Below are 144,179 nucleotides of genomic sequence, written 5' to 3' on the forward strand. Positions count from 1 at the left end.
TTTACAAATGACTGGACGGGGAAAACCAAACCGACATTTGGTGTAAAATTTTCCTTTAGACTTGTATTTTCTTCTGCAGTACTTTCCACAACGGTGACTTTGGAAACGTAAAACTTGCTGTCTCAAGCTTCTATCTCCTCGTTCTCATGGAATCTCACATGTCACATACTGTTCGATGAAAGACAATACTGTTTCATCAGACTCAGTTCCAAATTTAGGTGCATCCTTGACCCATAGAGGCATATGTATATGAGGTGCACCTCTTGCTTGGTACTCCTTTCTCCAACAAAAATCTGCAACTTCTCCAAGAGGTGGATTCTTTTTATTACAGATAAAAGACATCATACCTTGAAACTTATGATTAAAATATCTGCACACATTTACAGGATCCAATGAACACAGTTCACCAGGAGTATTTATTTCAACATTTTTTATATTTGAATTTGCTTCTCTTAAAAACTAAAGCAAATCTTCCCATGCATACTCTGCACAGCTAAGTGTGACAAACCATGTTGGTGCACCTAAGTTCCGTAACATACACTTGAGTTCTCCATGACGACGATACCAATACTCATTTGTTCCACGTTGACATGCCATCAAATTGATTAACTGTGCTTCTAAATTTTCATCTGTTTCTTGAACTTTCTCCACAAATTCTTTCGCAGAAAGAAGTGATTCATGAACTCCAGTTTTACGTATACGATTCACTGCATACAAGAGAGAAGACAGATCACTTTCAAACAAAAGGTGAAATATGTATGGAATGCACTGTCAAAATCTAGGATCTCCAGAATATAATCTTGTTGACTGATATTCTGAAGCTGGAATCCGTACAAATCGGTCATCATATCGTCCACCTTCTCCAGTAGGAAACAACTGTGGAAAACAACGAGCCTCCAAGCTTTTCTCCCATACACTCATTGGAGTTCCCTGTGCTTTTTTCATTTGAAATAACTCAATGCTACTTCCTATCACTTCTTTTGATTGCAAAGGACATATTGCATAATGTTCATAAATCTCATCAGTCCTTGACTTGTCCACTTTCTCTATTTGACCACTTGAAATTTCAAAATCATTTTCTAAACGTATTACCTGTTCATCCACATTTACATTTTTGTAATAAATATTGTTCTCTATAAGATATAAGGTAGCCTTTTCAACTTTATTAACATCCACAAATTCTTGCCATATTTTCCGACTCTTTGTGGGTACACCATTTACTAAAATAACTACTGCCTCATCTTCCTCTTTCTCTCCAGCAATAGTTTCAATGTTTTTCTTAAAATCCAAAGGTAAGTACACCACTCTTCCTTTCAGCCCTCTTTGCAAGTCTGTTGGTGGCAGTTTACCTGTTTTAGGCTCCATCCGAATTATAGTTTGAAAAGGATGAACAGATTGAATTAGAACCGACTCATATGTATTCAGTTTGGCCAGCTCCTGCGGAATAGCTACTAACTCCAACTTATTATGCACTGCTCTAGCAGGCATTTTGTTCTCTTCTAATTTGTTGCAACAATATTTACATATACGTTGATCACTACCTAACTCAAATTGACCTTCAACAAACAAGTAAGTTGCGAATTCTTTTCACTTACCATTGTTCTCCTTTTCACTTTTCAAATACAAATCAACATTCCTACTTTGACTTTTATAATAAGTACATCGACAACAAACACAAACATAGTTTGGTATTTCAGAGCACACTGCATTAAACTTTCCAATTTCTTCTTCAAACTGATCAGTGCTAATCACTTTCTCATCTCCTCCAACATCTGTAATTGTCAAACTTTCACTTTCTATGAACTGCTCTTCTGAACCAAAATATCGGATTTCAATATCATCACACTTTTTTTGAACATCTGATAAAGAACCATATAAAAGACTTCCATTCAGGGGGGGGCGTGGCTTGGCGCGCGACTAAGATGGTCGCAGCCCTGTAGAGCTCCGTCGTGTTGGTGCCCTTATCCTGGGGATTCTCCTGCAGGGGGACCCCTCTTGGGTGCTGTGGGCTGCGGCGGGGGCGGCTCGTTCACCCCCCAACGCATTGGCGTGACAGTCGGCACGCGTGGGCATTGTGCGGACAGCGGGGGACGCCTGCAAGCTACGGCCGGCAGTCCCAGAGTGAGGCTGGAGCTCGGCGCCCGGCAGCGAGCTCGACTGGACACCGCGGCTTGGCGAAGGCCCTCTGGGCCGCGACAGTTACGGCGCCGGAGATCGGGATCCGGAGGTAGCACAGAGGATCCGTAGGGGTGCCAGTGCGGTGCACTTGCTGCGATGAGCCGGCATTGAGGAACCACGCAGAGGAGCAGGTGTCCGGCGCTGACGGTGTGCACGGCGGGAAGCCCTGGACGGCGGACGACCTGGCCGGCTGCGGCGAGAGCGGGGTAGGCTTGACGCCCCAGCGGAAGCCATCCTGCGGCCCGGAGCCCACCGAGGTGCGATTGCATTGCTGTGAAGGGGGAGGTGCTCCCCGCTGCGACACCCGGCTGCCCGTGGAGAACTATGGCGAAGGTAACGGGAAGGCCGGGGAGTGAGACGCCGCCCGGGGCCCGCAGATAGCGGGTCTTCCACTGCTGCCCTCGCTGTGTGTCCTGGGAGTGCGACGCCTCGCCTTGAGGAACCACGCGGAGGAACAGGTGTCCAGCGCCGACGGTGTGGACGGCGGGCAGCTCTGGGCGGCGGACGATCTGGCCGGCTGCGGAGAGAGCGGAGTAGGCCTGACACCCCAGCGGGAGCCACCCTGCGGTCCGGAGCCCACCGAGGCGTGATCACATTGCTGTGGAGGGGGAGGTGGCCCCCGTTGCGACACCCGGCTGCCTGAGGAGGACTATTGTGAAGGTAACAGGAGGGCCGGGGAGTGAGACGCCGCCCGGGGCCCGCAGATAGCGGTTCTTCCACTGCTGCCCACGCTGCGTGTTCAGGGAGTACGACGCCTCACGCAGGGTCATTGCTGGGGGCTGACTGGCGGTACCCAGGTGCTCGACTACCGACGTGGAGGCCCACACGTGAGAGTCTGCGTGGGAGTGCAGCGAGTGGATTCACGGTGCTGCGGAGGGAAGGCCGGCTTGGGCTGGACAGGACTTGGTCGCTGGTCGCGTGGACTGCGGGCGGATGCCCACTGCGCAGCAATTGGTCATGGGTCGGCTGCGCAATGCCCAGAGGGATGGCCAGCCACCGGCGGCCGGCCCGGGCCGGGTTGCGGCGCCTGGGGACTCTGGCCCGGCTCCACAAACTGAGCTACTGGCGGCTAAGCTGGACTCTGTGCTGGCCGCGGTGGAGCGGATAGGATCCTCGCTTGAGCAAACGAGATCTTCCTTGGAGGCCCGCATTGACAAAGTCACCGTTGACTTCACGTTGCTCCACGCGGATCATCGCAAACTGGCGGACAAGGTGACGCTGCAGGGGCAGACTCTGCAAGACGTGCGGCCACTCACACGGCCACCCTCCAGGACCTAATTGACCGCGTCCATGCCCTGGAGGATCGAGTGGACGATGCCGAAGGATGTTCACGGCGCAGCAATGTGCGCGTGGTGGGCCTGCCGGAGGGGGAGGAGGGGCGGCAGCCGGAGCACTACGTGGAGGAATGGCTGCGCGGCCTGATCGGCCCCGAGAAGCTTTCGCCGCACTTTGTAGTGGAGCGGGCCCACAGGGTACCAGCGCAGAGGCCCGGCCCCGGGTCTCGACCTCGGCCCTTCCTGTTTAAGCTCCTTAACCACCGGGACAGGGATGTGGTGCTCCGGGAGACCCGGCGGATTGGTAACGTCGCCGTTGGCAATGGACAGGTACAATTCTTCCCGGACTATACTGCCCTGGTGCAGAAGCGCCGCAGCAACTATCTGGCGGTCAAGCGTCGCCTGCGTGAGTTGGAGATATCATACGCCCTTTTGTTTCCTTCCTGTCTGCGGGTGGTCACCGCCGACGGCACTCGCTTCTTCAATACACCATCTGAGGTCTGGGACTGGTTGGAGGACACTGGGCGCAGCGATGGCCGGCGGCCGCCGGATGTGGAAGCGGCTCCGCGGTGTCGCAGGAGGTCTCGGCAACGCAGGGGGGGAGGACGCCGGCGAGAGGAGGGACGTACCCTGGGAGTGGCCCCCAGCCCGGGGAGGAGCAGAATGGAACGGCAAGAGGCGCTGGAAGCGGTGGCCACTCTTGGGTCCCCGGACAGCAGGAGTGGGGAAGCTACCCGGGAGCAGGGTGGACTGGTGGCCAGCGGCTCCTCTTCCACGTCCACTGTAATATCGGATGACCAGCTGCTGCCGCTGGTCACCCCACAGACATCGGACCATGTCATGTAGGGCATGCACACGCCGGCGCGCAGGTACTCGGTCTATGCATACATGCAGCGACACGCAGTGGCCATAGCTCTCCTGCAGGAAACACACATGACACCAAGGGAACTGGACAGACTACGCATGCGCTGGAGGGGACAGGTGTATGGCACCACATGCTCGGCGCACGCTAGAGGCACGCTGATATGGGTGAGGGCGGGTACCCCATTTGTTTGTTTGGAGGTGCTGGTGGACCCGGAGGGGAGGTATACCCTAGTACACGGGAAGATTGATGGGCAACAGGTACTGCTGGGGTCCCTTTATGCGCCAAATGTAGAACAGCCCTCTTATCTGGCCGGGCTGTCGACGGCGCTGGCGCCGTACGCTGGCCTTCCCTGGCTCTTGGGAGGAGATTTTAATTCCGTCCTAGATGTGCACTTAGACCGGTCCTTCCCACCCCTGCGGAGCACACAGGTGGGGTCGAACGCTAGGGCCCTGGCCGCCTGGCTATCGCAGTGGACCCTGATTGACCTGTGGCGGAGCATGCACCCCGGCGACCGCGTCTACTCCTTCTGTTCAGCGGTTCACGGCCTCCATGGGACAGGGTGGTGGGTACCCAATCGGTGCTTCCATGGGTGGTTCGGGCGGAGTATATGGGCAGGACGCACTCGGACCATAACCCCCTCATCCTGGGACTTCGGTGGCGACCGGATAGACCTCCGGTTCCGACCTGGTGCCTTCAGACGGTGGCTTTGGAGGACTCGGAGTTTCGTGCCTCCCTGGGTCCGGCGATCGAACAATACTTTGACCTAAATGAGGGCACTACGGATAGTGAGTTGTTGGAATGGGACGCCCATAAGGTGTATATTAGGGGGCACTGCTTGGGTGCGACGTGGAATATTCGTAGGCAGTTGGCGCGAACTCTCGCCGACCTGGAATCCCGCCTCCTCGCGTGTGAATTACCCGGGGAGGGTGGCGGTGCAGGCTCAAGTGGCCTATTGGAGCTCAGGGCACGCCATGCCGAACTTCTAGACCGGTTGCGCTGCCTTAATTATGCGGCTCACTCGGCTAGGGTGCACGCTACGTCGGATAGGGCCGGGCGGCTCCTGGCCTGGCTGATTCGGCAGGAGACCACGCGAGCCCCTATAGGCGCCATTGCCGGCCCTGATGGTACGCTTGTCCAATGCGAAATTCACCAAGCATTCACGGCGTACTATACCTCTCTGTACCGGTCAACTGGAAGGAGAAGAGAGTGTGACTTGGATGAATTTTTGGGCAGTGTAGTACTGCCCGTGGTGCCGGAGGAGCACCATGACCTTCTGGAGGGCCCCCCCACAGTGGAAGAGATAGGAGATGCTGTCTCCTCGCTGGCGACGGGTAAGGCGCCGGGGCCGGATGGGCTCCCGGCGGAATACTATAAGGCCTACCGGGAGTCCCTGATACCAAAGCTCCACAGCCTCTACTTAACAGCTCTGAAGAACGGCACGTTACCGGAGTCGATGAAGGAGGCCTATCTGGTTTCCCTACTTAAGCCGGGCCGCGATGCCACCCAGCTGGGGTCTTACTGCCCGCTCGCCCTGCTCAATACAGACTATAAAATCCTGGCGAAGATACTGGCGGAGAGGCTGGCGCCGGTGGTGCCTGCGCTGGTACACGGTGACCAAAACGGCTTCGTGCCTAAGCGCAGCACCTCTCTCAATTTGAGGCGGTTCTTTCGAGTCATGGCGGAGAGCACCCGCCTCTGGCCCCGGGCAGGATGTCTGATTTTAGACCTGGAGAAGGCCTTTGATAGCCTGGAATGGGGGTACCTGGTGACTACACTGTCGCGATTCGGGATGGGGCTCGGCTTTCTCCAGCTGGCGGCTCTCCTGTGTAAGGGCCCGACGGTGAGAGTGCGTACTGGCCCGTATGTTTCGGAACCCATTAAGGTCGGACGCGGCACCAGGCAGGGCTGCCCGTTGTCGCCCCTCCTGTTTGCGCTCGCAATGGAGCCGTTGGCGGCGACGCTTCATAGAGACCTGGCAGACGGCATTCCGCTGGGAGATGCGGTGCACCAGGTATCCCTTTATGCGGATGACCTCCTAGTTTTTGTTAGAGACGTGTCTTCTATCCCTGTGGACTTGGAACGTGTCTTGTCCACTTTTGAACAGCTCTCGGGACTCCGGGTGAATGCGGCCAAATCCTGCCTCTATGCATTTCGAGACGACACTCAGGATCCCGCTTACCAGCTTGGTGGGGTACGAGTGCAGTGGCAACCGGACACCTTTCGTTACCTGGGAGTCCAGATCTATCGCCGGCCAGAGGACCTGGTGGAGGGCAACCTGGGACGAACCGTGACGGCGCTTCGGGCTCAGATGGCGTTCTGGAGTACGCTAGCCCTGTCTGTCACTGGCCGAATAGCGCTGGTCAAGATGGTAGTGCTGCCTCGGTTGTTGTACTACTTTGCCAATCTGCCGCTGTACTTACCGGCGTCTTTCTTCGCAGGCCTCATGCGCTCCCTCCGGGATTTTGTCTGGGGAGCGGCACGCCACAGGGTTGCGTTGCCCAAGCTATGCCTTCCCGTTGGCCAGGGCGGGCTCGCAATGCCCTGTCTTGAACACTACTATTTGGCGGCGCAGTTGCAATGGGTGGCCCGGTGGCTGGCGGACAGATGTCGGGAGGATATTGCAACAGCGGAGAGTCCTCCGATGGCAGTGGCGGAGCTTCTGCGGATCTTTCACCCGACGACGGGTGCTTCACGGCCAGCACCAGTGCTGTTAGCGGTGGCGTGCAAATGCTACCGCAGAAGCCTCCGGCTCACCAGTGCCAGGATCCCTTATGCCCCAGCTATGCCCCTGGAGGGTTCCCCTTGTGGCCGGGACACACTTGGGGCCGCGGAACTGAGGGACTGGCATGCGGTGGATATCCACACGTTAGAAGATCTCTACCGTGAGGGAGAATTGTTGTCGTTCGCGACCCTTGCGGAGGAGACGGGGCTGGCGCAGGGCCAGTTCCTCCGCCATCGGGCCCTGGTGGAGACGCTCACAGGGCACTGGGGAGACCTACGGGAGGAGCCGGAACAACACTTGGTGATGCAATATCTCCATGTCTTGGGCCGAGGGGGGCACCTGATCAAGTGGTTTGCCGTGGCATTACGCACACATGCTGTGCCAAGTCTGGGTGCATTACGCGAGAAATGGGAGGGAGACCTCGCCCGCCCCATGGCGGACAAAGAATGGGACAGGGTGTTACAAGGGCCGAGGAGGGTACCTAGAAATATGAGATTCCGCCAAATACAGTTCTTCGTCTTGCATAGGGCCTACCTAACGCCTGCCGCCATTAATAGGTATTTCCACCGTGTGGATGCCAGCTGCCCCCGTTGTGCGGAAGTTGATGCTGACCTGCTTCACATGCTGTGGGGCTGCCCGGAACTGAGTACATACTGGCAGGCGATACACGGGATGCTCCGTCGGTGTACGGGACGGGAGATCCCCCCTGAGTGGCCTACTTACCTGTTGCACCTCTTTCATAGGTCGCCCCCGGTCAAGGTAGCATCTCGTTTTATAGATCTGGGGATCATAGTGGCAAAGCGACTCATCACTAAACGCTGGAAAGCAGACGCTGCGCCACACGTGCGGGCGTGGCGCGGCTCTTTTCTAGTCTGGGCCAAGGCGGAGGAGGTGGCACTTCGGAGGGAGGAAACACTGGGCCTCCGGATGACACCGATCGCATCCCAATGGGGAGAGATGCTGCAGGTCCTGCTACAATCTGATGGGGTGACTCTGGCTGGGGTCGAGGGTGAGCTGCAGGAACTGCGTTAGCTGCAGGGAGGTGGTCCGATCTGACGGGGTGCCGCAGCGCTGGGGCTGATTTGCTTGGATTCTGGCGTCCCTGCGTGTCGCAGCCCGGATGTTAATACACATGACATTCCTGGGGTGGGGGCTGGAGGAGGGACTCGACGGGAGGGGGGTTTGAGGGAGAAGGGCGCCTAGAATTAAGACAGGAGAGCTGCTGTTAGATGTTGTTTTCGTTGTTCTGTGGCAAGAAGGACAGTTCCCCAGTTGCAGTGCGGGTGCACAAAGCTGTTTGATTATTGATCAGGGGGTACACTGGGCAGCATACGTCTTTGGTGAATAAGACGGTGACTTGCTACTCTCAGCTAACACAGTGACTGCAACATCACGCGTGATGGTAGTTGTCATTACAGACTCACGGGTTACAACTTTAGTCCACACTGAATGCCCCTCAATTGGTGTAAAGTGTTATGCTTATATGTGATATGCTCTGAGTCCTTACTGTGCATTAGTTGTAATTATGCTCTTTGCCATTCTGAACTACATTGTATGATTTTTTGCTGCAAAAATTTAAAACTCAATAAACAGATTTCTAAATAAATAAAAGACTTCCATTCAGTTCACTTAAACTTAATGCAGGACTTTTTACATAGTAAAGTTTCTTTACAAAGTTCTGGATTTCTGAATGGTGTACTGCTAACATCCTCAAATGATGAAAAACACTTTAAAAAACTTTTCTTGAAAGACAAGCCAGAGAATGCCCACACTTCTCAGTATATATTCTTACATTACATGGATCTAGTCCTTGTAACAACTTAATCTTCTGTTTTATAGTTTTCTGAGTATATTCTCTTAGCACATTTCTCATTATATCAATGGATTCCTGTTGAATACTACAAATGGTACTACAACTCCACTTATACACAGGAGCTCGTGGACCTGTTCCTTGCACTTCTTCAGCTATTAACTCTTCTGCACTTTTACCAACCATTTCCTCCTTTGGAAGAGGAACACCATCCTGCACTTCGTAACAACGAACTCCAGTATCAACTGCAAATGATAAACTATTTTCTTGAAAGTAACTTTCCTCATTAAAAAAAGGCTCAGTACTAGAAGTATGTCTCCAATGTCCACTAAAGATTTTACAAAAGTTGGTTCTGTTCACAAGTCTTTTTTTTCTACTTTTGTCTTTCAATACTTTCACTATTTTATCCAATACTTTCAATCTCTTTAAAATCAAAATGATCAACTTCTGTTTCAAATTGAAAGCAGTATCCACTATACTTTCAATACGCTGCTTCTCTTTGAATTGGAACATTCTTCTTTTATATTTGCAGCATGTTTTCAATAAATTCTGAATCACTCTAGATCGAAAAAGTCTCTGACGAATTTCTTGAAATTGTTTTTGTCTCCGAGTACCAGATACTATTTCTTTATCATCTTTCCTTTTCCTCGTATTTGAAATTGAACTCTGCTTCACCTTACTTGAAAAATTCTTCTTTTTGCTTTGTGTGATGTTTTTCTCATTAAATGTTCGTAATATTTTTCTCAAAAATTGTCTTTTGCTTTTACTCAAACAAACAGTTTATCTACTAATCGCATTTTTTTCTACTTCAAGATCTTTCCTTATCGTCATATATATATATTTCTTCTCTTTTCTTTTTTTTCACTTCTTCTAGGCATTTCCAAATTTCAATCCAAACGAAATAATTTTCTGAAAAACAAAAAATAGATTCAATTATTTTTCACATTTCTTCACTATGTTAAAATAATGACATACAATTGCTAAACTTCCACTAACAACTTCCAGACCCAGTGCTACAGCGTGATGGAGCATGACAGATGAGCACTAGGATGACAAGTAGTGCCATAGAACATACAGCAAGTATTTATTTAATTATTTACATGCTCCTTTACAATTTATATATAACTGCACTACCTCATAATTTTCACCTCTCTGCCACACTCCACCACTCCACACCACTTTCTCTGCAACCCACCGCATACAACTTTATAAATAGTATTTTTTAAAATTGTAATCTATGTACTTAAGATGATATTATCAACCAAACAGCACACATAAAAATTTCCATTATTACCTAACACATTTATCAACAACTTCGCAAACATAACACTGCACCCACGGCTTTAACTGGAGGGGGTGTCTGTGGGGATGTGACCACCAGCATTTTATTTTTGGAAGCCTCGAAATGGGTCTTTATAGGGCTCTATTTTCCGACCTCACAAACGTAATCCGTTTTTTTTTCTTTATTGCACTGCAGAGAAACTGTGAGAGCATGCACATTGCTCACTACTTAGAAGTGCAGACATCATGCCAAGTGACTCGCATTGTAGGAGAAGGGAAATCCTTTAAAGAGAGACATTTTCTCTCAGTATTTCCCTGCTCTTTTTGCAACGCACCAGCAACATCATCGTGGGGTGATTAGCAGACAGACCACCAGGCGCACAACGCCCTTTGCCCCGGACTCTCTGACACAGCTTCCTGGGCACACACACAGAGCCGCACCCGAGTTGTTCACCGGTCTTCAACACATCATTTTTTTGTAAAGAAGACTCTGTTCTTTTTCACCCCTTTTTACAACCCCTATATGCCCACTCTGCCTATTGCTGAAAGAATTAGGCTCCCCCGAAATTTCCCTCTGGTTGCGCCTCTGCAAACGACCACAACAAGGCAACACCAGCACGAACCTGCTCTCACCTTCCACACGGTCTTGTTTAGTGCTACGAAAACACACACTTTGCCTGCCTCACTAAGTTCTCACACCCCCTCTTTAATATGAACATACAAGTTTGCCAATTACTTTTATATTCCTATACTGTACTTCACATGGAAATATAGAACTCAAGGTTCTCTCAACCCCAACTTAGCTCTCCGGTATGCTTTCTCAAATATAAGAAGTACAGGTATTCAATATCTGTCAGTCCGGGCCACTTTAAAACAGTGTACATATAAACAACTCGACAAAACGTTATGTTTCTAAATTAACGTATTACACTTAAAAGCTCCTTTACATTTCTTTCGCTAGATATACCTTTGTTTAAAACACCACCAGAGAAGGGTGTTGAAGTATGTTCCACAAGGAGTAACTCAAAGCTTTGTTATTCTTTATTAAAAAATCTGCCTGTCAATGCTTTTCACAAGCCTTTTCAACGCCTTAAGAGGGTAGCTGGATGAGTATAATACGTCGTATTTAAGATCGGGAGTGGACGATGCACGGAAATAAGAACGTATAGTTGAATAAAGGGTGAGTGGATGCATGGCCAGATGCATCAATGGATAGATACATAGATCAATGTATCAATGTATGGATGGATGGAAGGATGAATGAATGCAAAGACCAGTACTTACGATAGACGGGTGGGCTGATAAATGCTTAGGTTTGATTCTGGGACAGATATATCTATGCATATATAGGCGTATCGCTGCATGAATGTCACAGTGCTTACTATAGGCGAGTGCGCTCATAGATGCTTAAGATAAGCGGACAAACAGATTTATGTATATATATAAGTAGGAATATATCCATCAATTAAAAGATGGTTGAATTGCGCAGTGCTTAAGATGCATGGATACTGCGCTTTAATTGGGCCAAGTCTGGGGACCGGCACTTATTTTCGGGCAGCCTCCAAATGACTCTCTACCAGGCTCCATTTTCAGCCCTCTCAAAGATAGTCATTTTTTTATTTTTTTTATTACACTGCAGTGACAGCATGCACATCGATGTACGCATGCTTATTTTGATCACTACTGAGAACTGGAGACATAACGCTAGATTACCCACGTTGTAGAAGAAAGGGAAATCCTTTAAACAATGTTTTTTTCCGAACCTACGATAATTGGAGTGGATTTTCTAAAGCGCACAATGATACTTATCTTGATTTAGACCACGCCCCAACTTGCATTGCCCACACCCCTTTAAGAGCTTTGCCCCCCCTTTTAGAGCACCCCCACTTTTTTTTCTCCCACTTAGAACCCTAACTACACCATAGTAACAAACAAACAGTGTAACCTTCCATTAAAATCTACCATGGCACCAAGTTTCATAATTTTCCATCAACGCTATCAGCCTTCTGCCACAGTACAAGAGTGTCTATCAGCACGAAGATGTCTTATCCACAGAAATGTTGTGTCATTTCTGTACCTGTCTGCTGGAACACTCATCACCAAAATGTATTAAAACATGGGAATTTGCCAGAAAAACATATACCATACCATAAAGCGATTCATAAATGGGCACACTGCCACTGCACCAGCCTCTTCCCCATCGTTCCTTAACTTCACAAAATTAAAGAAAGAGCCACACCAAACCTAGTAAACACACTATACCAATACAAGAACTTAATTTCAACAACCGTCTACGGGAACGCTCATGAGCAAAGCGTATTAAAACATACAAATTTGCGGGTAAAACATATACCATGCCATAGAGTGCTTTATAAGTGCTCCCAGTGGTACTACATCATCTTTAGTAGCACCACATCTCCACGTTACTATATTCTGTGTTTCAATCAGCAACATAACCACCTCCCCCACACCCACCCCTGCCCTTGCTTAACCGTACGAAATCAAACAGAAACCCCCACCATTCCCAGTAGCGCCACTATACCCATATACAGCGTTAATTTTAACAGGTGTCTGCCGGAACACACGCATACAATTCTCTCTTTCTCACACAGTACATGTAAAGCTCCAACTTCATCAAGAATGAAACCAAGAATGGCACAATTTCTCTGTCGCTCCACACATAAATACATGTAAAGAACAAATCAGAATACTTCATTCCTTCAACGACATTCCAAAACTTACCTCCATTGGTTAATTTTGAATTTTCCTTCCGAAAAGCTACTTATTATTCCGCGCCACATACAGGTCACAAGTTCAACCTATTTTATCACCACACTTTCTGGAACCTTCTACGACACCTGCAGGTTAAAAGTTCATCATTTTTTTTTAACCTAACAATATACTTTTGCAACATTTTATCGAACATTCAACAGCACGAGCACGTTAAAAGTTCACAATAGGGGTCAGTAGTTCATCAGCTTTACTCCCAACTCAAGCAGCACCTCACCTTACGCCCCCAGCGCCATCAGACCCATTGGAGTCAGTGCTTTCCACTTTCCAAATACCAAATTCAGTTCATACACACAAATTTACCTTCGCACTCCCTATATAACACCCCCTAAGCACCATACACAAGTTACAATGTTCGAAACAAAAGTTCCTCCAAGTAGCTATAACTACATGCTGTCACTACTTGCACAGATGTGGCACTGCGGCCAGAGCACATGACTTCAAAGCATATGACACACAGTTTGTGCTCACGCTTTCATCCCCGAGTCCGGCAGCAGCTCAGCTTAGCAGCATGAGACTCTACATACTACTTCACATATTTTCCGTTCCCCAGAACTTTCAGGTCAGTAATTCGTCCTAGTAGTTATAAACACATGCTGTCACTACTTCCACAGCTGTACTGCAGCGGCCACGGCACATGACTTCACAGCATAAGACACACAATTTAGACTCACGCTCTAATCCCCGAGTCCCGTACCACCTCACCTTAGCAGCATCACACTCTAGGCAATACCTCACTTAATTTTCATAGCCTAGCACTTTCACACCGGTAGGTATGATTAGTTCACTTCGCACACCCTCAATGGCACACCCTAAACACCCCACAGAGGTTACAGTGCTCCTACCCTCCTCTTTCCCACTTTGTTCGCCCTTTTTTGCCCTTACTCGCTTCAACGGAATAACAAAATGGCGGCCAACACTTCCTCCTTCCATGAGACTCTAGACAATACCTCACATATTTTCCGTACGCAGGACTTTCACACCACTACGGGTCAGTAGTTCATCCTAGTAGGTATAAACACATGCTGACACTACTTCCACAACTGTACTGCAGCGGCCAGGGCACATGACTTCACAGCATAAGACACACAGTGTGGGCTCACGCTTTAATCCTCGAGTCTCACACAAGCTCACCTTAGAAACATCACACACTAGCCAATACCTCACCTAATTTTCATAGCCTAGAACTTTCACACCGGTAGGTATGATTAGTTCACTTCGCACCCCCTCTATAGCACACCCTAAACACCCCACAAAGGTTACAGTGCTCCTACCCTCCTCTTTCCCACATTTTTCACCCTTTTGCCCCCTTACTCGCTTCAACGGAATCACAAAATGGCGGCCAACACTTCTAGTTTATAAAATAATAAAATAATGGTTATTTAATAATTACTTATTTAACGTGCCACCTTATACCCCTACAAACCTAGCAAACCACACCTAAAATATAACTAAAATAGATAAGTATAACACAATTTACACAACTTAAAACCAATTACATAACTAATTGACAATTCATAATTGTTAATTAACTATTGCATAATTAACTTCCCACCCTACAACCCTACAAATCCAGCAGCACACACCTAAAATATAACTAAAATATATATGTATTATGCAATTGACATAATTATTAATCAAGTAAATATTCAATTATACATTAATAACTATTATTTTTAATTATTACATAATTAACTTCCCATTTTATACATCTACAAAGCAAGCAGTCTGGCACCTAAAATGTAACCAAAGTATATGATTGTTACACAATTTCCATAATTAACAATAAATTAAATAATTAATAATAAATAACAAATGAATTGATAATTAATTGTTACCTAATTAACTTCACATCCTATACCCCTACAAACATAGCAACCTGAACCTAGAAATAAAAGTAAATTAAATCTGTATTTCACAATATACATCATTTAAAGAAAATTATTGCTAATTAAGTTCCCACCCTATCTCTCTACAAACCCAACAACCCACTACAACACTATAAATTACTTTTATCAATTAAATAAAAGATTCTAAATCACTTAAAAATACTTACAAACTATATTTAAAATATTTAATAACTAAGCAAGCAATAGCAACACAAATTAATATATGAACCTAAATTTGATATTTTGTTCAAATACCCAGCTGAACAGACCAACAGATGGAGAGGGCTGACACAATGCGCCATTGCTTGCATATGTATATGATTTCATTGTGATTTAAAAAAATAAAATATGTGATTTAAAAAAAAACATAAGGCCGGCAAGACAGCAAAAATCAGCAAATTTCTAAAGATAGTGAAGAAAAAATTTATTTTGTACAATTAGAAAAAAGAATGGGCAAAAATGTCCCTGCTTGGCTTCTGTAAGAAATTGGGTCACTCATTGAGGGTGGTGGAAGCCCCAGTCAGGCATCAACTACAGTCCTTGTCAGAGCGAGCCACACAAGTCACTATATTAACCTGTGTGTAACCCTGTGGTAGCTTGGTACAAAGGTATAACGAAACAAGAATGCACTACCTATCAGTTTTCAAAAGAACGCGATTAAGTCGTCAGTTTTCAAAAGAACGCAACTAAGTCGTCAGATATAACGCTCCCGCTATAACATGTGCTCAAACCGAGAGAAAAAAGGATCATTGTTTAATCAAAACATTTTATTTTAGTTTTACTATTGTCATCATAAAATATGTACAATAAAGTTGCATTGACTCTTTAAAATGAAAATGGAAATTCCCATGGACTACCTTACATACCATTCATTCATACATACTAACCCTTACATAACCCATTCTCACTTTGAAAGTACATTTAACATTAATCAAACGTAATGTCCAAACTTGATATCAATTCCCTATACAGAGATAACATAGCAAAAACATTAAGGTATATCTAAATATATGCTTTCGTCAATCAATTAGATTTCAAGTTCAGGATCCATCATTGGTGTATGCTGACATCAGATGTGACAAAAAAGCTTGGAATCGATTGGTAAAAGAAAAAGTGATCAAATTAATATGGATATATAATACTTGATTAAATCGATGCAATGCATAGGGAACAAAGGCTTATTATTTCCCAGAGACATGCCTTGGTACAAAAGCAGTCATGCATAACTTAGAGGCAACATGTAAAGAGTCCATGCAGTACACGAACAGTAATAAAATGAAAACACAACATAAAAAAAAATCCCAAAGCAATTTAGAACTATAGAGTCAATTTTAAAAAATAACATTAAACCAGAATTACAAAAATCAGTAGAACGAGGACCTAGGAACTCACACCAGCAGCAGGGCTCCGGCAGGTCCAATTGCAGGTCCAGTTGCAGCAGGTCATGTGGCAGTTGCAGGGAAGCCTGTGGAGCCTCTTATTTTCCTGTAGCTCAAAAAGGAGGTCATCCAATTGACCCTTGAAGTCACTCAGCTTAGCCTTGAATGAAGGTAAGCAGGTCCCGTCTTCTTTCTCCAACAGCAGGGCAGTCGTCAAGCCACAGGGCACTCCTTCTATAAAGTCCACAGGTCCAGGAGTGTTCTGAAGAGTTGTTCTGTGGGTACAATATTTATACCAGGTGCCAGCCTCTGTGTATTGGGGGATACCCTGCCCTACCCTCACATCTAGTTCTGGAAAGCACTTCTCTGTCAAGGCTCCAAGAAGACTGAGGTGACAAAAGACTGGTGCCAGGATTCTTTGTGTGTGCTGGAGGCAAGCCCCTTGAAGAGCAAGTGCGACAGGTCACAACTATGCCCCCAGCCAATCTCTCCACATTTGGTCCCATTTGTGTCCCTGTCTGGGAGAAAATACACAAACCCAAACAGCAGAGCCATTCATAGTCATGTGACCATGGACACTGGCCGAAGGCACACATGGTTGGGACAAGAAAATGCCAACTTCCTAAAAGCGGCATTTTCAGAATTGTGACTTAAAATCTGACTTTACCATTAAAGAGGATTTTAAATTACAATTTATTTGAGTCTAAAAAATAAATCTCTATTTACTCCTAATCCAAAGATAGCACTTAGTAAATGTAATAAGGTTAGCCAATAGGAAAGAAGGGCCCTACAGCAGTGAAAAATGACTTAAATAGTTTTCTCAGTACTAGCACAGGCAAAACTTATGTACAATGTCTTACTTTTCAAATACCATGCACCCTACCCCATGGGCTTTTAGGGCCTACCTTAGGGGTGATGCATAAGTATTAAAAAGGAAGATTTAGACCTGGCAAAAGATTTATATTGCGAAAGGTCAAAATGGTAGTTTAGAGCTACCCTGCAGGCTACAATGGCAGGCCTTAGACATGTTTTAAAGTGCTGCTTGAGTAGGTGGCACAATGAGTTTTAATTTACAGGCCCTATAAGTTCCTGTAGTACCATACGCTAGGGACTTACAAGTAAATCAGGTAGATGTCAATTGTATCATGTTTTAGGGAGAGCTCAAGCACTGTTAGGACTGGTTTTCAGTGGTAAAGAGCGCAGAGTCCTTGAACCAACATAAACTAATCCAGCAAAACAGGAGGGGTGAAGGCAAAAAGTTTGAGGGAATACCACACCAGCGTTGGGAAATGCCTCCTGCTTTGAGAAGCCCAATGTAGCAAGCTATAGTGAAAGGAGCTCAGAGAGCCACTGCCCAGTCACAAACATTATAAATGTAGCAGTTATTTATTGTTTTTTCTAATTAAATCACAGAAAATCTTATTTTAAGCAACTAAAGCCCAACTGGGTTAAACACAAGTTGATATGGAGTCGATAAGAGGCAGCGATTTGCATATTTATAATCACAGAAAAATCTTGAAAAATACAAATAGCATTTTAGCAAAAATCAAAAGGGCTTGGCTGATACCAAACCTAAAAATACTAAGAGCCAAAAGAAAAAAAAGTCTTTCCCACGCTCTTTAATGTGTATTCACAGGTACAGCTCTGCTTCTATAGGCGCCAAGTTCTTTCACAGTTAGTAACCAAATCATTCCTGTTTTCCAGTGAAGTTTAAGAAATTGTTAATTTTAATTAATGCAATATTATTTGCTCCACAATGCCAGGAAAGTCAGTGGGGCAGATGTGCTCGTGAACATGTTCGTCTGCCGTCTAAAGCTAATCAGCAAATGGGTTATTCCAGTTCTGTCCTCTGTATGACTTTATGTTAAAATCACTGACTCGAAGGATTTTTTTTTTGCCACAACACATTATTAACATGGTTGTGGTAAGGAAACTACATGGGCTGCGAAAAACAATCACTTAAAAAGAAGGAAGGGCTCATCCTCAGCTTTATAATTTGCTTCAAGGGGCAGGTGCGGTATTTAACAGAGCAATGAGAGTTACAGAAAATCTGATCTATACCAGTATAAAACTTGGGGCCATATTATCAAGAACGGGCGATAACATTATCGCCGCTTTAGCGACAGGAAACTGCCGCTAAAGCGGCGATAACGGGCTTGATAATATGCCCTATAGAATTCCAATAGAAGCCCAGGTTTGATGTCCTTCACACCAGAAACTGGGCTTCTATTGGAATTCACAAGGGCATATTATCAAGCCCCTTATCGCCGCTTTAGCGGCAGTTTCCTGCCGCTAAAGCGGCGATAATGTTATTGCCCATTCTTGATAATATGGCCCTCAGGGTTTAGAAGGCACTCATTGGAAACTTTTGATTGTTATTGAAATTCCTTATTAAGTTTCCTTGAGCCATTTAGCAGGTGGCTTAGTCAACCAGCCACATTTGCTGAGCCTTTTAGATTATTTAGAAATATTAACCACTGCAATTGCTGACTTATCCACACAGTGCCTTTTAGGAGATTAGAATATGGGCATGCCAATCTTGCATACAGCCAGGGTTATGAGTACTCAAATAAACGTTCTCACCATAGCTTTCAGTATTTTCTCTCAAACATGAAAATAGAAATACCGTTCTGACAAGAAAATGTAACAAGTGAAGAAATGTGCTTGACAGAATGATATTTAATTGTATTCCTGATCTTGTCATATGTGGAACACCATGGCCAGCGCAACTTTGAACTCACATCTAGTTTTGAGTTCCAAAGTGGTGCCAGCCATCATTTAAAGGTGCCCTGCAAAACGATGGCCTGCTTATATGTATTTGAAAAAAAGGTAATACTGCAGTCTGTGGTTTTTTTAAAATATCACTTTCTGTATATCAGAAATTGATATTTAAAAAATAATGTAATTCATGTTTCTCTTGACTACACAGAGGCCACTTTTTAGAGATCACAATTGAAATGCATTGCATTCGAAAGCTGCACCGGCCTTCTTGTGTGTTGAAATAAAAGTGCTGTGCAGATCAGGAAAGGTCATCATGTAATTAAAAGATGTAGTTGTAACAGAGCGTGTTACCACTGCAGGAGCGAGGATTCTTGTATCTCAAACATTGGGTATAATCTCTGCCATTTGTTGTATGGGCGTTTGTTAGTTGACAAGGAGAAAAGATAAGGAGGTATCACTTTAATTAGTTTTCATAACAGTGAATACCAACTGGGACAAAGAAATAGAATGAGTTTAAAAGGGATTGATGGGCATTCTATATACCCTTGTGGGACTTGGCACCATGCTAAAACTCTATTATGAAATTTAAAGGAGAACAAAATTGGCTATCCTCGTGCAATGGGATGGAGAAGAAGGACTGACAAAGATCCACTACTGTGAACCATTCAGTATTTTAGGGGATCTGAAACAATGTTGTAGGTGGATTCAGTACCATGTGACAACATGAAATGAATATACTATTATTTGTTAGTCCTGCACAATTTTGTATTTGATGTTTAGCTTTTGAAAGCCCATGATCAGTGATTTGCAGGGACTTCCGACTATTTTTCTAAAACTTCCTTGTCGTAGCATTGATTTAATCACTGGAGAGATTCAAGCCATTGTCTTGCTGTGAGAGTGTATGGTGGTGTTCTTGGAAATTCTGAATTTGGTTTTGTTGTTATCTGGTGAGGCTTTACACCTTTAATAAGTTCCTTGATAAATCACATACTTAGGGTTTCACAGTATCATAAATCTGCAGGTAAGTCTTCAACAATTCTTATAGGAGACAGTCCAACAGTTGCCCAACAGTTGGCTCTTGTTTCACAATTTTAAATACAATATCTTCATCATACGTTTGAAACTCAACACCATCCAGTGTACAGTAAATCGTGCTATTTAATTTGCACAAAAGATCTCTTCCTAACAGATTTATGGGACTTGATTCACACATGACAAAGTGATGATCCTCTTCAAATGACTCTATTTTCATCCTTTCAATACCTTGGAGTCCCTCGCCCCCATTTCCACAGACCAATTACAAATACTCTGTAGGAAAATTAAATCTGGCTCTCCGGCTGATCCCCATAAACCGGAACAATTCAGAAGAGTGTTGCCTGCGATCCTGCCCTCTTTGAAACAGGTAATCAACATGTCACTCTCTACTGCGATTGTGCCCAAAGCATGGAAGCATGCCAATGTGCTACCTCTACTAAAAAAAACCTTGCTCGATCCGGCTAAGCCTGAGAATTATCGCCCCATCTCACTACTCCCGTGGATTGCTAAGATTATAGAGGCATATGTTAACTCACTCCTCTCAGACTTTTTGACCGAGAACGACGTACTGGACCCCTCCCAGAATGGCTTTCGACCTGGTCACAGCACAGAGTCTGCTCTCTTGGCTGTGACAGAGCATCTTTGGTCTGTGCTAGACGCTGGCCAGACGTCGGCGCTGATCCTATTGGACCTTAGCGCCGCGTTTGACACGGTGTCTCATTCTATCTTGTTACAACGTTTAGAGGAGGCAGGGATTGTCGGCTCGGCCCTGAAGTGGTTCTCTTCGTTTCTTAGTGAGAGGTCTTTTAGGGTCGCTGTCCCCCCTTTCTCCTCAGGCATCCACTCCATCAAACAAGGTGTCCCACAGGGTTCCTCCCTCAGTCCCCTGTAATTCAATCTCTATGTCCAACCGCTGGCCGAGGTGGCGAGAAACAGAGGACTGACCATGGTCTCCTACGCTGATGACACTCAGCTGGTGGTAGCTCTTTCTAGCGACACCAAAAGGGATGCCCTGAAATTTCGAGGCAACCTGGCGGTGGTCACTGAATGGATGACAACCAACTGCCTCCAGCTTAACGCCAGTAAATCTGAGGTGTTGTTGGTGGGAAAGGACCATGGACTTTGGAGTGAGCTTTTTTGGCCAGCAAATTTGGGGTGTGCTCCCCCCCCCCTAAACAAGCTGTCAAAAATCTAGGGGTCTGGTTAGATTCTTCGCTCAGCTATCAAGTTCAAACGAAAAAGGTAGCAGGAACGTGCTTCGGTCTCTTGCGGGGGCTTAGACCCCTATTGGGGTTCTTTGACCCTCCAACGCGCCAAGTTATTATCCAGGCTGCCATAATGTCCAGACTGGATTATGCTTGCTCCCTGTATTTGGGGGCAAATAAGACCGAGATTGCGCGGCTACAACGGGTCCAGAACGCAGCGGCCAAAGTGCTGATTGGCTTGCGCAGGTCCTGTTCAGTGGCATCTACAATTCGTCGGCTTCATTGGTTGCCGGTGGCCAGGAGGATAGAATTTAAGGCCCTTTGTATTACCTTTAAAGCCCTGAAGCTCAACACTCCGGGTATTCTGGCTAACCTGGTCACCTCCTATGTTCCCACACGACAGCTTCGGTCACTTGGACAGCACTTGGTGAGGATCCCCAGGTTCCAGAGAGTGCGGGCAGGAGGCCGTTCCTTTCATAGTAGGGCAGCCTCCCTTTGGAACTCATTGCCCACTCACATTCGAAAATATACTAATTTTTTGATGTTTAAGAAGGCCTTAAAAACACACCTCTTTCCCAGCATGTAGTTTCTGTTTTCCTTTTTTTATGCGTTAGTTGCTTTGCTGACAGCGCCGGGTCACCCCTTTGCTGGGGCAGCTGTTGCGCTATATAAATGGCAGTAACATAACATAACATAACATAACATAACATAACATAACATAGGGACCTTTTTTGAAACAGAATTAGTTATTGCTTATTTGTAACACCTACGACTTCAATATTCTCTACTGAGAGGGATAGGCCAGGGAATTCCTCTGTTGCAGGTAGCAGCGGTGTCGATCAAAAATTGCACTTGTGCCCATTCACCTCACAAATGGATCACTCTGGTCTACCTCTAAGTGCGCCAAGTACACAGTCATACTCTCCCTTATCATTGTGAATTTTCTGAGTCAAAGCTCTAGTTGAATGGTTTCTGATTTTGGAAAGGATTTGAGATTGCTATTAGTACTTGATTCACATTAAAGCTAGAGTTACCCACATTCTGTGGAGACATCTGAACTTGCGGGAATGCAGCATTGGGGCTCTTGACTGATTTGGAGTTCGCACTTGCGGAACTGAGGCATTCTGCTTTTGGATCAAATTAAACATTTTGCCTTTGTCCATCACCAATTACCCTATTAGGATCTCCTCAACATCGGGATATTTGCACACTGTGAGCGTTGTGGGAGTACGGGCCAGATAAACAGATGCAGAGGCTGTATGTAGTGAGCAATTATAAGTGATTTATTGTGAACAACAGGGTGTCTAGGCTCGTGGGACGGGATTGATTCTTTTTTCTCCTTTGGTTCTTCTTCTTTTCCAGCGGTCTCGGTCTCTTTTGTAGTCTGGTCTCTTCCCGCTTCCGAATCCAGTGAGCGTCCCCGGAGGCTCATAAAGAGGGGAGAAACAAAAAGGAGCCGTCAGTCGCTGCTTTGACCGTATGGTCGGAGTATTAGGCTACCCTTCACCACACCCAATCGGTGCTTTGGAACAAAAGACGTTGATGGCGGGACAGGTAAAGGAAACATGAAGGACGAAAAGGGGTATAGGGTAAAGTAAGTTACGGCAGAGGAGATACGGTGCTTATTGACGTGAGGGATGAGGTACTTCAGGGTTGTGTGTACGACGTGCTTTACACCCACACCCTCCCCTATCCCACCCACGGTATTGTCTCACCTCCCGCCTCCCCTGACTCTGCTGTCTCTCTCTCTCTCACGGTGACTCACCGGCTCCGCCGCAACTCTCCTGAGTTGCGGCTGCTCTCCAGCCTCCTCCCGTGGGCACCACCACTCCTCGCTCCACTGCTCTTCACCGCCTCTTCCGTCTGTCTCGTCTCCTTGTCTCGCTACGTCCTCCTTCTCCTCCACGCTCTCTTTCACCTCCTCTTCGCCTCCTGCAAATGCGCCGCCTTCCTCTTCTCTTCGGGCTGTTTTTACGGTCCCAGGTTACTGCTTCCGGGGTCAGTTCCTCCCCCTTCCGCTGACTCCTGCTGCGTAGTTGGTTCCTGTGGGGATACACGACAGGGGGGCGGGGTTATCCTTTCTGACAGCGTTCTAGGGGAATTGTACTCCCCTGGGTTTCGCGTGCATTGAGGACAGTTTTGGACATGGCACTCCGAATTAGCAGGTACAATACGGGTCCCCTTTGGCACCGTCTCACATCCCCTTTCCCTAGCTGTCCTTCTTGTAGGGGTTATGTCCAGAGGGTAGCGTGACAGAAAGTCCACATTCATCTGTTCTACACCCTTCCGATGTTTGGTAAGAAATCTATAGGGTTGTAAGGACAAGACCCATCGTAACATCCTTTCGTTGTGGCCTTTGTTACGGGCTAGCCATTCTAATGGGGCATGATCTGTATAGAGGGTGAACTCCCATCCCTCCAGATAATATCGTAAGGTGTCAACAGCCCACTTTATAGCGAGGGTCTCTTTTTCAATGACCGCATAATTCTTTTCCCTAGGATACAGCTTTCTACTGATATACAGTATAGGCTTTTCTTCTCTCCGGGAGTTGCGTTGTGACAGTACTGCCCCTAATCCTTGGTCTGACGCGTCTGTCTGCAATATGAAGGGTAGTGTATAATCAGGGCTGGTTAACACTGTGTCTGTCGTGAGTGAGGCTTTCAGGGACTCAAAGGCCTGGGACAATTCGGGGTGGGTTGTTTTAATTTGGCTTCGGTTTTCATATTATTCTGTAACAGGTCCGTAAGAGGGGAAGTGTTTAGGAAAAGTTTGGTATAAATCTCCTGTAATAACCGAGTAAGCCTAAAGAGGCTCGGAGATCTCGTTTCGACTGGGAAAATGGTATTTGGGGCCGAATGCTCTCACACCCAACAGGAATCCTAAGTATTTGACCGTCTGAGCGGCTAAGTGGCTTTTGGCTGGATTAATTGTGAGATTATAGTATCCCAAGGCATGAACCACCCTATACAGATGCACCAGATGTTGTTCCCAGGTCTCACTATAAATAATAATGTCGTATTGATAAGCCCCGGCGTATTGCTCATGTGGTTGTAACACCAGATTCATGGCTCGCTGAAAAGTAGCCGGGGCCCCATGTAGCACAAAGGGCAACACTGTGAATTGGTATAACCCGTCAGGGGTAGAGAGAGCTGTTTTCTCCCTGTCTTGTTCTCGTAGAGGGATTTGCCAGTACCCTTTGCACAGAACAAGGGTACTGATATATTTGGCCTTGCCTATTCGCGCAATCATTTCGTCTACCCTCGGAAGAGGGTAGGAGTCAAAGTCAGAGATTTTATTTACTTCGCGAAAGTCTATGCAAAAACGGACTGAACCATCCGGTTTCGGCACCAAAACTATGGGGGAGTTCGACTCGCTTGTGGACAGCTCGATTATCCCCATTTGCAACATTTGTATTATTTCTTCTCTAATCGTAGCTCTATGGGCCTCAGGTATTCTGTATTGTCGGAGCCGTACCTTCTTTCCTGGTTGGGTTTTGATAGAATGTTCTATCACCGCTGTTTTCCCTGGGGTCAGCGAGAAGATCCCCTGTAGGGGATGGAGAGTATCTATGAGGGTCTCTTTTAAGTCAGGAGGTAGATCACGATCGATGCATTGGTCCACCAAAGGGTTCTTATCTACTCCCACACCCACCAAGACGGGGAGGCGTCCTTCCCACTTCTTTAACAAATTAATGTGATATATTTGTGAGGTGCCTCTGTTCTGGTCTAGTTCTATTCTGTAGGTCACCGGAGTAACCTTGTCAAGTATGACAAAGGGGCCCTGCCACTGTCCCAACATTTTATGGTCTGAGGAGGGCATCATACGTAGTACCGGATCTCCCACAGAAAATGTTCCCGCTTTTGTTCTTTTGTCATACTGCGTTTTTTGGGCTGCCTGAGCTTCCTCCATATTTTGTCGGACTATAGTGCGGATCTGCCCCAAGTGAGTTTTAAGATTGTCTACGTATTCAACTAGGGGTTTGGTTTGGTTCGGTTCAGCCTTCCATGTTTCTTTGGCCATATCTAAAAAAAAAAAAATCGGGGTTGGTGTCCATACAAGAAATGGAGAGTACATGGAGAGTAAACGGTGCTCCTCTGGACTTTACACCGGATAGCAAACAGAGCCAGGGGTAACATGTCTTCCCACCTTCTGGTTTCCAAGGTCAGGAGTTTTTTTAGAGTCGCCTTTAGGGTGGCGTTGTAGCGCTCCACCAAACCATCGGTTTGGGGATGGTACGCGCCGTTCGTATTTGTTTAATACCCAACTGGGTACACTCCTGTTTCATTAATTTTGAAAAGAAATGGGTTGCCCTGAATCCGTTAGGATCTCTTTTGGAAACCCTACTCGGGAAAACACTGTTATCATGGCTTTGGCTATGTTAGAGGTATCGGGATGGCGTAAGGGTATTGCCTCAGGGAAACGGGTGGCGTAGTCCACTAGGAAGAGCACGTAACGACACCTGCTTCTGGATGGCAATAATGGCCCTATGATATCCATCCCAATCCTGTAGAAGGGCTCGTCAATAATGGGAAGGGGTTGAAGGGGTGCTCGGGACGGTCTATGTCTACTATTTTTCTGGCATATAGGGCATTCACGACAATATGCTCGGACCTGTTGATAGATTCCTGGCCAACAGAACTTTTCCAGGATTGCTTGTTCGGTTTTCTCATCACTGAAATGACCCCCCAAGAGATGACTGTGAGCTAGGTAAAGCCCTTTTTCATGAAATGGGCCGGGAATCAGTAGTTGTGAGGCCTGGGAAGGACTACCCTTTCTATATAACAATCAGTTTTTTTTACAGAAGTAGGGATCTACTTGAAGAGGGTCTTCGTTTTCAAGGGCTTTATCCCAGGCGTCTTGGAGGACCAGGTCTTCTCTTTGTGCTGCATGAAAATCCCTATCAGTCTCCCAGGGATGTTCCTCTACACGGACAGGGTAGACAGCATGGGTTTTCCCTTTCTCATTTCTTCTTTGGTTGCGGCTCTTCCTCACCTTGGACGGGGGCCATTCACGATGTTCGTCTTGGGAGAAGGGCGCTTCCGTTCACCAGTCCTTCCCTTCTGATGCAGATCCCGTGAGCAGGTTGGACAGTTGTGGATAGTCGTTCCCAAGGATAACCTGGTCTGGCAGCCGGGGAATGAGACCTACTTTCATAGTAGAACCAGGGTGGGTTGGATGCTGTATGCGAACCCGTGTCGTAGGGTATTGTTTGGTATCCCCATGAACACACTTTATGGCCACTGTACCCTCAATCGTTCTGATACCTTGTTTGAGGTCTTGGGGTCGTAAAACACTTTGGAGGCACCCCGTATCTGCCAAGGCTGTCACGGGTTGTCCATTCACTGTTACTTTACACCGATAAGGAGGTGGGGTCCTCTTGTGTGGGGAACAATAATAGTTGCGAGCCATTCCCACCTCCATTGACTCGTCCTTTTGAGGACAGACTCGGGCTATATGACCCATTCCTCTACAATTGTAACATTGAGGACCGGGAACAGGGGCTCTAAACAGGGTTGGTCCAGGTACTATGGTAAGATGTTCTGCTTTTTGGGTTATGGGGGCCCGGGGTGGACAGTGTATTCCAGTGTTCCCAGTTCTCCAGGGGGTCTCATCCTGTCCCTTCTGGATCTCTTGTGCCCTGCTAAAGGCACTAGTCATCTCCACCGTGGTTTCAAGGGTAAGGTGGGCATGTTGTCGAACCCATTTCTGAATAGGAGGATGCAACGAGTATAAATATTGTTCTCAGTACACCTTGGACATGATCTCCTCTTTTGACGAAGCGGAGGGTTTTAACCAGCGGTCGGCCAGGTCTTTCACACGAAAATATAGCGTTCTTGGTGTTTCCTGGGGTGTCTCTTTTAGTTGTCAAAATCGTATTCAGTACATTTCATCATCCACATCCAGCCTTTTGAGGATACATTGTTTTATATCTGCATAGGGAGTAATGCCTTGTATGTTAGTGGCTTGGTAAGCAGCTTGTAGTTCACCTCAAAGTAAGGGTACTATATACTGCCCCCACTTATCCGCTGGCCAGGCGGCTGCCATGGCCATCCTCTCGAAGTTATTGAAAAAATAATCAGGGTCCTCTCCACTCACATATTTTTGTAGCACCAGCGACGGAAGAGTGGTAGGCCCCCTTTGTTGTCCAATAGCCTTGGTAAGTTTCACCAGTGCCGTTTCATGGGTTTGGCTTTGTCCAGTGAGTGCTTGTTGTAGTTTTCCTAGGTCTTCTTCAATGACCGTGAGGAACCTCTCCATTGCCTTCCCAAGGCTCTCCTGGCTTTCAGTCATCTTGGTGATTGCAGCCTCCATATCTCCGGTGAATCCCACTTCTGACACCACTTGTGAGCATTGTGGGATTGCCGACCGGATAAACAGACATGGAGGCTGTATGTAGTGAGCAATTTTCAGTGGTTTATTGTGAACAGCAGGCTATCTGGGCTTGCGGGACGGGAATGATTCTTCTTTTTCCTTTGGTTCTTCTTCTTCTCCAGCGGCCTCGGTCTCTTTTGTAGTCTGGTCTCTTCCCGCTTCAGAATCCAGTGAGCATCCCCGGAGGCTCATAAAGAGGGGAGAAACAAAAGGGAGCCATCAGTCGCTGCTTTGACCATATGGTCGGCGTATTAGGCTACCCTTCACCACACCCAATCGGTGCTTTGGAACAAAAGACGTTGAGGGTGGGACAGGTAAAGGAAACGTGAAGGACGAAAAGGGGTATAGGGTAAAGTAAGTTACGGCAGAGGAGATACGGTGCTTATTGATGGGACGTGAGGGATGAGGTACTTCAGGGTTGTGTGTATGACGTGCTTTACACCCACACCCTCTCCTATCCCACCCCCGGTATTCTCTCAGCTCCCGCCTCCCCTGACCCAGCTGTCTCTCTCTCTCTTTCTCTCACGGTGACTCACCGGCTCCGCCGCAACTCTCCTGAGTTGCGGCCGCTCTCCAGCCTCCTCCGGTGGGCACCACCACTCCTCGCTCCACTGCTCTTCACCGTCTCTTACGTATGTCTTGTCCTCTTGCCTCACGTCATCCTCCTTCTCCTCCACGCTCTGGCTCTCTTGCACCTCCTCTTCGCCTCCTGCAAATGCGCCGCCTTCCTCTTCTCTTCGGGCTGTTTTCATGGCCCCAGGATTACTGCTTCCGGGGTCAGTCCCTCCCCCTTCCGCTTACTCCTGTCACGTAGTTGGTTCCTGTCGGGATACACCACAGGGGGGGGGGGTACTTTCCGACGGCGTTCTAGGGGCATTGTACTCCCCTGGGTTTCGCGTGGATTGAGGTCAGTTTTGGACATGGCACTCTGAATTAGCAGGTACCATACCGGTCCCCATTGGCACCGTCTCACACACCCAAATTCAGATCAACCAAAATACCTCTACCTTGTGGAATGCCAACTCCGCCTAGCATCATTTGACCTCCACTCTTGTAACCAACACTTTGAAATTACACCAACATACAGCTGATTTTGAAACCCTTTCTGTGCCAACTTCATTTGGACAATCATGAACTTCTCCTTAAGACTTTACTGCTTCATCTCCTGTTCATCACTGCAGTACTTAGGATACCTCAGGATTTCATATAGCAGCTCAGTCTGCCAGCAAATCTTATCTACTGTATGTGCATACTGATTTCTGGGTGCAACAGTGACACAAACCTTTTCATATCTCCCCTTTCAGAATTTTCCTGACTCCTGTGCTGCTAAAACACTTGCAACAATTGTTCATAATAAGCATGCACTGATTCTTTAGCTTCCTGAGTCGTCCTATTGATCTTCAACCAATCAATATCTCTAGCCTGAACCTTTCCTTTCAGGAAGGTAATCACCTCATGATACTTTGTTATCACCGTAGAACCAATGGGGGTTCTGTAGATGGCCACTTTATGGATATCTTACACTCTGTCCATAAATCACTAACTACCACAATGTTGAAAAACATATTCAAATCTGCCCACAAAACCTTTGAAATGTTTACAAACCTGTCAACCTGAGTATATCATTGAGCAGGATTCTCTCTCAGTTTAGGGAAGTTATTTGTGAATGTCGCAAGATCATCTCGACTCCAAGGCACTTGTACATGCCATCCACCTGGTATCTTCCTCAGAGGGAATATCAAGGCCTCACCTTCACCTGGGGGTGATGAAGGCAGGATGACATTTACCTCTACACTGTCTGCTTGTTTCTTTTTCTTTCCCAGCTTCTTCGCCCATTTGCTCACTCTAGATCACACGTTGACTATCTCTTCATCATCCAGTTGTTCCCTGAAAATTTTCTAAAAAAGACTATTTTTAGAAAGATCTACATTATATTTTCCTACCAATTCTGTTAATTTCTCATGTATGGTAGCTGAACGCTATGTATTCTCAGATAAATCGGCTCACGTTCTTGGTATTGATTCAGATGTGAGATGTCTATATAATGTATATATAATGATTTCCTCCAATTCCAACTTTAACTTTGGTACGTCTAAGGGTTTAATTCTTCCTTGACTCGTGGAAGGGGACTCAGTCTCTCCTGCCTTTCTACTCTGAATCTACTGAAACCATGGGGGTAAAATTGAATGGTCCTATTCCACCTTGAGCAACTGGAGTCGTAAAAACAAGTTTTTTCCTTTCTCCTAAAGACAGGACATTTTGTAATGGGATCCAGGCAACAATCTGAATTCTCTGACACTGGGAGAAACCCTGCCGCAGCTACTCCACCTACAGCTCCCAGAACAGCAGGATTTGGGGCAATTGTTACTGGTGTTGATACAAAAGGAATTGATAAAGTCTGAGCTGATATAACTTGTGACACTGGCACAGGAACAGTCACAATAGAAACTGGAACAACTATAGCAATTACAGTAGTAGTTGTCTAAGTAGGTGAAGCATTTCTGCGGTACAAAACACTCTTTTGTTTGATTTAATACACTACATTTTTGCTCCATGTATAATAAGAATCTAGTTGCATACATAGGCTACACGTGACTCTTGACTTGCTTTCTAGTTGATTAATAGCATTGTCATCAGGGCAGGCGCAGGAATGTTTCTCAGTTTATGTTTCACAGCTCAATTTTAATAAATATATTACTGAAGCATGGTGTGGTAGCATACTGTAATTTACAGAGAGCTCATTTTCCATTGAAATGGCCAAAATTGGCCCCACTAACATGCAACTATTAAACTATATAGCGTGTAAACAATATTGTGTGGAAATTGAGTTTGAGCAAAAATATTTATCATTTACACATTACTAAGCAAAATGTTCTGATTTGTTTTCATTGTATTAAATTCTTTAGTTTCCATCACACAGAATAACAGAAAATTTGCTTTCCAAATTATTGAAATGCATTTTTAAATATTTGTACAGTTCATTTATAAGCTATTTACCCGTTGTTTGTTATTAAAAAAAAAACCAAAAGCCTTTAATTTCACACTTGGTGCACAATACGATTGCCAGACAATTCACTTTACAAAATCCTCTAATTTTGCAGTCAGGGAAAGAAAAGTAAACACAAAGCTAACATTTGACCTCTGTGTTTGAACACAGTCAAATGTGACAAGATGAAAACAAGATTAAAAGGCCTCTTTATTGATCATTCAACTCAGTAAACAGGACACCTGTTGTTTGTCAGCTTGCAAGACTGTGCAAGTAGGGTCGCAAATTAGCTCATCCTGATCAAATTTGACTCAGCAGACAGTGGGTCAGTAGATTTCTCGAGGGCTGCACTAGATGTTTTACCACTAGCTGAGTCTGTTCAAAGTGGCAGACGTGAGGACAACAGAGCATCTAAGATATCATCACCTGAATCACTAGCAGTAGCAGATTTTTCTGGAGTATTGGAATCTTCGTTATCCTGTTTCCAATCCTTTTTAGACTTCTCTGTGGTCAATGCAGGATACATTCTAGCTCCCTCAACTGCACATTCCCACCTTTCTGTCCTTCGTCCTACTTAGCACATGCTCTCTTTGCTCCAGTTTGATATTTTTCTTCCTCTTTGCATTTTTGTTGCTTCTTACTGTGCACGTCAAGTAGGTGGTTTCATGTTATATAATATTCCCCTCAAATTCTCAATACCCTTTAGATCAAATGTGCCATATTGTGGAAATCTTAATGCACCCTCATTTTCGCTGATCTTGTGCCATTGACAAAGCCACAAAACGTATAAAGGTCTATGCTTGTTGCCATGTTATGCTGGTGTACTTTCTGGTGGAGCTTTCTTGCCCTCACAGACAGGAACTCGCACATCACCCCTTATTAAATCTCTAAAGGCTCTGAAACATTTTATGACTACAACAAGCCAACCAGGAAAAATGAACAAATTTCAATTAAAATATTCAAAGTTTTGTTCAGCTCACAATTCAGTACAGATCGATTTTTGGACCCAGGCACAGCACAATCATTTCCTTCAATACCCTATCACAACTCAACACATGATGGCTCACCAACCAATCCCAACACGACACTTCGCACCCGTTGACCTATCCCAGCGTGGTAATCTCTGTTGCAACTCTCACTCCTTGCAGCAGTTCAGCCTCCTTTACAATTTTTTTCCAATCTAAAATTCCACAAGTTTTAAGCAATCACAATAAACAAATAACCTTTGTCTGCTCCACTAAGGAATTCAAAGTAAACACTCACAAAAGAACCCTTTCCACTCTCCACACACGCACAGATGAAATCTCAACCGGTGGAAATCACCCTTACTCATGCAGCTTCCCCTTTGAGCGATAGGATCCACTAGCACCAATCACTACTGGTACAATCACAACAATCTGCTTCAGTCCCTATCTCAATTGTGCAGTCGATGATACCTCACGAACCAACACCACAAAACTTTAGCAGACAATATCTCTTATCTATCCCAGGATCTTGGACAGGAATGAGTCTAATAACAACTCCAACTGCTCAGCATCAAACACGTATACACATTTACACAAATAAACCATATGCATTACAAGAACGCAAAACTTGCAACTTAGCACAGCACCTCAATCTCAACCTAGACAATTATGACATACAACCCCTTTAATATTCACACCTCCACCACTGCAAACACCTTTTGAACCACCAAACTCCAATTTTAAACTGGGGTGAGTTTAATCAATTCAAGATTTTCAACGATTTTACCTCCTTTTCTCCTCTGGCATTAACTGTCACTCTGCTACCATTTGCCAGAGCGGAGATTCTTGTATCTCAAACTTTGGGTATAATCGTCAAATAACCCCAACATTGGTCGTATGGACATGTGTTAGTCAACAAGGAGAATAGATAAGGAGCTATCTTTGACAATAGTTACAATAACAGAGAAGACTAATTGGGACTTCACAAGCAATGACAAAGAGAAACGGAATGAGTTTAAAAGGGATTTATTAACAAATGAATTCAAATCAATCATTAGTTTGGTAAGTATTTACATTTTTGTAATCATTATTACAGATCCAAATGATCTAAAATGTTATATTTAAAAATAGCACATGGGTAAAAATTGCAAATAGAATGCAGAATATGCAGCAAGTGTGTGCGATAAAGGAATAGCCCTAAGCTAAATTAAAGAAGGTTGGGTGAGAATGGCGTTTTATTTTAAGCAAAGTAAAGTAAGGTATGGTCATTAGGAAGCCAAATGAAGGTTTATGATGAGAGAATAGGAGTGCAGAGGCATGAAGCCTTAGCACTCAGCCAGTGGAGATTAGCAGAAGCTGGGGTCTTCTCAGCTTGAAATCAGCAAGCATCTCTAAGATCTGCACCACGCTAGTCTAGGTGCACACGCTATTATAAATCAACAAATCTCTACTAGCAAAATAGCATCTCGTCTCTACTTTCAGGAACCAATCATTCTCCTCCAAAAGCTGGCAGCAGGTAGACTCCCTAGTTTCCAACATCTTTACAGTTGTTCATACACAACAATGTCCTTGATTCGAAACGTTGAACAGAAACTTGTGGTTCAGACTGCTTTTCCCATGAGTCATGCTTCTTCGCATCTTCCTTTCTACCTGGTGAGAACCTTTCTATCAGTTAACTAATACATAACAAATGCCTATTCACTAGCTAACGGAAAGCTTCTGGGAAATTGCAGCATCTGCAGAGGAAAAAAAGAAAAAAATATCTTGTGCAAAACAACTGCATGAATGCATGCACTGGCCTATTACCCCTAATTTTTATATTCGACATTCAAAATGGCACAGTAGATACACTAACTTAATTCACTACAACGTGTTAATTCAAGTGTTTGTTTATAATGGATAATTGTGTTTGCCTACAATAAATGTTGCGTTAAGTGTGTATGTTATTTTGATGCTATAAATTGCACTTTAATACATGCGTGTATTTAGTAAAATGAGGAACTTTGCTCTATCACTGCCTTTTTCTAAATATTGGAATGCTGCTGCAGGTGTACTTTTGTTAGCAGGTAGGGCTGCAAGCAAATCGCGCATACAACCCATGTGCTGATTGCCCTTAGAGCATCTCAGGCGCCTCTCTGCTGTCCATGTTTTCGTCCTGCCATAGTTGATGGAAGTACACTGATGTCTCTTACCACCTGGTGCCTCCCAGTAAGACACAGTGTTTCAACAGGAAGGGACTGAAATCAACTACTTTCACACTTTGCACACAAGCAAAATGCAGTCACTCACAATGAGGGTAGCGAATAGCTGAAGTGGGCTGACCAGCTCTCCCATGGTGTATGCAGTGGTGTATGGAAGCTAAATGTAAATGACAATGAAATAGATCAATAGTTGATGTGGGACTGCTTGAAAGCCCATATGTGTATACGTATTATTTATTTTTAATTGAAGATGTTTTAAAAAAGCAAAATGGCTTGGATAACACCAGACTGAAAACATACAAATATTCACACTCAACATTTACATATTAAAAAAAACAGATAAAACAGGGAATCAATTGATACTGCTGTCACATCATATCTTATTGATGCAGGTGTACCGCTAACTCTTTATCTCTAGTTTTCTCAGTGTCACTTCCTTGTTATCTCCCCTGGCATTAACAATTTGGTCAATCCCAAAGAATTTCAATTTGTTAGAATCTCAGTACATTTAAAGTTACCCTTCATTTCATTAGAGTTCAGATTAATATTGAAGGTTCTGCCTCACTATTGATCTGTTAGTTACCAATGCTTTAATACAAAGTGTTTTTCATTGAACAGTGTAAAAATGTTGTATAATCACTTATACCATACCACTTACAATTGTCACTTAGCAGTTGCACTTGGTATTCAGTTTATTGACTTCAGAAGGATGAAAGACTCAGTTGACAATGTATGCATTTGAAGCTGCAACTTGCGGTTCAGGCACAGATCTCAAAAGTGAACGCTAAGCTCATACGGCAGTCTTACTGAGCTGTAACGTCTCATGTTCTAATATGTTTTGGATAGGGGGACATTCCATGCCGCAGTAGTAACAAGATTTAGCCTCAAATTGTTATAAAATCAAGACTGTATTAACCAGTTAAAAGGGTCTGCAGTATATGCCAGTTAACAGCCTTGCTTGCAGTCGCAAAATGTATTGAAGAAAAGCCACTGGCTTCAGCGATTTCAGATTGTTTGATAGACATAGGTGTTGAGGTTCATAAGTCTTTGGGATGGCGAGCTAACAGGAAGGACTTTGAGCTTAATCCCACAATTCCACAGTATCAACAGAGGGTGCAAAATTGAGTAGACTACAGCATGTCAAGGGGGCTGTCCTTAAGCCAACACTACTATATCAACACATCTTTATGCTAATTTGATGAGGCACAACAAGAGCAGCAGACAGTTAAGCAACATCTTAAACCTTATCAGAGGTCATTATGTATTACCATAGCATACCAAAATCTGAGTCTCTGAAACTGATCTCACATCTGAGCAGCAATACCATATTATTCTCTCCGGTTCTCATTTCAGCCCTTTTTTCAAAGGACTGTCTCTACCCCGTTCCTGCCTGTGATCTCCCCTTGATGTTGTAGTTTGTGCTCCTTGAAATCGTCTTGAATATCCTCTGGAAGGTCATCTCGAGGGAGCCTTTTCCACCTTCTCGCCGTCCCACAAACCAATAGACAAAAGGATTGGCACTGCTGTTAATCGAGCAAAGCAGCATGCAGGTATCAATAAGTTTAATTGGCAGCGGTTTGTTGTACTTAAACCCCACTTGAATTAGCACCCTTATCGGCATGGCGCATATAAGGAACACAATGACAGTGACCACAATGATCATATAGAGTTTTGACTGCTGTTGTTTCCACAAACCTTTCTTGACTATAATAAGCAAAGTCACACTGGAGAGGATCATGAGTGGGGTGAAGACCAAGAAGCTCAGAATATTAATAGTGATAAAGACAATTTCACAGTGTCTGCTATTTTTGCTTCTGACTGCTTGTTCCTCTGAAGTATACTTTTCTTTGTCACAGATAACACAGTCTCTGCAGCAGTCATCAGACAGGAAAGCATCCAGACCAGACCACAAACCACAGCGGACTGGTGCTTCGGGCGGCGACAGTGGGACTAGTTTGGGAAAAGAGCTGAGAGGCACCTCTCTACACTAATAGCTGTCAAGAGGTATAGGCTAGTGTTGTACCCGAAGAGACATACCATCACAACAGAAGCTGCAATTTTCATAACATGGTCTATGTCTGGGTGCTGATGTAAGGTTTCTGGATGCAAATCAAAAACAAAGATAATAGCCAAAAGAGCTGAAATGCACATTAGGAACACAAAGTCTGCCAAAGCCAGGTTTAGAACAAAGACTGTGAACTTTTTTCTCTTAATCCGAAAGCCAAAGAAAAATATGATAGTCCCATTCTCAACCAGTCCACAGATGCAGACCAAGAGGCACATGGAATTCAAAACCACTCTGGTATTAGGGCTTTCCAGGTGTATGTAGTTGCTCCCAACATGCACGGTGTCCTGAGTTACAGCATGCGGTGACATGGACATTACGATACACCTCACAGTCAAATCATGAAGTTGTTGCAAAACTTGATGCAGCCGTCTGGAAGAGCCTTAGTTGAACTTTAACACCTAGAAGCTGGAAGTGTTCCGTAGAGCTGAGAAGGTTAACTGATATCACACTGCCTGCACGCTGTAAGTTCCACCTATAGTTAAGCTATGCAGTAATTGGATATACAGCACCTATAAAGCATAGGTCTTTGTTGAAATTAGACACATGGTAAAACTTTTGTTAAAGAAGATTGGGATTGTAGTGGGATTACCCTCTCAACTTCTGTTACAAAGAGTTCAAGACCACAGGCACATCTCCTGCCGTTTGGAGGTAAAAATGTTGTATTCATCAGAGGTACATCTACTGGCAGCTGGAGGTCAGACTTGGAGCTGAAAAGACTACTACTGTTCAGAGTTGTTGCGAGGCAGAACTACACATTATATATTTCTTGTTATTATGCAGGCAGTCTTGAAGCTCCAATACCAAAGATGAAACAGATATCATGTAGAATCGTTGATAGATATGAAGGACCTCTTTTTTTCATCAAACCAGGCCTGCTGGAACAAGAAAGTATAGGTTGTTTGCACAATGCATTGCTTGCTTTATCACAACTGCAAGGAGTATGCATAAAACAGAATATATTAGAATATGGCTGTATAATCAAACAGTGCCTTATACTTCATTTCAGTATTTTGAAAAACGCAACATAATCTGCATAATTCAATGACAATACAGAATTACTCAAGTGGCACAGTCAATAGACAGATCTTAACTAGTTTTTTTGGATCAAATTGTTGCTCTGTGTGGTTGTTAAGTGCTATAGCAAAAAATCCAGTTGACTTCAGATCCCTCTGCAAACAGGTTCCTATTGCCAACTGATTTCAAATAGCATATCAGTATTTAATAATTGAGTTTACTTTTCACTGGATGTACTTGTTTCAGCTCGTATAGATTTATGTAATAATTGAGTTTTTACTATTCATTGGATGTATGTGCTCCCATGTCTGCAATAAGATCCAACAAAAACCCTATAAAAGTGGCCTATTGAAAATTCTTCCCATTCATATTATTTAAATTTGTGGCATGGTACTCATCTTTAAAAGAATTATGGTTAGTTTCCCCGAGTGTCAAAATTAAATGATAGAATGCACACCATCTTTCTTTGCAATGTTCATGATTGCTCCAGGCATATCAAATAATTTCCTGCGTGCTGACTGGGGTCGTGCTCCGCCCCACTGGCACGTACGTTTAAATCCAAGCAAAATAAAGAGCAATTACGCCCCATTCCCAAACGCACAGCAGCATACTTCGATACTCAATTGACTCCATTTTGAATTTCATCATCCATTTAATTACATTTTTCTTCATATTTCCACCAAATGTTTATTCATAACTTTCTCCATCCACATGCCAGGCTTCATGTTTTCCCATAACTTCAAATGCTCAAGATATGCCTGTCCAGGCTTTTTTCTCAAGCATGTGGGCAGTACATCGTTCATCCTGAATAGTCATCTTCGCATAAACCCAATGCATTTCAGGCTCAAAGGTCCTTCGACAGGGGTAACTACAAAATTAAAACCACCATTTATTTTGCTCCATTCCAGCCAATGTATCGAAAATACAATATATGGTTAAACCATTTTGTACATATGCACGATCATAAAATGATCCGCAAGTTCATAAAACAAAGAACATTCACTATGGAGCAAACTTGAGGAGTTCGCAGGTACACATTGAGGTTTTTGTTTATGTTAGGTGTAGGTTAATGGGGGGTATATTTTGTAGAATGTGGACACACTGGGTGATGTGATGTATAGTTTATGGGACTGAAAGATTTGGGGTAATTTCAGTGTTTGTGTGAAAAGTATGATGAACATGGGAAAAGTAAGAGTTTGATTTTAAAATGCGTTAAGTGAATGTCTTGGATTAAGGGATGAGATATATTGTGTTTTCGGTTCATTTGTTGAAATGGAGCAAACTAACCACTACTGTTTAATACAAGGCAGTTGTTAAGCTGCTGACAGCAGAGAAGATGCACCTTGCTAGGAAAGTACAGGTTCTCAGTTATTCTTCCCTTTGCAGAGAGCATCAGGACTTTTCATGTAAGACTGTAACCATGTCTTAGAAGATTTTCAAATTGAGTACATTTCCACATTTTACACGACAAGCCCTCACTAGCTCATAATTCTTTATAGACATGTAGCAGACCCCATCAGGAATCAATAGTGGTGCAGTATACTAGAGACTAATCCTACAGGCAATACTGGAGTTTACATGAGGAAATCTTTGCAAAAGTATTCCCATTTAAGTAGGGATCTATAGGCATTCAACTTGTGATCCCTGGTATTATTGGGACAACGGATCACCAGTACCCCTCTACTATGGGGTATTTTATAGGTCTACTGGTAATGAGGGACTAATAATCATTTATCACTCAATATTATACTTAAAACTGCAGGAGGTGGCTATACTGACTAATTACAGTTACACATGACAAAAGATTTCAGTATGCATTACCTTTAAAAAGACCACCAGACATCTACTTGCAGGCGGGTGCAGCCACCCACTACACCCATCGACAAGGGGATCTCTCTCCCTCTTACAAGTGCAGGCAAGTTGCCGCCTGCACAGTAACACAAGGAGTGGCTGCTTCAAAGCCGCTCTGTATTTCACTTGAATGCGCTGCCCCCAGGGCGGCACGAATTTGCGGCTGCCCCAAGTGCAGCTCATTTATTCATTCAACATAATACTGTGCAATTTACCTGTTTGAGCAAGTTGCACCTGTTTGAACGTGTGCTGTGGTGCAAACAGGAAAAATGCGCCCTGTGTGGAATAGAGCACCAGATGTCCACATGACTGTAGGAACTGCTATATCACTTACACTACCATCTTCCTTAGTGGCTCGAATCATATTACTTTGGTGATGAGATGGTCCTTGATATGCCTCACACAGCAGCCATTTGGCTGAAGGATGCATAGCACAACTATTCTGGTTGGTGTGTAAGATTTTAAATACACTGTGGGGAGTACCTCACCATTCTGCCTTTTTCATCTCGAAACAAGTGCCTACAGTGTTGATTACTTTGGGAACCATTAGCTGAAAAAAGTGTTGCTTGTGCACATAGATGTAACTTATGTTGTTAGGTGTTCTGTACATATGTACTGCATTTTGATGGTTTGTGTATAGCTATCTTAATGGTGGAACTTTTCAGAGCAAGAGGGTTTGGGCATTGTCAGAGAGACTTAGGGGCAGATCTACGAGGAAGTGCCGCAGCGTGGCACCGCAAGCCCTTTGGCTGCGACACGCTGCGGCACTTCCAAAGCACAGGGATGCAACATATTTACAAGAATATGTTGCATCTCTGTGCTTCCCCCTGCACTGGCACACAAACTGCAGCCATGCGCTGGCGCAGGCACCCTTGAACCATGGTGCAAAGTTGCCTGTGTCGTGGGGAGATTGGTTTTGTGCAGGAAGAGGCACCTTCCTGCACAAAAACAATCACTACAGGCATTCTCCTCTTCCAGTGCGTGCTGTAGAATGCAGCACGTATTAAAAGAGGAAAAAACGAGGAGAAATGAATACATTTCTCCTCGTTGGGCCTCGCTACGCCACCTCCAGGATGGCGTAGCATTCACAGGCATCTCCAGATTTACGATTTCTCGTAAATCTGGAGATGTGTCTTGTTCCGTGGGTGTTGCGTGGGAACACCCACAGCAACACCCATGGAACGCCCCTTCAATGCAAAATGCTGCATGTGAAGGGGCCGTATTTACAAGGAGAGGAAAAGTCACGCAGGGTGGCTTTTCCTCTCCTTGTATATATGGAGGAGCCCCCTGCACCACAAGTACGTCACGAAAAGTGATGCACTGGTGGTGCAGGGGGCTTGTAAATCTGCCCCTATGTGCACACTGTGGTGAGCTATCCACTCTGGGATTCTGAGGCAGACATGGTAAGACATTGTCACTGAGGGGCAGAGTGTGATTTCTCTGCACTAGTGATCTCCTCAGATACTGATAGGGGTGAAGATGAAGCTGTGTTAAACAGGAGCCATGAAATGTGGTTGGTCTTGCTATGAATGTGTGGACTAGGAAATTAGAGATTGGGAGCTATGGAATTATTGGTCTTCTGATTGTCTCCACTGAACTAATATGAGGTGTCCTTCTTGGTGCATCATTTACTGGTTGAGTAGCTGTTTGGATGTTCAAAGAGGACACTGGGTTTTCAACCCTTCAATGGTGTAATCTTATCAAACTGCCAATTCAAAGGATGAAAACTACAAAACTGATTATTCAACACTATTTTAAGTATAGTTTTATTAATTTATTATTGTGCCAACATGCCTCATAATAGAGCCATATTATGCAACTGATGTTCTTGTTGCAGCTACAAAGTAAAACCTATTTACTCTGTGCAGGAAGCAGTGATAAAGTCAGTCAACTAACAGCAATTCAACTGTGATCCAGAGAGATATAGAGAGGACGATGAGAGAAGACAAAGAAAGGAACACTGTGACAAAGGAAGAAAGCAGGGATAAACATACCTGCAAAGGAGAGATAGGCAGTTGGCATAGGGTGGTGGAAACAGGCATGTTGTGGAATAAAGACTACAACGCTTTGGCATTCAGCAACTCTGACAGAGTGGGGTGAGCAGAGCACTCCTAATAAAAACCTTGTGCCCCTGCACTTATGTTGTTTTTTTATTAACACTGGTTGGCTGTTCTCCCAATGTTGATGGCCCTACAAAGCATTCCCTCTTTCCCTGCTAGACAAGGCACAAGCACTCAGTTATATTAGTGGTGTTGCTCTGGTTAGTTAGATGGAAGTGGATCTGAGAGACATTTGACAAAAGAGTGACGTGGGTTGCGGGTGTTGAAGAAGATTCGGCTGACACAAAAGGATGGAAAGGGCAAGTTTATGCAGGAGTCCAATGAATAACAAGGCATAAGGGGTGCATCCAAAGAAATATTTGTGTCTTCCAGTTTCCAGGACCATAGGTCAACGAATAGTCTTGTTTTGTGGGCATGGCAGAGTTCTTTGTCAAATCTATATGAAGCTTTTGCTGATAGCAGTGTAGACATGGGTTTGCAAGATTGGAGAAAGTTCTTTGTTGTTTGAAGGAGGTAGACACCAGTTTATTTCTATAAGGAAGTATTAACTTGAGGTAGTTAAGATGGTATCAAAACTCTACTATTAAGTATTTTCATTTGAGCCTAGCAGCTCTAATTGTAGCAAGACTTCGATCATGTGTAATATTAGTCTCTGTGCCTTACTTTGAAATGTAGATTTCCTGCGGTGTGAAGGGAGGAAATTGTGATTTCATTAAAGACACGGAGACTGCTTCTGTTATTTTCTTAGGAAGTTTAGATGATGGATTGTCATATCATAATATGAAAGGGAAATTAGTGGATTTATTAATAACTAGTGTCATACAGCTCATTAACACAAAATATACAATTCTGAGAATATATTGGTGTCTATTCACAAGATAAACTTACATGTGAGTTCACTTTTTAGTACATTTTCAACTTTTGGCTAATTGCCATCTACAAGTGTAAAGTTACTCAAACGAGTAGATGTACATGTCTCCACCCCCTGAAACAAGGGAGTGGAGCCAAATTTGCAATTTAAAAACAGCCAAAAAGGAGCCAAATATAATTTTCAATGTTGTTGTTGTTGTTTGGGGATGGGTGGGAGGTCAAGAAAAAAAAAAAAAATAAATAATAATAATTTCAATGGGGTTGGTTACCTCCAATATTTATTCTCTATGGAAGGATTTTGCATACCAATGGTTGGCCATGTGTGGTGCAGGACTTAGTCTAGTTCTGAGCTCGAACACATGTGCAACTGTTTTGGGTCTTCTTTTGGCTGTAGTAACTTTAGAAGTGCAGTTTTTGTATAGGAATTGGCTTCTTCTTTTGTGGATGTGTGTTCATCCCTCCCTAAACCCCTCCTTGATCCTCCCTTAATCTCTCCCATTTTGTAGTAAGTATTTCACATTTTCCAGACACTCCCCTCTGTCACTCCCACATTTACTACTATGTGGTGGAGATTTCAACACAGAAAAAGACAGGCGAGGAGGGGAGGGGGCGGAAACTCCACAGGTAAGTTTGTCAATAGCATTGTGTAGTACATTAGTAGTACTAATATAGAGCTACTAATAGTACGATAAAATGTCGTTTGTGAATAGTCCAATTTTAAGCTAATGATTTGTTACTATTCATTTGGTGAACCTTATATTGTTATAATGTAATTACATTGTTTACATATATAATCATAAGATGTATTTTAACATCTATTTTTTTTTATCGTTCCTCTCTATTTCTTTTGTATCTCTCTCTTCTCTTTACCATTTTTCTACCATTCATTTCTTTCTCCTATCATCTTCTGTATCTCTCTTCATTAAAATCTTCAAAGATAAAAATAGGCTTCATATTATCAATTACTTACATAGCTTAATATAGTGGTGCATGGTACACTTTTTCAACTTTGGTCAATAACCCAAATTATATATGCCTTTGCAACATCGTTATTTGATCAATTAATAGAAAGGAATTGTCGTAAATAATTCCCACCTTTTAATTTGGTTAGTTTATCTTAAAACACTGAGACATGGAGACTGACATTATTCGATTCCGGAGAAGCCCCCCATTTTATGTGAATTCTTTCCTACCCTGTCCTAGAATAAGTGGCAACTATTCCTTGAGGATATTCCAAGACTATATAGGAGAATTTGACCAACATTTACTCCAGTGGTCCATGGCTTGTGTGGGTCTAAAAAGCATTGAAAACATTGTCTTCCATTGTGCCACACTGGAAAGACAAAAAAACGTTGATCACCCAAGAAATAAAACCTTAGAGACTGTAGCAACAGTCTAAACAGAACATTAACTGCCTACTCCAGTATTATTAGTCTGAGGCAAAGGCCAACTAGGAGGGAGTGGGGTTTTAATAGCTGGTATAGCCCACCATAGTGGAATATAAAGAGTGGGTGACCTGAATGACCAAATTAAGGCAATTCTCTTTTGGAGGGGACAGGGGATAATAATAAAACACTTCAGTTGTTCCCAGATCTTCGTTTTGCAGCTCTCACAGACTGACATTACATACATGAAGAGCCGAGAAATACAGACAAACAAAGCCTCCACAGCCCTCCTTACCCTCAGCTGTGCTACATTGCTTTTCCCATGTTGTTTGACTGCCAGTTGAAAAGCAAAGAGCTATTAAACGCCCCCTCACCTTTCCTCTTGTGGCTTGGGCTGCACTGTAAAACAGTGAGGGTGGGAGCTGTGGGAAGAAGGTGAAGACTCTTTTCGCTTCCCTCGTCCACTGCCTTTGCAGATCATTCTCCCCTTCTCTTATACAAGTCTTTCTCAACGATATACATTTATCCATATCTTTTTCCAATCCTTCCAAGGAGGGTATCTCTCTTACCCCCAGCTTCTGGGCAATACTTTGCTCAGTGAGAATTATTCCCATGGTAACCCAAGATTGTTCTGCGGAGGTCAGGTCATTAGCTTCCCATATGTTGAGAAGACATAGTTTGGGCATTGGGTGGATCTTTTTTTTACAATTTGCTTCTGGGAAGTGATAGCCTCCCAGAATGGTTTGATAACTAGACATTCCCAGTGGGAGTGATAAAATGTGCTTTCCCGTGTACAGAGCCATAGACACCCAGAGTCCTCTCTCCTCCCCATTTTAGTCAGTGTACCACTTGAGAGATAGGTTCTGTGCAGGATTTTAAGCTGAATCAGTCTGAATTTCAGTGGAATGGCTACCTCCCGTGGGGATGTCAGTGCTTCCTGCCAGTCTTCATCGTCTATATCGCCAATATATCTTTGCCAGTGTTCTCTGAGGTGCAAGAGTGGGTCCGGTAGGTTCTTACTGAGTCTTTGATAGGTCATTCAGATTGCCTTTAGATTCATAGATTCTGAAAGGAGTCTATCTTCCGGTGGAGATGCTTCTGGCAAGACCACACCCCGTGGAATGGCGGTCGTCAAGTCATGGGATATTTGTAGGTATCTGAATACTTCCTGGTTTACCATTTTGTACTCTGTCTGTAGCTCTGAGAATGGGATGACCACTCCTCTTTTCCAGAGATCTCCTACCACTGAGATGCCTATGTCGTCCCATCTATCAAACCCTAATCTTTAAGCATTGCTTGCGACACTTCCTTGTGCCAGCCTAGTTTTGGAGTTGTGTTATGCCATATTGGAATTGTTTGGGCCATTAGGCTTGTTAGTTTTTGTGTTTGGAGTTCGTGTAAAGGGCTTTTTTGTGGCCTCTGAGGCTCAATCTGGTATGCTGGCTCATCGTGAGGATGGTAAACCCAGTAATTGACAACCACAAGTTCAGTTGCCCAATAGTGTAATCTGATGTTGGGTAGTGCAATCCCACCATTGTACCAACTTTTCGTTAGTTTGTGTGTAGATATACAGGGGTTTTCCATCCCATAGCAAAGTTCTCACTTCACTCTCAATTTTGGTGAAATATGTTTTGGGACTTTAAATGGAGTATTTTGCAATACATATAAGAAGAGTAGCAATGCCAGCATTTTAAACAGTGCTGCGCGACCCAGTAGTGGCAGTGTCCTCCAGTGTTGCACATCCTTTTGTAAGCGGGTCAGCTGACCCTGGAGGTTGTTCGTATAGAAGAGGATTGGGTCTGGTGTAATAAAGATCCCCAATTAGTGAAAGCCTTCTTTCACTATTGCTGCTTCGCAGTCAGATTTTAACATTGATGGTGGGCCATACTGAGTACATATTGTGGATTTGGACCAGTTTATGGTAAAAACCAGAATATTTGCAGAAATTGCCAAATATCTGGAGGATTTTGTTGATAGAAGAAGGCAGTGATGCTACATATAATAGTATATCATCAGCGTACAGATATATCCTGTCGACGTAGTCTTCTGCCCATCTTAACCCTCTGATCAGGAGATAACCTCTCACCTAAGTGGCTAAGGGCTCTAGCATCAAGGCAAAAGTTGACAGAGGGCAGCCCTGTTGTGTCCCCCTCCACAGACGGAATGTGCGCGAGGTATGGCAATTCACTATTACTTGTGCCATTGTTTCAGCGTATAACAGTTTGACCAACTTCAAGAATTGTGGGCCAAATCCAATTAGTTCCAGGACAGCAAAGAGGTATGGCCATTCTATGGTGTTGAATGCCATTCGCGCATCAAGGGACAGTATTACTGCGTTTTCTCTGATTGTTCCCATTCTACCCAGCACACCATGAAGGCGATGTCGGTTTAGGGGCATACTTCGTCCAGGCATAAAGCCTGATTGGTCTAGTTGAATGCGATTTTAATCCTTGCACACTTGATTAGCATTTAAATTCATATCAAACCACTTCTGTTTAGAGCACTGTCTATGTCCTGCTTGAACTCCTGTATGGGTGTTGCTGACAGCGCTCCTTCAAATCTTCCCTGAAGATCCTCAAAAGAATCATCTCGAAAGATTCCTTTCCACTCATCTGTCTCCCGATAAGCCAATAGATGAAGGGGTTAATGCTGCTGTTGCTGGAGCAGAGAAGGGGGCAGAAATCACTCACCCATAGGGGCAGGCCAGGTTGATATTTGTACTGTACGTGGAGCACCAACCTAATCGGCATACCAAATATAAGCAACAAGACAACAGTGACTACAATAACTATGTAGAGTTTTGATGACTGCTGTTTCCAAGAATCTTTCTTGATTTTAATCAGCAGAATTGCACTGGAGAGGACCATGAACGGGGTTAAGATCAAGAAGCTCAAAATATCAATAATCACATACACAACTTTGCATGATTGAGTATACTTGGTTATGAACCTTTGATGCTCTGATCCATACTGTGATTGTTCACAAATGAAAAATTCTGCTGAGGTCACCAAACAGGAAATTACCCAAAGAATGAAGCATACCACAATGGATTGTTTTTTTGGGTGGTGGCGCTGGAGCGGGTAGTACAAAATTTTGTATACCCCCATTTTGCATGTTTATATTAATCCGAATAATCAATTAATTGTAATATTATTAATCTGTTTGAAGTGATTAACTCACCAACTATATTAACAAGAGAAATATATGTGGGGATTGCACTTTGCATGGCTATATTAATTGTGAATTAACTTGTGTACGCATATTAATAGTAGAAAATTAGAATATTATATGTTATATGTTGCTTTAAGTGATGTATTTGTGATTTGTGCTTTATTCAGTGAGTATAAACCGCTCTGAGTGTTGCTTCTGCTAGATAAATACACACACATATGGGTATTAGTAAGGGGATAACATTTTATTAGTCATTTCCATCTTTTAATTACGTTTTTGTGTTTCTTTTGCTTAAGTTAACCATTTCGGCCTATACAAGATGGCTGAACCGGACGGTAAACGTGACTGTCTTGACAACACGAGGTTCTGGGTGAAGTGCGCATGCGTCACCGCCAGCAACAGTGGCCTGGACCTGACCCCGGGTGAACATGTACCCTCCAAGGTCATTCCGGGAACTCATCCAAGACTAGGAGACAATGCCCAATTTAAAAGCCGGAACAAGCAAGTTCGATGACTTCAGCTACGACACCCTGAGAACCGCTATCGCCAGTCGAAATTGACCAATCAGAACTCTCTAAATCCAATCTTGATACATATTTGTTAGTATTTTCATTATAAAAGTAGGTAGGGAATTAGGGTAGGATCTCATCGCTACACTACGACCGGCTCGCTCTTCTTTGACGAACTCGATTTCCTGACGTTATGCTGACGGAGAGGACGGTGACACTGCTGGACAGCTGTTATCCTGAATCTATGAGAGACTGAATTGCGGCCTAAACTTTGAATAAATTCTTCTTTGACTGATTGACTTAGAGGACGACTTTAGCAAGAATAGGTAAATATAATGCTCTGAAATGCTGAGGATGATGATTACTAAATTTTCCTTGCAAAATAATTTAGATAAAGAGTATTTGATTAATTGACAAATGTGTTGTGTCAGTTATTTGAATAAAAGAAATGTGGTAAGGAAGTAATGTATAGCTAGACGAGCATTATTCATTAAAACCAAGTAAAACAACTAAATGATTCATCCCCTTATGGGAGGGATATCTTGGGTTTAATGTCAGTGTATTTAGGGTAGGGCAAAGGTATTCCTCTCATGTCAGCGTTGTGAAACGTATTTTCCCTCAGAAAACAGGTCAACCGAGAGTAAGTATATTGGTGTTATGGGCCCCACCAATGAATGTATGTGAGTGAATTGGATGCCGAGGTAGTTGGTCTGTGCCGAAGGAGGAATTTGACGTTCTGCACTGCATCAGTTTTCTGGTAGCAGAGGATGGTTTTATTGTCTTGGTTTGGTGATGATTGCTTGTAAATAGCTTATTGATTATTGGTAATTGATACTGGTTATGTACTAACACTCTATGTTGAGTTGCGTCGAGTTTTATGTTGTTAGCACGACTTCTGGGATGTAGGAAGTCGGAAGTTTGTAACGGTTCCGTAGTAGAGCAGAGGTAAGCGCTGTTCTCGGGAAAGACGGAATTGTTGCTATCCTGTAGGTACACAGGAGAAAACGTGTGACGATTGAAGTTGCACGACGCATTGTCTGGGTTCGATTCGGTGACATCGCCGTGTGTTGCCATTAGAGACATTTTCTGTGTGAGAGAAGTGTGTATGATAGCGAAGGTTATCTGTGAAATTCTGGTCTTAGGTACCAGGGATCCAACTGGCATTCCGATAACGCTCATCACTGGAAAGGTAATAGGTACTTTCTGAGCTTGTTAGAAGGACAAAGGAGAGGTAAGCGCTGCTTTGTTAACGTATGTCATAATTCTGTAGTAGGACAGACTGTTCGCTGTTCCCAGGAAAGACAGGATTCTATGTGAATGTACTACTTTTTCATGTGTGAAAGTGCGTGAATGTAAAGGCATTCGGGTTAATTAAGAAACTCTAGTTTTATTTCTCAGGAGCATTGGGTCTCCAACTATGTGTCTTAAATACTAGAGAAACAGTTAGCTAATGCTTGTTAGAAGGGTGAAGTAGAGGGATGTGCTACTTTATCAACGGAAATAACGATTCCGTAGTAGGGCAGAGGTAAGCGCTGCTCTCGGGAAAGACGGAATTCTCGTGGGAAAGGTCTATTTCTATTCTTTGGTTAGCGAAGCGGACAATGGAGACGTTTTCATGTTGTTACTAACTGAATTGTAAAAATTGAATCAAAAACTTACTGAGCAGATTTGTAAAGGAGGGGTAGACAGGAGCAGGAGCTGCCGCAGCGGCTGCTGACTTCAGAACGACCGCGCTGGGATTGGACAGTCGGTCAGAACTGCAAAACGCTCCGGATTGGTGCGTTAGTGTGCGCCGCGCTAGGAGTGGAGAAATACAGGGTGACATAGATGCTCCGGATTGGTGCGTTAGTGTGAGTCGCGCTGGGATTTGAGGATTGTGACAGTGACATAGACGTTCCGGAATGGTGCGTTAGTTTGAGCCGCGCTGTGATTGGATAGAATAGCGGTACAGTTGCAAGGAGAAACTAGTGAGATACGAAAAGAAGGGAAAATGTATTACGATCCACCGGAAAAAGAGAAAAAGTCATGGTTCAGGAAAATTAAGAAGTGGTTTAAGAAAGACAAACAGGTCAAAACTAGGGAAGGACAGTTACTTCCTCCGCCGAAAACCCCTGCAACTTTAATGATTGCGAAATATGGATATCACACCTGTATTTGGTTAGACAACTGGGTCAAGTATACAAAAGAGGATGGAGTGTTAGCTTTTCCAGAACATGGTTCATTTAATTTGGCCGTTTTGAGAAATTTGAGAGAGAAAATGATGAATTTAGAACCGAGACCTAGACCGACTCAATTTGAAGCTTTGACGGAATGCGAAAACGAAATGCATGACCGAGAAAGACAGAGAAACGGTAGAGGATATAGGTATTTGTTTGGCAGATCGTATGGACATGAGACACATGAGGATCGAATGAGAAGGTGGCGGAATGCAAGTATGACTGAGGGTTTGTTTCCCCTAAGAACTGCAGGAGAGCATGAAGGACGAAAGTGTGTAGAAAAGAGGCATAATTTGGAATCGAGAGGGTATGGAGTGAATTAATCTGAGGATGATGTTCTTGATGATATGTTCTATAAGAATCCACCACCATACCGACCAGAACCAGAAATATTAACTCCAAGTGTGTGAACATAGTGATCATAACCCACTCTTACTTTACTTAACCAGTCCCTGGGTAACGAAACTAGGATCAAACCCCAAACGGGGGATTCTCAGCATGGCTGATGGGAAGCGAAGACTAAGATGGTCTCAAGTAATCCCGGAACTGTTCTACAATGATATAAAATCTGTATGTGCAGAAGAAATGGGTATATTAAAAAAAACATTTCTTGCCCAGGAGATAGGAGCAGGTCTTGAATGTTATATAACGAAGGAGGAATGGGAGGCCCATTTTGAGCAGATGTATGCCTGCCCCTATGAAGAGGATGATAGATTTGTATTTGGTTTTAACATTAAGAAGCTCATGTTTGGGAGGGGTGAAATAATGGAAGGTATTGTAGGCTTAACAGCCAGTAGGGCTCCTGGTCCCGATGGGATCCCTCCCGATCTATTCAAGACTGACCCCTCTTTCTGGGCACCAATTTTGGAATCGGTTTTTAACGCCGCAGTTCAACTAGGTTGCCCTCAGTCTTGGGGGACTTCAACTATAATACCTGTCTTTAAAAAAGGGGACAAAAGCAGTCCACACTGCTACAGACATATTTCACTCCTAGACTCCATGGTGAAAGTAATGGGTAGGGTCCTCCTGCAAAGGCTCACCTCTTGGGTAGAGGAAAATAATATCATGTCCGACTCCCAGTATGGGTTTTGTAGAGGCCGATCCACGACCACTCAATGTCTGAACTTATACTTGAAGTAAATATACAGTGGTATATAAGGGGACTGTCTACCTAGCCTTCACGGACTTGTCCTCAGCTTTTGACTGTGTGAACAGGAAGAAGCTCTGGCAGTCCATGAGGGCAAAGGGGTTTGATGGAGGCATTGTGGATTTTTTAGAAGATCTACATAGATCCACCAGAGCAAATGTTAGATTTTCTCAGGATCTGAGCGTGACGAAGGACTTTAAAATCAAAAGGGGAGTCCGAAAAGGTTGTATACTGGCCCCCTTTTTGTTTAATTTTTATATTAATGACTTAGATAGTTTTTTGCAGGAAGTAGGGGCCGATTGTCCCAGAGTGGGGCGCCGGGGTATCCCGGTCCTACTATATGCGGACGATGCGGTCCTTATATCTAGTACTGAAAGAGGTCTCCAAGCACTCTTAACTGCTTTTAAATCTTTTATAAAAACCAAAGGAAATGATGGACGGAGTGTTGAACATTGCAAGCACTCACCCCCTTGCCAACTGATCTGGGTTTAATCCATCACCGTTCTTTAGCCCACTCTGCCACCCCAGTTCAGACATGGCCATATGCAAATCAGTCTGACCCTGTGCCTCATGGGAACAGTCCAGCCCGAACTGCCAAGCCATGTCTTCCCTGGACCGGAAACAAGCTTCCTAGGACCGGTTTCTGGCATTTTAGCCGTCTTCAGCCAGGCTTGCTTGAATCCAGTGGCAAAGTGAGCAAGGGACTCACGTCTGAGCATACCCTGCCAACTTATGGCGAACAAAGCAAAAACCAAAGGAAATGATGGACGGAGTGTTGAACATTGCAAGCACTCACCCCCAGTCAACTGATCTGGGTTTAATCCATCACCGTTCTTTAGCCCACTCTGCCACCCCAGTTCAGACATGGCCATATGCAAATCAGTCTGACCCTGTGCCTCATGGGAACAGTCCAGGCCGAACTGCCAAGCCATGTCTTCCCTGGACAGGAAACAAGCTTCCTAGGACCGGTTTCTGGCATTTTAGCCGTATTCAGCCAGGCTTGCTTGAATCCAGTGGCAAAGTGAGCAAGGGACTCACGTCTGAGCATACCCTGCCAACTTATGGCGAACAAAGCAAAAACCAAAGGAAATGATGGACGGAGTGTTGAACATTGCAAGCACTCACCCCAAGTCAACTGATCTGGGTTTAATCCATCACCGTTCTTTAGCCCACTCTGCCACCCCAGTTCAGACATGGCCATATGCAAATCAGTCTGACCCTGTGCCTCATGGGAACAGTCGAGCCCAAACTGCCAAGCCATGTCTTCCCTGGACCGGAAACAAGCTTCCTAGGACCGGTTTCTGGCATTTCAGCCGTCTTCAGCCAGGCTTGCTTGAATCCAGTGGCAAAGTGAGCAAGGGACTCACGTCTGAGCATACCCAGCCAACTTATGGCGAACAAAGCAGAAACCAAAGGAAATGATGGACGGAGTGTTGAGCATTGCAAGCACTCACCCCCAGTCAACTGATCTGGGTTTAATCCATCACCGTTCTTTAGCCCACTCTGCCATCCCAGTTCAGCGCTGGACTGTTCCCATGAGGCACAGGGTCAGACTGATTTGCATATGGCCATGTCTGAACTGGGGTGGCAGAGTGGGCTAAAGAACGGTGATGGATTAAACCTAGATCAGTTGACTGGGGGTGAGCGCTTGCAATGTTCAACACTCCGTCCATCATTTCCTTTGGTTTTTGCTTTGTTCGCCATAAGTTGGCAGGGTATGCTCAGACGTGAGTCCCTTGCTCACTTTGCCACTGGATTCAAGCAAGCCTGGCTGAAGACGGCTGAAATGCCAGAAACCGGTCCTAGGAAGCTTGTTTCCGGTCCAGGGAAGACATGGCTTGGCAGTTCGGGCTCGACTGTTCCCATGAGGCACAGGGTCAGACTGATTTGCATATGGCCATGTCTGAACTGGGGTGGCAGAGTGGGCTAAAGAACGGTGATGGATTAAACCCAGATCAGTTGACTGGGGGTGAGTGCTTGCAATGTTCAACACTCCGTCCATCATTTCCTTTGGTTTTTGCTTTGTTCAGTGGCTATGGCATCTTTTGGAAGTGAAATTTGGGGGTATAGCTCGGGTGAGCGGTTACAGATTGTGGAGAATACTTTCCTGAAATGCTTACTGTGTCTGCACAAGGTACATGTAATTTAGCTGTTCATGAGGAGTTGGGGGTACAGTATATCAATGATATTTTCTCCCTGCGACCATTGATTTGCTGGTTAAAACTATGGTTAAACCCAGATATCCCCTTAACGCACATGATCTTAAAAGATTGCTTGTCTATGGATAACTCATCTTCTGTACCCTGGCTGAAATATATCAGGAAAGGTTTTTTAAGCTTAGGGCGGGGTGAGCTATTCGAAACTACCGCATGTATTATTAAGGGGGATGTGGAGGCAATAAAAACAGCCTTCATGATGGACAGGAAAATGATGAGGGAAGCTAAGGAGGCACAGAAATCAAGCGTCAGGACTTTTCTTATGTTAAAAACAACTCCACATACTGAGCCTTACCTAATGGGATCTCTGTCTTCTCATGAGAAATTTTTATTAACTAGATTTCGGATGAATTTATTTCATCATTTGCTTGTCAGACCATATATTTCGTTTTTTAATAAAGAAGCAGCATCCTGCGGCTGTGACGGAAAGTCTCCGCAGGATATGCTGCATTTTATGTTTTTATGTAAATTTTACGAATTTGCCCGCAAACGCTATCTGGTCCCGCTTTTAAAGAAACTTGATTTTTATCAGATCAGACCTGCCATGATGTATTTACAACTACTATGTAGTGATAGTATTCTTTTTGTATTAGAGTTTTTAAAGTCGGCTGTTAAATATAGAAAATGCCTGGATTTATAAGTATGCACCGCCTAAACTTCCTGCTAACTCAGCACTGATGTATCCCAATGATGAACTTATTCCCAATATTTACTCTTATTGTGTCGTACTTGTGTGTACTTTTATGGTTTGTTTTAACAAAACCGAAATAAAGTTCTTATTATTATTATTAACTCCAAATGTCCCAATGAAATAAACAGTACGGATTATAAAATCGGAATCAGAGTTCCAAGATTTGGAAATAAATAATCCTAATAGAGAGGTAGAAAAGAAGTCTGGAGGATAATTGGATGGAGAAAATTCAGCAGAATTAGCCAAAACAATCCTAGAACTAACGGAGAAAATAAGAGAATTAACTAAGAATCTGGAATCAGTAACCGTACCAGTAACAATAGGTCCAGTAATGCCTATTTTTGACAAGCAAAAGGACAGTGAGCATTGTTTGAGAGTCCCTTATAAGAGTCATAAACCAGTTGAACAACCAAGAGTGAGTCAGGGTGAGAATCCATGGAGAAAGACTATGAGTATAATTGAACCAAATTTTTCAAACAACCCGTTTGTAGGTCAGAACTGTGCAGAGAAGCGTATCACAATGATAGAGACCATGTCAGAAACACAAAAAGATTTTGGACAAGGAAATGTAGAGAAGTCAGTAGGACCATCTACAGAGGAGTTGAGTGAATGGTTGAGAAGCTTGCAAAAGAAAGACAAATAATCTCAGTCGATAGATGTAGCGAAATTACGAATGGTACTGGAAGAATTAATAGTAGGTACTATCCTGACAGAGAAGTTAAAAACGTACCAAGATGAGGAATTGTTATTTCTATGCAAAAGCATAACATGGAGAGCGAAAAATCATCATGAAAGATTAGAAGAAGTTGTGGCACTGGTACCAGATTGAGTAGTAAACAGCCAGACATCTTTCCACACTAATGGCTGTCAAGATATAAAGGCTTGTGTTGTAGCCAAATAGGCATGCCACTATGAGATATACATCTAAATTGAGAATGTATTCCCAGTCTGGAGCTAGATTCCCAGTCTGAAATGCAATTAGTGTCTGCATAGTATAAATGGAGATAGCAGAAAAATGAAATCCGCAATTGCCAAATTTAGAATGTAGATTGTGAAATTATATTTTCTTAATCCGGAATCCCAACAAGAAAATAACCAAGCAATTACCAGCCAGACCTATTATACAGACAAGAAGGCAGATGGCAGTTAAAAGGATTATGGCAGTAGTTGTTTCCAATGAGGTATTGTTTCTCCAAATTGTCCAATGACTTAGTGTTTCTATGGGAGGAGGCATTGTCATGGCGTCTCACGTTTTAAACAGATATTCAAATTGAAGTTAAACTCCAACTCCCGCCAGGAGAGGATACAGTCATCACAAACCGGCGGGAACTGGAGGGTATTGATGCATACCAGGTTTACTATCGCTCATAAACAGGCTAACACACTTTACTTTAGGTTGCAAAGAATGTCTAGAGTTCCAATGGTCTCCAGTCAAATTGTAATGCTTGAGGTTCTGATCAGTATCAAAAAACGCTAACAGATTCTATTACTCAGCAGTACTTGATGTATCCAAGGTGAGAGCACGAAAGCTGAAAGTAGATGAGGATTTGTAGGGAACTCTTCTCTGAAGTATTGTAAATGGATGAATGGTTGTATTGTTTACTCATTTCAAGGTTGATAGAATGCCTTCCAGTAGGCCAAACCTACAGATGAAGACCGTAATAACCAGTTCCTGTTGGTTAGAATTCAGAATCTCTGCTCACAAAACTGCCCCTATTATGCAGCCACTCTCATGGTGTAGCACTTGAACAGGATATCCTACGGCGGGCCCGCTTCCCACATCTGCGGGGTTGAAACAAGAAAACATAATTAGATTGTAGGTAATTAAGAATTTTTATATGACTCCACGAATCACTTTGATGTAAAGATGACAAGATGGAGCTTAAGGTCATCCCTGCAGGGATCACCTCCAGGCTGTGAGGATGTTCACCCTTCTTGGTAAATTAATCCTCAACCACCTGTCAAGTGATTGTCTATAGGCTAAGACAGGAGTTCAGTCTTTTTCCAAACTCAATTTGAAGTGGAACAACCTTTACTTGTGTTAAAGGACAACTTTTTGTTTCTCCATACCTGTCAAATTTGTGGGTTCTTTGAATGATGGCTTCCAGCAATGAAGGGAATGAGAAACATCATTCTGCAAGCCCATACAATCTTTCCTCTATTAGGAGTAAGTGCCAAGCATACACTCCTTTCAAATGCCCACTATGTTATATCTAGCTGAATTTTTTTTTTTTTAAAGCTTTATTGAAGTTAACACAGCTTTACAAACTGTAACCAACAACATATGCCAGCAATATGATATCCTCAGTACATTTGTGATACATGCCAATGCAGTCTCGTATATACATCAATATCTTAGAGTGTTCATGTCAACTCATACTACCCTCACTGAAGGGACCCATCAGCGCAGGGTCAGACCAGACCTGCCAATTCGTTTATCCAGTAACATGTGGAAGCGTGCTCGGGCCTCTCGACTTCCGCTTGGGTGACGGCTAATCAAAGAAAAAACCCACGTTCACTCATCCAATGCAGCCCTCTCCTCCTCTATCTCTTGTCGCTCCTGAGCCCACCGTACAAAGGGTTCCCAGATATCCCGCAGTTGGGAGGCTGATGGCATCAAGTCCCAAAAGACACTCAGCTGCACATGGCCATAAGTCACGTCCGCCAGCCATCCCTTCACCGAGGGCACCCGGCTCCCACCCCAGTGTATCGCCACCTGCCGCTTCGCAAACAGAAGGAGCATGGCATGTAGTTTACGTTCTTTAGGGGGTGTGTTCTTAACATAGCCTAATATCCCCAACTCAGGGGATGGGGCATCAGTACGGCCTAACATCTGATTGACCAAAGTGAATACCTGAGACCAATAATCCGCGAGCTTGGGGCAGGACCACGCCATATGCAAAAAAGAGGCAGGTTCACCCCCGCATCTCCAACAACCAACCTCCTCCCTCAAGCCCATTCTATGTAACGCAATCGGTGTTCTATAGAATCTTTGCAGATACTTAAAATGTATAAGCCTCAGCTTATAATTCGGGGAGAGTTCAGCTAGCTGCCCAGAACAGAAGGTCCACTGCTCCTCCGATAGAGGAGAGCCAAGCTCCTCATTCCAGTGTTGAAGGGACTGAGGTCGAACCACCGGCGCCACACTCTGCATGGATTTATACAGTCTAGTGACTAATCTCCGAGGTGACGGGGAACCCACCACCCCTTCCAACGCCTGGAATATTGGGGGGGCCGCCGGGAAGTCCGCACTCAACGCCCTGCAGGTCTCCCGCAGTTTATGGTATAAAAATAAGTCTGAAAAAGGCACCGTTTGTCCCTCCGCTGCCACCGGCGGTTGCATGAAATTATCATCTGGAAAGAGATCTGCAAACGTGTGCAGGTGCATCTTCCGCAGCATGGGTGGGCAAATTCCTTCTCCGATACAAGGCAGAAGCGGGTTACGTTCCAGGGATAGGGACGGGGCATACAGCAGCGGCACTCCTGCCCTTCGCCTAAGTTCCACCCAGACCCAGCGCAGCAGCTCCGCAGTATCCACATCCCCCCTGGGGCGGCGTGCCTTCGCACAAATGGCCACTCTAAGCGGTACCGGCGCTACAGCGTCCTGCTCTACAGCCACGTGCGGTTGGAAAGGTGTCGGATGCACCCAATAGTGCAAAAATTGGGCCTGTGCGCACAGGGCATACAAGCGCATGTCTGGCGCTCCCAGCCCACCCTGACTTAATGGCAATGTCAGCACGTCCCAGGATGCACGCGCCTGGCCGCCAGCCCACACCAGCTCAAGGATATGCGATCGCAGAGTTGCGAAAAAATGTGCCGTCAGGGGGAGCGGTATATTCGCAAATAAATAGAGAAATTTAGGTAGGACCACCATCTTGACCAGAGCTATCCTGCCCGTTAGTGACAGAGGTAGCCTCATCCATATCTTTACCTTTTCCTCCAGCCACGCGACAGCTCTCCCAAAATTTAGCGTCCAAATGTCCTGAGACACGCGACTCACCCAGATGCCGAGATATTTAACAGCGTCGGTTTCCCACCGCAAGGGGTATTCTGATAACATCCTCGGGGTATTCTCCGTCAATGGGAAGACCACTGATTTGGACCAATTTACCGCTATACCGGCCAGCCCCTCAAAGCGGATGAACTCACGCAAGACTATATCCAAGTTCTCTTCGGGCTTCGTGAGATAGAGTGTTACATCGTCGGCATAGAGCGATATTAGCAGACTTTGTGAGCTAAGGCCTATGCCACGCGCCGTGTGGTGCTGTCGGATTCGAGCCGCTAGCGGCTCCATCGCGATAGCGAAGAGTAACGGGGACAGCGGGCATCCCTGTCGCGTACCCCGCGAAATCGGGAAGGCGTCCGAAATCATACCGTTCACTCTAACTCTGGCGCAGGGCATGGTATAGAGCAGCCGGATTTTGTTGATTAGGAGCTGGCTAAAACCTATACGATTCAATATTGCAAATAGATATGGCCATTCCAGAGTATCAAACGCTTTGGTGGCATCCAAGAAGACCACCGCAGCTCGCACGTCCGGATGTAGGTAATGCAGAATAGAGAAGATCGTACGGAGGTTATGAGACGTGGACCGCCCCGGGATAAACCCAGACTGGTCCGGTAGGGCTATCAGGGGCAACATTGGTTGTATTCTATTAGCAAGCAGTTTGGCCAGTATTTTCACATCCACATTTATTAGGGAGAGAGGCCTGTAGGAGTCCATCTCTTCCTTCGGTTTATCCGGTTTAACCAGGGTAATAATCGATGCTTCACGCATTGATTTGGGAAGTATTCCAACCTGCAGAGCCTCCTCGTACACCTCCAACAGCCGGGGAGCCAGTTCCTCAACGTATGTCTTGTAGAAGGCCGTGGTCAGGCCGTCTGGGCCAGGGGCCTTGTCAAGGGGCAAACTTTTGATCACCTGGGCCACATCGTCAGCCGTTATCGGGAGGTCCATGTATTCCCGATGCTTGTTGTTGAACCAGACCAGCGCTATGGATTCTAGAAAGGAGTCTAGCCCGTCAGGGCATTCCCCCTGGGTGGCCGTGTACAAATCGGAGTAAAAGCCCGAGAAGGCATTTAGGATGCCCTCCTGTCCCCTGACCGTGGCCCCGGTTTTGGAGCGCAGCTCATGGACAAATGTCGCAGATCTGGGCGGCCTCACCAGATTCGCCAGCGTGCGCCCCGGCCTATCTCCCTCACCGTACCTCCTGGCCTCCGCGTGCTTGCCCAGAAACTTAACCTCCCGCTGCGCCTCCGCATCATACTCTAAAAGCTTAGTCTTCAGCAGACCCAGGACGTCAGTAGTGTTAGCGGCATAAAAACGCTTTTCCAGATCTTTTATGTCCGATTCCAGTGAAGCGAGCGTACCCCTTATAGCTTTCAGCACCCCGGCCTGCCGCGCAATACATTTTCCTCGGATAACCACTTTGAACGCCTCCCACAGGGATGACACAGAGTTCACCGATCCAGTATTCAGCTCAAAGTAGTCAATAATGTCCCCTCGGATCTCCTCCTTAAATACCTCATCCATCAGCGCATGTCTCGGCAAGCGCCAGGAGAAGCCACGTGGAGGTAGATCAGGTAACAGCAGTCGCAACAGGCAGGGCGCATGGTCCGAAAGCGAGCGCGGCATGTGTTCGGCTTCCACCGTCCACAGAGCTGCATCGCTAGAGAGCAGCCAGTAGTCCAATCGGGACCAAGCACATCGGTGGTCAGTTATACATGTACCCTCCCGCAACCCACCATGCCTATCCCTCCACACATCAACCAGGCCCTCCTCCTCAACAATCGCCCCCAAAGCAGCAGCCGCCGCAGGGTGGAGGCTACGGGCGGCACCCTGTCTGTCCAGAGCGTCATCTAACACCACATTAAAATCCCCACCACAGATAACGGTATCGCATCCAGCCGCTCGCACCCTCGCCCAGACATCCTGAAAGAAACCAGGGGAGTCCACATTCGGTCCATAAACAGCCACAATCGTCACCAGTGTGCCACCTAAAAGTCCCCGGACTAATACATATCTGCCCTCGGGGTCGCAGTGCGTCAGGTCTTCTCGCCAATCCAACCCACGCCTAATTAAAATTGCCACTCCCCGGGCGTAAGTCGAGAACGTGGCAGAGTACACATGACCCCAGCGGGCGTGACGAAGCCGGGGCGACGAGGGGGCGCTCAGATGCGTCTCCTGGAGGAGGCATATGTCCACATTGTGACGTACTAGATATGCATGCAATAGTCTGGCCTTTCGACAGTCATTCAGACCCCGCACATTCCATGTTACACAGTTTAAGACGTTAGGTACCTTTTGGGTCATGTCTACTTTAAAACGATACACCCATTATCATCCACAGATTTTATGCACGATAGCGACCACATAGCAGATTACCTGCAAGCTGGAACCAGTTATCAAACCAAAACACCCCACCGTCAACCCCCCACCCACTCCAACCCCCCAATCAGGTTGTGTAGTGCCCATCCCAAAACCAAAAACATTCAACATAGTTGGGAACCTTCCCATGGGGACATGCCTAAGCCAGCAACTAACCCCGGTTAGAACAGGGTGGCCAGAAATTCTGCAGGCAGCTTGGACCGCCAAGGACACATTTACAAGAAAAGGGTATGCAGCAGCGCGGCAAGAGATTATCAGAGAGGAATAAGGTGTCCACTAATGTTCGGCACAAGTGTGAACAAGCGGCAGGAGCCGTCAGTATATGTTCCATTAATACGATACCCATATCAGTCATTGTCACTCAGGTTCCCGGCCGCCACCTCCGCTCCCCCAGTCTGGCGTTGGGCTTCTTTCCGCCTACATGCTTGGCAAATTTCATCGCCGCCTTGGCATCCGTGAAGAAGTGAGTGGTGCCTTCGAATGCCACCTTGAGTTTCGCCGGATACAGCAATGAGTATGGTATCTGCGCCTGAAGGAGTAGTCTCTTGGCTGGTGCGAACTCCCTCCGCGCCGCCTGCACAGCCGGAGTAAAGTCTGGATAAAACGATATAGCATTTCCCTGGTGTGTGATCTGTCCTCTCTCTCTCGAAAGCCTCAATATAGTGTCTCTGTCCTGGTAATTGAGGAGCTTAGCAATAATGGGCCGTGGAGGTGCCCCACCTGGTGGCTTCTGGCCCAGAGATCTATGTGCCCTCTCCACCACAAAGACCGAGGAAAGGTTCGGGTCAAACAGCTCATGCAGCAGCTCCGTGATGTATGTCTCCATTTTGGATATAGCGGTCGTCTCCGGAATGCCCGTGACCCGGAGGTTGCTCTGCCTCGACCGAGCCTCTAAATCATCGTTCTTTGCTCTAATGATGCCCAGCAGCTTGTCCATGTGTAAGAGCTGTTCTTTAGTCTCGACCTGAAACTTATGAGAGTCCGCCGCTCGTCCTTCCAGCGAGTCCAGACGCGTTTCGTGTGTGGTAACCTGCGCCGCGACCGATTCGAGCTGCGACGTGAGGGCATCTAGCTTAGTATCAATGTTACGGAGGCTGGAGCGCATCTCAAGCATAAGGGTTCTCAAATCCTCACCTTGATCCTCCACCCCCTGTTCATGCCTGCTCTCCGTCTGCGCCTCAGCGCCGGTGTCCACCTGTCGCGTCGCCCGCTTACTGTCGAAGGAAATCTTCGATTGCTTGGTGTCGTGTTTCCCCATTGCAGCCACCGCAGGATCCTCTCGCAAACCCCTAGACATATGGTGGCCCTCCCAGCCAAAGCGCGAGGTCTCTCACTCTCCGCTGAGAAATCGTAGGTTCGAGCCGGTCAGTCCTATGTCCAGATGGTGTGGGATGGACCTCCAGGCGTGCCTCTAGGCCAAATCAACAGCTCCCTGGCAGCCTCAGGCAACCTCCGGACAGTGCACTGCGTCAGTCTCCCTCTGCCAGGGGGGCTGCTCCAACACCAATCACCCCGTATAATCGCCAGACGCCAGCCACCTCCTCAACGACATCCCCGGTCACGTTGCACTCCTCGGACCAGCGGGCCACTCCTCACCCCCTCGGAATGCAGCGGGCGCGCTTCCAAAGCCCACGGCCAGGCGACGCAGTCGCTTGGTGCCACCGCCAGCTAGCAGGATTCTTATCTCCTAAACTTGCGTTGACTTCTACCAGAGAACACACCTATATCGCAGCGGGCATTCTGCTCGCCACCTGGTCTAATCTAGAGTCTCACCGCCGTGCACTGGCGGACGGCAGCGTCTCCCCAAGGCTCCAGGGCATCAGCTCACTCGATCTGCTTCCCCTCTGGGTCTCGTCCCAGTACAGGGCCTCCCGCAGTCTCAGCACTCGAGTCCAACACCAGGCACCCCGTATGTTCGTCGAACTCCAGCTACCTCCTCCACGAGATCCCCGGCCACTGTGCACCTCTCGAACCGGTGGGCCGTTCCTCCCCCACTCGGAATGCAACGGGCGCGCCTCCACGGCCCAGCGACACAGTCCCACGATGTCACCGCACGCTAGCAGGCTTCTTATCTCCTCTACTGGCGGTCGTTTCCCCCAGGCAGCACTCCTCAATCGCAGCGGCAAGTCACCATGCCACCTGGTCCAATCTAGGATCTCACTACTTTGCACGGGCAGACGGCAGCGTCTCCTCAAGGCTCACCAGAGCACCAGGGCAGCAGCTCACTCGATCCGCTTCCCCTCGGGGCCTCTTCCCATTACAGGGCCTCACGCAGCCGCAGCACTCGAGCCACTCACCCCACCGGGCACCGATCAGCTGTCTCCGTTCTGCCCTCCGTCGGCACCACAGTCCGGCCGGGCACCAGCGGCGTCCTCAGCTTCTTGCTTCTCGCCGCAGCGTGTTCAGCAGCCAGGCCCCCAGCGAGCTTCCAGCCAGAAAGGACGCCTCCGGCAGCTGGGCCCTCAACCACGTGGGCGCCCCGGCCTCAATTGCATGCAGCACCGCCTCCAGGTTCCGACAGCGGCAGCCCCTAACGCCGCCGCAGCAGGACTCGGGCCGTATCTCGTCCGCCAGAGTCTCCCGGGCTTTAGAAATGCACCTGCTCGTTCCGCGCCACATGCGCTATCGTCGCAGCAGGTCCCGGCGATCTCAGCACGCCCAATAGTGCAGGATTACTTACAGGATTGGATTCCGGCCGGCGGAGCTCGCTTAGATGGCGGCCATTCCGCGGCTCGGCAAGCCACGCCCATATCTGGCTGAATTTAAGGGAAATAGGAGAGTTCACTGCATGTCCAACCAATAGTCTTTTTAAGAGAGAACTCTTTAGGAGATTAATGGCAGATCAAAGGGGAAAGCGAGTACGTGGTATCCTACAGTTGGCCCCTAAAGAATCTAAATAACATGACAGCAGATGAGGAATGTAAGAGGACTCTTAAAGTACAGAGGGATAATAGGTGGTTGTGTTACCACTATCTCAAATGCTGGTGGCCACCAAATGCAGGGCCACTGGAATTACACATGTGTGGCTGTGGCGATTTTCACACAATTATAGGTTTGCGGCATTTGCCACATAATTCATCATCTGGCGCATAATCTGCTGATTTTAAGAACACCAACAAAAATTTCTAGGTCAAATGGTTGAAACGTTACAAAAAATCCAGTGATGTGTTGCAGTGCAGTAGAAGGCCCTTTGCAAAGGTAAACTGGTCTGTTTCTTATTGCCATATTTGGGTGTCAAAGTGGTGCTTATGAGGTGCAAACAAGGCCCAGACAGTGTTAACAAGTTTTAAAATAACAGAAGTAATATCATCACAAAATGTGCCGCAGTACACCACATAATTTGCCTTTTATGCTGCGTACTTTACTCAAACCAGCAGCATGATTTGGCCCATCCTGACGCAGGGCCCTGATTATATGTAACTAAAATTAATTGATAGCTTGTGTACATATGCTCTCTTTTATACCACCAAACCACAGCCCATTCTAAACTCTCATCCATACTTCTCTCCCCCTCTGGTTCCCGCCTGCTCCTTCTCCCTTTGCCCTCACTTTCCTCTTTTTTTCACACAACCATCCTGTCCTTCTGTTTCCATCTTCTCCTTTTCTTTTCTCTTCAGTTCCACATTCCCTCTCTTGTTTGTGTTCTGTGTCTTGTTAGATGTCGCTGTTATTGTCACTATTATAAAGCTATTCCTTTCTGTGTTCATGCAAAATATAAAATGGCAAAATAAATGGATTGGTTATGATCTGAAAACCGGAGATCTGGAGGATTGGCTGTGGTATGGAGACTGTGAATATGTAAATATTCAAACTCAATTATTTATCGTCTTTCGTTCACCCGCCAAACCTTGCTTGGAAATTGAAATAATGAAAATGACATTATTTATTTCCTATGTACTCCCCTTGAAATTATTCACCTTTATTGCCCCGGGGACCCCCCTACCCCCAGGACTTTAATGGAAGAGGGCACGGGCCCCCCACTCACAGCAAATAGTGGCCCCAAGGACTCCAGCTACCTGAGGCCTTACATGGGTGACCCAGTGCCTCAGGAGCCGGCATTGCTCCTGCCTGACAGTTTTTCCTGGGCGGAAGCAATCTGAGTTTTCCTGCCTGGAAAAGCGTGGGCAGGGAAACAAAAATCTGCTCTCATCTGGCAGGAGCATTTTGAAAGCTCCCACCAGGTGGGAGCAGACAAGTTTCTCTGCCCACGGTCTTGCAGACAGGGATACAGTGTCCCAGGAGTAGGCTCATCAGGACACCATAGTGGAGCCGGCCCAAGGGGATGGGTTTGCTATTAGAGGGTCTGGGAGGAGGTGCTGTGCGCCCCCCTACCGTATAATTATATGTTGTCCCTGGAGGATGAGGTCCATGAGCCTTTACAGGCTCGTTGAGGGGGCCACGTGCCTCCCTCCACTCTAATTTTAAATCAGCCGAGGCATGGGGTCCTTAGGGCCTCAGTGAGGGAGCGCCACCCCCTACACTTTCATATTGCACCGGACCCCAGTGGATGGGATCCAAAGGGCTTTGATTTGTGGTAAATAATTTAATTACCGGTACTTAATTTGATGCGGAAAATCTATAATAATAGCTCAGTAAAATAAGAGGCAGAATCCGTGGTATTAGAGGTTCGGAACGGGCTTTATTCCAAAATCAATTCGAATTGAGGACTCCATATTCCATCACCACGAAGGTTCAGGAAGTGAAGGACCATACTTTATTGACAAGTAATCATTTTTATACAATAGGCATTACAGTGAAACAGATGCAGGAGGCGTAACAATTGATAACTAAGATAAAACATCCATGCGTAACTAAAGTGGGTGTAACTGGGCGTAACTAAAGAACGTCATCAGGTATGATGTCATAAATGGGTGGTTCCATGAAAGAATTTCGCAATGTCAGCAGAAATACTTGGCAGAGATGCGCGCGTAGCAGTATGACGTGTGATTGACGTGCAACTAGGGGGTTGAAGGGGACTTGACATTTAGCTCTACATGTGGAGACAGAAGTCTGGGGTTATGTCAACCTAATCCCAAATCATATCTAACATCCTATGTTTAAAGAACTATGTTATCCACAAGGAAAGGTCTTTCGAACAAAATCTATTCTATACTGACTGTGAGTGCGTGTACAAGCGTCTAAGTGTCTACACTAGATGCGAGGGCAGAAATCTTCCATAGTAACAGGGCTATGAATTACTTGCATAAAGACAGAGAAGCCGGGCCCTTTGCTCGGTAGCTGGAAGAATGTTTACTTAAACTACTAGACAGGAATGCATTGGATAGGGAGTGGAGCAGATAATCTCGAAGGTGAAATACAGTTTTTGGCAGGCAACAGGCTGGAGTCAGGCACCGTTAGCCGCGCAGGGAGTAGGACAAAGTTCATGGGTACAGATGCGAGCTCAGACTGGAGCTTTCAGAGGCAGAAGGCAAGAAAAGGCTTGATGGCAGAATCAGGGCCTACTCGCCTGGACTGTAAAATGGGACAAATGAACCATATAAAGCCGGTGGCCTTTCATACTTAGGAATGGAATATCCGACCCATTCATGGCGGATCTGAAAGAGGACATGTTGACGGTGGACGCACATGTGTTTGCGTCTTCATAACTGGAACTGGAGGAAACATACATGTACTTGTGGTTTATACATGAAACCGTTGGGGTCCAAGATAGGGGACATAACTGACCATAAAAATCCATATTTCCACATTCCCTCCTTGTCCCCTACTTGCCCTTAAGAGATATCAATCTTCATCAATCCGTTGATCTGTTCATATAGCATCATTTGCTCTTCTTTCTTCTTCCGGGATGTTGAATGAAAACTTGGGTGTGGGATACACGAGGTGGCACATAGACCACAAATCGCTGGCCCACATTGTAGGCATAAACAGCAACTGAATAGTATGAGAAAGCCAATACCTAGGAAGGATAGGACCCTCCATCCAAAGGTAGATAATACACTCCAAAACCAACCGGACCAAGTCCAGGTGCCTGGATTCTGGTGTATCTGGCTTACAATCTTATGAAGGCGAGTTATGGCTTTATATACAGATGGCGAATTTTCTGGTATGAAAATGCAACAGCTTGATTCGATGACCCTACAAGCTCCGCCCCTATCGGCCAGGATGACGTCAAGGACAAGACGATTTTGAAGCACAACAATCCGCATAGCAGACTGCTCTTCTGTTAAATTGCCTAAGGCGGAAATAGTTTCGTTTACTACTGCTTCAAGGGTTCTTGTTAATCTACGTATCAGTTTACTATTGGTAACTGTACCTATATAGGGAAAGAGACCTTTATTGAAATCTGTGTATTTTTCCCATGCTGTCTCAGTGTAATCGACTATTGGGAGATCTCTCCGTTCTCTATTGTGTACTAAATGAGTATTTCTATAATAATCAGGAGGAGCTAGGAAAACAGGTGGCAAAAGGAATCCGATGTAGCAGGTACCATCCCAATCTAGAGGCAGACGTATATATGCAGTCTGACCACATATGAAGTAGGAGTGGCGAGAAGCTCTGAATGTAGACTTGCCTTGATCACTGAATTCTATTACAGTGGTGCATCTACTATGGCCCATATGTATGGAACCATTCTTTCTTACACATAATTCACCTTTAACTGGAAATACTGACATGGCGGGCAAAATTGGTGCAGCTTCGGATTCAATATTCAGGATCATGATATTGAGCGTGAAATTCCCTAATCCATATACTTCATTTTCTAGATCAGTTCCTGTTCTTTTGGGAAGTCCCTTCTTGTCAGGGTAGCAGACTTTGAGTAAAACTAAGTTCAGGTTTCCCCATACCCAGTTGTCTTTATCAACTGCAGAATTCGAATCTAGGGAATTAATTAGACTAAACCATGCTCCACAGGAGCCATTGTGTGTGAACGGATATGGAAAGAGAGGCAGAATTCCCTTATAGTTCTGATAGGGAGGGAGTCGGCCACATATCCAACAATTTGTAGCATTGCTAACCTGATGGGAATGATGTAACATACTAATAAAAGTGTTATTGCGCAGCGCAAATCTATAGGACAACTCATGCGGGGGTAATTCACTAAAAGAATGTTCAGCAGTAACATTGTAAACTTGTTTAGAAATAGGATAATATATGTGCAACAATATACTTGCAGCGATTATTAAAAGACATAAGAAAAACAAAATTAATAACGTCACTGTGCAATGACTACGCAGTGATTTATAGTACGCATGTTGTTTCATTCGCTTCCTTCGTCATCCATCCTTGATCCGTTTGGATCCCTCCTAATTCAGTCCATTTCTTTATTTCATCTGGTGTAGCATGTGTCTGTATGTCAATTACGTCAAGAGCGGGATCCTTAACCGTCATGCAATGTGCTGGTGTCGGGACTATTGTCTTTGTCATGTCAGATATTTGAGTTTGAGCAGTCTGTTTAGCTGTTCTGTCAGCTAGGTCATTGCCTTGGGAAATGATATCAGTAACTTTCGTATGAGCTTTACATTTCATAATTGATATCGCAGTGGGTAGATGTATTGCATCTAATAAGGCATGAATGAGGGGTCCGTGCTGAATGTGGGCACCGTGAGAAGTTAAATAACCTCTCTCTCGCCACAGCACGCCGAAGTCATGTACAACTCCGAATGCATAACGTGAATCAGTATATATGTTGACTCTTTTATTCGTAGCTTGAATACAGGCTTGTGTCAGAGCGACGAGCTCTGCTGCTTGAGCGGACAAGGTATTTATGCGATTTGTTTAAATGATTTCGGTGTCTGTTGTGACTGCGTAAGCGGCCACTAGCTCTCCTGTACTTGTTCTCATACATGAACCATCTACATACAACGTCAGGTCTGGGTCTGACAGTGGGACGTCTGTCAAGTCTTGTCTAGGTTTCGTCGTGATAGTGATAACTTCAATACAATCATGTGCAAGTGGGTCTGTTCCGTTTACTGGTAACAGTGTGGCAGGATTCAATGTACTACAACGTCTGATTTCTATATGTGGCTGAAACAATGTTAATTCGTAACCAGTGAGTCGTGCTATAGTCAAGTGTTGAGTTTGTGTGCGGTTCAAGAGAACCTCTACTGCATGTGGTACTTGTACTGTCAATTGATGTCCTAACACTATGGCATCGCTTTGTCGTATTGCTAAAGCTGTCGCTGCCACTGATTTCAGGCACGCAGGAAGAGCCTGAGCTACGGGATCTAATGTACTAGAAAAATAAGCACACGGTTTGTGTGATCCTGCTTGTTCCTGTGTGAGTACTGACAAGGCAGTACCTTCGCGTTCTGTAACAAAGAGTGTAAAATGTTTATTGTAACATGGTGTTGCTAAAACAGGCGCTTGACATAAAGCTTTCTTTAGGCTTTCAAAAGCTTGTGTATGTTCCTGAGTCCAAGGGAGAACAGTCGATGTGGCTGCCTCCTGTGTTGTCAACTGAATGAGTGGTTTTGCTAGAAATGCATACTGCGGGATCCACTGCCTACAATATGAAGTGAGGCCTATAAAGGCCCGCACCTCCTTTTGTGTCTTGGGTATTGGCATGTTAGCAATTAACTGGATGCGATCGGGTGTAAGCTGCCTTCCCTCCTTGGACAGCGAGTGACCAAGGTAAACAACTCGCTGGACACAGAATTGCAGCTTAGAAGGTGACACCTTGTGCCCCTTTTCGGCCAAAAATTGTAAAACCGTCAGTGAGGCTTTTTCACATTCAGGTTCGCTTCTAGCGGTGATCAGCAGATCATCGACATATTGAAGCAGGGCAGTGTTGACTGGCATGTTGATACTGTCAAGTTCTCGTTTCAGTGCTTGGCTATAGATGCTGGGGCTTTCTGTGAATCCTTGAGGTGCGCGTGTGAATTTAAAGCTTCGTCCATTTAAACTAAATCCGAACAAGTATTGGCTTTCCGGATCTATTGGGACGCTGAAAAAGGCATTCTTGAGATCAATTACAGTGAAGAATGTTGCTTCAGAATCAATGGCTGTCAGTAATGAAGAAATGTCTGGGACTACGGGGTATTGTGGTACAATACATTTATTTAATTCGCGCAGATCAATAACCAATCGATATACTGGCGGGGCTTTTGGATCAGTTCGTTTAAGAATCGGAATTATCGGTGAATTACATACATTGGAGTCTGTTTCCACAACCACTCCTTGGGTAATAAGTCCGTCAATGATTTGCAGTAAAGCCACTACAGCATCTGGTGGTAACTTGTATTGTCGCATTCGTGGTAGTACCACTCCTGCCTTTAGTGTGACTCGATATGGTGTAATGTTCATGCAACCAACATCTGTAGGGCCTTGTGCCCATAAATGTGTGGGTAAAGTCTGCAGTCGGTCATCCATGTCTCGGGACACATAGTGTCCTTTGAAATCACGTAAAAACAATCTTACTCCTTCCGGAGAACAACATATTATAGCTCCTAGAGCTTTCAATGTTTTTATGCCTAACAGGTTTTCTGGACATGACTTAGTAAGCAATAAATCTGTAGTTCGTGTCAAGGGACCAATCGTAAGTGGAAGAGGCTGTGATACTTCGTTAATGATAGGTTTTCCTGAAAAACCAAGGGAAATATTCTGTGAGCCTGAGAGAGGTGCCCCTGGAACTTCACTCCGTTTTATAGTTGTTCGGCTTGCCCCTGTATCAAGTAAAAATTTTCTATCTTGGCCTAATAGTTCACTGTGTACATAAGGTCCTTCTTGATCTACAGGGACCTCAATAAGGGGTAAGCCAACTTCCCTCTCTAGGCTGCTTCATGAATATCGTTGATAATCAGGATAGTCATACTGCGCGGTCTGGTACATCTGTCGTGTCGTTGTTTGCGTGGCAGCAATAGGCTGCGGTGGTGGAGCTGGCATAGACTGTTGCGGAGCTGGCATGGACTGTGCATGCTGCGGAGCTCCTTGTTGGTTCTGATCCTGTCTAAGGGGCCGTGGTCTTTCTTTTGTATTACCTATGGCGATATTATGTTTTAAAACTGGACAATCGTGTACATAATGACCTGGCTGTTTACAATAGTTGCATGTCCCTTTTACAGGACCTGTTGAAACACTGGACTGTGTCATACCCTTTTTATGACCGTCAGCTGGAACTGTCTGGGAAACTAGCATTTTCATTTTCGTGTCTTTCATGCGTCTTTGTTCATGTTCTTGTTCCTCTCTAATTCTATTGTGATGGTACTGTAACATTTGTAACATTTGTGACGGAGTGTTACCTTGCCAGGTACTCTCGAATTTCAATACTCTATTCTTAACTTGGGGCAAGGAATTTTCAACTAACTTTGTCACAAACAGATGTGGATACGATTCGCTACTTGCTTTTATTCCACTATTTATACCAAAACATTTTTCGAATCGGGCGTAGAAATCACTAGTGTCCTCATCTGGTTTTTGTTTACAGGCTGAGATTGCACCCCAGTCTTCCTTTTTCGTAGTTAATAAACGTGGCAGTACCTGTACTAGTAAACCTGGTAGTGTTTTGGTCTTTTCCCCAAGCCCTGCACCTGGACCTCGAGCTTTTTCTTCGTTTTCTAATGCTGTCCAATCTATCTTTTGGTCTCCCACCTCCCAATCCTTTTCCTTGAGTTTTTCGTAAATGCCCGCAGGCATTAATACCTTCAATATTGTCATAATGTCGGGGTAGGTATATTCTCCCATGAGTAACATATCTTTAATTTCACGGTGGAAACCCGCTGGGTCTTTGTCATGACTGGGTACCACTTTCTTCATTTCTAATAGTTCTATTTTGGATATGGGTGTGTATACAAACACACGTTTAAACTGATTGTCCTCACCTTTTATCGGGTGCACTTCGCGTAAGGGATTCTGTCTATCCATATAATACGTCGTTCTTTCCTTGATGGGCAGTGAGACATGTTCGGGACATAGAAAAAGAATGTACTGCTTTCTGGATTCTAGTATTTCTCTAATTAACTCAGTACCTGAACCTCTCCATTTATTCGTGAGTAATTTAGTCAATATATCAGGTAAGGGGCCAGGATCGGAGTGTTGGCTTTTATATAATATAAGGAGTTGTTGAATCATATAGATACCAGCCAAACGCTGTTCATCTGGGGCGAGGTTCAAAAACGTGTGCGCTAATGTATCATCACTATATTTTCCGGGACTATCAACCCACTGAACGGCTGACCTGGCTAATTCTTGCTCGTCCATAGAATCGAGTATATGATAACCCCTTCGTTCTCGGAGTAATTTGTCAGCGGCTTGGAACGAATGTTCGGGGGACCTTATATTTATTATAGGAGTCTGGAAAATTCTGCTATTATCTGGACGTATCGGACGTATCGGATCAGTAAGGCATCTAGTATTATTGCAAGATCTTCCTCTACCTACGTAGGCCATGGTTCCTAACTGTCCTGTGGGCAGTTCTAATTCTTCCTCGTCCTCGGTTTGTTCAGGTTCGTCTACTGCTAATCTTTCTTCGTGTATTCGTTCTATTTCTTTGCGGATCTTTCGGCACATAGCTACTATACATGATCGTTTATCATGTCTCCCCTCTGATATATTCTGACTCCATGTGGTAAGGATTTGCATTTCTTCCGGATTTACCCCTGGTCGGTCTTGATTTCTGATCACACAGTTTATGAGGAAACGTAACAGTTCCCCCTGTATTTCCACTTTTTGGTACTCCATGGCTCTGTTAATACTCTCAGAATCTCGCCCTGACTGGACAAAGTGATATATATTTTCTAAATGTGTAGTCATTCCTGGTAGCTTCCCTAAATATATTGCAGCTCGTCGGATACGTAATGATGCCAGCATCATTTCGTCCCCTTTTCCGGGCACAGGGTCATATCTACAATCTATTAGAAGTTCCTTGAGCGTGTTGGGAGTTACTAGTTTGGGCGTACGTTGGTGGGCTAATTCTTGAAAGGAAAGTTTATTTACTCTGGGTGGCGTGGAAAAAATGTTTGTTGTACCTCCCGTAGCACCACCTGGGGTGCTGGATGTGAAAGGATTCGTTGAACGTGATATAGCAACTATAGGTGTGGATACAGATGTAGAAGCAGATGTGCTTGCCGGAACTTGTGTCGGAGTTTGCTGTTGCGGCGGTACAGACGGAAGAGGGTCTTGGCGTTGAACCCCCTCTGCAGGCGGTCTATGTGGCGCAGCATTAGCATACTCGGGAGCTGCGTCGTCTAAATAAGAGGAAAGAAAAACATCTTCTGCGGTTCTGGGATGCCCTTTGGGATGTACTTTTATCGGAAACAATGGGGGTGGCAAGTCTTTTGGTATCTCCGGAGTAGCCTTAGGTAACCCTTCGGCCAGAAGAGGATACATACCATTCATAAGGGCATTTCGTTGTCTGTCTACTTGTTCTGATTTTACTCGAGTACCTTCTTCAATTAATAGATTTTCTCGAACTTTATTTGAATTCTCCTTACTCTTCTCTTCCTGTCTACGTGCTTTTTCTGTACGTCGATACGATTCTTTACGCCATAATTCAATGGCATCTTTCTGTGACTGTCTAGCTTTCTTTTTCCATAATTCTTCCTCTACTTTCACGATGCAATCTGCATCCAAGGTCCCAGCTGCGGGCCACCACTGACTTTCTGGTAATTCCTTGGTGTAGTCTACCCATAAATCAAGAAATAATATGGCGTCTAGGCCATGTTTATGATACATGAAGTACCCTGGAGTGTCCCTAGGAGGAATGGGAACAGCTTCTTCGAGTACCCCTTTTCTAGTTTTTATCTGTCTTAATTTCGAAAAGAGCGGCATTTTGAGAACTGATCTGATCTGATACCTAATTCTGAACACGTTTAATACAACAAAACACAATAATGGACAGTCATTCACACCACAATATGCAGAACGTATTTAAAACATTTTAACATTTAACATTTAATAAACAACAATGATGGCCATTTAGGGAACTAGTCACTAAGCATAATACTCGGCACTAACTAGGTAATTCTGAATTATATACTAGACATACTTGATATACTGCTAAACAGTACAGATACACTACTGAAACAGTGCAGACCGGATTTGTGTACCCAAACCCGTCTTGACCGGCACAACCTATGTGCACGTCAGAACGCCTCCCCGACAATGGTACTCACCGGGTAGCTCGGAACGGAAGGCCTCGGAACTGAACTGAACTGGACTCGGACCGGACTGGACTCGACTCGATACTTCGGAACTTCGGAACTGGTGGGCCTCTGTATACCTCGGATCTTGCTCTCTCAGCTAGGCTCTGGTCGGGATACTTCGCACTTCTCACCGCCTCGTCTGGGTGTTGATCGCAGCCTCAGTTACCCCCGCTCGGCAGGAGGGAGATACAGGAAATCCTGTGGGTACGCGTTGTTGTCCGTCCAGCTGTGACAGGAGACCGGGCCTGCAACGCACCTCCGGCGCGTGAGATGAGAAAGTGTCCCTGTTCGGGCGCCATATATGTGGTAAATAATTTAATTACCGGTACTTAATTTGATGCGGAAAATCTATAATAATAGCTCAGTAAAATAAGAGGCAGAATCCGTGGTATTAGAGGTTCGGAACGGGCTTTATTCCAAAATCAATTCGAATTGAGGACTCCATATTCCATCACCACGAAGGTTCAGGAAGTGAAGGACCATACTTTATTGACAAGTAATCATTTTTATACAATAGGCATTACAGTGAAACAGATGCAGGAGGCGTAACAATTGATAACTAAGATAAAACATCCATGCGTAACTAAAGTGGGTGTAACTGGGCGTAACTAAAGAACGTCATCAGGTATGATGTCATAAATGGGTGGTTCCATGAAAGAATTTCGCAATGTCAGCAGAAATACTTGGCAGAGATGCGCGCGTAGCAGTATGACGTGTGATTGACGTGCAACTAGGGGGTTGAAGGGGACTTGACATTTAGCTCTACATGTGGAGACAGAAGTCTGGGGTTATGTCAACCTAATCCCAAATCATATCTAACATCCTATGTTTAAAGAACTATGTTATCCACAAGGAAAGGTCTTTCGAACAAAATCTATTCTATACTGACTGTGAGTGCGTGTACAAGCGTCTAAGTGTCTACACTAGATGCGAGGGCAGAAATCTTCCATAGTAACAGGGCTATGAATTACTTGCATAAAGACAGAGAAGCCGGGCCCTTTGCTCGGTAGCTGGAAGAATGTTTACTTAAACTACTAGACAGGAATGCATTGGATAGGGAGCGGAGCAGATAATCTCGAAGGTGAAATACAGTTTTTGGCAGGCAACAGGCTGGAGTCAGGCACCGTTAGCCGCGCAGGGAGTAGGACAAAGTTCATGGGTACAGATGCGAGCTCAGACTGGAGCTTTCAGAGGCAGAAGGCAAGAAAAGGCTTGATGGCAGAATCAGGGCCTACTCGCCTGGACTGTAAAATGGGACAAATGAACCATATAAAGCCGGTGGCCTTTCATACTTAGGAATGGAATATCCGACCCATTCATGGCGGATCTGAAAGAGGACATGTTGACGGTGGACGCACATGTGTTTGCGTCTTCATAACTGGAACTGGAGGAAACATACATGTACTTGTGGTTTATACATGAAACCGTTGGGGTCCAAGATAGGGGACATAACTGACCATAAAAATCCATATTTCCACAGATTGGCCAGAGAAGGGGTCCGCACACCCGCTCCTTTATTATTAGATTTTGAACCCAGGGGATGGGGACACTGGTTTCAAAGAGGCTCAGGGAGGGGACCACGCACCACCCTCCCCTGTGTTATACACAAGCGGCCCCGGCTGACATTTAATTTTTTAGGTCTCGCTGAGACAACGAAAGCTGTCTCTTTGAGACATTTTGTAAGTGGGTTTTCAAAAGGGCTACCCACATGGTTTTGCTGGCCTAGAGCTTGAGTGCACGATGGCGTGCACGTGCACAGCTGCTCCTCTGCTCCCCGCATTCCCCCCTCCCTTCTCACCCAGCCCTTTAATGCTCTGCTCGCATTTCCCTCCTCCCGCATGCTGTCTAGTTAGTTTCGCTTCAGTAACGAGCGAGGCAGTATTGTATTTATAGAGTTTTGATTTTGTGTGTGTTCTTTTTTGTTCACACCAGCTTTCTTTAGCTCTATTTTAGTTATGAGCGAGGCAGTATTGCATTACAGCATTTTTCTTTTCTAATGCTCCATGACTCCCATCTGGGCTGGTACAGATACGATAATAGTCCGCAGAAAATAACATCTTGTCAGATGCCCTCGGACGAAAAGAACAACAACAGAAATCAATAGCAGGTCTTTGTGGCTGGGTCTGAAAACCAGAGATCTGGCCCAGGAAACACCACTGATCACCACTGCCAAGGTGCGAGCTGGAGGGGTTGCTGCTGCCTCTCAGGTCACAGCATGGACATGGCAATCCGAGCTGGCAGCTGCAGCCTGCCCTGGAATGTTTACAAGCACAACAAATGCCCCTCTAATCCCACTGCCACCCCTCAGAGAGATAACCGCTTTATTTATGGCTTCATGTAAGTTTACTTCCTGCTTCTTCCCAGGCAGCCTGCATGCACAGGGTTTTGCATCAGCTGGGCCCCCACGGAAGCAGGTAACCCGAGCTGTGCCTAAAACGAAGGATAGAAAATGTTAGCTTGTAGGCACCAAATTCCTGCTGCTCATAAAAAGCCACCCGCGATTGACGGCAGAGTAAACAAACCTTGCAGGGCTGGCGCACATGTTTAAAAACTGACAGAAGCGTGCATTTTTAATCTGGGTTTATTTATGTATTTATTTTTGGCAACTTTATACAGCGCGGACATGGCCCAAATGTATCAAATTGCTTTACAACATAAAATAATAGGACCAGTGGCGGCTGGTGACATTTGAAAGTGATGAGACCAATCAGCAGCAGCAGGTATCAGGGCTAACGGGAAGAGCCCCATATCCCTGTACCCGTGTCTCTGCATTTCACTGGTACACAGATCAAAATTTAAGCAAGCACAGGTTTTTAACAAAAAATGGATCAGGAAAAATGGCACACACAAGCCAATATCCCCATCTCAATACATTCTCAACCTTCCTACCAGACGTATGAGACACAAGGTCCTTGCTATGTGGCATCCAAATCCGGCAATAACTGAACACAAAAGCTAACACAACAAAGAAGGTGTTACCTGCAAACTGCAATCCAATGCTCAAAACTGAAATTTATTAAAGATATTTCAGCAGATTCAGCCAAAACGTAATTGTGAAAGGGAGCTGGTCCAAATTATTTCTCTCAATGGCTCTGTTGCCTTATGTACACAGTGCATCCACTGCTGCCTCTCCCCCCCAAGCTGAAGTGAGTTGGGAAGGTCACACTCACACAAAGCGAAGAGGAGAAAATTAGACTACAGTAATGGTGTTTTGATCTGAAGGCAACAACCGGACCTATAGACTGCCTTCCGGGCTTTGCTGTGTGGCTTCAAAAACATAAATGAAAAGAAAATGTGTGAACTGCAACCTTTCCCAGCAACATCAAACGTACCCTCCTATGTGTTGTGTCTAAAGGACAACATGAGGCTTCCTCCGTTGTAAATACGAATGCAAAAGACTCAGAATACATATTTCCGGTGCTTGGTTCCCGTCACCATAAAAAGCAATCAAGTAGAAAAAAGATCAGCGTTCAACATAAGAAACAAAAAAACTTCTTGCTGTGCCCGATTGCCTGTCCGTCTAAAGCTCACGGTAGGAAGAGCATATTCATATTTCCAGGAAGAACGGCGACTCTGTTGTCCCCGCAGTCGAAGCGGGCAGTTTATTCAGCATTACACATATGAAAACATAATTTGTGCCCCTTTCCAGTCCCATTCCATTCTAAGCACATTCTCTTTTCGACTCTGTCTGGGTGTCACAAAGTCACACCGCATCAAGCCGTTGATCAAACCCTGATTGAGTTGTGACTAATTGATGCCATTTATTTAGGCGGATGGGCCTGAGATGGGAGGCTGCCTCCCTCTGCCTGATTTTAATATCTAGACGAACGTTCTGAGCATATCATCTGCACCAGCACATCCTTGCATACATATTTTAAGACGCATGCAGTTTGAACAAAATTAGTTTTGAAAGTTTCCATCTTGTAGGGCAAAGGAGGTTTTTTTCCGTTTTTCTTTTCTCTGCATTTTATATAGCGCTAAATTGACCCGAAGGTATTGGAGCGCTTGCCTTTACTGGATCACCAGTCGCATTACAAACAGACACACATTAATTTTGTTAGGCACGGTGGATTAAGCACTAGCCGACAGCCGCATATTCGAACACTGGCGATGGCGGCATTGGCATACCACATAGAAACATTCAAACACTTAAACATAGAAAATCAACCACGGAGTTTACCTTTTGTTTTACTCTGTGGCCCGCGCTTCTGTGACTCGGAGCGTGCTTGTAATTTCAGCCGGCCGGGACTTTCAAAATGGCGAGGGGACTCACGAGGTGCTGGAAGGAGGGGTCTTGCCTGCAGCACTCCCTCATGTGTGAAACCGTTAACACGGCCAGCCCCACCCCTTCCCCTTAAAGTCAATGAGGCTCTGCTGACCGCGCCCTGGGCCACATCAGAATCGCCCCATTTCAAGACCATTCACTGCTGCTTGGTGCAGCCACTCCCCTCAGGATGATGTAATTTTCCTAGCTTGTGCCTCGAGGGCGAGGAATTTTCATCGCCCATTTCAGCACAGGCTTACTAGGAGGGGACTCTCACTCTCGCCCGAGTGTCCGCTGACCTAAAAAAAAGCGACCTAAAAAAAACAACAATGATATATTACATATTAAAATGTAATGTTTCGAATCGATAGAAGTGGTCAAGTGGAGCACCAAGCAGTGAGCAATGAGCATGCCATTTGCTCCATGGTGGTGTTAATTTTCTCCCTTCTCTGCTCTGAAGCTGGGAGAGCAACGCCCCTTACGCCCGTTAATACCAGCCGCCACTGGATGGGACAACATTTTTGCAAAACCAGGAGACATAATTTTGTAGCAAAATACTTATGAGACTTCTCGTAAAATAGCAAGAGTTCATGACTGTGCTTTTGTAAGACGCTTTACGTTTTTCACAACCCCAGTTAGGTATCCATGGTGCTACATGTTTTTCTCTTCCCCAAGAAGTCCCTGTTAAGTGCTCCGGTGTGTTTATCCAGCTTGTACAGATCTGGAATACTTCTTCAACGACACAAAGCAGACACAGGGATAACGAAAATGGCACTACCCAACTTTTGAACAGATAATTTCACACAACATGATGTAACATGACTTTTGACTTCCAAGATATAACAGGAAGTGATATCGCTCAACCTTTGACCCCTGGTGTCCATTTTTAGGTCTCGCCTGACCCAGCGCATGCGCTGGTCTGGCGAGACATTTTGTGAGGGCTCAAAAAAGTGCTACCACTGTAGCCTAGAGCTACAGTGCATGTGCACGGGCGTGCGCGCATCACTTTCGCGGCCGCACGGCCGCTTTGATGTTCTCTTCGCTTTTTTTTTTCCTGTTTCTTCTATGTAGTAATGGTGGCACCCATGTGCCGCCATTACTACAGAGCAGTAATAAACAGAAACAAGCATTGGCATAGCCAATAGGTCTCGCTTTTGGGATCTTATAAGTATTTAGTTATGCAACTGTTGCATGGCTAAACACTTCTAAGGTCCCAAAAGCGAGACCTATTGGCTATGCCAATGCTTGTTTCTATATGCTGCGATCCTGTGGGAGTCCTGTGTGTCTCTCGTGGTATCACAGCTTTAAATGTATATATATTTTGGTACCACGAGTGGTCCCTCTGGGGATGGGTGGTGGCAATGTATCCTTACCTTGCCTCCTTATATCTTTTACATTGAATAATCTCAGGACAGGGGAGTAAGTCCCCGAGTCCTGCAATGGCTGGCTGCAACATGTTTTCTCATTTTGCAGATAGCCAATCAAAGTGCTGGCTCCCTTAGGAGTCTTACTCCCAGGGGAGAGAGTTGGCAAAAGGAAAAAAAAGAATATCAGGCCCATCAGGATGCTCTATTTGATTTTAACGAATTCCTCCCGAGAGTCACTCAGACCCAACCGTCCAGATATACAAATATCTTTGTTTCTTAATATCTCATAATTGACTGAATGGATTTACACCAATTCACCAAAAGCCCGCTTTTGGGCCCAAGATCTAGCTTCCTGCCAAATTTGGTGTAATTCAAAAAAGCTATGGTTAATGCACTGAGGTTTTATGTTTTGGGACCTCCCTGATACCCCCTTTTTCTCACCCCTCGCATGATGGATCAACCTGAAACTTTTCATTAAGAAAATAGTCAAAAAAGAGCACTTTTTTGGACTGTTTTGTCAAGATTAGTCAAATATCGTCGAAGTTATTAGCAAACTAAAAAAGGTATTTTCTATACAAATGCAGGCCTAACTAGAGGAAGGCGGGGCCAGCATCGGCCCCGCCGCCATTATGGTGGTCGGCCGTACCCCCACCGGAACTGTGCCCTCCCCCAGTCCTGGTCACTCGCTGGCTATCATGGCCCGGAAGTGATTGAATCACTTCCGGGTCACGTGAGGCTCCCCCGTGCCCCGGAAGCGATCCGATCACTTCCGGGGGCGTGGGCGACCCTCGGGACTTTAAAACCGGGGGGAGCTCTGGGATCACTCTCTCTTTCCTCCCCCCGGCAGCACATCGGGCGCATGTGCGTTACCTCCCTCGGGAGGCTCTTTAACTGTTTTTCCTTGTGTTCCAGGTTCTCGTTGCGGTGTGGATTTCATGAATCGACGGGACCCAGTTGGCGGCGGCTTGTGGGGGATTGCGGGACGCCCGAAGCAGTCTTTGGCCGTTTTCAACACCACGGCGAGGAACACGCTGCGGCCAGCCACGTGGGGAGGACACAGGCGGGGATTACTGTTCAGTACTCTCCCCAGCAGCGCCGCACTTCGGCCGGTTTCGCCTGAGTCTGGAGCCCTCTCGCTCTTTGGACGGTATTTCTTCCCCTTGAAGGTACGGTGGGGAGCGCGGGCGGTGTAGCGTGTGGCTTCCGTGGTCGGAGCGGGTAAAGCTTGTTGGTCTTGCCGGCCCCCGGAGGCTGCGCGGCGCCGGGGGCCTGATAGTCGGTCTACTATGCAGGCCTGTGCGGTAAGGTCATAGGTTGGACAGACTAAATTGACTCATCTTTTGGGGCGTCTCATTACGTGAGCCGCCCAAAGGGGAGGGACATTTGGTTCTCACCAGACTCCAGGGGCAGTTACAACCGGTTGGTTGGAACGGTGCGGGGACAAAGGGGGGGTTACGCTTTCCATTGGCTGGTTAGCCACCCCGCACGCGGGCGTAAGTAAGCTGCGCTGTCTGCATGGCCCCTTTATGGAGTAAGTCCTGAACGTTTGGGGGTTGCCTGGGGGTAAGTACTTCCGGGTCAGCTGGGCCTCCGGCGCATGCGCATCCCGGTTGGGGTGCGCGGGACAGTTTCGGTGTAAGGGGGAGGGGCCAGCATTTTGACCTTGCCGTAGGCCCAGAACAATACGCAGAAATGTGAACAGCAATGTGTTAGACTAGGATAGGAACATTTATGTATTAGAGTTTTTGTTAAAGCTAGGATCTAAGCAAATGTACCGAATCCTGTCTTGTCATTTCTGCGTTATGGTATGTTATGAATATAACTTGTTTGTATGTTAATAAATACGATCGGGGGTCAACTACCCCCTATTCCAAAAACAAGAAAGTTTTCTTGGTTTTTGTCACCGTCAGGGGAGGAGGGGGCGTTAGGCCGTACCAGATCATAGAGGAAGGCGGGGCCAGCATCGGCCCCGCCGCCATTATGGTGGTCGGCCGTGCCCCCACCGGAACTGTGCCCTCCCCCAGTCCTGGTCACTCGCTGGCTATCATGGCCCGGAAGTGATTGAATCACTTCCGGGTCACGTGAGGCTCCCCCGCGCCCCGGAAGCGATCCGATCACTTCCGGGGGCGTGGGCGACCCTCGGGACTTTAAAACCGGGGGGAGCTCTGGGATCACTCTCTCTTTCCTCCCCCTGGCAGCACATCGGGCGCATGTGCGTTACCTCCCTCGGGAGGCTCTTTAACTGTTTTTCACCACCCACCATCCCTGAACTGAGAGCTTCGTTGTAAAGTGTATGTTTTCTGTAAATTTTTTCCACAGGTTACCAATTTGTAGATATGTTTTGATGCCTTTTTTGTCGTGTTTTTAGGCGATATTCCTAGGCGAGCGGTAAGGTCATAGGTTGGACAGACTAAATTGACTCATCTTTTGGGGCGTCTCATTACGTGAGCCGCCCAGAGGGGAGGGACATTTGGTTCTCACCAGACTCCAGGGGCAGTTACAACCGGTTGGTTGGAACGGTGCGGGGACAAAGGGGGGGGTTACGCTTTCCATTGGCTGGTTAGCCACCCCGCACGCGGGCGTAAGTAAGCTGCGCTGTCTGCATGGCCCCTTTATCGAGTAAGTCCTGAACGTTTGGGGGTTGCCTGGGGGTAAGTACTTCCGGGTCAGCTGGGCCTCCGGCGCATGCGCATCCCGGTTGGGGTGCGCGGGACAGTTTCGGTGTAAGGGGGAGGGGCCAGCATTTTGACCTTGCCGTAGGCCCAGAACAATACGCAGAAATGTGAACAGCAATGTGTTAGACTAGGATAGGAACATTTATGTATTAGAGTTTTTGTTAAAGCTAGGATCTAAGCAAATGTACCGAATCCTGTCTTGTCATTTCTGCGTTATGGTATGTTATGAATATAACTTGTTTGTATGTTAACAGCAATGTGTTAGACTAGGATAGGAACATTTATGTATTAGAGTTTTTGTTAAAGCTAGGATCTAAGCAAATGTACCGAATCCTGTCTTGTCATTTCTGCGTTATGGTATGTTATGAATATAACTTGTTTGTATGTTAATAAATACGATCGGGGGTCAACTACCCCCTATTCCAAAAACAAGAAAGTTTTCTTGGTTTTTGTCACCGTCAGGGGAGGAGGGGGCGTTAGGCCGTACCAGACCATATAACTATCCAGTGGCGACCGGAGCTTGTTGTCAGAAATGTGTAGTTTTACTTGGATAAATGAATGATGAGTATAAGGTTTGTCTGAGATTTTGTCAGCATACTGTTTAGGTGTTACATATAGACAAATAATGCTGAGATTTTGATACATAATATATGTATTCACATAGTCCCATGTCAGTCATTTAAATTGCAGCCCTGTTTCTCTCTAAAATAATCCTTAAATTAATGAGTTAGCGTGAATGGATATATTCGAACAGATAGCAGAAGGTTACTTGTTTTATGCGGTGCAATGACTTTATAACAGTTGTTTTGCTTGAAATACACAGAAACAAGTGTTATTCTTTTGTTTCAATTGGGGACATATGAGAGATGAACATTTTAATATCTTTTTATCATTAGCAGATGATTCCTTTGAATCATTAGCTATCCTGTGTTAGACAAAATCGTCCAATTAGTTGATGTTGTCAGGCCTTCTGGGAGCTGCCTAGAATCGGCAACTCTTATGTGAGGCAAGTAAAATAGCAGGATGTCAGGGATAAGCAGACAGGGATTAACTCTCCTCTGCCCTTTTACACGGAGGTCATTTGATGGTCGTCGTTGGAAGCAGCTGCTATCAGCTTGGCTGTTTGTACCGGTGGCAGTGCTATCGCAATCCCTGGTCCAACATTGCAAAGGCAGCACCATAAACAAACCAAAATTTTCAAAAGCAGAATGATCCTGAGGCAGTTTCAAATGTTTATTTAGTCTGAAAACAGCCGTTACAATTGTAAATCGTTGTAATTCTGCAGGATTAGCCAAGGTGTTACTTAGCTACACAATTTTACGGGCCTCCTAGGCAACAGACACCTTGGACACGAGTTTGTTCTCAATATTTTGCTTTTCCTGAGTGATCTGTACAGGAGGCTTAGTTACAGAATGTGTCCCTGCAGTTCAGAGCTCACAGTGCTTCAATATTCCTCTCCTTATGGGGCTGCGAGTGATGCTAAGAACAATCCTAGAATTCAGGATTTTCTGAATATGCAAAAATGACATGCATTCTTGAAAAAACTCACAGTGTGGGCTTTCATTTACCTTTTTCTTTTAACTCCTGGGCTACTTTAGTTCCCTGATTCTGCAGTATATTTTTAAAACACTGAGTTAAAGCTTCGCTTGGCGCAAGATAGCAGGCTCCCAGTGAAGCTCCTGCCCACAGTGCTGTTTTCCCTGCTTTTTGCCTAGTGTCTGCAAAGGAGTTTTAGTTTCTGCAGCCTGCCTATGATTGCGAACTGCCCAGGGCACAAGTCCTAAAGAAGCATTTGTAATGCAATGGGGCTCAGATTTCTGAAAGTTAGAGCTTTTGGCGTTAAAAATGGCAATATATTTTACTTTTGTTGTTTTTATTTGCAGTGGAGTGATTATATCTGTATAGCGCTATTGCCATTTGTATGACCTCGCGGTGCTGAGGAACCAGAAAATGAGAAGTAGGTTATGAGGAAGTGGAGACAATAAAGAGTAATATGCTGCCTGGAAAAAAAAAAGTTACAATATCCAGGAACAAGCATTGTTAATGCATCGATTTCGCCTGTGATGAATAATGAGCCTGTTTTAATCAATCACATCTGGGAAGAAGGAGAGTACTCCCTGACAAGTAACACAGAAGTGGAGACAATGTGGTGCAGCAGCCCAAACTTCTAAGTCAAGAGCTGGGGGGGCGCGGTTTGAGTCTCACCGGAGCAACATCCTGTAATTCTGGGAAAATCACTTAGGGGCATATTATCAAGGACGGCGTTAAAACTATCGCCGCTTTATCGGCAGAAAACTGCCGCTAAAGCGACGATAATGGGCTTGATAATATGCCACAGAGAATTCCAATAGAAGCCCATGTTGACACCAGAACATGCGCTTCTATGGAAATTCATAAGGGCATATTATCAAGTCCATTATCGCCGCTTTAGCGGCAGTTTTCTGCCGATAAAGCGGCGATAATTTTAACGCCAGACCATGATAATATGCCCCTTAATCTCTTCATAAATATGCTGCTAGACGAAAAAGCAAAAAGAGATAAAAATGTATTAAAAAATTGTTCCTTCAAAGTGGATGTTAACAGTATTTCGGCTATGGGAATCTGATAAGAGAAGCAGACGAGGAGCAAGCACTGGTAAATGCAGGAACATATGCTACAGGCGAAACCTAAAAAGCAATGCAAGATTAAGTAAAGCATGTGAAATGTAAGCAGAGCAACATAGTTACCTGAACACGTTTACACTTCTTATTTAGAAATCAATGAGTGCTTTTGCCTGAAAAGTAAAGGACATGACTACAGGGCCCGACGAAAGACTTCAGGGACCAGCATGCACCGTTAAAAGCCAACAAAAAAGCTAATCATGCCAATTACGAGAAGTGAGTGTGAAAAGAGCAACAAGTGAGATGAAAAGTGAGACTAGCTCAAGCCCCAACCAGTGACCCAAATGTGATAAGAATAATCGGTAATGCAATGAGACAATGGGTTCACATCAACAAACATTGCAGTTAACGAAAAGTCCATAAACAAAATGAAACGACACTGGGGACTTTGATAATGTGGAACTGTAAAAAAATAATTGCTAAATATAGTGCCAAAATAAAACTTTAAGACAGGATAATTTGGGACAACCCCTATTGTCAGGAGCACGAAATACCTGAGCAAATGAGCACTCCATTAACCGGTGCACATGGAATGACGCGGTGCTTTCCAAGGTGCGTTAACCGAAATGTTAATGTTCACACGTGTGTACAATTAAGAGAACAAAGTGATTTGAGGAGCCATCTGTAAGTAATCTGTGGCATAAATGCGAGATCCTAAAAAAAAAAAAAAAACAGACCCAAATAAAGTGTAGATATGAAAACTAACGCAGCTATGAAAAATGCATAATGCTAACTTCCTTGATTTTCCAAAACAAAATATTTAGCATGCTGAGGATTAAGATACAAATGCCCGTAAACCGAAATTAACAAAGCACAAAAGGAATCTGAAAATTAAACAAGATGTTATTCAATGGTATTTAGGTGTGAGACACAACACCCGATTTTTTGAAGGACGGCAGCAATGAGGGGAGGGAAGGGGTGCGAGCAAGGAGGTAACAGATGGCCAAAGTTGGCCAACAAAAACAAATAATGACTGAAATCACAAGCAGCGGCACAAAAAGGACGGCAGCAATGATGGGCGAGAGGGGGTGCGAGCGATGAAGAAACAGATGGCCAGAGCTGGCCAACCAAAAGAAACAATCGATGATGGCCCATGGAGGGAACCAAGCACCAAAAGGCAGAACAGATGAACACCACTGACTAACCAAAGTAAAGGAATTTCGAAAGGCAGGCCAACCAGCCAGCCAGAAGCGCTGGGCGTGTTGAGAAACCCATAGACTAAATACAACATGCCTCGCAGAGGAATTTTGAAAGGCAGGCCAACCAGAAGCGCTGGGCGTGATGAGAAGCCCATAGACTGAAGACAACATGCCTCGCTGAGCAGCAAATGCGCTGCCCAGGCTCGACCCGAAAATGGCACAAATCGCACTGCAAAAGTTGAATTCTTTCTACTGTCTCAAATCATGCCCAGTCAGGATGAGGCACCACTGTTACACTTTCTGTAAAATGGTCTAAACTAACGAACACAATTGAAAGCAGAGTTAACCTTAGAGCGGTAATGCATCATACAAGGTTATGACTTTTGTAGCAGAGCAAGTGGTCTCTGGCCATTTGGCCCTGTTAATAAACGTTCACATCAGGGAGAGAAAAACTATGGCTAGACTACTTTACTTTCCAACTCTAAATGAAACGAACACAGTTGACAAGCCAGGCATTAATACTCTCCATACCCTGTGTGTGTTTCCTGACTTAAAATAACTGATTCACATGTTTAGATCTGCTGTCCAGTCACTTCACATACAAATCTGTCATGATATTGCGTTAAGTACCCTGGGGCACAAAATGTCAGACACACAATTCCGATCACCTCTTCGGCTTCATTTTAGTAAAAAAACAACAAACGCCACTAGTTACAGCTATGTTGCTACAGATTGTCCCAGGCGCCACCCTGCTATATGCGCTACAGTGCAGCCAGAACAGACTGTATTCCCCCAATGGAGGAGATTACCTCTATTAATCTTAAACCACAGACATCTCCTAGCAGTCAGGCACATGCCTGACTGCTAGGTGAACAGCTCAACTGGTGAACAGCTCATCTGAAGGCCTAGTTCAGCCTGGACCAAATCCAACAGCTTTAAGAATGCCTAGAAGTGTGGACAAGACGTGGTGTGCCCCAATCTGAAGACTGAAATCCTTGTGAAAGCTCACTGAGTGTGCGGTGGCATAATAATGGCCTCGGCTGCGCAAACTCAGGCCAGCTCACCATTTTGTTTGTAAGTATACGTATTTTTAGCAAAGACAAGTCATTGCAGGCTGCCATTTCAACTTTTCCTGAAATCAATACTATTTAAGTAATTGTTTGAGTTGAGCATAACTTACTTCCTTTTTTAAAAAGAAGCAGTCTCAAATATAACCAAGGAATTAAAGACCAGGTTAAAGTATATGATAACCTGTTACTTGCAAACCAAAGGAAGCAGTAGTCATGGCTTGCAGCACTGTCAATTGTCCATGAGTCATTCCTCGCGCAGGAAGCAGGCATGTGAACAGGGCAATCTGAAGCCAAGCCCGCCGAGTCTCTTATAGGTCTTGAAAATGTCATGTCATAGGTCTTGACAATGTCATGTGAGGCGGAGGATAGCCAATGGAAGAGGGAGTAAGCTCTGTGATGTGATGTGACTCGCACAGATTTAATGTTAATGTTAATGTTATCGACACTTATAAAGCGCACTATCACTCTACGGGTACCCTGGCGCTTATGATACGTATGCCCAACTGATCAACAGATGATATAGATAGGCAGTGAGCGATGTAGGCAGAAAAGGACTAAAAAAACAAAAGGAATCATGCTCTAGGATAGAGCCATGTCCTTTATTCTTTTCCTGAACCGAAGTAGGTCTTCTAACTGTCTGATATCAGTTGGGAGTTTGTTCCAGAGCTGTGCTGCTGCAGTGCTAAAGGCCCTACCTCCTGGTTTTGTTCTTCTGGGCACTTTCACCAATTTGGCAGAAGAAGAAAGAAGGCTCCGGGTAGGAACATAATATACAAATGTATTCTGCATTGGTTTAGGTCCAGCATCATGCAGAGCTTTAAAGACAATACAGAGTGACTTAAATTGTATCCTTTGCGATACTGGGAGCCAATGCAGCGCCGAAAGAGTCTGAGAGGCAGATGAGCATCGTGGCCTTCTCAAGGCTAACCTAGCCGCCATTATCTGGATTCTCTGGAGTCTCTCAATCAAATACCTTGGAGACTCCAGCAGCAAAGCATTACAATAATCCAGCCGGCTCAAGATAGTACTTCTTACTATCAGTGCTCTAGCCTGTGTTGGTAGCATCGGAAGAATCTTCCGGAGTACTCTAATAAGGCAGAAACAACTCTCAACTGTTGCGTTCACTTGAGTTTCTAAGCTCAGTTTGTCGTCAAACCTAACTTGCAGGTTACGTCTCTGAGGGTACCAGTGGGGTGGCCACAGGAATGGGCCAGAAATTGTTTGGAAATAAAAAATGAACTTTTCCGGCTGCACAACATAGGACTTCTGTCTTATCTGCATTAAATTGTAAAGAGTTCTCTCTCAGCCAGTGTCCAGTTTCCTGCATACATGCGTGGAAGTCTTCCAATGATATGGATTGGTCTCCCTCTAGAGACAGGACAAACTGTGTATCATCTGCATAGTTCACAAGATTAACGTTGTGAGCCCTTATGACGGCAACCAAAGGGATCATGTAAACATTAAACAGTATTGGACTAATCGCAGATCCCTGACGGACACTGTGCAGAATGTTAATAAGCTCAGGGAGAGCCACTGCCTGTTGCCTATTAGATAGGTAGGATTGAAACCACTTCAGTGCTTTCCCCTCTACCCCAACCTTTTCGAGCCTGGCCAGAAGGACCTCATGGTTAACCGCGTCAAATGCGGCAGACAGGTCAAGCAGAATCAGTATAGCTGATACTCCCCTGTCTGCCCGCATTCGAAGATCGTCCAACGCGGTCACCAGAGCAGTCTCCGTTCCATGTCCTGGCCAGAAATCAAATTGCACGTCCTCTAGTTTGTTGTTAGTTTCTAAGAACTCTTAATAAAGGGACGACCAGGAGAAACAATGAGTGAATACTCCAGGGGAGTGAACAACTTCAAAAAGAGGAGAGACAAGAAGCCCAATTACCCACTTGCAAGGCAGGATTTTTAAAAGACAACCGAATAGACCAATCCAGACCCATGGGAGGAGTCAGACCCCACAAAGTACATACAACAGTTATCTGACAGCGCCAGTGCTGTCTAGGCTTGACCTGAAAAGAAGTGGGGGACTAACCAAGTTAGGCAGTATGTAAGAAACCTAATGGCACGCGACATCACAGTGTGTGACATCATGGTACGTGACAATGCAATTGGCATTACTTGACTTGACATCAGATCTTAAGACCTCACACATATGTTTAAAGTCTATCATGAGTACATTTGAGCGCATTACAAAATGTAACAAATTAGATTTTCGCTTTGTGGTTGTGCCAAAAAAAGTGAGGCATCCCAGATGCAAAATCTGGTTCTCAACTTATACATTTACTTTTTAAAACCCTGCCACAAAGAAATACACAATGAGAAACATGGCAGTATATCTGTTCTGCTTGATTGATGGCAAATTCTGCATTTTAAAATATCTTATGGAGTTAAGACACTTGCTGCAGAGATCTCTGTGTGCAAAATACATCTCAGCTAATAGTAATAATTGTAAGATAACTCTGGAGGTTAAAATATTTGCTGGAGAGATCTGTGTTTTGTCTATTCCTAGTTTCGAATCAAAGTAGCACAGAGGGCAAACATGTCTCCTGCAAAGCACATTATGAAATATACAAATGACAGATTTTTATTTTTTTTAAATTATATTTTTATTTTTATTTTATGTAAATGGGTGAAGATTACAGGTTGAGTTGGGGTCATAATTTAAGATTAATATAGCTGGTCCTATGATTACACCAAGCTCCCTCACAAAAAAGGGATTGGTCGGGTGACCAAAGCGAGTGCGGTAAGCCGGGAGGCCCACAGATCGTTACAGCAGCTTCATAAGACCCGTAGACGCTTAAAAGGTGAGATGAGGACCAAAAAAAGAAAGAAAAAAAAAGATTACAGGTTTTAACACAGAGATCCTTTTATTACTTGCAGTTCATAAATTGTCACTGTCTTATGTAACACATCCTGCACATTGACTTACACAATTGTAAATCTATAAACTGTATGTGTGATGTAAAGGGCTCTGACACACTGCATTGGGATGAGTAGCCCCACAGTGTTATAAAATAAATAAAACAAAATAGTAGTATTTAAATTGATACATGTATAAATACTGGGACAGACCAACACATCTGACATTCCTACAGTGTATCCATATCTCTTATATTAAGAGACTGAACAAAGTCAAAAGCACGCCTCTCTTAAGTATGTGTGATGTGATAAGGTGTGAGCCTTTTTTCCCCTACATGTGAGGCTCCCAGTCAGGCTACTCCAACAAAAGGAGGCCTGATGGCCCCTTAACTTTGGCATTTTTATGGGCCCAGCTGGAATTTGATAAGCCCTCTCCCCGCCTACATGTTGCTGCTTCAAATGAAAGTAGACAAATTGCAGGCAGAATGTGTCCCAGTGTCTGAGAATTACACCCGTACAAGTTTAGCATATTTCAGTAGGGTCCAAACATTTGTCTGGGTAGACGGCATCCACTCTGTAAAAAGAGTGGGTAGACGCCATCTACCTGCGTGTACCCTCGACTTGTGCCCTGGAACTATCCCTGAGTTCCTAGGAGCTAGTTGCGGTGATGGTGAGGATCTGTAGATCCCTCTGCATTTATTTTATGTATTGAGTTTTATATAGCGCGAACATGACCCTTTCTGGTATCAAAGTGATGTAAATCAATAAAGCAAAAAGGTATACAGATAGTAGTATACAATTGTGAACGAACATTAGCAGTTGCTTTACTTTTCGCTTGAAGAGGGCGGTGAGGGGTTGCATCTGGTTTCAGGAGGAAGAGTTCCAAATTTTGAGGGTGATTACGGAGAAGGAATGCTTGCAGGTTTTCGCTTTTTATTTTAATTTGTATGGCTTCAGTAAAAGGGAGCCTGTGCTTCATACAATTCTATTCTCGCCTGGTAGGACAAGTTTCTAGGCCAGGTAAGTTGGAGTGTTGTGGTGAAGAGCTTTATGAGTCAAGCAGGCAATTGTTAGATGGGTTTTTACCTCACAGGATAGCCAGTTCAGTGCTCTGAGGTGATGTGATCCCATTTTTTTGAGCCAGTAATGATGTATCCCTACATTTGTGAACCAGCACCTTTGTTCTGGGGCTCATGGGAATCAGTGGCTATGGGGGGGGCAAGTCTTTGCAGCCAAAAGAGGGTGGAGCTCATATCGGAGCTGAGGTCTGCTGCCCGCCCAAAGTAGAACTCCCACCCTCGGGATTAAAACTACATTTGAGGTGTTAGGTGTGTGCTCGCCTCCCTCCACTGAATGATATGCACTCACACAGGGTTACTGGAGATCCAAGATTTCTTCAGGTGGGCACATGGCCAGACCTCATCACTCAGAGTGCTTTAGGCACCTGGTAATACATCATGGCACTGGTATACATCTGCTCACCAGCTCCTCGGCCTCAAGCCAGCTTCTAGCACTGAATGAACTCTTTGATGCCTCCTCATTGCCCTCTCCCTAATGAATGTGGGAAACGCTGATGAGGGAAGCTACTAACACTCTCACTACAAAGACTGTTTCTTGTGTCAAGGGATTTACACTGAACTACAGCTACCTACCGGCACCCGTTCTTAAATCTGGTGAAAGGAATCATACTAAGGGACAACACGCTAATCAGGTGAACTAGACTGTGATACGTCAGTCCCACTGCAGCTGGTGCACCGACCTGCTGCCTGGAAGCTCTGGCACCACCATTATCAATGGACTCAAAATGCTAATCAGCACAGATCTTGTCCTTTACCAAAAATATGTCTAAGCATGGACTCCCTGATACCGCTAAAACAATGTAAAAGTGGGCGTACTTCTGCCTCTGCAAAGTGGTTTTTGGGAGATTTGGCGCAAATGAAATCCAGCTGTAAGCATCTTGAGCGCTAATGGAGGAAGAGCTATAGGTATGAGAATAGACAGAAATATCTAGAGGCTTTGAAGCTTTACCATTGCCAGATCAGGAGAGTGCGGAGGGAATATTACACAGGGCAAATTGAACTAGCAAAAAATTCCACAAAGACCATCTTTCAGGTAGTGAAACAACTATCCTCCCTGGAATGTAAATTGATATGTAAATTGATACTTGTATAGCGCACTACTCACCCGCAAGGGTCTCAAGGCGCTTGTACGAATACCGCTGTGGAACCCATCCTGGCTTTCCCTGTGAGGCGTCCACTCCTGGGCACTCCCAAGGTGCGCTCCCTGCCTCTACGGACTATTGTAATAAGGTTGCCAACTATTTTACCAATAAGATTGCTAAGATTTAGGCCAACTTTCCAGAAAGTAGTAGGAGACATGCCCCCGTGCCTGGTTTGGAGACTTCATGGTCCGAGGATAAGTTTGCCCTCTGTCCTCTGGTGGATGACGATGTTCTCCGGCTGATGGAGGTGGTGAAATCTGGGTCACCTCTGGATCCGGTCCCTCCAAAATCTTTGCAACTAGGAAAGAAAATTATTGCTCCTGTTTTCACTTCGCTATTGAACCTGTCCTTTAGCACCGGGCAGGTCCCAGCAACTGGAAACATGCAACACTGGTCCCTCTGCTTAGAAAACCCTCATTGGATTAAAATTGCAGAGAAACATCTGAATGGCCATCTCTCAAAGTTTTTGGAAGAGAGGCGGATTCTTCATGATACCCAGTCCAGCTTTAGGCCTATGCACAGTACAGAGACCGCTCTCCTGCTGGCAGCCGAAGTGTTGAGGGCTGCGGCTGATGAAGGTCGGACCACTGCCTTGATTTTGCTGGACCTAAGCGCCGCATTCGAAACGGTGTCCCACGGCCTCCTACTTGAGAGGTTACGGGAAGTCGGGGTCGGAGGTGTCCCGTGGATTTGGCTGAAGAATTTTCTGGAAAATAGATCCTTTCAGGTCCTGCAACATCCTTTCAGCTTCAGAGTCTGTCCTTTAAACCAGCCCAACCCTGTTCAATATTTATATGCGCCCACTTGCAGATATTGTTCTGAAGCATGGAATTCAGCTGGTGTCATATGCTGATGACACTCAGCTAGTTGTGACCCTGGAACAGAAGGGACCTGGAAGGGCTGCCGATTTCAGAACCTGCCTGGGGGAACTTATGGACTGGATGAGACTGAGTTGTCTCCAGTTAAATGCAGGAAAGACAGAGGTGATGGTGGTTGGAAAACAGCCCTCTCTCTGGTCGCAGCATTGGTGGCCTGAAGCACTGGGAACCAGTCCAGTGCCGAAAGCCAAGGTGAAAAATTTGAGAGTGTGGTTCGACGAAAATCTCTCCTTCTCCTCGCAAATATCGGCTGTGGCTGGAACATGTTTTGGCATTTTGAAGATGCTACGTAAGATCTTGGACCTTCTCCCCCTGGATGCTAAAAGAACTATTGTACAGGTGTTGGTCACGTCTCGCCTTGATTATTGCAATGTGTTGTATCTAGGGGTGACTCCAAAAAATCTCAACATCTTGCAGAAGGTCCAAAATGCCGCAGCCCGGCTCATCCTGAATGTCCCTAGGAGGGCTTCGGCGGGAGAAGCTTTGAAGGAACTGCATTGGCTCCCATCCAGGCCAGAGTTACCTTTAAGGCCTTATGTCTCAATCACAGGATCCTTGGTGAAAGGGAGCCTCGTTTTCTACGGCCTCTCCTGACAGTCCACCAGCCTGCTCGTAATCTGAGGTCATTGGGCAGTGCCAGATTGATTGTGCCCAGGGTGCGGAATGCGCGGATTGGCGGAAGATCCTTTGGTTTCTTGGCAGCTAAGGCATGGAATGAGCTCCCAATGGATCTGAGGATAGCTGAGTCGGAGTCTCTGTTCCGCAAGAAATTGAAAACCTGGCTCTTCCGTCACCCCCCGGGAGGGCCAAAGTAGTAAGGTGCCATCTTGTGTAGATGTCCGCGTTTGTTGGCGGGCAGCTTGGGAGGGTGCTGGGATCCTTTTTGTCCTAGAGCGGGGACACTCCGGTTGGAGTAACCATTGCGCTTCATAAGCTTCCTAATAATAAGCATGGTCGGGAGGCAAAAGGCAGTTTTGACCAGTATGATGAAGAAAGCCCTGAACATTTGACTAGACTTAGCAGATAGATGGCTACTAGTCATGGAACACTTTCTAGACTGCCTGGACTCAGGCATGGACCTGGGGAAAGAGATGTGGTGCTAACAGAGACAGGCAACTGCCATGGAAGACCGTAACTGTTGGAACAATGTCCACTACAGGAGAATACCAGAGAGAATTGTAGTGTGGGTGCTGGGGGCCCGCACTGTGCTGCACAGAGCCACACACACACACGTACTTTGGTGGTGGTCTTTTTCTTAAAACACGCCTGGAGCCCCTGGCTATTTATTACCACATCTTGCCATACACCAGACACAACCACACAACTCACGTACTCAGAGGGGAATGGATTACAACCCCCTTGCGTCATAACCATAATGGTGTTGCCCAACATTTGCAACACTACATTCCTCCTTTACTAAGAGATGTTTAAGCATTTTAGTCAAACACATTACCATGTCACAGTATAACGATGCAAACATCATAGACTTGGACAAATATACAGTTCACCTTATTCACCTTCGCTTCTTCACCATGGAATGGATGCTGGTACTCACAAACACCAATACCTCCATCTGTCTCAAATCAGCCACATACAAAGTCATGGTATTTTTGAGACGGTGCTGGATGGGGTCACAGCAGGTACAGCCCTTGACTGCCTCTGACGGCAGAGTCCAGTGAGGGTCCATCACCACTCTCTACTTTGGTGGCGCTTGGGTCTCTGCCAGGGCTTTTGACAGGTGTCTTGGAGAGTGACCAGACAGGGCAGGAGAAGGGGTGGAGAACAGTACTTCTGAATAGGTATCCACTTTTCGGTTGCGACAGCTGTCCTCTCTGCTCTCGGACTGACTGTCAGTGGCTGCATCATCTTGTTGGTCGACAGACGGGGTCGTTGACATGGGTCTTTGAGGAACTCTTTTGAATTAGGAAACTGTTGTGATCTTGCATTCATTCCTTCATGGTGACATGTCATTGGAATGTGGAATGTACTGTGTGAGCTTGTAGCTCAGAGATTCCAGATGTTACTGTTACTCTGACTGCAGCAGCTGTGGCTAATAAACACACGTCTTGAAGTATCCTTGTCTGATGTCCTACATACCTTCATACTTCACTATAATTTGGCGACGATTTAGCCACAGCAAGGATCCACGCAAAAAGAAAAAATAAAGAGAAAGTTCAAGAAGAAAAGAAGAGATTCTACAGATGAAGACTTCGCATTAAAAGAGGGACAGGCTTGTATATCTTTAATATTTGTCGCAATTAAGCGATGAAATTTCTCCTCACAAGAATTGATTCATTAATTTAATATAAGACTTTCATTCACGCTTTTCAGCACACCAAACACCTTTAAAAACCAAAGGGGAAGGAAAAGTTTTATTTAAAACTGACTCAGCGGATTTAAAAATTAAGCAAGGGTTGGAGGGCTAACTCTTGTCACTGTGTTTGCCAAACAAGACTAATTCATACCTGGTAATGTGTAATTGACATCTTCGTATTTCAAACAGTTTCTGCCGAACGAGTATCTGTTGATGTCTTTCAACAGTGAATCGACGTGCAGGGAAAAGCTTTGTGAACCACGGTGTCAAATCATTTAAGAACTTGACACAGATCGTCAATTTAAAAAAAATATAACCTAATCAGCTGTGTGCAAGGCAGCTTTCCATTGTTAAGTTAAAAATAAACAAATCCTCGAAGTGCGAGGCAGGAAGCCATTGTCCAAAGCTAGTCAGAGTGCGCGCGAAGTCAAGCACGAAGCTCTCATCAGTGCCAATAAATCAAACTGTCTGTTTGTGTTCATTGAAGTGTGAAGGGAAATTCTAAAGTAAACACATTATCTAAATGCGCGTTGAATCAAGCATGAAAACATAATTGCCTGTGAAAGCCCAACGTCGTGTTGAAAGCTTACAGACTGCTTTGTACCTGCGTAGTCAAGTGAGGAATACAATTAACTCATGAAACTCCACGATCACAACACGAGCATTAATTTGTACTTAATGGAGTGAAAACCATTAAAGTAAACTTCCACTTACTGGAGTTGGCAGCCATTCGTTTGGGACAGACTGAGTTCATCCCCACGCTGTTTCTTGGTGAATAAAGCAAAATAAAGGAAATCGAGGAAGGACTAAACCTACCTGCAACAACTAGAATGCTGACTGAATTTACCCAAGGAAGCTAACAGGAAGCCACTATACATACAGTATTTTTAAAAAAAGGAAAGAGAAAACAACTTCAACATCATTTCTATTTGTAAAAGAAGAACAGAACAAAGAAGAAAAGAATTTATAAGAGGGACAACATTTAAATATTAATTTATTGTACTGATGTAATTTAAAAAAAAAAGTTTTGTTGAAGTATTTGTACGTCCGTGATGTGCACACGTTTCAATTCATTCCTTCATTTTTTTTTAAGTGAGGTGTTGAGGCTTTTCATTTAATAATTTGTGGCAATAGGTACATTTTTTTTCTGTTAAAAAAAAAAATATAGCATAAGTTTGAAAACTACATTCATCAAAGTTTAAACGTCATGGCAAATATGCAGAATGTTGATGCACCTCCACCATTTCTCCAAACACCGGGTGATCCCCCTGTGCCTTGGAGAAATTGGTATAGAGCTTTTACTAAATATTTAGGGGCAATTGGTGGAAATAGATATCGACCAGAACGGAAAAGGTTTTTGTTAGAACATAATCTAGGTTTCGTAGGTCAATCTATATATGAACATCTTCCACCGTATGTCATCCCCCATGACCAAGAAGACTTAGACTAATTTCAATTAGCAGTGAAAAAATTAGAAAAGCAATTTGATGTTCAGCCGAGTTTAATTGTTAATAGACATAAGTTCTTTACAAGAGAGCAATTGCAGGATGAGTCCATAGATACTTATGTTGCTGTTTTACGCATGTTAGCTGCAGAATGTGAATTTGAAACTTTTACAGACCAACTCATACGCGACCAAATAGTAGTACGTTGTTGGGACAAAAAAGTACAAGAAAAACTGCTCACCATGCGAAATCCAAATTTGATTGAAACAATTGATATAGTAAAAGGGATTGAGGTCTCAAGAAAAGCACTTAGAGAATTTACACGTAAAGAAACTAGTGGTGTGTCTGTGGTGAATGAAAGTAATGTTGCAAAGGCACATGAGAATGAAAGCACAGTTTCAAAACAAAATATTAGTGGCAAAAAATCTACAAAAAAGTGAATATAAAAAATAATTTTTTCTCCCAAAAGAATATTTGTTTTAGATGTGGTAATTCAAGGCATGGACTTAACGGGAGACCGTGCCCTGCAAGAAACGTAAAATATAAAATATGCAACAAAATTGGGCATTTAGCTAAGGTTTGTCAGACACCCAAAGATAGAATTAATTATGTACAAGATGGAGATGTGTATGATAGCTCAGAGGAAGAACAAAATTGCTCTAGAGGTGTCAGGGACATGATTGTAGTTGTACAAGATGATGAGTCTGATTGTGTAGATCCGTATGAAAACATTGAGGTAGATGGTAAAGATCTCAGACTTCTTATTGATTCGGGTGCTAGAATGACAATGGTAACTGATGAGCTGTATGATGAAGTATTGGGGCAAACGCACATTGTTTCCTCCAGATAGGAATCCAGTTACGTATGATGGAAGAAAGATCGAATTGTCAGGATATTTTGAGTGTCAACTCAAATTCAAGGATCGTAGCATTTTTGGAAAAGTATACGTGGCAAAGAAAGGGTTAAATATTCTGGGGTGGTATCACCAAGGCCTTTTCGGTATGACGCTTAGACCTGGGAGAGATGTACAAGTTTCATTAGTAATTGATGGCGAGGAAAAAAAAGAGCCTTTTGCAAGTTGTGGAAACATTAACAAATGGGTTGGAAAATTTCCCACAGTTTTTGGTGACAAATTAGGTAAAATCAATGGATTCAAACATAGGATTATGGTCCAGGAGGATGTCACACCTGTGAAACATAATTTGAGAAACGTACCATTCAGTGTACGTGAAGACTTAGCAAAAATTCTTAAACAAATGTGTGATGATGGGGTGATAGAAGCTATAGAATCATCCTTATGGTTAAGTCCATTGGTTATCGCAAGAAAAAAAAAATGGTCAATTGAGAGTGTGTGTTGACTTAAGAAGCCTCAAAAAGGTAATTTGGGTTGATTCCCACCCTTTGCCGACATTATAAGTACATTCTCAGGTGCTAGATTTTTTTCAAAAATTGACTTAGCATCTGCATATCATCAAATTGTGCATGAAGAATCATCACGACATTTGACTGCTTTTGCTTCTCCAATGGGTTCTTACCAATTCAAAAGAATGCCTTTCGGCCTCGCATCGGCCGCTGCAGTTTTTCAACGTGTGTTGGAAAATGTGCTGGAGGGAATTGATGGGGTAGTAACCTTTCAAGATGACATTCTAATAGCTGGTGAAAACCAAAATACTCATGATAAACGGATGTGTGCTGTTTTAGAAAGATTAAAAAAATTTGGTGTTCTGGCAAATCGAGGGAAATGTGAATTTTGTAAAAATACAATAGAGTATTTGGGTCATGTAATTTCAGAAAGAGGAGTAGAGCCCAGACCCGGTTTGGTTGATGCCATCACCAAAGCACCTACCCCCAAATCTAAAGAGAATGTAGCTTCATTTTTAGGACTTTGTGAATTTTACTCAAAATTTATTAAGAATTTCTCGGCCAAAACTGTCATGCTAAGGGAATTGTTGAAAAAAGACAAAAAATTCACATGGGAAGGGAGTTGTCAAGCAGAGTTTGATGGTTTGAAAGAAGAAATTGTTTCAGCTGGTGTTCTTGCACCATTTGACCCGTCACAAGAATGTATTATTACTGTTGATGAAAGCAATGATGGTCTGGGTGCCACCATCGCTCAGATGAAAGGGAAAACTGAGGTGACAATTGGGTTTGCTTCAAGATCTTTAAGGTCCAATGAGAAAAAAAATTCAGTCATTGAAAAAGAGCTTTTGAGTTGTTGCTGGGCGGTTGAAAGGTTTAAATGTTTTATTTGGGGAAGGAAATTTGTGGTTAAGACTGACCACAAACCTTTAGTTAGTATCTTAAGTGGAACAACTATAAAAGATCACACCCCCAGAATAGCAAGATTGAGCTCTAAACTTTTACAGTGTAATTTCACCATTGAATACATCCCAGGTGGTAAAAACATAAGAGCAGATTACTTATCTCGTTCTCCTCTAAGTTTTACAGTTTACCCAGAAAACTATGAGGAAAATGATGAAGAATGTTTAATTGCTAGTATTGATATTTGCCATGACACCACATTTAATGAAAAAGAATGGTTGGATGAATCCTCAAAAGATTTGGAATTGGATAGTGTCAGGGAGTATGTCATGAGGGGGTGGCCTAAAGAAAAAAATCTGCCACAAAATTTACAACAATATTTAAAAGTTGCAGATGAGTTGTCGATTGAAGAAAAAAGGGATGCTTGTTAGTGTAATTAAGTTTTTAAAAAATTTGTTTTTAAGAGAAGGGTTTCCCAAAGAAATTGTATCGGACAATGGTGTCCAATTTGTATCTAAAGAAATGGAGATCTTTCTTGGTAGCAATGCCATCAAACACAAGTGTGTCGCTTTATACCACCCACAGGCATATGGTCTAGTGGAAAAAATGAATCGCACATTAGTTGAGTGTATTCAATGGGCCATACAGAAAAGCTTGATATCTGTAAATCTGTTGAGGAAATGCTGTGGTTACATAGATGTTGTCCAAATGCTGTTTCAGGTTTTACACCATTCGAAATGTTAAGAGGACGCCCACCTGCTTCTAGATTGTGTCCCGCATGGTTGAGAGAGTGTCAACATAAAAATGACCATATGTTAAAAATGGACCAAATTGTAAGGCCAAATGTTGAAAATTTTCAGAGTAGAATGAAGGGTCATTTTGACACTACCCATAGAGTCAAACCTGTAGAAGACAAACTGCAGATAGGAGACTGGATTTGTGTCAAGGATCCCAGTCATGTTCCCAAGGGAATGTCAAAATTTAGACCTCCTGTCAGAATTGAGGTTGTGACCAGGAATACAGTGAGGACTAGCAAGAATGAATGGTGGAATAAGGGAAGAGTAGTGAAAGTGCATAATCATGTTGTTCTTCCCAATGATTCTTCTGTTCCATCCCAACTGGTCTTGCACTCCTGTGTTTCTCCTTCATCTTCTTATTCTGATATTGATGTGTTAGAATCAAGGTGTTCTTTTCATCCTGAACCCATACGTAGGAGTAATAGACGAAATATTATCAAACCTTTAAGATATTGCAATTGATGTTCATTCTTATTAGGTATCTACGGTATGTTTATGATTTGATGTATTGATACTGTGAAATTTTTCTTTGTTGTTTTATCTGTTTTCATTTGTTGTAAGCAAGGGAGATATTGTTGTGATCTTGCATTCATTCCTTCATGGTGACATGTCATTGGAATGTGGATTGTACTGTGTGAGCTTGTAGCTCAGAGACTCCAGATGTTACTGTTACTCTGACTGCAGCAGCTGTGGCTAATAAACACACGTCTTGAAGTATCCTTGTCTGATGTCCTACATACCTTCATACTTCACTACAAACACATTCTGCGAGATCCACTCATGCCCTTGTTATCAGTGACGGTCCATAGGTGTATCTCAAAATGTAGCCTAAACTTTCCTCCTGGATGACGGTCTTTCCCCAGTGCGTGATCACCTATCTTCATGGAATTGTTCTTAGCTCGGCGCTTGTGAGAAGCATAATCGTTGTTACTTGTTCTCCTGGAGTCTGACTGGTTTGGGGTTTCAGCTCTTTGTCCCACACTGGGTGGTGGGGAATGGTGTCTGCTATGGACCTTCCAAAACACAAGTTGCTGGGAGAGATGCCTGTCATGGAGCTAGGCGGGAGCTTGTATTCTCGCAGGAACTTTTACAAGGCATATTCCGTGCTGGTGCCCTCAGCTACAACAAACTGGAGCACTTTGGTGAGGTTCCTCATCAGACATTCCACCTCTTCATTGGCTTGTGGCCAGCTGGGGTTATGCACCAGTGCCCAATGTTCCATGAGCGCAGATAGGCCGCAAGGTCAAAGCCATTGAAGGGGGACCCATTGTCGGTACGAATCTCCTGGAACAGATCATGGGTATCTCCAGCTTTGGATAACTTCAGATGCAGACGTTGTTATCACAAGTTCCACCTCCTGGTACGTGAGTAGTCATCCACCACTACAAACATGTGCGTCCCTCCAGGGAGGCTGCCGCACTCTCACTCCCTGCCACGGACTGCTAGGGCCTGCCTCTGTGATGACGGGAGCTAGATGGTCAGGCTGGCTTGTCGCCAGGCAGACAGGGCAGCTGCGCACTACCGCCTCCACTTTCTGGTCTAGACCTGGCAACCAGACCTTGCTCCTGAGTCTGTTCTTGGATTTCACAATGTCTTGGTGTGCTCCATGTGCCAGGAGGGCTGCTTTGTGTGTAAGGTTTTTGGGAAGGACCAACTGTAGCCCTCGGCGCAGACACCCTTCGCTAGTGACCAATAGTTTCTGGTGGACATTGTGGAGTGCTCAGAGGGTGGATCGAGCGGTGTCTGTACGGAATGGTGCCGAACACTGGAGTGGTCACCAGTCACTGTGGTGGCAGCTTCAATAGCCATTTGCAAACAGACGTCGTTCTGGGTAGCTTCTGCCACCTCTATCTATGACATTGGGATAGGTTTGGAGCAATCTACGATAATTCGGACATTCTCCTCTGTTTCCGCAGTGTTGGATGTCTATGGAGGGGTAGCTGATTGCACGTGCCTGGACAGAAGGTCCGTTGGGTTCCGGGACGGTACTCCACCTTGAACTGAAATTCTTGCAGTTGAAGGACCCACTTTTCTGTTCTTTTAAGTGGCATTGACGAGAACCCCTGGAATGGAGGTATCAGTGGTTTGTGGTCCATGATGACGGTGAAGGGATGTCCATATAGATAAGTTTAAGAATGCCGGTACCCTCACAGGATGGCAATAGCTTCTAGTTCTATTTGAGAATAGCACTGTTCTGTAGGCATTAGTGTGCGGCTAGCGTAGGCCACTGGGGCCATTCTTCCCATTCTTGTCACTGAGACAGTTTCGCACCAAGGCCTGTGGGGCTGGCAACCACTATCAGCTGCGAGTCTCGCCGTAGGTCAAAGTAGACTATGGTGGTATCGCAGACAGGACGGCTTTGACCCCACACCCAATGACTGGATGCTTTGGTGAGCTCTCTGAGTGGGCCAGTAATGTCCGCCAGGTTTTTTACGAACCGCTTACAGTAGGTCAGCATGCCCAGAAAATTGCGGACTCCAGACACAGAGGAGGGAGCTGGGGCGTCTTATATGTCCTTCACCTTGTCGAGGTCAGAGCTGGTGCCATTGTCGATAGCCAGAGAAACATGTCTTTCCACAAGAAATCGCATTTCTCCTGGTGCAGTGTTAGCCCTCGTTCCTTGAGTTGAGTGAAAACTACCCGGAGGTGGGTCAGATGCTCTCCCAGCATCGGTGCATGGGCGAGGATGTCATCACTGACATTCAGCACTCTGGGAAGGCCATGCAGGACATTCTTCATGATGTTTTGGAACACCTCAGTTACACTGGAGATGCCAAAGTTGAGTATGGTGTACCTCCAGAGGCTGGAGTGTGTTCAGAAGGTGGTAATGGGATGGGAGTCAGGGTGCAGAGGGACCTGATGGTAGCCCGACCTCAAGTCCATTTTGGAGAACCATTTAGATCCAGCCAACTTTACGATGATGTCATGAGGTGACGCTCACACTTGATTGCTAGGTTTGGGACCGCATGTCCACACAGATGCGGACAGCGCCGGACTGCTTGGGTTTCTTTGGAGTGACGATCGGGGAGAGCCAGGGAGTGGGGCCTCGTACCTGTTCGATGATGCCAGCCGTTTCAAGAAGCTTTAACTCTGCCTCCACTTTGGGTCAAAGGTGGAAGACGATCCTGTGATGTCAGGGGGCAACCGCGGCAATGGACCTATCAATGTGTAACTGAATTGGTGGCCCGACTAGGCAGCCAATTCCCTCCTGCAGGGTCACAAAGTCTTGCAGTAGACAGTCTAGGTCGTGAGCCTGTACACCAAAGGCAAATTGTATCAGGTTGACCTCGAGGGCTGAGGCAACTGAGCAGGAAGCAGGACTCTTCCTGTGAAACATATACTTTCACCTTCCTGCCGGTGGAGTCGTGTGACCACCTGGGACATGGGGCTGTCTGGTGGGTAGGGTACAGGGAATACAAAATTCATACCACGTGGATGATCACTACTTCATCTCTGTCCATGTTACTGGCAGAAAGATCATCTGAGTGTGATTCTACTGCACGTATGGCCTTTCGTAGTGACTTGGGGAGTCGACTTTGTGAGGAACGACAGGCTTTAGCAAAGTAGTTGAGTTTCACTGCAGGTCTTGCCGCTGGCAGGGCATGATCCATTGTGAAGCGGTGAGCCACCGCACTATCCGCAGGTGCGGGACAGGGTTCCTGGCTTGGCAGGCCTTGTGAGGGCTTGGAGGCATGTATCTTCTCTTTTCACGCCCCTCTTTGGATAGCGTTGATGGGTTCCTCTTTGATAGGGACGGGCGACTTATGGTCCATGTGGGCTTCTCTGGCTTTGGATAGCTCTTTGGAGCGACCCAGCATTGAGATATCTCTCATGGACATGTTTGGTTGAATTGAGTGCAGATTTAATTGTCTTCATCCGGGAGAGTGCGTGTGCTGGCCAGTTCTCGTGGGTGACCTTGGAACACACCCACCAATTCCTCAGGGAGTTGCTTGGCTTGGTGCAGAAGGAAGAGCTCGTAATCTGGGTTGGCATAAGGTTCGAAGTGCCGTGATGTCATCCCTCAGGGTAGTGTAATTGCATGGAGGCCTGACCTCTATGCTGGACTTGGAGATCCTTTGGATGTCAGCACCTCCTAAAGCATGGGGCACCTGCGGCCCGCAGGTGTTTCAACAGCTTCAAAATATGTCTCTAGCTTCTCTACCCATGCCTTTCAGCGAGCTGTTTGGGATGGTGGAGGTCCTGTGACCGAGAATGGCTTCAGAGCCGGTATGGTGGCCATGTGGGTGCTGGCAGAGTCTGAGCACGGTGTGAGGTGTTACGGGATGCGCAGAAGGGTAGGGCAACTCACATGCCTGAGTGAGAAGGCAGGTCCCTTTTTGTGGGGGTAGCTAGGGGCAGGTATGGTCACTTGTGGCTGCCTACTTGGGCACACACCGGGGAGCACTACATTGATTGGCAGGTGAGGGTGTCAGAGGGTGAGCTTCAGGTAGGTGTACTGTTGTGGGGGATCAAAGGCCTGTTATGTTATTTAATTTGTTATGTTATTTAATTTTATACAGCGCACAGCTACTCGGAAGTGTCCCGGCGCTATAGACCGCTGGGGAACCCATCCTGGCTATCCCTGTGAGATGGTCCCTTACTGGGTATCTCCAAGGTGAAACCAGGCATCCCCGGCATCTGTGGGGGGCCGTTGTAGAGATGAGGTAAGCTTAATGCCAAGAGTTGCCGAGTGTGTTCCTGGTAGAGTAGGTACCGAGGCGAGAATTATCGAGTCCGTTTTGACCCTGGTCCACGACCCTGCCGCGTCGGGAATTGAACCCTGGTCCCTGGCCGATTCTCTGCTTACGGATCTGCCGCCTCTAACCAGTGAGCCACACCTCTCCACCTGTGAGCTCGGTACACCTGGTCAGGTGACTTGTATGTGGGGTGGGGCCCTGCCACCCTTGGGCGAAACTTCCTTGGTGGATGCAGCAGCTCACGTTGAGGCTGGTAGAGGGAGGAAAGCCAGGGTGTTGAGCCTTTCCTCCCACGGAGACGGAACATGTGGGGGCGCACAGGCCGTGGATCGTAGGTGGGTAAGGTGCCACGCTTGGGCTCTGCAGGCAGTGCTTGGCACTGAGGACAGCTGCGCCAGCATAGTAGGGCTCCCACGGGCAGCAGAGACAGGCAGAGAGGAGTGCAGATGTGGAATGGCTTCTCGTCGCCAGTGTAGTTTGGATGCTGGGGGCCCACACTGTGCTGCATATAGACACACACATGTGTACTTTGGTGGTGGTCTTTTTCTTAAACCATGCACAGAACCCTGGACCATTTCTCACCACGTCTGGCCGTATGCCAAATGCAACCACACAACTCACTTACACAGGGGGCAGGGAATATAACCAACCCCCTTGCGTAATAACCACAATGGTGTTGCCCAACATTGACAACACTACAGGGATCAAGTCTGATGACAAGTTCACCTTCCTCCTAAAAGCCACTGCAAAATCCTTTTTTCCCATCTCCCATCTATGAGTGTCCAGAGAATATGATTCAGATTCTCAGGGAGCCAAACACCTGAGGCCTCTAATTGTCTCTTTCCTCTATCTCTAGCTGGCTTGCCAAGGAATTGCAGTGGCACAATGCCAGAATGGGACTCTGGCCTATAAAGGCCACAAGATCTTTGTGATGACTGACTGCTTTCAGGAAACAGTGGTGAAGGGAAAGAAGTTCCTTGCGATGCACCGCCAACTTAGAATCCTGTGGTTCTGCTATATGGCCTACTGGACTATTGTTGGGGAGTATGGCAGGTCCTACAAACCACAGGGAATTCACCCATTCCTACCATATGTGAAATTACCCCTCCTACATGACATCTTGGACATGGAAGATACCACATCACACAGGCATCTTCTGACGACACCGCACAAATCACAGCTAAGATATGCATTCTCTGACATTGGGGAACAGCAGGCACACTCCCAGTGATGGAATGTACAACACAACTGTTGCATGTAGCACATCATATAGAAACTGAGAGACCAAATTGTGATGTTCGATCCATGTCTGGGCCATTGTGGGAATGACCACAGGTAGTACCATAGACTGCCCTCCACCCCACTAATTGCCTCTCTATAGCCCCCATATGACAATAAAGTGCCCCATTTTTTAATCCACTTTGCCAAGTGGGCTATAATGTGAGCCAGTACCCCTCACCAAGATCATATTTTCCAGGGCATGCCCCATTGTACAGGTTGGCTGCTCACCATTCCCGAGGACATTATTGTTTGCATTTTTCTCCTATATACCCCCAATCCCTCTCCTACATGGACTGACAATCCTATTTCATTATTTTTATCTTTTCAAATTACTTTTCACGTCTTTTAATTTCCCTCACTAACTCTAAGGCACCATCCATGCCATTACATCATACAACATCCAATTATATCAGGACCAACCTGATCTCCAACTTTCCCTCTCCTCATTCGCCAAGCTTACCACCACTTTGAGATTTAGACCTGGACTTTGGGTAACAAGGAAGTGTTTCAGTGTCTATGTTACCTCTTACCTGATATTAGGTCACTATTACATGATGATTATAATGCTGAGATTGTCACCATTATCCTTTGTCACCTGTCATTACAAGTTTTCATTAAAAAAAAAAATACTAAAAAACACATCACAGCCCACATTTACTAAGGTTTTGCATTGGCGCTCAGGCAACGTAAGTTGAGGCAAAGATAGCGTCTATTTACTTGATGAGCCCTGTGTGTGCAGCGTTGAACTGTGTTACATCACTCAAGCGCAAACACTAACTTTAGTAAATCTGGGCTTATATTTCTGAGATTTCTTTGTGATATATTTCACTATCATCCCATTAGAATAACACTCTCCAGTGAGTACATCCAAATGCAAAGTGTAGGTTGAAATGTCTTGGCACTACCTTTAATTTTTTGTCTCCATTCCCTTTTCCCCAAGACTTTCAATAACTCCTCACTCATACTTCCTACACCAAGGCACAGATATGCTCCCTTCAGGAGAGACACCGCTATAGGCGGAAGTATGGAAAGAGTCCAAGGAAAGAGCCGCAGAAGTGGCTGGGGTAAATGTGACACGGTCCAAGTTCAGCCCTGATTGTTGTTCCCCCCAGAGGTCACTCCCCCTTTGGCCTCAACCCATGAGTGACCGCTAACCTTGGTGTGCTCGACCACGGGCAAAATTACTGGTGAGTCCTCAGGGGTATGGATTTTGCGATGATTCAGATAGTGGCAAGTCGATTAGGTGCTGCTGGGAGGTCCGCCAAGGGGTTGGGTGCACTCAGGTGGTGGTATCAGTGTGGCCAGTTATGTGAGCTCAGAGGAAATTAAAAGGATTTTAAAATCCAAGGGGCTCTCATTTTAAAGGAAGTAAACAATTGGGAAGTGGTTGGATTTTCAGTTGTCAGCAGCTCGCAATTACTATGGAGGTGTCCCGAGGATGCTTTGAACGCTACAAAAGTCTTGGTATGCAAAAGAGCTGGGCTCCTTTAATCAGTGGGAGACATGCTCTACAAGCACAGAAATTGCAGTAGGTGTGCAGCGTAAATGCAATTTCTAACCTAACCAGTGACATGGCTAAACTCTCTGCAATGACAACCAAAAGGAGTGCAATGCCAACCAAAAGGAGTCCAAACCTCTCAAATAAAAAGAGTGTTAGATTTAGTCTTAAATCCCAGAACAAACTACTATGGTCAGCAAAAGGGCATTAGTCAAGGAAATCACATGGGGGTCTGAGCAATTTCACCAGGAGTTCAATTCTTGATTTTCTTAAATTTTGCAATCTTAGTCTCTGTCAGCTGATACATATTGCAGTCAATGTGTTAGGCCAACGGTAGGACTTGGCCTTTTTGGCTAAAGTTCCCTAAACATTTTGCTTCCCCCCAGACCATTTTCCTGACATAGAGTTGCCAATTTAGATGCTTTGGGTACTGCTGATCAGTGTCAAAGTACAAGTGTTCCCTTTGTAAAGTGTAATGGTAATTGGTTGGCCATGATTTGTATGTTTGCCTTACTAGTAAAGTCCTTAGTGATGTGCACTGTGTGTGCCAGGGCTAGTAATGCAAGGGTGCGCGGAGAAGGGAACTCAGGCCTGCAGTGTAGGGCCTGCGCACAGTTTGCTAAGTTAGCATGTTGTCCTGACAAGTGCAACCACTTGTCAGGCCTTACTTTCCCTTTTGCGTACACAGTGGGCACCCCTGTGATAGGTCCCGGGTAACCCCTGGGCAGGGTGCAGTGTAAGTAAAAGGCAGCAAAAAACAAACAGTTCGAACAAGAGAGTCCAAGGGAAAGGTTTAAAGACCACCAAGGATTGTATCCCCAATAAACTATTAACAAACACAAGAATCCCTCACTCACCAATGGTGACATGCTTCATCATAGGGACTCTCCTCCCAAAGGAAAAACCTAGTTCCTTTGGGGGCTACAACCCCCTCTCTGAGAGGGAGGAGCTCAGGGATGTTTTATTTCTAGTATTTAGGACTAACTAAGTCCACATATGATGAGCAAAGATGTATGAGCAAGGGTGCAGCGCAAATAATGAAAATTGTGAGTATGTGAAAAGAAGTGATCGTTAAAACTGGCTAGGATGCACCAAAGCCAACTTTAATCAAAAGATGCCTACTGTCAGGATTAAAAAGCAGTACACCTGCGGTATGGATTTAAAACCGCTATGGTGTGAGTTTTAGGTGGTCAACATGTTTCAGCCCAGGAAGACCCAAGGTGGATCGGGTTTTCGTCAGGACCTTACAAAGAACCGCTACTGCAAATGAAGCAAGTGAAAAAACTAAACCAAAAAAGGATATAGGGCCAGTGCAATGTCATAGGCCTCTATCCGAACCTGCAAGTACCTGAAATGGAAAGAGAGTAACACATGTCAGGTAAGTTTAATATATGTCTTAACAGTATAGAATGTGTACTAAAAAGGATCTGCATGTACAATAGTCCCAAAAGGAAAAAAGATACCTTACCCGCAAAGGCTGGGTACTGGATCTCACCTCTACCTGGCAACCGCTCAGGAAGGCAGCACCGCTCTACAAAAAAGTTTTTTTAATATTATTTGTGGGGTGCAGAAGGAGTAAACAAAATCTCAAAACGATCGTATAGTAGTCAAAAGCTAATCATATCGATCATATGAAAATAACCACTAGTGTAAGGAGCTGTAGAATCATGAAAAACAGAAACGGGGTTAACCTATAAAGGTCACATTAGAAATGCTGTAAGTCTACTGTAGGGACTCCAAAAACACTAATCACTCAACCCACTGCCAAGCATGGCAAGCAGAGGGAGCAAAAGCCCTCTCCAGACTGTGTGGATAGTAGTAAGCAAAAATAACTGTGTAGCATAGAGCAAAAATCCCAAAACCAGCGTGGTTTATAAAACCTGAGGCAGAGGGACAACAAGAAATGCTCACAAACGCTCACCTATCCGTCGCTACCGCTAGACCTGGAGAGCCTGCTGCCGGAGGTGAGTGCTGGTCCAAGACCGCGCTCTTAAATAGCCCTTGCCGTGATTTCTTAATCGAGCTCAGGTGGCGGTAACAGTACTCCGTTGCGCATGCCCAGTGAAATTAAAAATGATGCGCATGCGCGGAGTGCAAATGCTACATATTAGCATCGCGCATGCGTCCCATAGTTCGCACTGTAACTAGTGTGCACATGCGTATATCTAGTACGTCTAAAAGATATAACAAACGCCATACATTGATGTCAACCCCGAGTCATTCTAAAATAAAGCCTATGGTAAAGACTCGACACTACGGGTGCCCACGGGGTAGAGATCAGTGTAAAAAGACGCTGTTCAAACACCTAGTATGCGCACACGAAGATACAAACCCAATTAGTTAAAGCCGTTGTGTCATGCCAGTCCACTGATGTGAAAGTAAAAGCGCTCTACGTAGAATTAATCGTATAAGCAACAGAAATATGAGCAACAAAAATATATATGCACTCTATGGTCAAGCCATTATACAATGCTAACTCAATACTGTGGATATTAAGGCGCTCCGCACAAAGAAGGAACATAGAGTAAATCATATGCACTGAAGCAAAGCGAAAGTGCTATAGATAACACGTATATAAGAAAACGCTATGAGTAAAACTTGAAACCTGTGGTAAAGCATGAAACCTGTGGTAAAGCACGGCCTATAATCAAAAAATGTGCAAAAATGTTGGCCCCGAGCAGGACTAAGGTCCATAGCTGTGTTACAGCTAAATAGCCAACAAGCAGAAGGCATCACGACAAAGGAGTGGCATCCATACATAGTTAGATACAGAAATATGTACTATAGTGACACCCAGGGAATATCATCATTCACACCGGACTGGTCAGTATCCAATTTGTAAACCCACCATTGTTCCTTCTTGAACAGGAAAGAAGAAATATCTGTCAAGTGTGTGGGAATGAAAGGACGTTCTAACACAGTCCATTTCAGATCTTGGGGACTGTGACCAGCCGTCACAAAATGTTGGGTCAGTTTTGTAGAAACTTTCTTACAGCGGATAGAACTCTTGTGTTCCAGTATGCGTGTCTTCACTTTACGTGTCGTCATCCCAACATACCGGAGTGAGCAGGGACACGTAATGAGATAGATTAAATTGTTGCTGTTGCAGTTTGTGTGACCAGTCAAAATCCACGGTCTCAACGTGCCAATGTCAATTTCGGTAGTATGTGCGGTGTGTGCACACGCAGCACAACTTCCACAGGGGAAGTGACCACGTACTTTCGGTAAATCCCACAATGTGTCTTGATGGTGTTTACTGCTCTCAAGTGGGCGAGTATGGATGAGTCTGTCCTTAATGTTGGTGCTACGTTTGAAGGCAAACAAGGGACGTGGTAGAGGTGTCGTCCCGATATTTAGTATCTTCCAGTTTGCCAAAATGCTTTGCTTGATCTGATTAGAAAAACTACAAAACGTGTTGACACAGGTAAGTCTGTTCGTAGCATCCTTAGGACTATTCAGTTCAAGTAATGCAGCCCTATTGTTATTCGCTGCGCGTTTCAGAGACTGTTTCACCAATTTTTTGGGATAGTGTCTGGTCACAAGCTGATTTGACAGTACTTTAGCGTGTTCATAGTATTTGTCCATCGTTGAACAGTTCCTCCTGATTCGCAGAAACTGCCCAAAGGGCAAATTTTGGCGCAAAGCTTTAGGATGGAAACTGTCATACAGCAGCAGTGAGTTCCTTGCCATTGGTTTTTTGTACAGTTCGGTGCGAAGACCGCCGTCAGCCGGAGATATCAAGACATCAAGGAAAGGCAAACCCACTTTGCTAAACTCACAGGTGAACCTCAGGTAGGCATTACGGGTGTTCAACCAAGCCTTGAAATCATTGATGGAAGGCAATGACCCTGTCCATACGACAAAGACGTCATCAATATACCGTCTCCAACACCGTATGTGATGTCTATATGGATTAAGAGGGCACAAAATGTGTTCCTGTTCAAAACTGTGGAAATAGAGGTTCGCTAAACTCAGAGCGAACACACTGCCAATGGAAGTCCCGGACACTTGTAAAAACAGCTGTTCCTCAAACCTGAAGAAATTCTCCTTCATGGCAATACGGGCACAATTCATAATGAAGGACACCGGAGTGATGGAATCAGGGGCATCCTCCATTAGCAAAGCCTCAATTTTGGCTAGAGTCTCATCTTGAGGAATACAAGTGTAAAGCGATTCCACGTCAAAAGAGACAAGGAAATCGCTATCCACATTGAATTCAATGGTTTCAATCAGATTTAAATCAGATTTAAAAGGATGTTTTCCTTCATTATGAATTGTGCCCTCTTAATCCATATAGACATCACATACGGTGTTGGAGACGGTATATTGATGACGTCTTTGTCATATGCACAGGGTCATTGCCTTCCATCAATGATTTCAAGGCTTGGTTGAACACCCGTAATGCCTACCTGAGGTTCACCTGTGAGTTTAGCAAAGTGGGTTTGCCTTTCCTTGATTTCTTGATATTTACGGCTGACGGCGGTCTTCACACCGAACTGTACAAAAAACCAATGGCAAGGAACTCACTGCTGCTGTATGACAGTTTCCATCCTAAAGCTTTGCGCCAAAATCTGCCCTTTGGGCAGTTTCTGCGAATCAGGAGGAACTGTTCAACGATGGACAAATACTATGAACACGCTAAAGTACTGTCAAATCAGCTTGTGACCAGACACTATCCCAAAAAATTGGTGAAACAGTCTCTGAAACGCGCAGCGAATAACAATAGGGATGCATTACTTGAACTGAATAGTCCTAAGGAAGCTACGAACAGACTTACCTGCGTCAATACGTTTTGTTGTTTTTCTAATCAGATCAAGAAAAGCATTTTGGCAAACTGGAAGAAACTAAATATCGGGACGACACCTCTACCACGTCCCTTGTTTGCCTTCAAACGTAGCACCAACATTAAGGACAGACTCATCCATACTAGCCCACTTGAGAGCAGTAAACACCATCAAGACACATTGTGGGATTTACCGAAAGTACGTGGTCACTTCCCCTGTGGAAGTTGTGCTGCGTGTGCACACACCGCACATACTACCGAAATTGACATTGGCACGTTGAGACCGTGGATTTTGACTGGTCACACAAACTGCAACAGCAACAATTTAATCTATCTCATTACGTGTCCCTGCTCACTCCGGTATGTTGGGATGACGACACGTAAAGTGAAGACACGCATACTGGAACACAAAAGTACTATCCGCTGTAAGAAAGTTTCTACAAAACTGACCCAACATTTTGTGACGGCTGGTCACAGTCCCAAGATTTGAAATGGACTATGTTAGAACGTCCTTTCATTCCCACACACTTGACAGATATTTCTTCTTTCCTGTTCAAGAAGGAACAACGGTGGGTTTGCAAATTGGATACTGACCAGTCCGGTTTGAATGATGATATTCCCTGGGTGTCACTATAGTACATATTTCTGTATCTAACTATGTATGGATGCCACTCCTTTGTCGTGATGCCTTCTGCTTGTTGGCTATTTAGCTGTAACACAGCTATGGACCTTAGTCCTGCTCGGGGCCAACATTTTTGCACATTTTTTGATTATAGGCCGTGCTTTACCACAGGTTTCATGCTTTACCACAGGTTTCAAGTTTTACTCATAGCGTTTTCTTATATACGTGTTATCTATAGCACTTTCGCTTTGCTTCAGTGCATATGATTTACTCTATGTTCCTTCTTTGTGCGGAGCGCCTTAATATCCACAGTATTGAGTTAGCATTGTATAATGGCTTGACCATAGAGTGCATATATATTTTTGTTGCTCACATTTCTGTTGCTTATACGATTAATTCTACGTAGAGCGTTTTTACTTTCACATCAGTGGACTAGCATGACACAACGGCTTTAACTAGTTGGGTTCGTATCTTCATGTGCGCATACTAGGTGTTTGAACAGCGTCTTTTGACACTGATCTCTACCCCGTGGGCACCCGTAGTGTCGAGTCTTTACCATAGGCTTTATTTTAGAATGACTCGGGGTTGACATCAATGTATGGCGTTTGTTATATCTTTTAGACGTACTAGATATACGCATGTGCACACTAGTTACAGTGCGAACTATGGGACGCATGCGCGATGCTAATATGTAGCATTTGCACTCCGCGCATGCGCGTCATTTTTAATTTCACTGGGCATGCGCAACGGAGTACTGTTACCGCCACCTGAGCTCGATTAAGAAATCACGGCAAGGGCTATTTAAGAGCGCGGTCTTGGACCAGCACTCACCTCCGGCAGCAGGCTCTCCAGGTCTAGCGGTAGCGACGGATAGGTGAGCGTTTGTGAGCATTTCTTGTTGTCCCTCTGCCTCAGGTTTTATAAACCACGCTGGTTTTGGGATTTTTGCTCTATGCTACACAGTTATGTTTGCTTACTACTATCCACACAGTCTGGAGAGGGCGTTTGCTCTCTCTGCTTGCCATGCTTGGCAGTGGGTTGAGTGATTAGTGTTTTTGGAGTCCCTACAGTAGACTTACAGCATTTGTAATGTGACCTTTATAGGTTAACCCCGTTTCTGTTTTTCATGATTCTACAGCTCCTTACACTAGTGGTTATTTTCATATGATCAATATGATTAGCTTTTGACTACTATACGATCGTTTTGAGATTTTGTTTACTCCTTCTGCACCCCACAAATAATATAAAAATACTTTTTTGTAGAGTGGTGCTGCCTTCCTGAGCGGTTGCCAGGTAGAGGTGAGATCCTGTACCCAGCCTTTGCGGGTAAGGTATCGTTTTTCCTTTTGGGACTATTGTACATGCAGATCCTTTTTAGTACACATTCTATACTGTTAAGACATATATTAAACTTACCTGACATGTGTTACTCTCTTTCCATTTCAGGTACTTGCAGGTTCGGATAGAGGCCTATGACATTGCACTGGCCCTATATCCTTTTTTGGTTTAGTTTTTTCACTTGCTTCACTTGCAGTAGCGTTTCTTTGTAAGGTCCTGAAGAAAGCCCAATCCACCTTGGGTCTTCCTGGGCTGAAACATGTTGACCACCTAAAACTCATACCATAGCGGTTTTAAATCCATACCGCAGGTGTACTGCTTTTTAATCCTGACAGTAGGCATCTTTTGATTAAAGTTGGCTTTGGTGCCTCCTAGCCAGTTTTAACGATCACTTCTATTCACATACTCACAATTTTCATTATTTGCGCTGCTCCCTTGCTCATACATCTTTGCTCATCATATGTGGACTTAGTTAGTCCTAAATACTAGAAATAAAACATCCCTGAGCTCCTCCCTCTCAGAGAGGGGGTTGTAGCCCCCAAAGGAACTAGGTTTTTCCTTTGGGAGGAGAGTCCCTATGATGAAGCATGTCACCATTGGTGAGTGAGGGATTACGTCCTTAAAGGGATCTGCCCTTAGGAACATTCTGCTCAATAGTTTTTTCCAGTTAGGTTCATCACTATCGCATAGGTTTAAGTAGTAAACTAAGTAAAAGGCAGGACATATACTGAGGTGTGTGCTATGTCCTGACAGTGAAAAACGCTCCATTTCGTTTTTCACTTGTGAAAAGCCATCCTGCCCATAGGACAGAATGGGGGAGGCTGGGTATTGTGTTTGTTAGCCTAGTTTCCCATAAGTTTAAAATGGAGAGGTGAAGTTTAGTATGTATGAGCTCACAGTGTCATAACACATCTTTCTATGAAAGTGGTTTTGTCACTGTGTGTTCAGAAACCACTCTTTTAGAAAGTGGCTGAGTTTTGTGCTTTAAGCATTTCTGTGTGTCTCTACTGAATGTGGATTGACTGTCTGGATCTGAGAGGTGAGAGGAGCTGGGGGAGGTCTTGACCCAGGGAGGGGTTGAGATGGCACCAGGCTGACCTGCATCTGGAGAGTAGGCAGAGGAGAAGCCCCGGGAGGTGAAGAGACCTGAGTTGCTGGTATAAAACAATTGACCTGTCTCCTGCTGAGTGATTAAGGATCCAGACCCCCAGTATCAAAGGGAGAAAGGTGACTCTGGGAGGGAGACACCCAGAACTGATTTAGGCAGGGGTCAGGGACCCCTGAGCACAACAAACTTCAAAGACATGTAGGGGTATAACTATGAGAGCAGAAGACCCTGAACGTTGGAATAGAAATGGATTGAGACTGAAAAGGCTTGGACCCATTTTGTGGTCAAGAGGAACCTCTGCTAAGGAAGGAACAGCTGAAGAGACTGCTGGGAAGGACCAACCCTTGCTTCGTGAGCTGGGGCTGGTCTGCAGTTTGCTGTTTTAACCAAGGAAGAGGCTGTTGGGACTGTGCTTTGTGCGCTGGGTCTCCCTGCTTGAAGAAGACTGTGCTCTGTGCTGTGTCTTGTTATCCCAAGGGCCCGAGGTGAGCTGGCTCCCTGTTTGGAAACACAGGAACATAAAAGTTTCCGGAGAAGATTCAAGCGACGCAGTAGGCACGTGTTGTGGCAGCTTGAGAACCTCGGAAGGTGTACACTGTGATCTTGGAAACACGGAGCAGAAGTGAGACTCGGACGAGCTGGGTGTGTGTCGTGGTGCACAGGAGGCGTTGGTGAAGAGCGCCTAGTCAACGTGTGCATCGAACGTGAAGTGAGTCTCGGACGCGCTGGGTGCATATGATTTGGTGAAGAGCACCTGGATATCGGGGCACTGGAGTTGGAGTAAGTCTCAGTGAAGCAGTGTGCGTGCTTTGGTGCAACCTGGGACTGGGGAGGTGATTGGCTGATCATCGTGTGCATCGGAAGAAAGTGAGTCTCTGCAGCGTGGTGTGCATGTCTTGGTGCCAACTGAGACACAGGAAGGAGTGCCTGGCAAACGTGCACTCGGAGTCAACGGTAAGTCCCATCAGCGTTGTATGTGTGGCTTCGTGCCAGAGGTGACCCGGAGGGTGCTGTGGTGAACGTGCACCTGGAGTAAAGTAATCTCAGAGGCATGGGGTACGTGTGCCCTGTGGCCGCCTGAGACCTTCCTTACAGTTGCGGCCCAGACCGCCAGCCCCGGAGGAGCTGAGCTGCCAGGCCGAGTCGCTGAGGCCCATTGAGGAAGTTCTGCACAGAAGGCCCAGTTCGCTGAAGGAGGAGAGGAGAGTGGGGTCGCACCCGCAGGTAACATGGATCACTGCATGGGTGGGGTGCGGGCTCTGAGGGACACTCTCTCGGCCTCTCAGTCATACTGGCGACGTGAGCCTTTGCTTTGGCTCAGATTGGGGCCCGTACTGACCAAAGGAGTGGCAGTACTGGGGTCAGAGTGAGAAGCTGTACTTTATGTCATCGTTGATACGTGTGGGGGGCAACTGTTATCGAAGAGGCTGACTGTCGTAATACACATTGCCAATATTGCTGCTAATGAACTGCCGGACTGTCTTATGATGCCTGACATTTTATCTGCATAACGAAGTACAGGATTGTAGCACTACGCATTGCATTATTTCTCCATTGCAAAGTACAGGAGTGTAGCGGCCCGCATTGCATTATTTCTTCATTGCAAAGTACATGATTGTAGCTACGCATTGCATTATTCCTTAATTGCAAAGTACATGATTGTAGTGGTGCGCATTGCATTATTTCTTCATTGCAAAGTACGTGATTAGGGTGTGATGCATTGCATTATTCCTTCATTGCGCAGTACATGATTGTAGCGGTACGCATTGCATTATTTCTCTCATTGCCAGGTACCAGGGTATACCGTTACGTATTGTATTATTTCTCCTTTGCCCAGCACAGGGTTGTATTGTTACACAGTGCACTATTGTTTGTCCATTGCAACGTGTGTGATTCTAGCATTGCGACCAGCATTGCATTTTGAAAGCGGTGGTTGGGATTTGAACCTACCAGCCAGCCGGAACGAATATTACCCTTTATTATATGTTGGGTTTTGTATCGTGTGGTCTGATCGTATATCTTTTTATATAAAGTTTATATTTGTTTTATCAAACTCAAGTGGAGTTCATTTGTGGTGTCACCAGTGGGTTGCTGTGAGTTTGGTTGCACATACTGTACACGCGTGCCTTGGAGATGGGCCCGGCTGCTCGTGCCAAGTGACTAAGGGTGTGAGCAGGGCTATCTCAAACGGTGTCCTTACTTGGCCTAACGTTGAGCGAGGAGTCTCGGGTCTCGCATTTGGTGACAGTGGTGCGGGACTGGGACTCTGGCTTCCAACATTTGGCGGCAGAGTGGTGGGATACGATCCTAACGTAATAGAAATGTCTGTGTGCAAAACCACTCACAGTAATTGGTGTACATCATAAATTGAGCACAGACCACGACACAACAACATATTGTTTTGAATTGTTGGTTCTATTGTTGAGTAACCTTTAAACCACACATCATGTCTCAGGAGGGTAGCCAGATAGCCGGTGAGGCTGCGGCTGCACAATTAGAGTTTAACATTGAGGCATTGCTTACCTACAAGGTTGATCTCAGAGGCATGGGGTACGTGTGCCACCTGAGACCTTCCTTACAGTCGCGGCCCAGACCGGCAGCCTCAGAGGAGCTGAGCTGCCAGGCCGAGCCGCTGAGGCCCATTGAGGATGTTCTGCACGGCCCAGTTCGCTGAAGGAGGAGAGGAGAGTGGGGTCGCGCCCCCAGGTAACGTGGATCACTGCCTGGGCGGGATGCAGGCTCGGAGGGACACTCTCTCGGCCTCTCAGTCCTTCTAGTGATGTGAGCCTTTGCTTCGGCTCAGATTGGGGCCTGTACTGACCAAAGTAGTGGCAGTACTGGGGCCAGAGTGAAATGCTGTACTTTGTCATCGTTGATACGTGTGGGGGGCAACTGTTATCGAAGAGGCTGACTGTCGTAAAACACATTGACAATATTGCTGCTAACAAGCTGCCGAACTGTCTTATGATGACTGACATTATTTCTGCATAACAAAGTACACGATTGTAGCTCTACGCATTGCATTATTTCTCCATTGCAAAGTTCAGGAGTGTAGCAGCCTGCATTGAATTATTTCTTCATTGCAAAGTACATGATTGTAGCGGTGAGCATTGCATTATTTATTCATTGCAAAGTACGTGATTGGGGTGTGACGCATTACATTATTCCTTCATTGCGCAGTACATGATTGTAGCAGTACACATTGATTATTTCTCCCATTGCCAGGTACCGGGGTGTATCGTTATGCATTGTATTATTTCTCAATTGCCCAGCACAGGATTGTATCGTTACACAGAGCACTATTGTTTATCCGTTGCAACGTGTGTGATTCTAGCATTGCGACCAGCATAGTATTTTGAAAGCGGTGGTTGCGATTTGAACCTACCAGCCAGCCGGAATGAATATTACCCTTTATTATATGTTGGCTTTTGTATCATGTGGTCTGTTCATATATCTTTTTATATAAAGTTTATACTCGTTTTATCAAACTTGTGTGGAGTCCATTTGTGGTGTCACCAGTGGGTTGCTGTGAGTGTGGTTGCACATACTGTACACTCGTGCCTTGGAGATAGGCCTGGCTGCTCGTGCCAAGCTACTAATGGGGTGAGCCGGGGTATCTCTAATGGTGTCCTTATTTATTTGTATTTAAATATATTTATAAAGCGCATCAATCATCCCGAAGGACATCACGGTGCTAGGATGGAATTTTAGAGCAGTTCAAGTTGTTCTTAATAGGGTCAGTATCTAGGAAACAAAGTGGTTTTCAGTTTTTTTCTGAACAGGAGATGCTCTTCTGTCAGGCGAAGATCAAGGGGTAGGTTGTTCCAAAGAACCGCAGCTGCTTTAGAAAAGGATTGGTCACCCATCCTGACCTTGGATGTGCGTTTGACTGATGGAAAGGCTAGGTGAACGATCTCAAACTGCATGTAGGGACATGGAATTGTAACTTATCTTGCAGAATATGTGGTCCTTTTATATGCAGGGTTTTATGCGCAAAGCATAGGAGCTTAAAGCTAGCTCTCTGGCGTACAGGTAGCCAGTGTAATTACTTTAGGCAGTGAGATGCTGAGCAGTATTTTTTTTTGTTACAAATTAATTTAGCGGCCGCATTCTGGACTATCTGGAGTCTAGCAAAGAGATAGTCGGCCATGCCAACAAAGAGGGCATTGCCTTAGTCCAGTCTGCTCAGGAACAAAGCTTGTGTTATCATTTGTCTGCAATTAGAGGGGATCCAGGGGAAAAGTCGCCTGAACAGTTTCACAGTGGCAAAGGCTTTTCCGCACAAAGTGCATACTTAGTCCTGGATAGGGTGTCATCAAAGATGATGCCCACATTTTTTGCCGCCCGCTTGGTTTTGGGGCAGTGCCTAATGCCTGGGGCCACCAGCTATTATCCCAAATCGCCTAGGCACCCCTGAAATGCAGGATTTCAGACTTCCCGGCATTTCGTTTTAAACAGTGCTGGGACATCCAGCTTGCAAGTTCAAGACAGTTTATTAGGTTGTCCTTAGTCTCAGTATTGGTTAGACTGTTGATCAGGGCAATCATTAACTGGGTATTGTCGGCGTAGGAGCAAATGTCAAAACCCCATTTCCTACTAATATCAGCCAAAGATTAAACCTATGCATTAAAAAGGGTAGTACTTAAAGTAGCTCCTTGTGGGACTCCATACTTAATGCTCTTTGAGGAGGAGGTACAGGATCCCATTTGAATTGTTTGGGTTCGGTCCTTAAGAAAGGAGGTGAACCATGACAAGGCTTTAGAGCAGATCCCTTTTTTGTGTAGGATTTGAAGTAGTTTAGTGTGTGATACAGTGTCGAAAGCCGCAGTAAGATCTAATAAGATCAATGCTACAGCTCTACCTTGGTCAACTTGCGATCTTATATTGTCAGATACAGCTAGTAAAGTGGCCTCGGTGCTGTTATTTGCCCTAAAACTAGTCTGTGAAGGATCAAATAAGTTGTTAGTTTCAAGGAAGGTGGTGAGTTGTTTGTTGACTAGCCGTTCCAAAACTTTAGATAGATATGGTAATTGGGAAATTGGGCGGTAGTTGGCTGGATCATAGAGTTCAAGGCCTGCTTTCCTTAGAAGAGGACAGACCACTGTTTTCTTCCATATATCTGGGAAAGAGGCTTGCTCCAAAGATTGATTGAAAATGTTGGTGACAAGGGGACATAAGACGGGCACTAGTCTAGTGAAAATGAAATGTGGGCAAGGATCAAGTGGAGATTCTGCCTTAACCTCAGCCAAAGCTTTGGCCACCTGTTCCTCTAAGAAAGGAGTCAGAGTGTCGAGATGGATTTTTGCAGAGGGGTGAGGAGCCCTCTCCATGACTAGGCAAGTCAACAACGTCTCCTCGGCGTGCTTCAACATCCTTCGCATGCTACGGAAGATCTTCTGGTGGATCCCCACCGAGACCAGGAAGACCGTCACCCAGGCCCTCGTCACCAGCCGACTGGACTACGGCAACGCCCTCTACGCCGGTACCACCGCCAAGCTCCAGAAGAGACTCCAGCGGATCCAGAACGCCTCAGCCAGACTCATCCTCGACATCCCACGAACCAGCCACATCTCCGGACATCTGAGAAACCTGCACTGGCTCCCCGTCAACAAAAGAATCACCTTCCGCCTCCTCACCCACGCACACAAAGCCCTACACGACCAAGGCCCGAGCTACCTCAACAGCCGAATCAACTTCTACGCTCCCAAACGCCACCTCCGATCAGCCAACCACGCCCTCGCCGCCGTCCCCCGCATCCGAAGAGCGACTACAGGAGGAAGGTCCTTCTCCTACCTGGCCGCCAAGACCTGGAACTCCCTCCCGACCGACCTGCGCCTGACCCAAGACCACCTCTCCTTCAGGAAGAAGCTGAAGACCTGGCTGTTCGAGCAGTAGCGGCACCCCCCCACCCCCAGCGCCTTGAGACCCTACGGGTATGTAGTGCGCTCTATAAATGTCACTGATTGATTGATTGATTGATTGATTGAGGAGCCAGATTTTCCCAATCAATATTAACCTCTTCATGGGGATTATCAAAGGACGAATACATTTTTGTCACTTTGTCAGTAAAAAAATTATTAATTAGCTCACAGTTCTCTGTCGTGGGAGCCATAGTTTGCAATAGACTGGAAAGTTTACAAAGTTTGCGAATAACTTTGTAAAGTTCCTTAGATGAGCTACCAGTCTACTCAACCCTTCTTGTGTAATAATTTGTTTTGGCTTGTTTAAGCGCGCGGTGGTAATTTTTCAGTTCAGCTAAATAGATTTGTCTATCAATGATGTCCTTTGACAGTCTCCATTTGTGCTCCAAAGCTAGACATTTTAATTTATTTATTTTTAATTCAGGTGTGTACCATCTTTCGGATTGGGAGTTAGAAGCCGGTTTGCTGTTGAGTTTGGGAGCGCATTTTTCTAGCGACTTCTCAACCTCTTGTTGTAGCTGGGCAGCTGATAGACAGGCAGAGCTCGAAGGAAGTGCAACAGAGTCATGGTGAGTGAAATGAGTAGCAAAGGCTTCTTGGGTGATTAGGTTCCATGCTCTCCAGTTTGTCCATCATGACCCCCTTAGTCCCTTCCCCGCGTTCCGAACCTGCCCCACTACATCACCCCTTAATACCCCCTCACCAGGCATGGCCCTAACTCATGGTCCATTCCCTACCCTCCCAATCTCTCTAAAAACGCCAAGAAAAACTTTAAACATAAAGTACTTATCCGACATCCTGAAACCCTAATTGTAGACAACTACCACAGTCTCACGTCCCCCATTAAAACTAACTACATTTTCTACTCTAAACACCCCTCCAAATGGAAGAGCACTTTCCTTCGCCATCTCCCAATTGCTACTTCTAACAATATTTCCTACGGTTTCAAACTCTCTACTACTCCATCCTCCACCTTTCACGGTGAAATTGACCATCTTCAAAACTGGAAATATCCTCATCCAAGCCTCTGAACACCACCTTAATATCTTTGAACAGCATTTTAGCACTCTGTCCTACCAAATGTCCCTACCTACTCCTCTCCCCTCTCCCCCCAAACCACTCCTAACCCTTCTCCTTCCCCCCAAATTTCCCCCCCAGCCCACCCCGTCACTCCCCTCTCTGACCCTACCCCCCTACATGAACTCACCCCATGACCGTAATACCAATGCTGCCTCTCCGCTAACCACGTACACCCACTCTGCTCCCCTTATCACGTTCTCTACCCCTTTAACTATCCCATCTCTCTCCATGCTCATCCCTCCCACACACGACCATAACTCCCCTCTCTCCACCCGCCAAGAGCACGTCACTCCCACCGCCGCAATGCCCCACTTGTCACCCCCTAGACCTCTCACCCTCTCCGAACAACTAACCCCCACACCAAACCAACCACGATCTATATGCTCCAACTACCTCCACTAATATCGAATCCACCTCCACCCCTACTCCCCTCCCCCAATGTCTGCCAGAACCTGCCATCCCACAGGCTTCCCTCCCTCCCAGAACAAAAGACCTCCACCCCGATCAACTCCGAAACCTCCCACCCTCTCCCTGCCCAAACTACCTCCAGTATGACCCAGTCCCCCCCGACTCCCCATCCCCTTCTGGCGACCAGAGCCCCCCTTCCTCCCTCCCACAGTCCTCCCTCTCGCCCACTGCTACAAGACTTCACTCACCCCCTCGAGACTTATCACCCTCCACGAACACTAGACCTCCTTCTCCAACCAACTTAGAACACACCTCACCCCGCCTAACCCAATACGCCCTAACTCTCTCTTTTAACACAGACACTTTGCAGTATTGATCGCAACATTGCCTCCCTGCTATTCAAATTAGTCCGTCTTAGAGAGGATTTCACTAACTCCAAATCCTCCAAACCGATAACCCGCCCCTCTTGGCCCACTTCGCCACGCACTGGCCCCCCAAAACTCATTAATCCCAAACTCAGTAAAACCACACCACTTCAAAATTGCTCTCAGAGACCTTGTCGCACCTTGAATGACTACTCCACCTCCAACCTCTCCGACCTCTGCAATTCCTACTTTCCTAAGGCCCCTCGCAAGGTTGCGGCCCTTCCTCATTCCTCCATCCCTGTCATTATCGGGACAAGCAGAACTCTCTCCTCTCCTTGCACGCCCAGAGCCCCTTCGCAACTTACCGTTATCCACTCGTGCCCCCCCCCCCCCCATAACTAACCCCAAGAGCCTGATATACATGCTTGTGAACTGCCGCTCAGCGGTTCGTCATGCCTCAGAAATTTCTGAAACCATCTTTGGTGAAGATATAGACCTTGCCTTCCTCACGGAATCTTGGCTCAATGATCACTCCACACCCATCCTATACTTACTCTCTCCCCCCGGTTATTCTATCCTTAGAAAAGACAGACCTAAAAGAATAGGAGGAGGTCTAGAAATAATCTTTAAAAATTAACTCCAGCTATCCCTAGCCAAAAACACTGACTTCAAAACTTTTGAATACCTTGGAGTAGAATTTAAAATGCAAGCCCCCCCCCCCCCACCCCAATGCGACTACACAACATCGATCACCCTCCAGGTGAACCTCTTCCCTTCGCCAAGGAAATATCTGCACTTTTTTCACAATCGTCCCTTTCGAACTCTAAAAACCTCTTTCTAGGAGACTTTATCATTTACTGGAACTTGCCAGACGACCCAACCATCAAACTTCTCAATAACCTCCTTGAGATAAATTACCTCAAGCAACTCTGCCTTACCCCAACCCATTCTAAAGGGGCTACCCTTGACGCCATCATTGCTAACAGTAATCTGGCATCTCTTTCCAACATTATCCCTATTGACTGGTCTGACTACCACCTCTTACTGTTCTCGATCTCACCCTTAGCCCAGCCTGCCCCTTCTAAAATCAACAAAACCACCATATTAACCAGAAACCTTAAACGTATCCCCCAGGTTTACTGGAGGCTAAACTCCAAGATCAACTCAGTCGCTCTTCTCCCTCTCTCAATACAAACGATCTCAGTGAGCACTACAATAAAACTATCTCTAAGGGTTCTAGATCAACTTGCACCAAGCCAAAAACTCTTTAAAATATCCCTTCCAAAACTTGGTATGATCCAGACCTCAATAATGAAAGACGGGCACTTAGACTGGCAGAAAGGACCTGGATACAACACCCTTCCCTCCCCATCTGGTCCTGCTCCGAACCGCTAGATCCGTGTACAAGAAACACATCTCCGCCGAAAAGGCTTCCTTTTTCCGATCACACTTCCTTTTTCCGGTCACAGCTCTCAAGAGCAAAAAACAGACTCAGAGAACTGTTCAACATTATTAGAAATCAAACCTGCCCTGCCCCACCTAGCATGGCGGCCACCACTAGCAAATGCGAAGAAATTGCTAACTTTTTTTCTGAAAAAATTGCCAAAATGACCAATCTTTCACTCTAACCCAAATCCCTCCCAACCTCCTCGGTTCCCCTGACACCACTTCAGCACCTTCCCCTCTGCTCATACCCTCTCTATCCTCCCCACCCCTACCTTCTTTAACCCCGTCTGAACTTCCCCCCGACAACACTCAACTCAAAAACAACGCCTCCTGGCTGAATTTCCACTCCGTCTCTGAACTTGAAGTCTGTAACATCCTGTCCAAACGAAAACCATCTTCCCACACTAAACACCCTCTCCCATCTTCCCTTGTCCAAAACCTAAAGCACGTCATTGTCCCGTATTGGTCCAATATCATCAACTCCTCCCTTTCATCGGTGTGTGTATCGGTCTCCCTCCAACTCGGACAAATCACACCCATTCCAAAAAACCCTAAGGCCGACCCAAATGACCTGAACAACTTACACCCCATCTCAAACTTCCCCTTTCTCTCTAAAGCCCTTGAAAAATGTGCCCTTCAGCAACTGGATAAACACATTGACACCTACAACCTACTTGACCCCCTACAATCCGTAAAGGCTGCAGCACTGAAACTGCATTGCTAAATATAGTTGATGACATCCACTTTGCCCTGGACAATGGCGAGGCCTGCCTACTCATTCTCCTTGACCTCTCAGCGGCATTTGACACAGTTAACCATTCACCTTTACTCTCTACACTTAAATCTCGATTTGGTCTTAATGGCACCGTCCTCAATTGGTTCAAATCCTATTTCCAACACAGAACCCAACAAGTAAAAATCCACCACTGCCTATCTAGCCCCACTCCAGTCTCCCTTGGTGTCCCCCAAGGATCCATCCTCGATCCTGCTCTTTTCAACCTTTTCATGGAACCCCTTACCCTCATTCTAAAACAAGCAGGCATTAACTATCACCAATATGCTGACGACACCCAATTCTACTACAAAATTAAATCCCACTCTGATGTTCTGCACCTTAACACCGCCCTTACTAACATACAAAACTGGTTCCATTCCAATCATCTCAAACATAACCCTAACAAAACTGAAATCATTCTCTTCTCTCCTAAAAACAACCCTCTCCGCATCCATACATGGATCACTGACCTTACTGCCCTTAACTGTACACTCTCCCTCTCCGAATTGGTTAAATCCCTCAGCATCACCCTCGCCCGTAAGTTTATGCTCAACTCTCATGAGAAAAACTCGGCCAAAGGAGCACTTTTTACGCTCCAACATCTCAAAAAAATCAAAACCTTCATTCCAGCGAAAGATTTCAAATCAGTTGTACAATCCATAGTCCTCTCGAAAATTGACTATGGTAATGCCCTTCTCACCGGCTCTCCCAAAACTCACTTAGCCCCCCTCAAATCTGTGCTAAACCTAGCGGCTAGTATTACAACTGATTGCAAACGCTATGACCACATCTCGCTGACCCTAAAGACCCTTAAATGGCTTCCTATTGAAGGCAGATCCTCCTTTAAATTAACCTGCATTACTCACAAATCCCTCCATCAAAAAACCCTGCTCAACCTTTCAAACAAACTCAAAAAAGCATGCAGGGGCGTGGTCTCGCTGGGAATGCAGTGAGACGCGCCTTGCGGGAGCTCCGGCCACTCGCTGTTTACTGAAGCAATTATCGCGGAGCTGGGGGCTCGTAGGCGCTGCTGCAGAGGGTGCCTCCCTGGCGGAGGGTAAGAGGTACCTTCAGATGGGCGGAGAGCTGCTCAGACGCGGCGGATGTAGGGCCACTGCACCTTAACCTCCCGGCCCGGACTGAAGCGGCCGCCATTTTGAGGCGACTGGGCCTGGGCCCTCTCGGTGGCTACGGAGAGCTGTCCTGAGCCCCTAAGGAGCCTCCTGGTGCCACGCAGCCTGGGAAAGACGGCGGAGCGGCTGGGGTACTCCTGTGGGACCGGACAGCGTCTGTGCCCGGTCCTGGATTGAAATGTAGGTCCCTGGCTTGGGCCGCCATTTTGCTTGTCGAGCTCTGGGTGCCTGCCGGCGGTATAGGATGCGGATTGCCTCCCCGGATCGGAGCGGAGCAGTGGGGTGAACGAACAGCCTGGAACCATGACGGAGGAGGCTGGGACTGATTCAGCTGGGAGTGTGAGCTCCCTGCCTTGGGGGCTGCACTTGGAGACGGCCGCCATCTTGCCTGAGGTGGTCTCGGGCCGCCTGGTACTCTGGGCGCCTGCCGTGGTCGGCGGACTACAGGCTCTTCTAAACGCTGGAGGCCCTGCAGAGGAATCTACTGTGTGGTGATTGGGGCTGAGGTGCGGAGCAGCGTCATCCCCCGGGCTCGTGGGGCTGTTGTTCTGGGCCTCTCCCTCCCCCTCTGGAACCGGCCTGCGGCAGGGACTGGCAAGCGGGGGCCCCTGAAGTGGAGGGCCCATTCTGCGCTGGCTGGCTGAGCGATGAGGCGAAGTGGGGACACACGTGGTGAGCGTGGGCGCTGAGGAGACGCAGCGGTGCCCTGGGGGTGATCTGTCCTGGAGGCGGCGGCTCCCTGGGCTGGAGGGCCTATGGTCTGGTGTGGGCCCTTGATCCTACACGCCCGACTCCCCGGCCCTGGTGCTGGGCCCTTGCAGCACTACAACAGGCTTCAGGTGAAGTGTTTGGGGTGGTGGCACTGCTTGTTGAATTGCCTCCTCACGTCCCACCGCCTGGCCCCTGCACCTCATGGATCCTGCGCTGCCCAGCGCCTGCCTGGGGCCTCCCTCAGCCGGGCCGCCGCCTTGACTGCTGTGACCTGGGCACCCTCCGGCACAGTGTGCTGCTGATCACCCTCCCCGGACCAGACCAGTGGGGCGCCCGCACCACCGCGGCGTGTGTATGAATGGTGGCTGGGCTCCCTCCAGCTGAGATTGTCGGTTCCCTGCCTCTGGAGGCTGCCTTTGGAAGTGGCCGCCGTCTTGTTTGTGGCAGTTCTGGGCTGCCTGGTGCTGCGGGTGACTGCTGGTAACTGGCTGACTAAGGGCCCTGGGTAACACAGGGGGCCCGGAGGGGGCTTACTACGCGGACATCGCGGCTGGGTAGCAGAGCAACAGGACGTCCCGGGCTGGTGTGGTTGTCGCCCTGTGCCCCTCCCTCCCCCCCACCACTCCCGGGACTGGCTTGAGGCAGGAGGTGGCGAGCCGATACTGGGCCCTGGCGGCACTGCAACACAACTCAGGTGGGGTGTAGGGGATGGGGGCGCCTCTTGCTGATTCACCCCCTCACAACTCACCCCCAGGCCCCTGCACCTCATGGATCCCACGCGCTCTGCTGTTATGCACCTGCTTGAGGCCTACTCCGGCAGACTGCCACACAGGCAACGTCTAGCTCCTTCGACCTGACTGTGGGGGGCCCCAGATACTGGCCTCTCCTGCACTCCACCCTACTCACTGCTGGCCCCTCGCACCCCCACAGGCACCGCTGCAGCGAGACGGCCACACCCAAGAGATGACGTGCACCAAAGCACTGAAGGACTCAGTGGCAATTCCCAAGGACAATCCTGTTGCTGCGATGTGGGGCAAAGCAGGAGTGCTGCCCCCCGGGGAGGTTGCCCCATTGCCTGGAGGAGACTCACCACCTGACACCCAGGCTTTCATGGCTACCTTCATGGCGGAACTGAAAACCGAGATATGCTCCTTGCGTGCCGAGGTTCACTCCTGTGTCCGGGAGCTAAAAAGGGAGGTCACGGATCTCAGGGACCGAGTGGATGGCCTAGAGAAGATCGTGGATGCCCGAACCGAGGACCAGGAGCAAATCTGGCAGCGACTTGCCACTCTGTAGGAAGAACACATCGAGCTGCAACTAAAACAGGAGGACCTGGAAAATAAGGGCAGATGAAACAACCTCCGCATCTGGGGGTGCCCCTCGGGCGGAGGGGAACGATATTACCTACGTGGCGCAGCTGCTGCATGAGGTCTGGGGTGATGACAATACCTCCCCACCGGCCCTGGATCAGACCCATCGGGTATACGGCACCACTGGTAGACCGGGCATTCTTCCTGACATCCTGACTCGAGTCCACTTCTTTACAGAAAAAGAGGCTATACTCAAGGCGGCACATGCTAAACCGGACCTTACATACAATGGAGGCAAGATCCAGATCTATCAGGACCTAGTACCCACTACCCTCCGGAGACGTCGTGATTTTCGACCAGTGATGGATAAGCTCCAAAGCCTGGATATTCCATACCAGTGGGGCCACACATTCATCCTCATTTTTCAATGGGAGTCCAAGTGCCGGGTGGTCAGGTCCTTTAAAAAAGCAGCGCAGCTCCTTCGCCACTCCTCGACAATGCCCTCCAGCCCAACACATCTTCCATCCCTCACGCGGGTCCCTGTCAGGCCATCATGGTCTACTATACACCACTCCTGGCGCTCCCCTCGCCCTGATGAACAATCGTCATTGCAAGCCATAAATAACATCATCCAGCATATCCGGTCCCTGGAGGGGGACAGGTCTGCGGGGGGCTCCCAACCCCATCCCCTTAACTGATCACAACCTCACCTCTGCAAACGACGGGGTACACTGACCTCCGATTTTGTCTCAGAACCCGCTGGGGTGGGCGCTCACCCTCTGGACTCGACCATACCCCAGCTCCCTACCTGCAGCGCTGATGGTACTAGACTGCCCACCCAGATGTCCCTGCGAGCGGCTGTCGACTCGCCCCCCACCTGTACTTGGGAGAGTGACATCTCCGGGATCACCCGAGCCTTCAGGTTTAGGCTGACCCACGACGGGAACAGGACATTGTGGCCCGGTTGGCCAATACTGGTTATAACTTCTTGGTTTACGCAGCTCTGTCTTTTTCACTCTCTTCCTTCTTATTTTCCCTAAACTCTTCGATATGGTGGGCGGGGAATTCCCTACAGACGGTGCCCTCCCTTTGCTCAGAGTGATACGCTCCTGCATCGCCCACCCACTATCCCACCTCGCTTCCTACAGTGGCATGAAGGACTACCCCGGGTTTTGACCCAACCATAGCTGCAGCTTGCCCCTTGAAGATTATATCCCTCAATGTTAAGGGCCTTAACTCCCCCCAATAAGCGGCAGCAACTGTGGCGCTACCTTTTACAACTTAACCCAGACATCATCCTCCTTCAGGAGGCTCATCTGCTAAAAGCAGATATCCCGCGCATGGCTCACCCTCGGTACCCTCTTCAATTCTGGGCCACAGCACCACCAAAACGGCTGGGATGGCAATCCTTTGCAGAGCTGGCATCAGGCAGGGAGAATCTAGAGTCTTTCGTAGCCCAGATGGCCGTTTTCTCAGGCCTGGGGTTCGGGTAGGATGGCGCCTCTTCACGCTGTGCAATGTGTATGCCCCCAATCAGGCGCAAGACCTATATCTCCGGACGACTCTGCGGGAGCACGTCCCGCAAAACGACTCCTCGCTCATTGTAGGGGGGACTTTAACATGGCGTGGGACCCTAAAATGGACCATAGTGTTGCCTCCCCCCACGGAACGGGAGCTATGTCCTCGGCACTCCAGCGGCAAATAGCGGACCTTGGTTTACAGGACACCTGGAGATACCATTCTCCTGAGGCACGCGATTACTCGTACTACTCACATGTCCACCGCTCGTATTCGCGCATAGATTATATCTTTGTCTCTCAAACCTTGATTAACGATACGATCTCGGCATCCATGTCTGCCATCTCGATCTCTGATCATGAGCATCTCAAACTCCTCCTACAGGACCCGCCGCCTGCTCTTCCCGTACCCCACGATGGCGGCTGCCACTGCATATGTTGCGGGATCCGGTAGATGTGGAGAGCATACGTACAGCTATCGCCTCCTACTTCGCGTTCAATGATATTCCCAACACTCCCTTCCCAGTTGTGTGGGATGCATTTAATGCCGCGATCCATGGCCATATCACCCCCCTTGCAATTGCATGAGCGCGGGAGGCCCATCTCCTGGAAGATAATCTGTCCAAAGACATCAAGGACTTGGAGAGGCAGGATCAGGAACGTCCCACACCCACACGTAAACACCGCCTCGCAAACCGGCGGGGGCAACTTCGCTCTCTCCGAACCAACAAGGCTGAGAGAGCCCTGTTAACGCTGAAACAGCGATACTTCGAGGGGGGGGACAAGGTGGGTAGGACGTTGGCTAGAAGTTTACGAGTGCGTACTGCAAAAGCGCACATAGCTAGCATTCAGATTGCGGACGGCGAGAGGGCTACCACAGAGCGGGCCACGCGCGATGCCTTCCGGACATATCTTTACGCCGCGGACGAGCCGAGTGAATAAAAGATTTCTTGGATAACTGCCCCAGGATACCAATCAGCCCCTATCATGCCCAGCAGCTGGAAGAGCCCCTCACAAATGAGGAGCTGGCTAGTGCGCTGAAGGACCTCCCTCTCGGGAAGTCACCAGGCCCGGTTGGCCTCACATTGGCCTTCTAGCGCCTGTTCCTGCCGCAACTCGGACCCTACCTCCTACAACTGTTCAACTCCTTTTCCGACACGGAGGGGCCGTTGTCCTCTATGGAAATGGCGGAAATTGCCCTCATCCCCAAGTTGGGTAAGGACCCCACCCTGTGCTCCTCCTTTCGTCCTATAGCCCTTTTGAACACTAACCCTGAAATCTACACCAAAATCCTGGCAAAGCGCCTTGACCCACACATGCCCGGCCTTGTCGAGCCCGACTAGGTCAGCTTTATTCGGAATCGCCAGGGGGCAGACAATGTGCGCCGAATTGCTCACCTGGTGGGGAAGGCACAACACTGGAACATACCGGCATGCCTTTTATCGCTTGACGAGGAGAAGGCGTTTCACCGCGTCGATCGGACCTTCCTCCGCGCCGTGCTACACCAAGTCGGACTAGGCCCGACCATGATAGCTAGGATCATGGCCCCCTATCTCTCCCCGCAGGCTCGGGTGCGAGTCAATGATCAACTCACCGATCCCATTCCCATACATAGGGGTACGCGGCAGGGCTGCCCCCTGTCCCCTCTTTTGTTTGCCCTTGTGGTAGAGCCTTTGGCTATGATGATACGGCAGGATGCGGACATATATGGCATTCGCCTCGCAGAACAGCAGCATAAAGTGGCGCTCTTTGCCGATGATCTTATACTCACATTATCCCACCCGCACGTCTCCCTTCCTGCGCTACACTCCTTGCTGCAGTCCTTTGAGCTGGCCTCAGGCCTCAAAATCAACCATGGGAAAACCTGTGCCTTGAATCTTACGATTCCTGAGGAGGAGATACAGGCCCTGCAAGCTCTTGTCCCCTACCAGTGGACCGCTAGTTCCATTCGATATTTGGGGCTTCAGCTAGCCCCCTCGCTTGCCACATGGACCCAAACGTATTGGTGGGAATGTAGGAAGCTGACTTGGAGGACCTGAGTGGTTGGAAGTCCCTGACCCTCTCCTGGCTGGGTTGTTTGAATGCCGTCAAAATGACGGTGCTCCCAAAAATACTGTACCTGTTCCATTGTCTGCCCACACTCATCCCGCAACGCCAGATCCAGAGCCTTCAGCGAGACATTTGGGGCGGGCATAGACCTTGTTTCTCCAATAGGGTTCTCATGCTTGCACGGGACAGGGGAGGACTAGCGTGCCCCAATCTGCTAGAATACTATTGGGCCTCCCACCTTCGCATTGTTTCAGAGTGGACAGCGATTGTGAGTGAAAAGGTCTGGTTCCATATGGACAGGGCGGTGACCAGACGCACCATTTGGCACCTTTCCTGGCTTCATCGGGCTGCGCGCTCCTGCAGTGCTTACATTGCAGTACCCACCAAAACGGTGCTAGACATCTGGGACAGAGTAGCTGTGCCCAAGGGGCTTACGACCTTCCCTTTTCCCCACACCCCCCTAGCAGGCAACCCGTTATTTCCACCAGCTCTCAACCTGCAAGTTAGAGGGCGGATGCAGAATGATCCAAGACTTGTACGCCGGGAATACACTCAAAACCTTTGCCCAATGCAAAGACGACTTCCAACTTCCGGAGGGAGCTAGGCTCCAGTATGTGCAACTACGACACTGGCTGTCCACGCCCGAGATGCAACAGGCAGCCACCCGCCCATTTAACCCTTTCGAGCGACTGGTATGCTCCTTGGACGAGTCCAAGGGACTTATATCTAGGACTTACCAGATTCTACAGCATCCCCCGCTGGTAACCCTGCACCCTTTCCAGCGTCAATGGCAGTCGACGTCTCCTACTGAAATTACACCTGCTCAGTGGAGCCGCCTGCGGAGGGATATACTGAAGGTCTATTGCAGCGTATCACAACGGGAAACCGCGTACATGATTATGATGCAGTGGTACTACACACCCACTCATTTGCACAGGATGTTCCCCATGTCCTGCCCGCTGTACTGGAGATGTTCGAGCGCTCCGGGGGACTTCATACACATTTGGTGGGCATGTCCATCTCTGACCCTGTTCTGGAAAGAGGTCCTCAGTCATATTAAGGAGGTACTTGGCTTCCCTCTGCCTGATTCCACCACTACGGTTCTTCTTGGCCTCAAACCCGATCATCTAAGGGCGCTCACCCGTAGCAACTGGTGCATTGCTCTTCACATGCTAGGGGCCGCCAAACAACTCATAGCACTATACTGGAAAAAAGTAGAAGCCCCCCCCATCGTTGCTTGGTTTGTGCGCCTACGGCATGTAGTGACTATGGAACTTTTCACAGCATGCCTGCAGTCCTGCGACACCCGCTTTACCAAGATTTGGCAACCATTGGTTAATTACCTCTGTAGAATAGAGCACTCGCGACAGTTGCCTCCGAAGCTCCGAACCCTCCGCCTCTTTGAAGATGAGGTAGCCCCATCTGAACCCAACAGACTGCTTGCACCACCATAATGGCCCAGTTCGTTGCCCCCCAGGCCCCATGCACTGATCACTGGCTGGACAGGCGAATACCGCAGGCACCCCTTGACCCCCCCTAGCCCGCCATCTATCCCTCTGTCGCCATAGTCTTCACATAGCTCCCTTGTCCTAGAGTCCTTTCTTCTCCTTAGCCTTCTAGCCCTATCGCTGCTCTCTCTCTGTTTCTTCTTTGCTTTCCCCTCTCTTATAGGCCCCCTGCCTGCTCTCTTTTTCCTCTTCCTTTGTTAAGACACTTTATATGTTAACTACGGGTCTTGAATTGTCCCCATGATTGCAATCTAATGTTCTGAAACATGCATTAGACGCCCGGCCCAACAAGGGTTGTAGGCGACATGCTGTGTAAGTACTATTTCGGTATGCTTCTATAACATTACCCATACCTCAACCTAACTTGTGCGGCCGGCCCTATATAGGGTTGTGGGCCCTGCACTATGTATACATAGACCCTTTCTTTGTTCAGCATATGAAAAACAAAACAGAATTACACAAAAAAGCGGGCAGTACCCGTTCGATGAGAAGCACTCACTCTCTCCTCCTCGTCCCCCCTTTGCTAAAAAAGAAAGCCACACAATCTCGCTCCTTCTCTTGTAAGGCCCCCAGCATCTGGAATACCCTCCCCAAAGACCTACGACTGAATCCTTCATATGTCAGTTTAAAAAAAGACCTTAAATTGCACCTGCTCAACAAATATTGGGGTCCATAATCATTCTATGCCCATACTTGCTGTTCAGTCTCTTTCCGTCTTGAATCCCCAATTCTTCCCCCCCTTTCTCCCACCTCTCCTGCACTCCACCAACACTTAATAGCCCCCCACCTTACCCTTCCACACCTCTTGCGTCCCCCTGGATTCACCCCTCTCCTTAAATTTAGCCACCCCTCCCTCCACTCTTGTCTAACCCTTCCGTTTCATTCAAAATATGAGTTTAGTTCCTTTTTACTGCTTTACCCATATACTGCCTAGTAAATAGCTCAATCCTTTCACTTTGTATCGACAATAACGAGACTAGTTCCTTTTACTGTTTAATAATTTGAATTTTTTATTTCTATGTTGCTTAGAAAATAGCTTCATCCTTTCACTTAGTATCATAATCAAGATATGTTATTTACTTTGTTGCTTAAGCCTATTATAGCTCTATGTTTCTTTTCATTGCCATTTGTTTTTGTAACCCATGTGCTATCGTCTTCCCAATGTAAAGCGCTCTGATACCTAAGGGCGAAACCAGCGCTATTTAAAACCTCTTAAATAAATTTGATATGTTGTTTCAGCCTTCGAAGATTTGTTTGGTAAAATTAAGGAGAAAGAGATTAGGGAATGATCTGTCCAATGGAGTGGTTTAAGAATGTTAATGGTCATTATGTTAGAGAACATTTTAAGTCCAGGGTGTGTCCAGCCACATGGGTTGATTTCAAAATCTTCTGGGTTAGTTGCATTATAGCCATATCGTCTTCCAGGTGTTTAACGCCTGGATTAGCTGCATTTTCTTAATGGAGGTTAAAATCGCCTATGACTAAAAACTGGCTCTGTTTTAGGTAAAGGGGAAAAAGTTGTGCAAGTAAGTCGGTGCTAAGTCTGGGATGATGGCCTGTAGGGTTGTAAATAACTGACCCTCTGAGTAGTATATAGTTTCCCTTTGAAACTGAGAAAACTAGGATCTCGTGGGACCCAGCTTGGATAGTTGTAATAGGAATGCAGGAGAGATGTTCTTTGAAAAGAATGGCTATACTACTGCCTCTCTTGCCCTTACTTGGCCTAACGTTGAATGAGGAGTCCTGGGTCTCGCATTTGGTGACAGTGGTGCGGGACTGGGACTCCGGCTTCCAACACCAACTTATTACTAGTCAATGACAAGATATTGGACATCGCAGTAGTGAGAGAAAGACAGTACAAGCTTGAATAAGATCTGCAGGGGAAGATTTGAGAATTTGTGGCTACTTGCTACTTCAAGCGGAAGCATGGATGGATACACACAAAAGTAACAGTCTATTACGGGCCTCATTGGGTCTAGAACCTCAAAGAGCAACGACTGGTAGAATCATTATACAGAAAGCCCTCACAATAGGAGAATTTAGGGATATTTCAGATCCATCTGGGTGAATTCAGACAACGCTTAGTATCCCCAGGAAGGACCAGAGTTCCACTAGCTACACCACTGTCAACAATTTCTGACCTCTCTTAAATTTGTCCCCAGGTTAGTCCCTGAACCAGAATCTCTTTAAAAAAAAATCAATGAGGTCCCTTCACCTAACCTGCAGGAGGACAGACTCACTTGACTTGAATAATTGCCTGAACATCAGCAAAAAGTGCATAAAGTGCCATTATCCCTGACAATATTAATAGTAAAGAACAATACCAAGACTAAAAGACCATCTTAGGCTCCAGTAGCATGATCATCTGCATGTCAAATATTAAGTGATGAAGTTTGAAGTTCCCTACCATCTGATATGGGAAAGGAGAAAGAATGGTTTGACTCCCTTTTCTCCCTGGTGCAACAGTGGAGACGATGTAATTTAGATCTCATCAAGTGTTGACGTAAGTGCTAATTTAGCAAACTCAACTCTACCTCAGCAAACAAGGATCCTCAATGATTTCAAAGGAGCCACATGAGCTGAAAAAGGGAATTCCCAGCTGTTTGAAATTGGGTTGGTGGTTGACTGGGGTATGAGCCCTAGTCAAGAAGCAGCCCCAATCAGAGTAAGAAGCAGGCAAACCCTAATTTAACATGTGCTTCCCCTCGGGTAGCTTGGTACACAGCAATCATGCATAACTTTAGGCATGTGGAAACACAACACCAAAATGATTCCACACCAGATTAGAAAAATATAGCTTTCTTTAATAAATAAAACAAGACGTTGAGATATTGAAGTTTTGGTAAAATTTGAGGATAGAAGCAAAAAGCACTATTAGGGGTATATGGTCGCATAGCACCAGGACAAAGTCAAAAGTTCAGTCTGACCACGACGCAGTGCGGGCCACATGCAGATACCCTGTTAGGCCCGGTTACGGAACAATTGCGTGGATTTGCGCCGAAGATGCGTCGTGCAGCCAAGGCATTGCATCGGTTTCGAGATGCATTAAGGCTGCGGTGCAAGGTACTGATGCATCGCCATTGAGGATCCTATCGACGGGGCTTAAAATGCAAAGTCTGGTGTTGATAATGCAAGGTGCAGCAGAGACGATGTGTCAGTTCCAATGAGGACTGATGTTGCCGTCAATGAGGGATAAGAGGAGGTTGCCACGGGTAGAGCGTCACGCAGCGGCTGTTCCAAAAGGGATGCGTCAGTCCCAGATGAGGAAATCTGCGGTGGTGCGGGTCTTTTGCGATGGGTCCAATCTACACTACAGCTGTGATGTGTTGGTTCTGCTTGAAGATGCACCGCCCAGCCAATGAGATGTGTCTGTTCAGATCAGGGATGCATCACTCAGCAGAGGATGCGTTGGTTCTGCAGGAGATACACCTCACTTATTTTATTTATTGCGTTTTATATAGCACAAACATGCCCTGTTTGGGTATCAGAGTGCTGTACATCAGGAAAGCAAAAAGTTAAACAGCTAGGAGTATACAATTGTGAATTAACAACAAAGTCAATATAGGAATGATGGGTATGTCTTGTGCAAGGACAGGAAGTTAAGGGGTTGGGAGTGCACTCCAATTTTACAGTATTGTCCTGCTTTTCAGATTAATCCATGACCATTGGAGAAATATCTCACACAGCCTGTATGGTTGTATTACAGGTCGGCGATACTCAGACAGAGAGTAGAAACTGTACTAGGTTACAGTGAAGAGCGGAGGCGTGGAGTGTTTCATAGTGTTTACATTTGGGTTACCATTGGTGAGCATGGTCTTCATTGTTAAAGATATAAGGAAGGATTTGTGGGACTTCACAACAGCGTTTACAGTCTGTTTAATAGGTTTCTTGTGTGGTTATATCAGGTTCTTCGTGCGTCTTCAAAACACCTGATATAAGGTATTGTTTATGTTTGTAAGGTATTTACCACTTATCTGCACTGGCATATGAGTGATACATGTCGAGCACAAAACATGTTTTATTCATCGTGATTCTCTTCTACACATGGGTGAGGTGATTGGTTTTAATATGGTTTTTGAAATAGCCGAGTAGAGCTAATAGTCTCGTAATATGATTTTTATTGTCATTCTTATGAACTTTGAAACTAGTAATTGGTATTGGGCTGTCGCAGAAATATCCGCAAACTGAAATGTACAATCTTTCATTGTTATAGATTGGCCTCTGACGAAGGGACTGGCAAGTCCCGAAATGCATTGGGCTCCAGCAAACAAGCCGTCGACAACTTGAACATTTAGCAACTTCCATACAAAATGTGTTATGATGCAATGTTATAAGTCGTTGCAAAGATCCATATGCGTTTTGTATAATTTTTAAATCATATAATTGAACAAATAATGTTGAATTTCGTGTTTACGTATATAATGTATATTGAAAACTAACACTTATTTCTCATAAAAGAGTTTTTAAACATAAGGAAAGCGTCCTTCAGTCAATAGTGAGCAGCAAACCCGGGTACAAGTACTTGGCTTAACTCACTTGTGGAAGGGCAGGCCATGGAGGTTAGAGTCTAGGAAGGATGCCACTTCCAAGGATCCAGGTCTGAGGCGGCACCACTTGGCATGGCAGACTCAAAGATGGCAGTGTCTAGGTATAGAAGCAGGTTGATTGAAGGTCTTTTATGTCCCTGAGACTTCAGATCAGGAGGCCAGCCAACTAGCCCTCGGAGTCACTATGGGTTTTGGGAACAAGTGATACAGGTCCAGTCCTTCTCACCCAAGTAGGATGGCAGCAAGCCAACACAGCAAAGCAAGAGTCCAGCAAAGCAGCAGTTCAGCAGAGTGGCAGTCCTTCAGCAGTGCAGCAGTCCTTCTTCCTTGCAGAGGGCCCACAGGTTCAGAAGTGTACTGAAGTGGTGGTGTCTGAAGTCCAATACTTATACTAAGTTATGCCTTTAAAGTGGGGACACTTCAAAGTCAGGCCTTTGAAGTGCACAGAGGTCCTCCCTTCCTGCCCTGGCTCCAGACTCACTTCAGGGGGTATGCAACCTTTGTGTGGGGACAGGACACTGTCTATTCAGGTGTGAGGCTGGGTCTAGCTCATCACTCCCATCCTGACAGGATTGCCCATCAAGCAGACGTGGTCAGTGCAATTAGGAGCGGTGCGGTGGGACTTGGCGGAGGGGATTTTGAGGGATGATGACGAGGGAAAATGAATTATTTATTTAATTTTCCCTCATCATCATCCATCAAAATCCCCCCCTCCCCACCCAGCCCCACTGTTCTTACCTTCACGGGCCACAGCTGCCATCAAGTCACCTCTAAGCTCCTAAGCTCACATTGTGTGTGGCTGACTAGGGGGCATACACAAAACCCAACTGTCACCCACCCCACATATGTGATCAGAGATAGGCAGCAGGCACCAAATAGGAAATTTCTAAAATAAATTATTTGCAGAATTTCAATTTAAAATCTGACTTCACTATACATTTGGATTTTAAATTATGGTTCCAGAGACACCACACATGAAAAGTCTATCTCTTCATAATTGGAAATTACACTTATAAAATGGAATATGGTAAATGTAAAACTTAAAAGTAAATACATTGAACCCTCCCCTCTGGGTTGTCCAGGGCCTACCTTAGGGGTGATATGTATAAAAAGGGAAAGATTGGGCCTGGCCAGAGGTTTATCTTGCCAGATCGAAATACCAGTGTGAGCTGTACACACAGGATCTGCAATGGCAGGCCTAAGCAATGGTTAGATGGCCTTTTACCTCATTCACGCCCAGACCGCCGATTGCAGCGTGTGCAGTGGGTGAGCAGGGACGCCAGGGTTAAACTCTCAGCTCCCGGCACTGGCACCTGGCATCATCCCCCGGCTACCGGCCTTGGCTTTCATCTCTCTGTCTCTCTGCAGCTGCTGGTTCCAGCTTCCCGCGGGGTGGCCCGGCCGCGTCAGGCATCCAGCTGATCGTTCGCTGGCTTCACAGAGTCTCCTTGCTTCCACCCTCTATTGAGTGCCCACGTCTGTGGTGAGCAACGACGCTGGAGCAGAAGCCGCGGTCCTGCTGCTGCCGCTGCTGTTTGTTGGTTGTACGTGCCGCAGCTTCCCCCACATCCACCCCGTGGAAGCGGCCTGTTGGACCAGAATCTGGACCAGGTGGGGCTTGCAGGTTCGGTTGCGTGGCTCAGCTTGGGCGCAAGGAGCGAGGAGCAGCCGGCGGGTGGTGGTCGGCTTCTACTGATCTACTGATCGTGGTGAGCGGATTGCGGTGTGCTGATGGTGCCGTGAGCTGCGTGGGGGCTGACACAGGAGGCGGCTCAAGGAGAGGCACGGTAAGAATGAGGTAGAGCACGACCACCATTAGCAGTGACCGCAGCGTGTAGTGTTCTGGTGCCACGCAGAGGCGGCCCAACTACGTCAGGTGCGCTTATGGCACCCAGCTTGCCCTGCTCTTGCGCACCTCCCCACCACCCTCCACTGCCCCCTCCCCCCAGCTTAGCCCAGCCGTGCTCACCAACCACCCCACTTGCCACAATAGCATTACATTAGCACCGCCCAGGTGCCCTGCTACTCCCAAAGTAGCGTCAGAAGATAGCAGCAAACAGTAGCCAGTGCCACTGGTTGTGATACGATGAAAATCGTCAGCCAAAGCAGCGCAGAGCAGACCGCCGGCATGGCAGAGGCAGAGAAGCCGAGGCCGGTCCCAAGACTGAGACAGACGAAATAGCCGAGACAGCCAGCGGGGCCAGTGTACATCTGAGAACCCCTTAGGGTGGAGTCCAGCCGCCCCACCAATCTTCACCTCCAAGCACACCCTCCAAGCACCCCCTACGAGCACCCCCTATCGACTCCTAGCCGAGAATTGTCGCAGGCCTGGTCGAGAAGAGCTACACAAGTAAGCCGCCTGCCGTGTTCAGTCGCTGCCCGACAGTCCATCTGTCAATCTCCCATTCAACCCAATGACAGCCACTAACACTCCGGACAGCAGGGAAAATACAGAGAGTGACATCATCAAAGGAAGCCCAGTCAGACATACAGCGGGAGATCCCTGTGCCCAGAGCTGGAAATTAAGCCGGAAACTGACGCATAAATTAAAATACAAATTTCCATACAATCTAGAACACAGAGAGTTGAAAGGCAAACTTAAACACAAATCCAATCACAAGTCATTTCGCTCACAGCAAGGGAGGCAAATGAGAAAACCTACTGGCACCGGCAGTAGAATAAAGTCGGCAACAAGGGGCCAAGCGCGGCTGGAGTCTACCCCCCTGACGCGTTCATCAAACCCAAATTCAAAGTTATATCCCAAATCAGACAGCAAGACAATCTGCAAATATTTTATGCCAATAATGCCTAGACAGAAAATACAGGGAAAAAGAGAGCCCTACAGTAGAGTACTAACACACTCAACGCTACAAGCCAAAAAGGGAACGAGAAGCCAGGGCATCAGGAAACCGGCTGACGAGACACAGCCCACCCCTGGGAACATCAGTGCAGTCTCCAACCCTCCCTGGGGAAAGGAGAAAGAAGGTCTAGGGAAGGGAGACTCGGAAGTCTTTGAAATCTCTACATCGCACTGGCACCCGGAGCCCCAGGAGGGGAGACAAGATGCATCTGGCCCGACTCAGGCCAAGGAAAAAGAGCAAGACGTACCGGGGCAAGGAGATTCAGAAGTTCTTGGAATCTCATCAGCATCGGAGTATTTGGAATCCCAGGGAAAGAGGCAAGACGCTTCAGGTCCGAGAACTCTGGAAGTTCTAGAAATATCCTCCCCTCTAGAGCCATTGAACAAAGTCAACCAAAATATGCACGGGGAGATCAAGACGGACTCACAGGTCGAGGGCAGAAATTATCTGCACGACCTGTCCCTGACCCCGTCCCAGACACGGAGTCTATCAGCAATCAAAATGTTCACTTTTAACCTAAGGCTACCCCTGATGGGAGAGGAACGGAGAAACAATAGCCTTGTGGGAGAGCAGAATCTCCTCCATTCCACCGCCAAAAGAAAGTGCACACCTCAGAACGGATGCCATAACCAAAATTCTCTATTGTCTTCAATTAACTCTACCTTAGCAACAGCCATTAAGGCGCTCACCTGGCAAACACAAAAATTGGAAATACAAATGGATGCAATGCAGACAATTGCGATAGCTATGATCAACATCGCAGCCAAAATTTACACCTTAGCGGGAAGACTGGAATTGCTGAGGTTACTACCAACCGCCAGGTGCTTGTGCCATCACAAACAGCCAGTATAGGCAGATTCTCTGCAGAGCAGCACCAAGAAAGTCATAAGCAGGAAGCTCGACTCAACGCTACGGACAGAAATATGACAGTCCTCAGACCACTGAACGATAATGATCTCCGGGGATCACAATCGCACACAAAGACACCCGAGCGAACATAAAAAATGCACAAAGCCCGGCCACTTACTCCACTGCCAACAGCCAAAGGGCACAAGGGCAAAGGGAATCGGAGAATAACATCACAATTTTCACACCTGAATACACATCTCGGAAAAGCACCGACATTTTAAACAGGTCCAACGGTTTACAAATTTTGCAACACATTCAAGAGCTTTCCTCCATCGTGTCTGAAAACCTCCTCCAAGTACAATTCAAGCCATTGGGTAACTATACAACAAGAGAGTCATCAATATTAAAACAGAAAAATGACTCCATACCCCAAAGAATTATGACAGAAAGAGATCGATTTGCGAATTGGGGGATTATGGTACACATTCCTAAAGAGGAGAGATACCCGTTCATGTTAAAAATTGGATCTATCACCAAGAAGACACAGAGCTCACAAAAATCTTTCCTAAGAGGGACAAACTGTGTTGCTCGTACTACAGCATTTCCTAACCTAAGAATACACCTCTCACCCAATTCTATTCAAACAAGGTGTACGTTCACAGGAAGAGGAAAAATTGATCAAGAAAGAAACGCCGAATAGGGAAAAACAATAACTAGACCACCGCCAAGAACAAATTGCTCCTAGCACACAAAGAAACGGCTGTCCCAGCATCGGACTGAGCAACACTGTGAAAGTAATTTCATGGAATGTCTACGGGCTAAAAGCCACCTTACAAAACACGGAAGCTTTTGAATTTCTACAGCCTTGGTTACCTGCCTCAGCGGTCATTCCAGGCTTTACCGAATTTCAGCAGCCAGCAAAAAAGTATAACATATTCGGAGGACCATCAGGGGGATTATCGTTATACACACGAATCAGCAGAAATATTAAAGCCATACCCCTTCTACATACGGATATGGCCCAAGCTACTCTTCCGCAAGGCTTGAAATTGAATGGCCGCCCAATGAAGATTGTACTTCTGAACATCTACTTCAACAGCAATGAGTCACCCAGATATAGCGATATGAGGGCTCTAGTGGACACACTTGAAGAACTAATAAGCAGTCAGCCAAACTGTGGGATCATAATGGCCGGGGACTTCAACACTCGAAACCTAGGGACCGCACCAGACGAAGCACTGCCCACGGACAGGGCCGGATCGCTAATGAATACCTTTTTAAACACTTACAGAATAAAAACAATACAAATGCCTCATCCTCCTAAGGCAGCCTTGAATATAGAATTACAAGGGAAAAACAAACCCACGATCGACTATATCTCCACGTGCAATCGCTTGTATGGACAAGTGTCAGAATTCCAAACACCTTTGTTCCAGATTAGCGGCCATCACCCACTGGCCATAGTCATCACACTACAAGCAGTCAGCCTCCTGTACATTGCCGTTGTGGGTCACACCAATGGGGAGTAAACCCATGCCCTACCGAGGAGATTAAAATGGAATAAAAGAGATACATCAATCCTATGCAAGGGAAAAAGCAATTGGCCCAGACCTGCCCAAGACTTCACAGCGGGCAATGTTTGTGAAAACTGGATGAAACTGGCATCGAATGTGTACCATATTCTGATAGGCAGACAAATAAAACACCGTCGAGCCTCTGGAGAAAGGATTTGCTGCCAACTACAACCGGGGTGCAGAAAAGTGGGTCAAAGCAAGCGAGCCTTGAGAACAGCCGTCCGCACTAACAAGCGAGAGGGAACAGAAAAAACACACCAAGATCAACTCCTAGCAAGGAAAATACACAGGAAAAATGTATGGGACAGCAAAAGACAACAGTAAGACTCCCAATGGCTGCATATTTTCAGCCTGTTGACACCAAACAAACAGGCGGAATTTTGGTCATACATCAACAGGCTCTCAGGGCATGGTTACGATCGGCGCAATGTGGTCGCCAGCCACACATGGATCACCCACGTGTCTAATTTGTACTGCTGTGCTCCATTTCAGACTCAACTGCACCATCAAAGTATCTCTACTGGTCTGCCAAATACCTTTCCTCCAACCATTGAAGAAACATCTGAACCTCAGGTTACAGGGAATGCTCCACCTACCGAAGAAACATCTGAGCATCAGGTCGCAGGGAACCGTGTGACAACAATTCTAAAAAACATCAGAAAGGACGGGGCACCGGAGCTAAACGGCTTACCAGGACACCTCTTCAAAGAAGATTGTGATTTCTGGAGTACCACACTTAATCCGCTCTATCAGTATTGCCTGGCCAATTCAATAGTCCCGGAGACCTGGAAAGGCTCTCTGCTGCAACCCATTCACAAAAAGGGCAACACCGGGGACCCATCGAATTACAGGCTGATCGCCCTCTTGGACATTGAGGCAAAAGGATATGCAAGCCTTCTTTTGCAAGACCTGCAGGAGTGGGCTAATGACAATGAAATCCTACCAGCCTACCAATCCGGTTTCAGGCCAGGAGCGTCAACAACGAACAACATCTTAGCCCTCGCTTACCTAGTAGAACAGTCTACTCAGAAAAAGAAGCCACCTCTTCGCATGTTTTGTGGACTACTCCGTGGCAATTGACGGCATCAACCGGAGTCTGCTGTGGCGGAAATTGCAAAACTGGGGGATACAGGCGACGCTGTTGAAAGCAATAATCAGTCTCTATGCTGGAACCTGGGTATGGGTGAAACTCACGATGAAATCTGCCCCCAAAAAGATTTTAACAAACCGAGGGCTAAAACAAGGCTGCGTACTGGCGCCTCTGCTTTTTAACTTATACATGGTGGACCTCGGCAAAACAATATCTAATGCCAATCTTTTACCTCCTAAAATTGGCCAGACCAGATTATTTTTAATGCAGTACACAGATGATATGGTGCTACTGGACCACACCAAAACAGGCATGTAAAGATCACTGGTAGCACTAAGCAACTATAACAACATTAACGATTTAAGAGCAAATGCGGGAAAGACGAAGGTAGTAATATTTGGGAAGTACGCCAACAAACTGAGACAACATTGGAGACTGGGCAACTTGAAAATAGCAACAACGACCAAATAGAACTACCTGGGGGTTTGGCTTATGAGCAACGGGAAGTCTACTGCACACATCGCTTCCATCGAAACAAAAGCTAAGGCAGTGATGTATGCCCTATGCAAACTGAATTCCAAACTAAGCAGCCCATCTACCAAATCCATTAGAAAGGTCATAAGTGCCAAGCTTCTCCCCTCAATCACATACAGCCAACTAGCAATCCCCGCAACTTTTAGCAATACTATGGAACACGTTAATTGTCGAGCATTCAAGCAGATCTTCCAGATTCCATCCCTTGCCCGCAATGCCCTGGTACGATTAGAATTCGTGCTAAACAAACAAAGTCACAAGCATTAGGCTTCGATTGTACAGTTCTATCGAGGGGTCTGTGCGGCCCCACTGCGCACAATGAAAGCAATCTTAAAAACAATCTTTGTGAAAGGAAACAACCCGTGGGCCAAAGCCTTGCACACTGCCTGCACTGAACTGCACCTTGACATGACCAATTGGCAGGACTTTATTCATCAGCCCGGTACTCTAAAATCTATATTAAAAAAACAAGTCAGACTACTATCCAAGGTAGAGGACATAAAGGAACTGAAGCTCTCCAGCAGTAACATCAGGATACTTGCAAGCTCCTACGAAGACCGACTAAGGCAGCCATATCTTGATGCCGCCCTAAACAAGTAAATTTTAAAGCAAATTTTAGCAGTGAGACTCATGATGTTGCCGGTAAAAGACATCAACTCGCGCTGGAAAGCTTTAGAGGCGGTCAGTATTTGTAGATTCTGTTACCAATTTGAGGAATCCATGGCTCATCTGGTTTGCACATGCTACTGTCTGACTCAGGCACGTCGCACTTTACTGAAGCCTTTGTTTTTAAAATACGTAACGCGTACTTGCACAGATGCCATGAAACTTCTTTTTAACTTGGACATGCCAATGGAA

The 144,179-nt window shown here is 46.0% G+C and overlaps 1 pseudogene across 1 annotated transcript; it reads right to left on the bottom strand.

The window, feature by feature from the left end:
* Positions 1 to 32,536: 32,536 nt before the first annotated feature.
* On the bottom strand, positions 32,537 to 94,639 carry LOC146870879 (proto-oncogene Mas-like; annotated as a pseudogene). The gene is made up of 2 exons (XR_014979793.1): positions 94,527 to 94,639; positions 32,537 to 36,616 (listed from the first exon to the last, which is right to left on the bottom strand). The product of XR_014979793.1 is annotated as a proto-oncogene Mas-like (transcript).
* Between the last annotated feature and the right edge of the window lie 49,540 nt (positions 94,640 to 144,179).

Source organism: Triturus cristatus, chromosome 1_1 (genome assembly GCF_964204655.1).
Source record: "Triturus cristatus chromosome 1_1, aTriCri1.1, whole genome shotgun sequence".
NCBI lineage: Eukaryota > Metazoa > Chordata > Amphibia > Caudata > Salamandridae > Triturus > Triturus cristatus.